The 144,179-nt window shown below is 39.4% G+C and overlaps 2 protein-coding genes, 2 long non-coding RNA genes and 1 other non-coding gene across 11 annotated transcripts; 2 read left to right on the plus strand and 3 right to left on the minus strand.

Annotated features, from left to right (window-relative positions):
- Positions 1 to 5,272: 5,272 nt before the first annotated feature.
- Positions 5,273 to 15,093, minus strand: urm1 (ubiquitin related modifier 1). 6 transcript variants are annotated; one of them, XR_009273047.1, is made up of 6 exons: positions 14,949 to 15,091; positions 12,765 to 12,835; positions 7,326 to 7,407; positions 6,212 to 6,260; positions 6,001 to 6,103; positions 5,273 to 5,881 (listed from the first exon to the last, which is right to left on the minus strand). XR_009273047.1 is itself a non-coding variant. In XM_058788640.1 (6 exons), exons 1-6 carry the CDS (start codon positions 14,981 to 14,983, stop codon positions 5,813 to 5,815), a joined length of 327 nt encoding a protein of 108 aa, XP_058644623.1. In that variant the 5' UTR covers positions 14,984 to 15,093; the 3' UTR covers positions 5,273 to 5,812. The 6 variants fall into 6 exon arrangements, 5 of the variants coding, with proteins under 5 accessions (XP_058644623.1, XP_058644622.1, XP_058644626.1 ...); XM_058788640.1 differs by having other exon boundaries at positions 6,080 to 6,103; positions 6,212 to 6,257; positions 14,949 to 15,093; XM_058788639.1 differs by having other exon boundaries at positions 6,080 to 6,103; positions 14,949 to 15,092.
- On the plus strand, positions 15,050 to 23,733 carry LOC131547885 (uncharacterized). Its single transcript, XR_009273049.1, has 3 exons — positions 15,050 to 15,111; positions 15,532 to 15,822; positions 23,594 to 23,733. It is a non-coding gene; the product is annotated as an uncharacterized LOC131547885 (long non-coding RNA).
- Positions 20,527 to 74,286, minus strand: sh2d3ca (SH2 domain containing 3Ca). 2 transcript variants are annotated; one of them, XM_058788637.1, is made up of 13 exons: positions 74,153 to 74,286; positions 71,381 to 72,104; positions 65,123 to 65,162; positions 36,518 to 36,646; positions 34,123 to 34,550; positions 30,872 to 30,946; positions 30,459 to 30,583; positions 28,511 to 29,001; positions 26,520 to 26,635; positions 25,962 to 26,133; positions 24,863 to 24,974; positions 23,599 to 23,805; positions 20,527 to 23,401 (listed from the first exon to the last, which is right to left on the minus strand). In XM_058788637.1, the coding sequence occupies exons 1-13, from the start codon at positions 74,169 to 74,171 to the stop codon at positions 23,226 to 23,228; spliced, it is 2,814 nt and encodes a 937-aa protein (XP_058644620.1). In that variant the 5' UTR covers positions 74,172 to 74,286; the 3' UTR covers positions 20,527 to 23,225. The 2 variants fall into 2 exon arrangements, with proteins under 2 accessions (XP_058644620.1, XP_058644621.1); XM_058788638.1 differs by lacking the exons at positions 30,872 to 30,946; positions 74,153 to 74,286 and having other exon boundaries at positions 71,381 to 72,995.
- Positions 70,212 to 101,309, plus strand: LOC131547884 (uncharacterized). Its single transcript, XR_009273048.1, has 4 exons — positions 70,212 to 70,339; positions 99,705 to 99,764; positions 100,336 to 100,415; positions 100,617 to 101,309. It is a non-coding gene; the product is annotated as an uncharacterized LOC131547884 (long non-coding RNA).
- trnaa-agc (transfer RNA alanine (anticodon AGC)) lies at positions 89,783 to 89,857 on the minus strand. The gene has a single exon. It is a non-coding gene; the product is annotated as a tRNA-Ala (tRNA).
- Positions 101,310 to 144,179: the final 42,870 nt, after the last annotated feature.

The raw sequence follows: 144,179 nt of genomic DNA on the forward strand, positions 1-144,179 counted from the left end.
TTTCGTTTGTTTTAAAATGATCAAATGGTCATGTATTTTACGTAAGTGCCTGGTTACAGCGTTGTACTAGCTTTCCTCACCCAAGTAAAGGTGTCCAGAAAACAAACGTCATGCAGTGTGTGTTGACAGAATAAACAGTGTACGGATTGTGATCACTTTTGAGGAGAAAATGGGGCTGTTGTGTCTTTAAGAGGCTGCTGGTCCCTCGCTCGCAGCTGCTGGCTTGTGTGCAATAGAAGACAGTGGAGATTCATTACTTCTACAGCACAATGGACATTTATCACCCCATGGTGTTATTCAAATTCAGTACCAAGCGAAGATCATCCCCACTCCCTCTCGCCGTTCGTCGTGGCAACACCGGTATTGTTACGGGAGCCTGAGAAAAGCCTTCATAGGAACGTGATAGTCCGTGCCATTCCATAAGAACCGTCCCATCAAGGCATTACTGAGGGCGTGAGGGATCTTCGAGCGACCCAACGCATCCCTCCTTCTTGCATTTGACCATTTTCTCCGCTTGCGTTAGTGAGGATACAGCGCTCGCGCGCACAGGACAGAGGCTTCCGCGCATTTTCATCACCGTTGCTTTGAGAGAAGAGGCTTTGCTGTGACACATCACACTACGGGCAACTAAAGTATCGAAATGGGTCGACTGGAAATGGTTTTTGGTAGTTTTTCGGGTTTTGCCGGTATCAGAAGATGATATTCCTTTGCCTGACGTCGAGAGGTGGAACTACAAGGATGTGCGCCCTTACAGGTGCAGAAATGGCGAAGAGCTGCTTCTGTAACAAGCAGGACTTTACGAAACTGCTCCTTTATTTGATTTCTCTCTTTTTTTTCAAAAGTGTTTCTTTTTATGTGGTGAGCTGAGGTTTTGCATTTTCTTGTGTGGTTTATTCAGATTTTTAACAAGCGCACTGAACGCGCGTCAAACTTTTAACCCTCTTCTTAAAGGAAAAGCTTTCTAAAAGGAAAATGTGTTAGGGTTTAATTTTTTTTTTTTTTTTTTTTTACTGTGGATTCGATTAAAATGAAGTTTGCGGTTTATAAGTTAAAACCCGTTTCGAAATACGTGACTTTTTATTTTAATTTTTTGAAAGACCGCTTTAAACTTTTTGTTTAAAAGTAAGAAAATAGAAATCTTATTCGTTAATCCTGAGGTAAAATGTACGTGCCAGAGCTATGAACTAACATCGGTTTGTCTGTTTATCTCATTACAGCAAACAACGCGATATACTTTTGCATTTTAAAGTAAAATACATGCATTAAAAGAATGAGAAATGCGGAACGTAAGTGTTTAAACAGGCTTAAAAAAGAATAACATTTTGCGTGAAAATCTACTAATAGGCCCAACAGCCACAGGGATACAATGTGAGATTTCAGTTTGTATTTAGATTTACACATTGAATATATTTCCATGGAGCTGAAAAATAAGCTTTTCAAAGGGTCCCAGAGATTGATTGTCCAAACGCAATTCTTGTAAAATATAATTTAAATCCAAGAATTGTGCCTGGACATCTGTTGCTGGAGATTCAACATCTTCGTTCTGGAGGACATATAGGCTAGGCCCTGCTTTCTGCTTCTACTGTAGCTACACTAAATATTCATTTTCGTAAAGTTTCGCTAAAGGTAAGAAGAACATTATATGATACGGGGACGATTATTTTACCAGTTATTCACAGTTACTTTTCAATAACGTTCCCTAGATAAACGCACTGAAATAAAACAATTATCTTAACACTTTTGCTTGATACATTCGCATCCTTGAACATATTCGTCTGGGAAATTTTATATGGTTTATTTTCACTGAAAAGAACAGTGTGTAGTATATGTAGAACTGCAACGGTTATTTGAATGTTGCTTACTAAAGTTATATTTTAAACAATTTCCCAAACGAAATTCGTTGACTGCAAGACTTTTCATAATATGGTTTGTTCGTATTTATGCTTTTCTCATTGTGTATGGCAGATGAATAAAAAGTCACGCTGATTATAAAAGCATGGTGGGAAAATGCTTTGAGCATGCTTGAGTTTCTCATTCACCGAGACTGCCATCTTTTGCCCAAAGCTGCATGGTGAAGGACCTTTCAATGAAACGGCGTGAACTAAAACGCCATTTACTGAATCCATTTTCTGTCTCATTTATTAAGCTACTTGCATCACTGCAGAGATTGTTTTTGGTTACTGCCTTTATTTAATTTTGCATTTTACTGTCTGTGTGTGTTTCAACGCACACTGCAGGCCTCTATATTACAGACACAGGGTCAGGCAAAAAGTGTGTGTGTGTGTGTGTGTGCTGGCATCTGTCTCATTCTCGAGGACAAACACTAAAAATTAATTTAAGGTGATTCTGAATTTTCTTCAATCATCAAGCCAAATGCAGTTTAACAGCGGGGCAGCTGTCGCTAAATAGTTGTTTTGCCTTGATTTGATATTCCATTTCAGACAGTCGATTGATTGTATTGGTAACTATACGTTTCACTTGCTTAATCAATAAACTGCTAATTACATTACAAAGTAGTTTCAGTGACGTTTTTGACAACGAAAAACACAACCCCAAAACGCCCCAACGGATGGAATTTTGTTTTATGTTTGATGTTTGGAAGCACTGACTTGAGTTCGAATTAAACATTTGCACCTGCACCACGTGTGTTTCAGAAATTAAAGGGAATAATTAAAATAATAAATAAATAAATAGAAACACGTGTGCTCTACCACTCATTTCAATGTACTCCTTCGTTTGACCATTAAGTTTATCTTTTGTGCATTGTAATAAAACACAGGGCCTGCTGGGCCTAACAAAATCTTTGCATTATAGGCAAGCGTTTGATAATAAAGCAGTAGCCTATATTAAAAGTAGCAATCTAATCACACTGTGGATTGTTGGAACACAAGCCAGACAAAAATAACGTTTTGCTACAATCAGGCTATTTTAAACCTAATGAATAAGGCGAACCAAAGGGTTCGTGCAAGGGAGGCCTATCTTAAATTGACCACGGCTTGACTCATAGATTGTTTAACGAAAAATGAAATCACAAAAAGTTACGCAATTACACAATCTCCACACAGGGTGAAATCAAAGTAACGGCCATTTATTCCCTCCAGGGCGTCAAAATATTGTAGATTGCAGTTTGACTGTAGGCTATCTAAACGAAATTCAACAGAATATGTGTTTGTAAGATGTCTATAAAGCAATGTCGATAATATTTTTTTCTGTCACTGTTGTGTTGATAAGCTTGTAAATGCTATTACCTTGCCTGTCGATGGCGCACTTCTAACGGTTATCGACGTCGAACCGTTAACTAAACTAGTTCCGGTGGAAGCACGGGTTTCCAAAATATGTAGCTGAATACTAAAAGTAAATTATAATAATACAGCTTTATCCTGGCGGACCGGTGGATTCAAACGATAGGTTGGCTAGTAAAAATTCAGTAGGCTATGTTTACTTTATTTGAAGCTTAGCATGGGTTTCAGGCCTGAACTTGAAACTCAAAAATGGTTTATTTGGTAGCCTATAAAACGAGAAAACAATGTAAAATTATAGACTGAATGAACGACATTTTGAATGTGTTTCAAGAATAAAAATAAATAAATAAATAAACTAGTCTACATAGACAGATTAACAATATTTTAATTATTCCTTAATTCGCACTGCAAAATTACAATGTCTGCGTTGATTACATTTTCAAATGTCCGATAGAAAGATATTTTTATTGCTACGATAAGTTAATTGCTACGATATTCAACACCTGAACGATAACACTTTTTCACATTTTTTTAAAGAGGCAAGACCGTGCACCATTTTGTAAAATATGTGTATTTCCCTGCTGAAAAAAACAATAGAACCCTGCCCAAAACACAATAGAAAATGTAATGGTTTTAATGGTTATAATGGGAATTGTATTGGTTTTAATGGAAACTATAATGGTGTCTACTGGTATGTGATGGATTCTATTGGTGGGATGTTTAATCCTATTGGAAAAATGCCCAAAACACACTACAAAAAGGAATTTTGTAATGGTTTTACTGGAAAAAGCTAATGGTTTATAATGGTATTTTGGAATTTCTGTGATGGTTTCTATTGGGCTTCTATTGTTTTTTTTTTTTAGCAGGGTAATCTCGTCTTCAAACAGTACGCCTATTTGTAAACAGGTATAGTTGATTTAAGGCAAGCTAAATTAAAATGTAAAAAAAAATGTTTAATATTGTTATAAATTAATAGCCTAAATAAAACACATTTACATAAAGCCTCATAACTGTCAAGCTTAGTTTGAGAATTCATTAATAGTTGTATTGTATACAAATAACTTGTAATAACACAGAATGCTAAATCGAGTAGCCTATTCATTCATACTCATTCAAAAAAAGACGACAGTGAAATTAAAATGTCTTTATAAATCTTGGTGTACAATTAATAAAGCGAAGTATAAACCGTTAAATTTGTGTTCAATCTCTTGCATCTTTATAATGTGGGCTAAATTATATAAAATATTTAGAATAATTGTACGTTTAGACTCTAAACAAACGAAAATGTCGTTGGATTAATTGAATTAGGACAAAACACATTTTATAACAATATTTAATAACATATTTTATGCGTTTATGCTAAAAAAAAGTAGTTATATCTATAGGCTAATCCTTTAAAATAACGTTTTGAAAATTAGGCGGATTACCTAAATAAGCCTAGTTTAAATCTTAGTAGGAAGTGTCTTTAATAAAAGAGAAATTGACTCATGGCCTCCCAACAGGTCACACTCCAGGAGAAGCATGTTTACCCCTGTATTCCCCCTTTCACTCTCCACACACACACACACACACACACACACAAATACTGACATAACGGATTTCTTCTTCGACAGCATTAGCATCTATGTATTAGTGTTACTATTATCATACGGGTTTCCGTTGCAAATCGAGTCTTCAGCCAAGGGAGATTTGTGCTCGACCTCCCGCCGTCATCCTATAGTTTATTCTAATGAATATTCTATAGGTGAACCCTAGGACAAGGCGGTCTACGCAAATCAATCTGCAACATAAAAATAATAAATCTTTTCACTAAAGATCTGCCATTTTTTTTTCTCTATATGACGTGATGACGCTAAATGTTTCGTCCCAAAACTACAAAACAATATTCAGAGGTACATTTAGGACTATTTTGTGGTATACTAGCAGTCTATAGATGAGAGGGAATTTAAAAACCTCTTGTCCTCAAATAAATACTTAACCCTAGCATGTTGATATTTGATATTATGACAAACAGAAAACATTAATGCATATTGTATTGCATAGATATCTTTATTTAAACACCAAAAAAACTAATTTGGATTTGCATTTTTGCACTACATATAAAAACACAAATAAATCAATATTGTGACAATATTTATTAATTCAGTTAAAAAAAAATATGGATAGTAAACACAATTGATAGTTCTAAAGGTATCGGAACAGAAAATGAATGAAAATGATAACGGAGCCGTTTGACATGGGGCAACCGGTCCACCATGTCTCAGGAGAATCCATCTGGACACTGGCTAGACAGAGTGACCTTCCTAATGAGCCCTTGCTCCCCATCGTAACCCCACCACGCTCCTGTAAGGTGCAGGGGACAGTGAACCGGCCCTCTGCAGCCAGATTCCCGATGACGTTGCGTTTTATTAGACTTAAAATCAAAATAAGCCTTTTCACGGGATTGGTCGAGAAGCCCACGGCTGGGATTGAAATCGGCCACCGATGCCGTTGTTGATGGATCATCTGATTTTTGACCTTTTGAAGGGTGAAGGGGCTCCTGTATGGGCGTGGTGTTGATTTAGAGTCAGTTAGCCTCCATGAAGTGTGGAGATAAAGACAACATTATCCTGGTCCTGAAGCTGGTACTCCAGTTCACCCTGTAAGGGAAACGAATGCATACATAAAGAAAAATGTCTACACTGAAGATACCAAAAAAATTTATATGTAATGTAAAACGTGGAAAACACTAGAAAGAGTCTCTGCTTTAAATCAACACATGATTTGCAGGTTTTGGCCGTCATTGACAGTTGTTGAGACATTGACTTTTTTCCATTGATTGTGTTTCTTTAAATTACATCCTGACGCCAATACATGTTTTCCTGAAAGAACAACCCAGCACAACCTTTATGTACATTAGATGAATGAAGAGAAGCTGACACTGGACCTAAAATGAGCATGATTGAGGAACTGTACACACACACTCTTACCATCAGTTCCCAGTCTGCGTCGTTGATCAATACGAGAATCCCGGGTCTACTGTGTGTAAAAAAAAAAAAAAAGAAGAGCTCATGTAAGTGATGTGAGCTACACTGAAAACATGACAGTAAAGCAGCTCTCTGATAATATAATGCAGCCTGTTTATACACAATGAAAATCGCCAGTGCTGCGGTTTTCTAAGACCCTTGCATCTGCAGTTCATTAAATGAATGAGCTTCTCTCGTACCAACATATACGTGCAAGATGAAGCACAATAAAGACTGTGCATAGAACATCCTCTCACAAAGATTAGCACAAAATGTATAATTACAGTGATCAATACAATAACACAATACAGCTTTATATACAATATAACACCATAATATCACTTTGGATTTTCTTTAAGTGTCCATTAATACCTGCCTAATCAGATACTGCAAAAAAAGAGTTTTTTTGTTGATAATAATCAAATGAAATTTTGAAGTAAAATGTTTTGTATTTTATTTTAGATTTTAAGGTGTTAATGTAGGTGATGGGGTGGCCCTTCACGGCAAAACCGTCGACGGTATGGTTTATGCCACTAAAGACTACACTGTGTACCAGAGGCTTACTGCAGTTATCCACAGCTGATTTCATTTTTTTCAGTAACCAGTCCATGCTATAGTTACGTCAGGGCAAGAATAAAAGGTCATGTATGACGAATCTCTCTATTTAAAAAAAAAAAAAAAAACCTGTTGGAGAATGCAAAAGCATTATTTTGGGGATAAAGTGATTGTATCAGAATTATAAAAAATAAAAATCCAACCACTGTTTAATATGAGCTGAGAAAGTAAGACTGTAGAACTATAGTAACCATACTAATTCTGAGCACACCACACACACATTTAAATAAACATTTCCCATACCTTTACTAATGCAATAATTATTTTATCACTGGCCAAATATTTACGTGTCGCACTGGGGAGCGTGGTGTGATTCTGCCTCCTTGACCTCACAACGATTCTGCATTGAACGCATAGCGCTGCATTTATTACGAGTGTGTATCTACAGCGCGTGTGTATGTTTGCCTGAGCATCATCCTGCATCGGTAACGTATTTACTGTGCGTCTGCGTGTGTGTACTTACACAGTGTCGCCCTGCATAAAGAGCTCTGGGCGCTCCTTCAGCATGTTCCCTCGAATCCACGCAAGCAGCTGCTTCATGTCCCCTGTAAGAGTACCACAGAGGTCAAAGGTCACAGGTCAGAGTTCAGTGAGCCAGCCCCACGGTCGATGTGACGCGACAGAGCTTCGAATGCAAGGTGGGGGGAGGTTTGAAGGATGTATATCAAGAATAGACTTGCCCACTGTCATTTTTGGGTGCGCCATTGAAAACATAGCAGTGATGCTGTTTAAATTCAGATTCGTAAACGCCATCGATTGTAGCCGTATCAGCCCAAAAGCACCAACCAGGTAAACGTGACTGGAATAGGCATGTTATAAGGATAGCGCCGAAAAGCTGTATATCTATGAAGGTGTGTGGGGAGGGGAGGCTGTGGTAGTGATTGATGGATATAAACCCAGTGGTCCTATGTGAATTCAAATTAAATCTAGGATGTCTGCACACCCCCCATGAAAACAAACTGCTTAGACAGACGACCATTGCAAGCCTATGATAAAAAAGTATGCATTCAATTTTCTAAATTTTTACTTAGAATGTTTTGATGCTTGATTGTTCCACAACTTACTTTAGCCATGCAAATATTATCCAATCAAAGCTACTGGCTGTTATTCCACTAATTGAAGGACATTAAAGTTTGGCCTACAAGATGTGTGATAGTTTTAGCATGTGATGATGGATAACTGTTTTATATCTGTACATGTATATAAGAAATGAAGTCCAGTTGTCCAACATGGCGGACAAGTCGGTATGTCCAACATTAACATTGTATCATCAGCGTCCATTTCTGGAACGTACCAGTTTTCTGCTCAGAGGGGTGGTGGAGACAAAGACAGAGAAAGAGTGAGGAAGAGGGGGGAGAAAAAAGAAAAAGCGAGAGATGGAGATGTTTTCATTTGATCTGGGGAGGAGTTTGAATTTATTGTTTGCGAGTTTGCTGTGGTTGAAACTGTTAAGACTGAGCACGCAAATTGCGCACTTAGCGTAGTTTGTATTCTTGAAAATCATCTGTAAGAAAGGCCATTACACTTATTGGAAATGTGACATCAGAGATGGCGTTTTGAAAAACATAAAAATAGCTACCGCACTGCCCACCCTATCCGAACACATGCATGGACTCACCTGCACAAAAAAATCCATACTGCTGCTGATCCCTGTTCTGCAATATAATCCTGTGCAACAACATTTATAACTTACATGAATCGTTGAAATAAATAGGATGAAAATATTACCACAAAACTTTAATGCAATTTCATTTTATATAATCCTAGGACGTATTTGAAGGGGCATTACAGGATAGCTGGCAATGTCTGTGTAGGTGTTCTTATGTGTGTCAGCATATATCTCGGCTGTAAATCCCATAAGGGTAGATTTTTTTTAAAGGAGTTCCATTAACTGAGGCGTTTGGCAACATTTAACACTGAACACCATCCTCTTGCACTCTGCGTGTGGTGGTAGATTTTACTGACACCTCAATCTCAATTTGAGCAGCAGGGATGGACATTTAGGTCTCAGGTGGGCAATGGTGACTAGAATCAGAGACCCTGTGAAGGGGGGCTGGGAAACCCTTGATGAGTTTGAGGAGACATGATGACCAGTAGACATAGTCGCTTGCAGAGTTGTGCTACAGCTAACTGGCTATGCAAGCGTGTATAATTAGACCAGGACAAATTAGCAAGAGGACGAAAGAAGAGGGCAAGTGGGTGCAGGAGTGCGGGTTCTATACAATACTCTTGACTGGGCAAGTTTCCACCAGAACTGAAGCTTTCGGAGATGTCAGCACCAATGCGTGCAAGTGTGTGCGCTTGCAAGCGTGTGGCGTGCTTCTCAGCGAGAGGCAGGGGTCGAGCAACAGAGGCTGTTTCAGGTTAATTGGATCGCTGTCAGCCTCTTCAGTTGTGTAACGATCGTTGTACCTTGCAGCTCGGCTAGCCCCACAATCCTGAACCTATAAAGAAGAGTGATGCTTGCCTCAGTGCTACGCTACCGCAATGAATATTGACTAGCACCAAAAGCCAGGGCAAAAAACAGACGTGATTACTTTCAGCCACATCAGTCCTTTGATAGGGGGGGAAGTTGAAAAAAAAAATGATGCTTCGTTTTCTTGTACAAAGGGTGGTTTCTGTGAGCCGGGGGTAAAGAGTGAGGGTCTACAAGATGCCCCACGTCTCTTTTGCCCTCATTCGAGATAGAATGGAAGACGAAAAGAACTGGATAGGTCGTGGTGAGGTAGGAGGAGACCGAGGGAAAACGCGAATGGGAGGGGGAGTATGCGTCACCGCAGACAGGTGCATGCTGGGATAAGGAATGCGTGGGAGGGTGGCGGCGTCTGCGTAGCATAGTGGCTGGATAACTCTCTTCGTTTCTTTTCTCTTTGCATGACGATCATCATTATCGCCACTATCTGTGGGTGGGAGGGAATGAAGTCATTCATCTTGCTTGGGATATGAGGGTTGGCGTTTCTGTGACGATCGTGTGTGTGTGTGTGTCCGGCAGCGGGGGGCTCAGCACTACTCATCAATCACTTTGGACCAGTGGACAGAAAATTTAGGCGGGATTAGTGTTGAGCGTCAGTGTCAGCCTTAGCAATCATAGCCAGTCATCCGTGACATACTCAAATCATGCCCACAAACATGCGTATGGACTATGGGCTTCAAAAGTGCTCCAAGGTCATACCCTGAGCCCCTGTGAGGTCTTAGTGGCCACATTCCCTCCTGCCGTCCACTTTTGTGGACAGGTTGTCGTGGATACTCTGGTGCCACGGAGCTTGACCCTTCTCTTGTTTGGCAAGGCCACCAAAGTACACGCGTATCCAAATGTTCCCAACCTCAGAGCTGGGACAGGGATGCAAAAAAATACTACCACACTTGGCCAAAAGTTCTATTCCTGTTCGATGAACCTCAGACCCCAAGTGAAAGACTAAGGCCAATGTACAGGCAGATAAAGTGACTAGCTATCAATAAAGAATACTACTACTAGGCTACTTCGTTCATCTTTGGAACACAAATTAAGATATTTTTGATACCTTATTTTTGAAATCCGAGAGCTTTCTGACACTGCATAGAAAGCAATGCAACTGACACGTTCAAGGCCCAGAAAGGTAGTAAGGACATCATTAAAATAGTCCATGTGACATCAGTGGATCAACCGTAATTTAAAAAAACGGTTACATTACAAAAATAATGACTTTATTCAACAATTTCTTCTCTTCTGCGTCAGGCTTCGACACGCGTTCACAAGAATACCATCTTCAGCTTCATAAAATTACGGTTGAAACACTGATGTCACATGGACTATTTTAACAATGGGCATTGAACGTGAAAGTTGCATTGCTGTCTATGCAGAGTCAGAAAGCTCTTGGATTTCATCAAAAATATCTTAATTTGTATTCTGAAGATGAACAAAGGTCTTATTTTTGGGTTAACTAAGGAAGGGAAAAAAGTTTCTATAACCTAATAACTAAATCTGTATGGAAACTGACCCACATGGTAAGCTCTAAGAAAAGTTATACTGTATCATAACAATTGATACATTTGGGAATCTCCTCCTTGCTCTCTAGATATCGCCATCATCTACTGATCAAAAATATCATCTACAGTTCTTCCAGGCACTTCTAAGCATGTGCACGGGATATAATGTCTTGCTTTCCTAATCCATCTTTTGCACTAATGACTCTCAAATGACTTGCCTTCCAATCCAGCAATGGCAGAGAACATGTTACCCACTCTGTGTTTAAATACAGGGAGCAATACAAGTGCTCCCCCACAACCAAAGATCCCACCACTTTCACCCAAATGTCCCACCAGGAAGCTGTAGGAATGCAAGGTGTTTGTAGGAGTGAGGCATTTGTACTGTCAGGCATCCCAAAAAATGACTGCACACAAAAAGGACTTAGTGCTTTGTAACAATTGTCACTCCCTCCTTTACTGGCCCTCCATTCTCCATACCTTTCCTGTGACCCCAGCACTAGGCATAAAAGATCCATCAACAGTATCACTGGCTGCATTTACAAGTGAAAGGGGCCCAATAATGGAGCAGTTAGGGGAAGAATGGCTGGGCGCAGGGAGGCTCACAGATGTTGGTGGATGAGGGGGAGGTGGGATGTATGGAGAAGGGGCTCAGCTCCATTGTTGCTGAGGGAGGGAGGGAGGGAGGGAGGGAGGGAGGGGTGTAGGGGGGAAAAAACTCGATTTGTGATGGCAAGCCGGCACTGGTTCGCCATTGGCCCGGCATCAGGGTGAAAACAGAAGAAAAGGTGTCCAGGGAAGCGTGTGAACCAGGGCTCTGAGAGGTCAGGGGAGGAAAGGAGGCGAATGGGAAAAGGGCATCAGACAGAGGGAAGGCAGAAAAAAGATAGATGTGGAGAAAGAGCCACATAATTTAGTATGATTTGTGTGACTCTCTTCTATAGGAGTAGCAGAGAAAAAAGACATCCTTTAGTTCCAGCAGGGCATAAGGCCAATAAGTGAATCTTACTTCCGAATCTCTGGTATTGGGAGAGAAAGGCAGAGGATATTTGGAGCTAATTAAGTCATCAGTGCAGGGAATAGTAAAGCACTGGCTTGGTATAGAAATGGCGCTAAACAATTGGCACGACACTACAGTGTAATGATACCTTGCTGGGGTGTTCTGGGTGGAATCTAGAGCATTGCTTGGTAGTTACTTTCCTGTCCTGTCCTCAACAAGTCAAATGATTGGAGGCATGTCACTAAGGGTGTGTTCACACTAGTTATGTTTGGTTTGAATAAAATGAACTCTGGTGCGATTGCTCTGTTAGTGCGGTTCATTTGAGTAAAGGTGAACGCTGCAATCCGAAACCTGGTGCGAACCAAACAAAAAACATGGGTCTCGGTCCGCTTCCAAATCACTCAGGTTGTGGATGTACAACTATGCCTTCAGGTTCGGTATCTTAAGGTTCGCTGTCAAAAATGCCAGTGTGAACGCTAAGCGGACCAGTAACAAATATATCGTTTTCTTTTTTGGTCCGGACCAAACAAATCAAGAGAACCAAAGTGTGAACGCACCCTAACACAGACGGTGCACGATGTTACTGACTTAATGTTAAATGGACAGTTCACCCAAAAAGGAAATTTCTTCATGTAATTTCCAAACATATATGACTTTCGTTTTTCTGTGGAACAAAAATTAAGGTATTTTAAAAAATTGTTTTTTCCATAAAATATTTTGGACCCCATTGGCTTTCATTATATGGACAAAAACAGCATTCCACAAAATAAAGACACACACACACACAAAAATGTTTAGAACATCATTAAAGCATGTAAATGATGACAGAATTTTCATTTTTGGGTGAATTGTGATTTTAATACTTACTTAGGGGTTTGTTATAATTATGAGTAACTCCATGAACACAACAGAAGAGGTACATTTTTTTAAAATACTCACAGGGATCTGATTGGCCAGGGAGTGTCACATGATGATTCTTGACCCCATCAAAGAGAAGTTCAGCTCCTCCTCTAAAACAGGAAAAAATACAGCGTGCATAATGCTGTTATTGCCTCTTATAGGTAGACCTTCAACAACTGTTCAGTGAATGTTCTCCTGTTTCTAAAATCATACAGCAGTATCCTCCATGCAGCTTTAATTTACTTAACATCTAGTCTATGACAAAACACCTCCATAAAACACTGTTTCTTGTCCTTAATATTTTGACATTTGATGTCAAAGAGATTTAAAAACAAAGTAGACTTCATGATTTTAAGCAAAAAAAAAAAAAACACTCTTAGAGAGCAGCTGGTTGTATGTATGGCATCAACACTGTACTTTTTTCTTCTTCCTCAAAAATAAATAAATAAATAAAAGTTTTACATAACTTATATTATAACTTACATAAAAGAAGGCGTGAGAACCAACATATTTATCGCAAAGAAATCACAAAAATCACAGTATACATTCAAGCAGCATTTAATAAACGCAACTCAGTAAGTGACAGAGATCCGTGTAAGAACCAGAGAAGGTGCATGTCAGTGGGAAAAAAAACAAAACAGATAGGGACATGAAGTCAGAGTAGGACTCATGTAGCAGGTGCAGGCCCAATAAAGAGAGCTCACATCTCCTGGAGAATGCCCAGTTGTCCTCCAGATCGCCAGGCCTGGCGTGATGCCCGTACTCTAGCGGTACAGAGAGAAGCCAGCCTGTGTGCCAGCCTCAGAAAGGCCACTCACAAACACCACCTCTGTCCATAGACAGTCACATAGGACTCTGTTGCGACTTGAAAGCAGTGAGGACTTTGACCAAAAGCCAAATGCAAAATTTTTCTGCACCCAGTGAATTCTGGCCAAGATTTGTTTTGAGAAGCTCTGTCTTTCTGTCACTCTGATGCCATCACCGTTCTCTGTCGCTTTATGCCTATGTTTCTAAATAGCATACCGCCATACTACACTTATTATTTCTGTAATATACAATACGTGTACTGTGCACAGTATGCAACTTTTCTGTATGCATGGTATACTCTGATGGCCCAGTACGTTTGTCAAAATGTGCAGTATACAACAGAGGGTACTATGTTGCATACTGTATACTGTATTTCACAATACAATGCGCCCAACACATCGTTTTGACTCATTATGGGATTATGCAGCTGCACGTCTTAACATTTTAACACAAAATTTGATGTAAAAAAACAAAAAAAAAGCCATGATCATTTTCAAGATTATAACTGAATAGAATTTGCTGAACTGCACAATGAAATGATGTTGTGTGACGATCGCATACTATTGTTTGAAATGTTTATTGTTGGATAATCTACATTCTGGCAGTATTGGAAAGTATGTATTCTGTTCCAAACACAGCCTGTATTTTTTTTTTTTTAATGATTTCTTGTTTTGTTTCTCTGTTATAGTATGTATTATTAATAAGTATGTCTCAGCCTGTAAGGACTTATATTTGTGCTTAAATTAGCCTATAATGTTCTGTTAATGTTGAAATGCAATAAATAAATAAATTAAATATCCCTCTTTCCACATCATTTCCCGTCCCCTCTCTACTATGTTCTATAAAAAGGGAGCAAAAAGGGTGAAGGCTTGTATTATTCTGATATACAGTATAATTTAAACACTGTTAAAAAAACAAAGTGTGTGTCAAACCTTTTCCTGACATGAGGGAAAATCTCTGGCTGACATTTCAGCATAGTATTAAAATATCTTCTCATTAAACATCAGGAATTTCTATTAAGACTAAAGCTTTTCCAAACGAGTTTATGTCAACATCGATTATTATTTTGTTCAGTTTATGTGAGAGAAGCAGTTTATTATTTTAATCCATTTCAAGAGCACGCGACGTCTGCGTGATTGACAGCTCTGACTACACCGTGAACGCGCGCTGCTTCAAGAAAATATGTAACATGCATTTAATTTTTATTAGGTTACTTTTTCAGTTAAACCGGGTTTTCTTGTTACCACTGCCGTTAAACCGCTAAAAAAAGTAAGTCTTTATCAACCCAGTCCCTCTGATAAAGCTTCAGTCGAGTTGTTTTGAAGACTTTTCATTCATTAACGTTACGTATATTAATGTAACCACTGGAACACAAGGCAAAGGCGATGAATCATAAACAAAGCGATAAATACAAACCCAAACTCCAGCTGCAGACCTAAGGGCGCTGCCATGTTGCTGTAAAACCCGGAAATAATCACATATCTTCACCGGAAATGACATCCTCCTCTGAGGAGCCCATTTGCTGTAGAGGGCGTTTCTGTGTGTGTTGACTCAGAAACAAGCTTTGGTTCTTCTTTGGGTATTTGCTCCATTATACAGTATAAAGAACTAAAAGATGTTTTGACTGAAAGGTTACCTACTAAGAATAATCTAAAATATTTTTGCAATTTATATGAAATAGCAGATAAATTACGAAACATTTTGGGTGCTACAACTAAGAACTATTCTATTCTATTCTATTCTAATGATATATATATAAATTATGAGTTCATGATTGAACCACACTGACATAAATTTGAACATAAAGTTCATAAGTTTGTTTTTCATGTCGATGTTTTACTGTTTAAATTCTGCTCAAAAGTCTCTTTAATGGCAGGCTCCAAGGAGATATAGTGTAACAACGCCTGCAAGTCCAGCTATTATATTGCTGATTATAATTATTATTTTTAATGTGATTAAATGTTCCCATAATGTCTAAAATGTCTGTCTGTCTCGTCAGGAAAGGCGCAGTGCTGTCATGTATGCTGGAGTGATGTGGTGGTCCCCACCCCCTCGGCCTCTGTCACACTGGTGACAGGTCTGTCCCGACTAGGAGCAGATTGAATTGCAAATCTCCTGCCTTCTGTTGGCGTCCGAGGCTGAACTGGCCCTTTGCAGCCGGCCATTCATGTGGTAATGTGAAGTCTGAGGGGCAAGGGGGGCCCTGGGGCCACAGAGAGTCACATGAGGGGACACTCCGGACTGACTTCCAAAAATACCATTATCACTATGAATTTGGACTATCACACTGGTATGTGCACACTAAAACTACACACATATATATATATATATATATTTTTTAACATATAGCCATGATTAAGCAAACGGATGGGATGTGTACTTATCCTGGCTTCTGTTGTGTTTTCTTTAAAAGCAAAGTTGTTAACTTTGCAGGTTGTACACGACTGACAGTAATATGAGTTCAGTGGTGTGTACATGTGTGTGAATAAATGTGTGTGTGTGTGTGGTGGATGCAGCATGAGCTCTAGATTTAGATGACAAAGTGTTAAAGCACCAAGACATGTAATCCAGTCACTTTACATGTACTTAGCCGTTCAGGACATGACAGGCTGTTCCTGGTGCTGTCACCAGCGGATCCGTCTGTAAATAAATCAGCTTCCAAAGAAAGAGAAAGAGTGAATTTAGTGCTAACATACATAATGACACCAAGTTTTATATGAAACCAAAAAAAGCTGGAAAAAAGTGAGTTGCTTATGTTTAAAAGTGAATGTTACAGCTTTTCCCCAGGCATTTTCAGAGCATTAATACCAACCCCAGAACCCTGTTGTGTTGAAAAATACTTCACCCACAAATAGCCCACAGGCACACGAAAAGCATTTTCACATGATTGAAAAACAAATAGAAAGTCACATACTATAATACTGCAGTAGAATGACAGGTTCACCTTGAACTTCCATTTGTGTTGTGTTTTAAATGTTGAAAATATTGTAGTTGGTTGCAGAGTGAGAGAATATGAATATATATATATATATATATATATATATATATATATATATATATATAATACATATATATATATATAAAATCATCATTTTATTTAATGAAATATATACCATATACAACAATATTCCCAGGAAAGGTGATCAAGATTTGTCAGTTACCAAAATAAATGATACTTTTAAGCACCAGTTTCAGTCATGTGCACATGAAATCGAGAAATCTTATTAGCAAAAAACACCAAACAAATTTGCTCTTAATATATTATATAATATTTACTATTCTAGCTTTGATACTTTTCAATAAAATAGGTATTTGTATTAATATTTAATAAAAAAAATACATTCAAAATATTAAACTTAAAATTAAAGTATAAGGGTGATCAGCTTACCAAAATAAATCATACATTTAGCACCAGTTTCAGTTATGTGCATGTGAAATCTAATAAGATATTATTAATGTTTACAAAAACACGTACAAATGTGCTTTTATTATATAATATTCCATATTCCAGCTTTGATAAGGTGCTGTTTTTTTCAGAGCAGATTGAGTATGTGTGCTATTGTGTGACTCGTCGTTTGAGTTAGCCGACCACAGAGGCCTTCAATAAAAGATTTTAATCTGCATTTCTCCAATATTTTGAGCACAGTGGCGTGTAACGGGCAGCTCGGCCGGGTCTTTGTGTGCTGAGTGGGCATTCAGAGCCTGATGTCTCTGAATCTCTGTCAGTGTGCCCACTTTGCCAGCAGTGCCTGGTGGACCTTTCTCTGACTGACACAGCTGTGCAGGGGACATCACACACACACAAACGTTTGCGCATACACACACAAACACACACTGAGAGATTGCATCATGGCTTCGCTGCAGCCCCCCTCCATAGCCACCATCTTGTCTTGGTGAAGTCACTTTAGCCTGACGCACTCACAACTCAAAGCCAGCACGCATGCTCTGTGTCGCAGTGCATTCAAAACTGCACCCTCACACACACACACACACACACACACACACACACACACACACACACACACACACACACACAGATAAAGCAAAGTGTGTTCATCTTTATGCTTTGATGAAGTTTGATGTATATATGCAAGTTTTATAAATGGAAACTGCATTTAAAGGGTCAGATTTAATTTGACCAACCTTGAATAGTTCATGTTTAGTAATAATAATACTAAACTTGTGCATATTAAACATCAAGCATATTAAAATGTGTGGTATTGAGTAGGGTCAAGTGCAGTGAGTTGAGAATGCTGATCTCACTGCACTGTGTCTCACTGGAGCTCTAGCTCAACGCTGCTGCCACCTTGTGCTCATATTGTAGAGTTACACTGTTTAAACACTGTTTGTGGTCCTAAACCAGGAAGTGTACAACCCTAATTTACAGTATATTAATAAAATATTGTTTTATTGTTTATTGAAAATATTATTGTTTAACCTGATAAATTCATTTGCCCACCGGTGAGCCCATTTGTTCATGTTTATAATAGTAATATCTTAGTCTAAACCTAAAGTAATCTTGTCAAACTATATAGCATTTGAAAGCTTAAAGACTCTGGTTTTCATATTTGGTGACTGGATTATTATTATTATTTTACCAATATATATTTAACAGAGCAACCGTAATTTGTTCATTTGAGGCAAAAGTACTCATTGGAGGCAGAGCTCTGAAAAAAAATAAAAACAAAATTATATATATATATATATATATATATATATATATATTTCAGATCACTCAAACTATAGATGGAAATGGGGCGTCCATGGTCACTAATGGAGCTTGGTAGTCATCTAGTGGAAAAGTTTGGTACTGCGCCCAAACAAAATCATACTGAAAGCTCATTTTTTTAGATATCAACCTCAAATTTGGAACTTGTTCAGGATCTGTATTAAAAAACATCTTAAGGCTAAAAGTAGCTCATAATTCGCCGGTTTAGGAGAAAATCTTAAAAATAATGGGTGTGTCAGTTCTAAATTTAGGACTTCTACATTTTTGCTCTAAGAGTATTTCACAAATCGTTTTAGCGTTAAAACTAGCAACTAAATCTGTGAAACGTTAGGAGTAGTGAAGAGGACTCCTAAGTCACTAAGACCAAATCATAAACTATCCTAAAATGTCTGTTGCCAGCAATCTGCCTTGGAACATAAACATTTTAGAAACATTTGATAATAATGAGCTTTTGAAAAGGAATTGCCTTTAGTTTTGGAGGTTATCTCAACTCCACATTTTCCTTTGATTATATCCTTGTTTTCATTAACCAGTTGGAAAGAAGTAACAGCTGTTCTTGCATCCAGTTTGGTTTTCTTTTATGTTTGAATGTCTTACTATCAGCCATGATTATTCTACTCAGTTAATTAAAAGGCTGTTTATATGCATATCCGCTAATTGTTTACAAGAAGTAAGAGGCTGACAATTATCTGAACATATACTTATTTAGTGACACTTAGCCTGCATTTTAAAATCTTTATTTGAATGTGGCAACAGTTTTATTTTTAACCCTTTATTTGAACATGACAACATAATATCGAGCTCTTCAATATTTCTATGAATAAATCTCTGACAGAAAGCCCTCCCCTATCAGCCAAACACTGTGTGCATAGTTAGTAAGCATGCTGACATTATCCATAGCAACGAGGTCAACCCCGCCCCCCTTACTCTTAGCTTGACTTCTCTCTGTTCCTTAGTAAAAGTTTGTCTTGGCAGCTTTGTGAATAAGTTTTAAGAGAAAACTCTCAGCTCTCAGTTTTAGAGTTCAACATGTTTTGCAAAATACAGTGTTGGGAAGGTTACTTTGGAAATTTAATAGTTTACAGATTACAAGTTAACCTATTCAAAATGTAATAAGTAGTGTAACTATTTCAATTATTTAATGTAACTGATTACTTTTGATTACTTTTCTAAATTTCTAATGAATGTTTTCAACTGTTAATAATTTCCAAACATTTAACCCAGGCAGCGTTACCCTTACAGTAGTACTCAACACTGAATACTGTCAGACTTTCCAAATCCTTCATCAATTGAATTAAGATTATAATAATTTCATTTTAAAACACAGCCACCACAAAATCAGACGTTGACACCTCTTTTTTTACTTTGAGATCGTTCTGATTGTTGATTTTTAAATTTCCAGCACTGGAATACATTTTTATCACTTGCCATGGTGGCAACTCAGACACATTGTAGCCTAAAGCTTTCAGCGACAACGTGAATTAATGTAATTGGCTGATGTGCTGCGCTGCAAATTCAAACAAGAGAACCAATCAAAAGCATCAGAACAGCATCGCTTTACTAAACAGCCTTTAAATGGCAGGATGCATCATGCACATCAAAAACAGGCAAAGCAACAAAATAATATTATTCAACATATCCTAGCTTTTTGTAGAAAATATTCAGATGTAGCCCCTTTTATAATCGTAAACATTTATCTTGTAATTAAATTACGTAACACCGTTACATGTAACTGGTTATGTAAAATATTAATATTTACACTTTTGCATTTTATGTTTTCATAAACTTCCATAACTTTTTTGTGATCTATAATAACCTCAACAATTTCTTCTCCTCTGCGTCAGTCGACACGGAGAGGAATGCACATACATGCATGCATGCGTCGTTATACTCTCTTGAACAAGTGGCAGAGACTGACACGGAAGAGAAGAAATAGATAAATAAAGTCAATGATTTTGTTTTCTTCACGCACAAAATGTATTCTGATAGCTTCATAACATTACGTTGAACCACTGAAGTCACATGGACTATTTTAACAATGTCCGAACTACCTTTCTGGGCCTTAAACGTCTCAGTTGCGTTGCTGTCTATGCACTGTCAGAAAGTTCTCAGATTTCATCAAAAATATCTTAATTTGTGTTCTGAAGATGAACTAAATTCTTACAGGTTTGGAACGACATGAGGGTAAAGAATTAATGACAGAATTTTCATTTTTGTGTGAACTATCTCTTTAAATAATATTTAGAGCAAGAAAGCACAAAAACACAAGCTTACTGTATTTTATTTTCTGAAAAAAGAGTGCAAAACATATGACATACCAGTATGTACAGCACATAATAAAAGGATGCAATCACGTGACCTCGTCCACCTCGTCTATCATCGACCGCTTAGGGGTAACTATTTACAAAACGAAATAGTCACACATTTACCTTTACAGTAGAGAAACCAAACACAAGTTACAGTCCTAGACCAGCAGGCCTTATTAAAAAAAGTTTCAAAAGGTTCAAAACTTACTTCCATTTATTATTTTTTAGCTTACTAAACAGAGCCCTCTGCTGGCTAAAAGTGAAATTGCATATGATCCACTTTTCATCCCACAATGCTCCCCCTATCTGTGACAGACAGCATCGTCTACTTTCAGATGTGCCTTTATTAAGATACCTGAAAAAATACCTTCAGAAAATTCCCTGGAAATATGCATCGATAGACTGGGTATGAAGTATAGCAGCCTGTATATGATACACAATAGATTGCGTTAGAACCAGATACCTACAACTTTTCTCTTTATGGTACCCAGAAATAAGGGTAGAACATTTACACTGTTGATAGAGGTATATGTATGTGACTTTGGGTTTTGTTTGCCTAAATCTACCAGAATATGAAAACAGTTTGGACTATTTGAATTTAATGAGCATGTTGCTATTATTAGCTGAAATCTTTCAAACGTCTTTTCGATGTTTTTCCATGAAAATGTGAATGGTACTCATACAAAAGTCGCCGCCAAGATGTCAAAGTGTTGCTTTGCAGCTACTAGGGTGTTGCTATGGTGTTTTGGCTGGTTGCTAGATGGCTACTTATTGGCCTAAATCAAAAAAGTCCACATCCAATCCCTGATTCATCTCTTTTTTTACCCACCAAAGTGAAAACTCTATGTATGATAAGTTAGAAAAGTAGCCCACCCTTCCTTAACAGATTTTTACTCTATGAGGTATAATTCATATCTGTTGGACAAACGGATGATTTTGCATCAAAATGGTGAGTTTTAGTAAAACTCCTAATCTTAAATATGGTCAATATGCATTAGCATAAACCACTAACACAACGATCCTCTATATATTAGTTTGTAACTTATTGCCATAACATTACTTTGAATGTTTGAATGAATAATCAAATGTCTTTGTTGACTTGCAATAGATGATCTGGACATGGACTTGATCTGTAAAGTTTGAATATATGGGTCTCTTAAATAATTTAATACAAACTGACATTCATTGTAATCCAGTCTCACTGAGAATAAACATTATGTATCAGCTAAACCTCATTGCCATGGCCATACTGACAAGCACGGTCTGTCATGAAAGATACTAAAACAGTATTTTAAGTCCAAACGATCATAATTTAGTTTTTCATGTCAGTTTCCACCCTCTTTCTGATGTTGGAATTAAACAGGCTGTTTTTGTGCTGCTGTGCCTTTAAGACTTTATGCAAATGCCCTTCTTTGCATGTGAAATGAGAAACACATGAGCTGTGGGGTTGCTAATATAGTTTGCGCTGCCTCATGTAACTGATTCATAAAACAATTTGCGCTGTAAATGAACTTGTTTCCAACATTGTGATCCTTTCGAAGGATCTGCAGAGCCGTAGGTGCTACACACAGCTAAAAACAGCACAATATATGGTGGATTTCACCACTTTCACAATTTTACTCTTATCATTAGTTCTTCTGGGTTTTAGGAGAGTGACTGCACACCCAATATGCGATGTTAATGTGTGAAGTGGGTGGTCATATGTTAATTAACTGGGTTGCCAAGTTTCAATAAATGCATTTTTTTTCGCACTGGATTTTTAAATTCTGATAGTTATATAATGAACTCTGTAATTACAAATAAGGAAAGTCTCATTCCTAATGATACGACCCATTCAGACAAAAATAAAAAACCCAGAATGACAGAAAGAGAGGAAAGAAAACAGTATGTCTTCTATCTTACACTTCTTCTCTAACAAATACAGACACCAAAGCGCTCTGAGAAGCAATGCTGTCAGACCTGGAGAGAGTGTGAATGTGAGCATCTGTTACACACTCAATTCCTCACAGTAACTGTCGACTCCATTTCTATCGATAAAGCCATGACAATACCGAGAAAACAACAACACAGAAGTGAACCCAAAAGTGAGCATAAAAATAAGACTCTTTATCCAGCAGATATCTGTTGGAATTCATGGTTTGGCAACTTACATTCAGACATTTGAAAAGTGAGTGTGTGTTCAGTCTATTCCAGCAATAAATCGTGACTATGTAACGTCAATGCAGTCTCATCTCCAGTACAGAGACGCGTCACCTCTGCAAGACATCTTTGCTTTTTGTCGACATAAAAGCTGACGTTAACTAAATTATGGATTCACATAAAACAGGATTCAGACCCATTAAGGTTAAAGTCAACTTGCACTTCATCACATTCTCTCTTTTTGAAAAGGAAGTGCCCTTGGTCACCACTGAAAAAGGGATTTTGGCTTTAGATTTTGATTTCATTCCATTGCTGCAGTTCACGACTGTGTTCTTTAGGGGGTGCTATCATGCTCACATAAAGCCTGTCCCGTTTTGTGCCTTGTTTTGCGGAGCGAGTTCCTCAATGTCATGTTCTCCATTTCCGCCCGTGTGGCTCCCCCCAAAAAAAGCATGGTCCGGTCCAGGAGTAGGAGTGACAGGAAAGTCAGGGATCATACCATTTGTGGGTGCGGGGGTGCTATAATTCACTGTGTCGTACAGGAGGTTCTAGCTTGTGGGACAGAGCGGTGAGGACCTTGTCAAACTTCTCATAGCGCTCGGCCTGGCTTCCTTCAGAGCCACGACTGCCCCATAAAAGCCTCATCTGAAACTCTGTACAGAAGATTTCCAGCACCTCCTTCCGCTCCTGGAAATCTGTGTAGAGACAGATTGTGAACACCACATAAAGTATGTGAAAATAGGACTAGTGCACTGCAAATTACAGTATGTGCCAGAAATCTTCAAAGTGTACATCCATGCATGCTATTAGTAAATTCAGTCAAATTAAGTTCAGTTTAATAATTGTGTTTAATAATAAATACTTGGATTTTCTATTTTTGTTCATAGTTTACCCTGTAGTTTGCTCTCAGCGTTGGTGCGATACAGTCCTCCATGGTGAGCGATGGTCCGTGCTGCTTCCAGGTGACTCATGACCACATCCACTCCAGACTCCACGCTCTCCCAGGACTCCAGCGCCTCTCCGGCCGCCACACCGCGCTCCAGCAGCGACAACACCGGCACCACGTGAGGGAAAGAGGTGTTCGAGAGGACACAGGTCTCTGAAAGATTAATACACAGTTATAAATAAACAAGTACATGCATGCATACATACATACCTCCCTACCTGCATACATACATAAATAAATCTTATATATATATATATATATATATATATATGTGTGTGTGTGTGTGTGTGTGCCAATTACTTATTTAAGATTGATAAGTAATGAAAATATGACAAACAAAATTAAATAATAAATGAGTCTTTTATTAGATTCATTATATTTCTTTTATTATCAATTATATTTCTTTTATATAAATAATTTACTTGAACATGAACTCAAATACAGTAACGTTAATAAATAAAACAATAAATCTTGTAAATTTCATCAATATAAATTATCAAGAATTAATGTTTGACCGATATTGATATCTTAGAAAGCAGTAAAGCAAATATCATATATAAAAATATACGGTATGTTATATTTCACAATTTAATTTAAGTAACATGCAGAATTGCTGAATTCCATTTTGATTTATTCTAGATATTTTAATAAAAAATAAATCAATATTGCAAATTTAATTAAAATCTGTAAAATAAACAGATTTATGCTTTAGCAACATTTTGATTCTGTAATGCTATTGCAGTAGTTTGTGCACACTGGGAATCATATTTTCTCAATTAAAGACCAAGTAACACTAATTTTACCAACAGAACGATGACATATGACATGACATATGACATAATAGCAAACTGGATATAATGTAGCATAGTTTGAAATCATGAATTTAAAGATTGCCCTCACATCTGAACACAGGTGCTGCTGTTCTTTTCACTATCAAAATAAAAGTCCTGCCACTGTAAAAATAAAATCTCCTCTGACACTTAACAGCCAAAAAAAATAAAAAAAATAATAATAATTTATTAAAAATACAAAAAATATTACCGGTCAATACAGATAAATTAAAAATGCCAAATATTGGCCTTTGGAGATATATCAATCAACCACTATGAAGAAAATATTGTCACTGTAATTCTTTAGCAATTGCTTAGGAGTTGCTAATGTCACTGATAATAATCTTCTGTAGAAGATTCTTTAAAGCACTCTGTCCTACCTTTCCCATCATTCATGGCCTTCAGGAATGGCTTGAGCTTCTTCTCGTAGAGGATTGCACCTTCTGTGTGTCTCTGTCGCAGTGTGATCCACGTCTGCTCCAGCCGTGAGATCTACAACAAACATCACAGAATATATAGAAATATATAACTGTAATATATCCAGAATGACTTCATAGCTGTGTTTTTACTGGAAATAACTGCAACCTTACAACATTCATCACAAGTTGCAAACGACGAATAATGCATCTAAATAGTACTTACACTTTGATATACATTTTATATCTAGTTTTATTTAGCGTTGTTTAAAGCGATGGTTCACCCAAAAATGAAAACTGACCCATGACCCTCAAACTCAAGCCATCCTAGGTGTACAGTATATGACTTTCTTCTTTTAGAATATTAAATATTAAAAAATGTCCTTGCTCTTCCAAGCTTTATAATGGCAGTGAATGGGTGTCGAGATTTTGAAGCCCAAAAAAGTGCATCCATCCATCATAAAAAGTGCTCCACACGGCTCCGGGGGTTAACTTCTGAAGAGAAGAGATGCGTCTGTGTGAGAAAAATATTCATATTTAAAACTTTCTGCTAACTGTCGTACACGCATTGACGACAGAGTGGCGTTCGGGCGGATGACGTAGGCGTAGTGTAATCTCCGGTGAGAATATGCTAGTCTCACGAGAACCAAGTTTTGTTTCAAGCAAAGGAAAACCAGTCTCCTTGTTGCTTATATCAAAAACTTGCATTTTTCTTTACAAATCCTCGTTTTGTACTTCTAATGACTAGTGTTTTGTTTTGCTCTCTCCTCTGCACTTCCGCGTTTGTCACTTCTCCATGTGGAGCACTTTTTATGATGGATGCATGCACTTTTTTGGGCTTCGAAATCTCGACCACCATTCACTGCCATTATAAAACTTAGAAGAACCAGGACATTACTCTGATTGTATTATATATGGCTTGAGGGTGAGGGACTCATGGGCTAATTTTCAGTTTTGGGTGAACTACCCCTTTAAGGAGAGCATTAAGCTTTAACACTTATCATGAATGTCATGAATGGCACCTCATATGCTGTGGTGTGAGAGGACAGGTGTGCGTTCTCACCTGTGGCAGCTCCAGGGCTCTCATGACTGCAGCGAATCCGTACATGTTGCCCATGTTGCTCTTGAGTTCAGCAGCCAGCTGGATGGTTTTATGCAGGAGGGTGGCTCTCTCCTCTGTGCTGCCCGTACAACCCAACAAATCCACCGCCATCATTATAGACATGGTGTAAAACCTGTTGAACAGGAGACAGAGCTGATCATTCAAATATATTAAACACAGTCTCTTCTGCTCACCAAGGCTGCATTTATTTAATCAAAAATATAGTACAAATTGTGAAATATTATTACAATTTAAAATAACTGTTTTCTATTGTAATATATTTTAAAATGTAATTTATTCCTTTGATGCAAAGCTGAATTTTCAGCATCATTACTCCAGCCTTCATTGTCACATGATCCTTCAGAAATCATTATAATATGTTGATGTTCACCTAAAAATGCCAATCTGCTGGTTGAAATAGAGTTAATTACTGGTCGACAGAATTAAACATCATTGGCTGTTGATTCTGTGGTGTGTCCTGATGTTGTTATCTGTGTACGAGTGTAAGTGTTTCCTCACCTCTCCAGCAGATCCAGCCTCAGCTGCTGTCCATGCGGAAGAGTCAGCAGCTCCAGCCCCGAGCTCACTCCCATCATCCTCTGCATCTCCGTGGTAACGCCCAGTATCCTAGCAACCTGCAGATGGCCACACAGTTACAAGAGCAATATATTCAACCCCACCCCTGTATTTCCATCCTAATATATTCACAGTCAGAGCAGAAGACATTTAATTAGCCTTGAACTCGTCACATGATGAATGTGGTAAACAGCAGTGTGGAAAGAGTTTATTAACCCTGAAGGTTTAGATGTTAATGGAAGACAGCACTGAGAGCGAGGGCAGATGAAAGGTTTGGGGTGCCGTCCAGACTTTATCAGTCAGCTTCACATGTGTCTTACGTAATGTCATCTGCTCTCACGGATAAGAAAACAGAATCAAGAGCCGGAGAACCAATCAAATGTCCTTCTGTCTGTCTGCTGTGGTTTTACTGATCATTTTGGGAGTGTTTGGTGATGTATATGTGTTTGGGAAATGGTAATGTTGTCCTGGGTCCTCCAACAATTCATGTAAGAATAATTTATTTGATAAACAATGATTTGTGATATCAGTCAGATATCAAAAAGTAAACTGGTAAGTTGTGTAGTTAAAGAGATCGCCCAAAAATGAATTGTCAAAAATTGTTGTTCCAAGTTGTTCCAAACATGTACGAGTTTATGTCTTTGTTGCGCACAAAAGAAGATATTTTAAAAAAGGTTGACGGTAGACACTGACTTCAATAGTTTTTTTTTTAATACTACTGAAGTAAATGGCTACCGTTGACTGTTTGGATTCCCACATTCTTCAAAATATCTTCTTTTGTGTTCAACAGAAGAAATAAAGTCAGAAACGTTTGGAACAACGGGGTTAGTCATGATATGATATGATATGATGTGATATGATATGATATGATATGATATGATATGATATGATATGATATGATATGATATGATATGATATGATATGATATGATATGATATGATATGATATATGGGCTTTAAACTGAAATCAAAATCTGGCCCAAAACAAAGACCAGACCTGGAGAAAAAAAAAAAAAAAATGATATATATATATACTGTATAGCTCTCACTGAATTATTAGATTTTATTATAAATATAAAATATATTATAATTTTATATAATTAAATGTAATGTAGTATGTTTTTTTCCCATTAATTATAGATATGCACCAAACTAAAATCTATCTAAAGCTATCTAGCTAAACCCAACAAAGTCTATATATATATATATATATATATATATATATTAAAAACTGAATCTGGGCTAATATATGTGTAAAAATATGAAAAACACAATGGTTGTGTTTTTGACCTAGTTATACATTTGACACAAAACAACTAAAAATGTGTCTAGAAAATTTATTAAAAAATTTTTCAACAAGAAACTATTAACTCATAGAAACTAAATAATATAAAAATAAATAAATAAATAAAAATAAACGTTTACATTAAATGTTAAAAACTATGCCTCACGTCAAATAATCTGTATGTGCATTGAATAAAATTCCAATACAAATATACATATATATATATATATATATATATAAATCCTGACATGACCCAAACTTGCATCATTAAAATTTTATTCAGTCAATTGACCTTCTTCACTCTTACATAACCCTGAAAAAGGTTCATTGACTGAATTGTTTTATTGTGAACACTTAACTATATTCTTTGCTTTGTATATAATTCCTGAGAAGCCGTGAATCAACACACTGAAGATGGCCAATAGCCAGAACATGTGTTATAATGTTTTATTTCCTGCCAAAATTCAACAAATATTTTTTGGAGTGCAAAATGTTTATTTTATGGTTACAGATGTATTGTTCTTGTCACCTGATTAACGCGGTGAGTGCATTGATTGAACCACTGCTAATAAAATTTGGTAATGTATATAGGGAAATAGTAATATAGCCACTGAGTGACAGTTTCTTCCATATTTATTTGCATTTTTTACCGTGCAGTCTGCCTTGGTGATGTGCTTGGCGGCTGATTTAGGATCCACCTCCGCCAGCAGCTCCTTTACCCTCTTCAAGGTACTCATCTCCAGAGGTTTATTCTCGGCTGGCAGAAGAGTGGACTGGTGTTTCCCAGGCTTGAAGGAGGAGCTGGTCTCTACCAGGGGGAGAATGAATCCCTCCATCCCGTCTGGGGCTCCAGAGCCCGGGCTTTGGCCCTCCTCCACCCTCAGCCTCTCTACGTAGCTCTTGCAGGGAGGAATGGGGGCTTGAGCAGGTCTCAGCTCACAGTAACTGCCGCCCTGCTCTGAACTCTCGGACGGGTATCCGTGGGCAGGCGTGGAGTGGGTGCTGGGGGGTGCGTCTGAGCAGGGAAGGTTGTTATTGGAGGAGGATGGCGAGAGATGGGGATCGCTGGAGCGCCGCATCACTGGAGAAGGCGGGATCACAGCGAGGACACGCCCTCCTGAGCCATGTCTGTGGCGGGAGACTGGAGAAACAAACAAAATAACAGATTTTACTACACAGCTCTCTGAAATGCTTGATTCTGATTGGTTGGTTGCGACATTCCAAGTTCATTTGCAACCGCTGTGAATAGCAACGCTGTATAATGACCGCTCAACCTGATTCTGGCTCTTCTTATATGTCTTTCACATCACACCACAGGCATGCTCTCTCTGTTTCATTCAAACACAGCTAGTGTCATTGTGGCCCTCAGTAATTGACTGCATTTAAAATGAAACTGGAGGACTTCAGTATTAAGAGGTGTTCATACTGAATGCATTTTTTTAAAGATTTATTTTTGGAATTTTATTCCTTTTATTTAGAAAGGACAGGAAGCGAAGTGGGTGAGAGAGAGGGGGATGGGATCGGGAAAGGTCCGCAAGCCGGGATTCGAACTCGGGACACCTGAAGCACAACGACGCTACACGTTGAACCAGAATGCATTTTTGAGGTTAAAAATGTCAGGCGCTGGGTAGTGAAATGAAAAAGGTCTATTAATGCGTTTTTTAAAAATGGAACTTTATTCAAATTGAGCTCGGAATTTTTAGAACGTCAGATGCTGTAAAAGTGGAACGCAAAGACCGTTCACACAGTGCATGTTTTTCTATGTACATGCACTAGATGGACATGTTTGACCATATTTCTTGAATCTCGCACATGACACGACATGTGTCGACATAAATGCAGCACTCAAGTTAAAAGTTCAACTTTTATAAAACTGTCTATAGACCTTGCATTTTACTGTTTCGTTTTGTATTTTGCGGTCAAAAACATAAGAGGCGGGGCAGTGAAATGCAAGGTTTAGAGACTTGTTTTTCAAAAGTTTTAACTTCTTTTCATTATTTTTGTGTGAATGACACGCAATAGTAGGCCTATGTTTATATTGTTGTAGTGTTCGTCTCATTGGCAGAATGATTGTTTTGTTCAATGGAAGGGGCTATTCACATAGAATGCGTTTTTTCTATTCCACTGCGCTACTTTGCATGTAAACATATTCTAGATTGACGTGTTTGACCGTTGTGTTTGTGTCTTTTGCAGCGTCTTGCGAAGTACACAACGTTCTAAAAACATGGGGCTAAAGTTGAAGTAAGATCTACTTTTTTTTTTAAATGCCTTGCATTTTTTCCCATTCCACTGCCTGCGAACATCTGTGTAATGTGTGTATTAAGTCCCTTAAATGTCAGTCTTGTTTGAATTTGTTTGCTCATATTGGCTTAAAGCTTGCCAAGAATGTTTTTTCTTTGTGGAAGCTTCGCGTTTAATGAGCTAATAACATATCTCAAATCAAATCAGCAATTCTCGCATCGAGGTCCTGATCACCCTGCTGATAACAACCATCTGGATGTATATTATCCTTTACATTATGGATGAGCTAACACTTAAAAGGTGCTATCAGTGGGTTTAAATTTTCAGACATATGCATGAGAGTGTGTGTGGACTCACTGGAGCTGTATGCAGGTGACAGAGGTGTTTCCCCCACAGGGGACAGCGGGCAGCGGTACTCTTGGATCTGATCCATGCTCATGGCACAGTTCCTCATGGCATCCTTATGGTGCACTGTAGAAGGGCTGGAAAGGACAAACATGCTATTAAATCCTTCATTCTTTATGTCAAAACACATTTTACATGTCAAAACAATCAGCATTTTCAGCTTCTAATTTTGGTGAACAATTTATAAGCCACAGCTACAAGCTTTGTGAAGAACACATTTAGTGCTATTGTGCTGCTAGAGACGACATGCACAGAAGCAGGTGAAGGGTTTCCATGTGGCCAAATCTGTTTGGAAAACAGAAGTGAGTGGGAGGGGGTCTGTGCCAGCTGTGAACAAACACACACATAAACACACACACACACACCAGCTGCTGCCCTCCGCTGGTTTCACCTCTGGCTCGACTGTCTGAGGCTCATCTGGCTCTGTAGACTGGGTCGCACTGATAATACAAGACATCCTACATGAGCACATCACTCCTGCATCTTTGGCACATGTGTAGATGACTTATTAATAAGCCTGAACTCAGACTTGAGACATCTGAACATGTTCAAGATTAGGATACATATTCAAAACATATTCAGAACAAAAAATAATGTTCTTTTGAGACTCTCAACCAATTTATGGATACTTGAATATGAAAAAAAAAAGAAAAAAAAAATTATTGAAAGTGTCTCTGAACCAATTTAACTTCTGGTGGTCACTAAAACACTAAATGAATATGATAATCAAAGAAACAATCTTGACCAGGGGCGGAAAAAAACAAAATGAATATGGTTAGGAAATAAAAACAAAACAAAAAACAAACAAAATAATGTTATTTTGAGACTCTGAACCTATTTAACTCACTAAAACAATTTAACTCCTGATGATCACTTAAAACACTAAATTAATGGTCACGAAAAAAAAAAGTTATTTTGAGACTCTGAACCAATTTAACCCCAGATGTTCACTAAAAACACTACATGAATATGGTAACAGAACAAAACAAAACAAAACATTTTAATATCTTATTTTGAAACTCTGAACCAATTTAAATCCTGGTAGTCACTAAAAATACTAAATGAATATGGTTACAAAACAAAACAAAAATGTTTTATTTTGAGACACTGAACCAATTTAATTACTGGTGGTCGATATGGAGCGTATTTTGTGCCAATATTCATCAAACAAATCCAGAGTTTTGCAAATAAACACAATCTGCTTTGCAAAGAAAAACTCGACTTGCAAACAAACGCAAAGTGATTTGCAAATACAAAACTCTATTTGAGAGAAAATGCAGAGGTATGGACAAATATATGTATTGTGTGTTGCAACTGTGAGACTCATTTGCCTTTTTATGAGGAAACTTGGATTGATTTTCTCACAAATGCGTGCAGGCAGATTTTCTCACACGTGCAATTGAGCAACTTTCTTTTCCAAAAACAGCAGATGGCACTGTCGGTCAATTTCCGCTAGTCTCCCGAGACCTGAAACACCTTTTTACCTTCTCAGACCAGTATGAGTGGGGAATAGGTGAGTTTCTGTCTTACTATCTCTATAATTAACCATTTAGATGTTTTCAAAAAGTGACCTGTGTCAGTGAAATTCACAACAAGTGCTGTAAAACTGTTAACATGATTGATTAGTTCAAAAATCAGGAGTGACGTGGCTAAACATTTAACTAGACAGTCTTTCCCTATAAAAACTGATCCATTCTCCGTACCTCTTATCCTCTGTTGGATCGCGGGATATAGAATATATAACATTCAAAACAATGCAGGGGTATAACAATATATCGTGTCACAATATATTGTAATACTAAAATGCAAATGTGTAGTGGATAGCGACAATATTGTGTACCAAAAATGAAAGCATTTTGAATTTTATTTTTTACATTAGGTCTGTCAGACTTTGTCTCTACATCTTGTGTTTCCCCTCCTCTCGTGCCCTTATTTGGAGTTCCTGTTCCTGTCCTTGTTTGTTGTGATCATTAGTTAATTTACTTTAATTTACAAGGTCAAGTAAGATTTATTGTCTTTTTGCTATAGACATAGCCTCCAGTGGAGAGAAATGTTGTAGGCTACCTCTGCAGTAAAAGTTTAAACAAGTATAAAACTACACATAGATAGCGTACTGAAAGGAGTAGGCTAAACTAATTATACAAATAGGCTACTATAATCATTTAATAAACTAGTTAAAGTTCAGGTGAGCTTTATTGTGATTCAGCTATGTAAATGTACCAAAATATAATCTAAACATTAATATCCCGTACGAAAATTAACCATGGTTTTACTAAATAAATACCATGGTATTTGTAGTAAAGCTGCCTATATTGAAATGGTAACCTGCAAAAAAACATTACCACCACACTTTTACTATAGTAAAACCAACTTTAATTTTCATAAGGGATATCATAGTTTATTATCATATTTATGTTTATATATAGTATAGTAATATGCATGCCTTGTACAACATGTAAAACTAAAAGTGGCATGTAAGGAGATATTTCATATTTCAACCAATATACCAGCAGATTTTAGTCTGACAATAGCCTGTTTGGAAAAATCCAACTAAAATTATGTAGCTTTTTATATAAGGCCGAGCAACATTTTAACTCATGAAGGCTACCGCCAGGAATTAGTGGCTCTTTAAAATGCAAACGTTCATCATCTGAGTCACTCCTAGAAGAGTCCTCGCTGTCCAGAGTGTGTCTTCACCCGTGTAGCACGCTGTTTATTAAACCACTGTTTATTAAAATGCTGAATTTAGTATTACATCAGCATGAACTTGTTCCTTCTCCCCAATTCACAGGACAAGAGTGACACCAGAAGAGAAATATTCATCATTTTGCTTAGCTAAAAAATATGTAATTATTTTAGACAAATGATAGCACAGTTACATCATTTAAAAAAAAGTTTAAGATATTGTACTAAATAATGGTACGGAGAATGGATCAGTTTTTATAGGGAAAGACTGTCTAGTTAAATGTTTAGCAACGTCACTCCTGATTTTTGAACTAATCAATCATGTTAACAGTTTTACAGCACTTGTTGTGAATTTCACTGACACGGGTCACTTTTTGAAAACATCTAAATGGTTAATTATAGAGATAGTAAGACAGAAACTCACCTATTCCCCACTCATACTGGTCTGAAAAGGTAAAAAGGTGTTTCGGGTCTCGGGAGACTAGTGGAAATTGACCGACAGCGCCATCTGCTGTTTTTGGAAAAGAAAGTTGCTCAATTGCACGTGTGAGAAAATCTGCCCGCACGCATTTGTGAGAAAATCAGCCCGCACGCATTTGTGAGAAAATCAAGCCAAGTTTCCTCATAAAATGGCAAATGAGTCTCACAGTTGCAACACACAATACATATATTTGTCCATACCTCTGCATTTTCTCTCAAATAGAGTTTTGTATTTGCAAATCACTTTGCGTTTGTTTGCAAGTCGAGTTTTTCTTTGCAAAGCAGATTGTGTTTATTTGCAAAACTCTGGATTTGTTTGATGAATATTGGCACAAAAATCGCTCCATGTGGTCACTAAAAACACTACATGAATGTGGTCACAAAACAAAAAAGGCACTATGAGTTTGCTACATTATTATGTAAGATGATGATGATAATGATGAAGGTTTACCTGTGAGGAATGATCTTCTCTGTCGTCAGTCCATCCGTCATAGTAACGCTTCGTCTCTTGATGTGCGCCCCCCTCTGGGTCGATGGTGAATGTGCAGATCCCGGTCTCCCACCGGCCAAAGCAAACGTCGCCTCCAGGTACCTCAGCGGAAGCGTGCGGTTGACCGGACACAGCAGCTGGGCTCCGGTGCGCGGGCACACGGGTCGACCCGTGCCAGCGTGGTGCCTGACCAGCGTGGGGACAGAGTCGAAGCTCTCATGCTCCAGCATGTACTGGATTTTGGTTTGCCCGCTTTTGACCAGGACTTTACTGATCCGACAGTGGATCACTTCCTGCTGCCAGCGACACGTGAGGACATAGTCACCCACGGTCGACAGGGAGTCCCGTACGAGGAAGTCACCGCTACGCAGAACCAAAGTTTCTGAAGCCTGCGTTGACACAAAAGAAAAGGGATTATTAAAGGAAATGTTGCAAGCTGGACTCAAACCCATATTTCCCACATGAGCACCCCCAGCTCATTACTTTTTTTTTCCCAGTGGAAAAGTGTCAATTTTATTTTAAATAAACACAATTTAAATTCAAGTAAATTAATTCAAATGACATTCTGTGACATTTGCATTAACATTTTTACATCACTGTGAATCAGTAGAATACCTTGTGTATTTGACACAAGTTTTAAAAGATACTTAATCAAATGCCACAGATGTGATGCTTTGTGCTACATGCCTCTGTTCCAGCAGATGGCGCAACAGTACATTTGGTGAGGTCAGAAGTGCAGCATGGGGGCGTATCGCCATGGCGACTAGCTATATATTTTAATAGAGAGGGCTGGAGTTTCTCTTTACTCCAGCTTGAGCAAGAATACATTATGCTAATGCCCAGATGGCTGCTCTCATAGTAGAGACAGTGTGGGCTGTAGTTTGACAGCTCTATGGTGCAAAAAGGACACAAACACACTCTCTCACACACCGACATAAAAACCCCAAAAAACATGCACAAAAACAAGCAAATATACAATACAATATATAAAACACACACAGAAAACACTCGAAAACTGCTAACAAATGTTTTTATTGAACAACTTCTCCAGTTGCACACTTGTTTGTAGATCATGGCGCGGACTTCTCTTCGACGTCCATTGTTCTCAAAGTTGTGGCGTGTAATCTTTTTGAAGTTAAAATACATTCATCCATTACTGCTTAATATGCAGAGATAACTAGAACTCATTTGTTGGCAGTTTCCCGAAGGGTGAAACACTGGCACTTGCTATTGCTCTGTTTGTTTCAGAGAACAGTTTGGGATTTTGGGAAGGCATAGCTATAGTTGGCAGACAATCCTTTCACTGAACATGTGATGCATATTGCACACAAACACTGCCTGAAATCACCAGTTCAGATTTGACTGGCTAGCTTTACACAACTTCCAAGATTAAGGACATATGAGTTTTCAGTGGTCTACCTAAAACATAAAAAGGTACTGGGATGATGCAACAAGCACTTTTGAGGATGAAATAAATCACTTACCATCAAATCTTTGAAAGTTATTTAGAGTTTTTTGAAGCTCCCAGTAGCAAACAAACTACACTCTCAAAAATAACGTTTCTTAATGGCATGAAGAACCTTTGACATCAGCCGAACCTTTCCATTCCACAAAAAGTTCTTTAAACTTCTAAACAAAATGGTTATTTTAAGAACTGTTTGCTGAAAGGTCCTGTCAGTTCTTTTGGGGTTCTTCTATAGTATCGCTGCGAAAATAATTATTTAAACTATAAATTCACAATTGATAGAAATAAAGTCAGAATGGTGACTCAGAATTGCATGGTATAAACTCACAATTGCGAATTATAATGTCAGAACTGCTGGACATAAAATCGCAGTTGCAACAAATAATGTCGGAATTGCGAGATATAAACTGGCAAATCTGACTTTTTTTCTCGCATTTCAGAATCTTTTCTCAGAACTGTGAGTTATAAACTTGCAAATTTGAGTTATAATGTCCAATTCAGAGGAAAAAAGACTTACTATTTTCTTACAACTACAAATGTAGATCCCGCAATTTTGACTTTATATCATGCAATTGCGACTTTATATAATGCAATTCTGAGAAAAAAGGTTAGAATTGTAGGTGTAAACTATGAGATAAAAAGTCGCAATTATCTTTTTTATTTTTACTCAGTGGCGGAAACAAGCTTCCATAATTTTTGTACACTGGTTCATTATTGTGGTATAATCAATTAGACAAATCCACCTCCAAATCCCAAAGGAACTTTGTCATTTTACCCTCAGTTTCCAGAATAGGTTGCAAAGTAGACCAGACCCTATTCCGTTTAGTCAACATTCTGGCTGTGTGAGATAGTGAACACTGTACCACAGCGAATCTTGACCCACAAACGCACCTCTCGTGGAATATGGCCATGGTACCAGCCGTGGCTCCTCATGTCACTGCTACTGAGTTTGAGCTCCTCCTCCAGCTCCTTCCTGAGCTTCTCCGGGGGCGACTCCAGCAGGTACTTCTCCTTGGAGAACTGCAAAAAAAAACCCACACAAAACCAGCACATAAGTCACACTGCCCTACTTCATGAAAACAGAAACATTTGATACAGCAAACTATTGATCACTCTGAGAAAAAAACAAAACATTCTTGAACAACAATTGTAAGGTTTATTGCCTCACTTATCAAACTGACATATCAATCCATATGAGAAATTAAAAAGTAATTTGAGTCACGTAGAGCTTCACTGCACATAGTTCTTCTTTATAATTTATGTAATGTCCAACCCTGTTGCTAAAAACAAATAAAAACATACAAATACACATTGCAGAATGAGACTTCCTTGTCTCACCCAAATAATCGTCCCAAGTGTGTCCATTTAGACAATGGCACTCTGTGTCCAGTAGAAATAATGTGTCATCTATGAGCGTGACAGTTCAAGGCGAAGGTCTCGACCCTCTGTGACACAGGAAAACCAATCCAAACACAGGCGGCATTGTAATGAAGTCAATAAAAAGACAACGGACAAAGCTTAGGGCACTAACAGGACTCAAAGTCTGTGAATATGGGAGATGCGGGATCAATTTTGCAGTACTCGGTCACTCTAATGGTCTCTTCCTCTCTCTGTCTGAGGTAAACCGATTAAACATCTGCTTCCTTTCCCTTTTCGACCGTCTTTTACACATGGGAACAGGAAAAGATGCTAGATTTCAGCAATCCCACTGCCATTTAACTGGTTGTGTGTGTATGTGTGTGAAGTGTATAAAGATAGTGAGGCAAGGTCAAGTGTAGGGAGTTATTGCTTTTGTCTCTGCCTCCAGGGGCCGAATCCACCACCTGGGCCTAACCAGACCTCTCTGTAATCTCATATTGGCGTCTGTAATTGTCTTTTGCTGCTTGAAGATGGCCACAAGGTACAATATTCTGGTCTCATTCATTCTCGATTTTGGACTATGGGGAAAACCCAGTGTGTGAGCGATAACAGGGCTAGGCTGATACGAGTACTTCATATTGACTTGTGAGAGGTGACTCTCACAGAAGATGGGTGACCCTTGTCCAATTTGATTTTTTTTTTAATTCTCTTCTCCAACTTTATTAGTGTTTATTCTGAGTGAGTTAACTTGTTTATATGAAGTTTTGCCCAAACTGTGCTTCTGAGAGGACAGATGAGAAAAAATAAGATGAGCTAAGAAAAGCAGAAAGCCAAGACAAAATACAAAAAGAAGAGGTTAATCGAGACAAGAAAAAAGATGAGACAAAATGAAAAGAGACAGGATGAGAAAAGACAAGACGAAAAAGAGAGGTACGACAAAGCAAGGCAAAGAAATTATGCAAAATCTAAATGAGTTGAGACAAGAAACGATAAGATGAGACAAGACGACATGAAGTGAAGTGAGATGCAAAGAGGTTAACTGAGATAAGAAAAGGAGAGAAGAGACAAGATGAGACGTGACAAGAAAAGACAGGACGAAAAGAAGTGAGATGAGACAAAAGCGAAACAAAAACAGGCAAGAAAAGATGCAAAACTTTAGACAAGAAGAGATAATAGAAGACAATAAGCGCAAAACAAAACAAGGCAATACAAGATGCAAATAAATGAACTGAGACAAAAAGAGATGGGAAAGGTCTAGAGGAGTAAAGACGAGATGAGATGAAGTGAGGTATGATGAGACGAGCAAGACAAGATAGGAAAAGGAGGTAAATTGAGAAAAGAAGAAATGAGACAAGAAAAGTAGAGATGAGCAAAGACGAGACAAAGTGAGGTGAGACAAGAGCAAGACAAGAAAAGATGCAAAAACGAGGAGAATCGAGACAAGAGAAGAAGAGATGAGGCAAAATGAGTAGAGGAGATGAGATGAGAAGAAAACAAAAGCAGTTAAAGTGAGGTAAGAGAAGACAAGAGTGAGAGGAGACAAGAGCAAGAGAAGACATAGCAAGATAAGATCCGAAAATAAGAGGTGAATTAAGCCAAGAAAAGAAGAGAAAAGACCAGGCAAGATGAGAAGAGGTGAGACAAGATGAAGCACTTCGAGATTACACAAGGAGAAGTGAAAAGAGGTGAGGTAAGAAGAAACAAGACAAGAGCAAGACGATCCTGGCAAGATGAGAAATTAAAGGAAGTTATGGTGAGATGAGACCAGAAAACAAGAGAAGAGATGAGAAGAGATTAAGAAATGATATAAGCAAAGGCAAGACCTGGCAAGACAAGAACAAAGGTGAGAAGATGAGGAGATGTGAGGTGAGGTGAGATGAGATGAGAGCAAAATAAAGCAAGCCATTGTGACAAACTTAAAGAAGAGATGAGACGAGATGAAATCAGAAGAGATGAGAAAGGAGGCAGAAGTTCTGTATAAGTCTTAGCAAGTATGCATTGCCACTTCTGCAGAGATTCACTCATTAAAGAGCCCGAAGAGAGACTGAATGAGATCAAGCTGCGTTCTGCTTTCAAACACTGATGTCTGAAGACTCCAGAGAGACACCTGGGCTGTTTCAAGTCCCCTTGCCCCACTTAGAGCTGCTCCTGGAGGGCTAAAATGTCTTTCTCTCTGCCCTCTTTCTTCCACAGAGAAAGCACTTCTGGCAGTCTAATGAAGCGCATGCTGGGGGAAATGACCTGACCACATGCACAACCACACACACACACACACACACACACAATGTAACCTCTACAGAGACACAGGGACAGAAAAAAATTCAAGATCCAGAGGAGATAGAAGGAGAGATGGAAAGGGGGTGATAGGACCTATGCTGCTCACACACCCCCAACACTGAAGCTCTGGTTGTCATGGAAACCTCCTATTGTGTGAGTCGGCCTGGTGCCTTCATGTGTCTCATACACCACACACACACACCTCAAGCATTTTACAAAGCAAGAGAGCAATGCATTGTGAAAAACAATTACACATTCTGGAACATGACGGGGCACCATCAGCAAACACCGATGGTAAACTTTTTGGGATATACAATCGACATCTCTCAGTGAGTTTAGTCCAGTTTAAATGTTATGCTGTTGGATACCTGAATGTCAATCCAATCAGATATGCTTTCCAGAGGACAAATAAACCAGAAAACATGGGGTCTGAAAATCAGACAACCTTCAACAGAACAGTCACCTAATAGTAGAATTTGGACCCCAACCAGTTCCATACGGACCGCAAATCATTTCTCACAGATTAATATTGTCATAAACAAATTTTTGTATTTGTGTTCACAATTTTAATATAAATGATTTCTGTTGAAAATAAACCCATTAGAAAAGACTACTTAAGATAACAAGGTGATCTTGTGCACATTTTCACATTTAACCATGGACACTATAAGCAGCAGTCTGGAGACTACTTTGTCTATGTAGGATTTATTATTTCATATTTTTACTAGTACTATTGCTGCCAACTTGGAAATGTACAATAATGCACACTGCTCATTTCATTTAATAGGCATTTAAGCCATATTTGCTAAGACGGAAATGTAGAGACTGAATCTCCTAAAACTTTAATTGAATACCTCTGACCTACAACCTAAAGATAGTATGATATTGAGCGAACTGTACTTGTGTCTTTCATAACTGTGCAAATATGCCGTCTACTATGGAAGGTCTATGATGCTACTCTCTAGAAATGATATACACTTTTTAAATAATTCCATTTGTACTACAATAAACTATGAATAATTATGCTTGGAAATTTTAGACAAGGTTGACATGACAGCATCATGAGTTCCTGATCATTGTCTGCTATGTTTTTTGAGTTTTTAGTTGAGTTATGCATTTGGTATCCTATTGCATCTTGTGGGACATATTTCCCTGAAAATCCCTGGGTAAATTCATGCACAAACACCAACCCATTCAGAGGTGTTTATCTTCAACCCCCCATGGCTTGTCATGAATAACATCCAGCATGATTCATCACCCAATTTCACTCAGCACCCCCATTCACTTCTTCTGCCAATCACGGCGTTCCGTTTTACCAAAACACCCCACCCACCTAATTCCATTTCCACCAATCAGTAGAGCCTTTGCAGTCACTCAGATTGCGTGTGATTGAGTGCAGCTGCTCCCCTGGGTGAAAGGAAAAGCATAGACGCAAAAAACCATTAGGCCGACGTGAACCGCAGATATGGCAGATAAAGCTTCACAGGTCAGCGCTTGTCATTGAGTCTGCTCTCTGGGGTAGAGCTAATCCAGTCGGCCCTGCTGAGCACTGACCCAATGCTGTGAGAGATAACAGAACAGCTGGTGTCAAAATCACCTGCCACACTGATGTGGAATATGATTTAGACCATAAAACATACTTTACAGAAATGTCCAAAAGTAGATGTGAATGCTAAACCAACACCTTGCATGCAATTGGTTCATTTGTACATACTTAATGCATATTCTTGTAGAAACAAACCTCCGTACTCAAGGGGGCGATAGAGGTACCTTTAAATGTCTGCTGTATTTCCATTTCGGTTGCTAGCTACAAATTAGACAACAACTTAAAGGCATAGTTTGAATATTCGGTCACTGAATGGACAAAAAACCCCTACATTTCTTCAATTTTGGCAAAATTTCACAAATAAAAAGTGAATTGTCTATTGCCTAGTGTTGTGATATATACAATATGAAGAACAGCCCACACAGAAGTCACTTTCCAAGCAACTTTCTGTTGGTCAACACGGCAAATCCGCATGATCAACTGAATCTGATGTGAAATCTGCATAAGGGAAATGACCCACAAAAATTGGCTGAACAATGGTAAATGTGACCACACTTTAAGTCATACAGGTTTCGAAAGTGTGAGTAAATGATGGCATAATCTTAATTTTTCTGTGAACTATCCCTTAAATTAACTTTTACTTAAACTGTTGCTCCGCCATGACAGTTGTTGACTTGAAGAAACAAATTCAGCAAATTCATGCCTTTTGCAGCAAATAATTGTACACAATGTAGATTTTATGCAATTCATGGTTATATTTTTAATTTGAAAGACATTTTGTGTTGGGTTGCTATTTGATGTTCAATATAAAGACTTTATCCTTGAGTACAACCATTGGTGTAGAGTATGTTTCAAGCCTTCAAGGGTGGGTAATCGTACAATGTTAGTGTGACATTTTGTATTACAAACTTTTTTTTTTTACTTTGAGCCATTTATGTTTGAAGTTTGTGCTCTGTCCATCTACAGACACAGAGAAATACACCCAGTCCTGTGACCTTTCCCTCCGGTTGACCCAGGGATCCCGATTTTAAGACGTTGTCCATCTGCTGCCCATGCGGTGCTGCTGTCCCTTTATCCCACCTTAAGCCGTCTTAATGCCCCTATCATACCCTTATCTCCCAGAAAACCATCTTTGCATTATCCCTTCATCTATCCGTGCTGTCTTACACCACCCAAATCTCCACTAAATCCCTATATCCGTCATCGCTGGCCTACATCCCAACATATTAGATCTTAAAACGATTTCTGTTTCTTAGATTTTCTCTCTCGGTCTGTCTGTCTCTGTTTCAAACACACACCCACACACGCTCTCTGGTGTTTAACATGGACATATGCGGGTCAGAGGAGGTACTAGAGCTCATATGACTCTATTAACAACAATACTAAGCTGATGTTGTGCATACTTAAGAGATGTAAATTGATAACCATGTTTACATGAACATACAAATACACATGCTTTAAATATTTTTTGATCCCAGATCAGCTCTTTTGGACAGTAAGATGACCTTAATTATAAGAGGCTAAAAGTTTATTAGGTGTTCAGTCTATAGGCAAGTGTATGTGTGCACAAGCGTAGTGTTTCTTTACAAAGAGACAACGCCAACTACTGGCCTGGCATGCATAATACAGCATTTTTAGTCATTTTCATGGATCCATGTGAACAGGGATCGTTTTCCATTTTTAGTGCATCGTTGTTGTGTAAACATAGCCTTACTCTACTACTCAAAGATTCACTCATGTTGTTCGTATAGCTTCCTTTTAAACCACAGAAAACAAAAGAAGACTTTAAGATAATTTTTTATCTGCTTTTGTCCATTAATTGAAAATTGTCAGTGATTTATGGAAAATATAAGCTCCCTAAGCACGATAAAAACATTCCATATGACTGTTTTTCAAGTTTTCCAAATTTAATTGAACATTTCCATCTGCCACAGTTTTCAAATTCACATCAAATTTAACTTGCTGCTGCAAAATGCTGTGGCAGATTTTATACCAATAGCAATATACTAGTTGTATGGACTGCTTTTTAGGTACTTTTATGGTTCTTTTTGTGCTTTTTGGTGCACGACAGCACAAGTCACCATCTATTTTCCCTCATCCCTCTCAGAAAAAAGAAAAAAAAAAAGGTACAAAAGCTGTCATTGGGGCAGTACCTTTTCAAAAGGTATAACTTTGCACCCCCCAAATGGTGCATATAAATAGCTTAAAGGTGCTTATTAGTACCTAAATTGTACATATTTGTACCTTTTGAGGTTCTGCCCCAGTGACAGCTTTTGTACTTTTTTTTAGGAGAGTATATGGACAAGAGCAAGCTTTGTGTTCAGGAAGACAATTAGGACTACAGATTGATGACAATAGGATGAGTGAATCATGGCAGAATTTTCTGTAACTATTCATCATATCAAACCTGTAGGTTCAACCAAAACAGTCTAAATCTTACATTCATAGGCTTTTCTACATTTAATGGGAGAATACACTTCATAACCTAGAATCCAAAGAGTCTCAGAAGGCTAAAGGAAGAGTCACTGTAAATAAACATAGTGTGAAGTTAAGACAGTTCTTATCTCCATATTTCGAGTGTCTGGCTCACTGTCCCAGCAGTGCTGGGTTTGTGCTCAGACTGCATGGCCAGTGAATCTGGAACATTTTATTAATTCAGTGTGCATGGAATGATGCGCTCTGAATCGTGAACTGATTCGTAAGCTCAGTGTGATGTCAGACCCCATGAAACAACATTTTATTTCTGATCTAAGACAGTTTTGTTGTGTGTTTAGCCATATTTCTTTCTCATGTGTGATTCTATACATCCTTTTCAGGCTTTGTTCAAGCCTTGGGCTACAATCGTTTTAAACCCCGGCACGTTTTAACTGTAAAAAACAAGATACCGTATTATTGGTTTAAAACAGCCAGAGCAGACTTTCACGATAGCATTTTCACAGATGAACAAGCAGTTATTAAACAGGTCATGTTGTGTCAGTTTGTCATGAGCTGTATTCGTTCAGTCAGTGTTATTGATCTCCTGAGTATGCAAATAAGAATGTTAACTCGAGGTTTACAAATGTACAGTGTGACATTTTAAACCTTTTGTATAATCTCAGCAGTCTTGGCATCAGGCCTCAATCTCTCTATCCTCCCCCTTCTCTCCTGTTTCTCTCTCGTTCTGTCTTTTCACTGCACTTGTTTTTTTCCTCTTGTGCTTTGCAGACAAATTTAGGTGCAATGACTCTTGACTGTGAAGTCTACAGTCTTGAAGCTGCCATCTGCTTTGCCAGAGTGTCTATGTAAAGTCAACATGAAATAAAAAATTACTGTGGTACTACAGTACATTGAATGTATTTATTCCAAGGTACTTTTTCTATAAGTTTAATATAATAATAATAATAATAATAATAAGTTAAAATGACTTGTACAGCCAATCTGATTACGGTTTTACAAGTAACGCGAGTTGTGTAATCAGATTACTTTTTTCCAAGTAACTAGTGAAGTAACCATTACTTTAAATGTACAAGAGAATGTTGGAGTTCGCAAATTGCTTTGTTTTCCCATTTATTCACTGACAGCTTTCCTGTTCCCATGTTGAGAGAAATCGGGAGTAAATGCAGATACAGAGGCATTTCCTTCAACCGGAGGCTTATTAATTTCACTTTCGGTGTGAAAGGGCCTTTACAGTTGCTAAAAATATAACTTTTCGCTTTTTTTGTTATAAGTTAACCCAGTCCGGGTGACTAAAAGTAGTGCAAAAGTAACACAAAAGTAATGTAATGCGTTACTTTCCATAAAGAGTAACTAAGTAACGCAATTAGTTACTTTTTTATGGAGTAACACAATATTGTAACGCATTACTTTTAAAAGTAACTTTCCCCAAAAGCCATTGTACTTTTTATTGTACTACTCAATAGGGATGGACATACACCTGCAATCCACTTTAAAGAATTAGCATCAGAAGTCTGAAGAGCGCAGCATGACCTCAGCTCACCGCAGAGCAGGAATTAGGTCATCTCAAAGCCTCCCTGCACTTCCTGTTATTGGCAACCCTCTTGACCTATTAAAAATGAAGGAGTGCTCTTTAGCATTTTGATACAGTCAGTCCCACGTCAAAACACTCGTGCACACACTGGCTCCTGTCAAACATGATCAGTCAGCTGTGTGCCACGGGGGGCATTTTGTTTTGCTGTGCTCACCCGAGGGTTGGGGTGTGTGTGTGTGTGTGTGTGTGTGAGAAAGGGCCGATGTCTCATGTGCCAAGACTGTGACCTCAACACTCGGAGAGCAAACACCAGATCGTGCTGTTGTCATGGAAATACTGCCTGGTCCCTCTGATGGGTCGTCTCAAGGGCAGTGAGATGTGTCTTGGGGAAATGAGGGGGAAATTCTGGGTGGATGCATATGGATGACACCCCATCAGCCAGCTGTTCTGTCTGCAACATTAGGCCAGTGATCTGCTGTTGTGGCGTGTGGGGAATTCTGGGTGTGCTGACATACATTCCAGTTCAAGCATTTCTCTAAAGCCTGAGTGCTTCCTGTGGCTCATCAGGCCTCAGGGTCTGAATGATTTCCTATGCATAGGTAACGATTGTTCCAAATGAGATTGATAATTAAGCATCAATTATGAATTAGCTTCCACGCTTCTAATTCAGCTGAAGAATGCTGGGAATTACTAGGATTTGCTGGAAAATGGCACGTGATTGGCTGTCTAAAAGTGGATTTGTTCATTATTTTCTTTCCTGTCAGTATTTGTGGAGATGTTTGCACATTTGAACAGAATGTGAGACTCTTCACTTGAGCTCCCTCTTGACGTTATGAGTCAGTTATATTAGGCTAAATTAGCCATATCTAGACCATTTGGACACATCAAAGCTGTAAATATACAGTGCGTTTTCATAGAGATAACATTTACACATTGCTGTAGCTATTTTCGTGTATAAAGACCCATTTATACTACATATAAAAATATTAAGTGTGATAATATATAACAAAACAGTGTGCAATTTTTTTTACTCTTATGCCTAGGAAAATAAATAAATAAATAAAATGTATCCAAATAGCATAAAGAAAGAACATTTAAAAACATTTAAATGTATTTTTATACAAAAAGTATAGGGACATACAAAAATTATTATTAATGTAATAAAATTGACTAATTAACAGTAATGTTATAAAATAATTATTAAATAATAATAATAATAATAATAAAGTTAATATTTTTCAAATAGTTTTTAAACAGATGAATAAAATGGAAAATACAGACATTGCAATGCAACACACTTAAATAATAAACAGTAATAATTTAAATAATAAAAAAATCAATAAAAATCACAAATCTATATGGATATATTTGGCTTTTATTTCTCATTCTTACACCTGAGCAGTCAAAAAAAATAAAATAAATAATAATAATAATAATTCCAAATAGCCTTTAGAAAGATTAATAAATGTTAAAAAAATTTAAATCTAAAAAGTAAGGAGAAATACAATTTTCTTTTTTTTTTTTTTTTTTTACAATTTAACATAAAAAACAGTAATATCATAAAATAATAATAATAATAATTCCAAATAGCCTTTAGAAAGAAGATTAATAAATGAAGCAGTAGTTATAAATATTTTATTTTTTATCCAAAATAGCTTTTAAACAGAAAAAAAATACACAAATGTCGAACTACACACTTAAATAATAAATAGTAATTTATATGTATATGCATTAAAAATGTTATATTTATGTTATAGTCTAAAAGCTCCAAAATTACAGAAAGACAGAAATGACATATAAGGCAAAATAATGATAAAACTACTAAAGAGAATGTTCAGCTGACTGAAATGACAACTGTCTCCACTGGTAATGCTATTTCACCCGAGTTAAAACGCTCATGCATGACATCACAACTTGTATGCAAGGCCACGTCTCATGTGGTTTGCGGATGGGCCCATAAGACTGTGTGTATTTTCTTTTGTGCTACTATTGTGTGCCTCTGCTGGTTCGTAATGTGGCTCTGTGACACATGGGCCTGTTACATTGACAGGCGCAGGAGAAACATCCTGATTACCCTCTTCCCTCCGGCTCACACACGAGAGAGAGAGAGAGAGAGAGATAGGACAGGCAGCAAGAGAAAACTGGCCATATGGGGTCTACGGGTGGCTTGGTCCCTATGTGTTTGGGGAGCAGCTCAAAGCAAGTGTGTTTCTGAGGGTTTTGGGCATATGGTGTCATAGAGGGGGGCAAGTACCACAGGAAAACACACATGACTTATCTTTCATCACGGGTTTGGAGAGAACACATCTCTGCAGATAAATGCCTCAACATTCACGGCATCCGTATTAGCCAAATAGCATCTCAGCGTCGTGATTTAGCGAGTGTAACAAAAAGCTGAAATCATAGAAACAGCGGGAGCCTCATTCAAGATTTGAATTCCCACAAAGAGTACCAAAAAAACACAATGTTCAGAGCATACATAATGACTGTGGTGGTTAACTTTAAGTGCTGACATTTTTAACTGCTTAACTCCTGTAATTTCACTGTTAGCATGCTAATGTATGTACGAAAACATAATAGCTTCTGTCCAGCTGTGTATCAAGACAGCTCTTGTCTAAATGTGCACTATTGATCTTATTGCTAAAGATTCTTCCATGCATCTCTTTCATTTTTTGACCTTAATTCAAAATATCATAATTTGATGATTTCTGGTGTAATGACAGGTTTTCCCTCTGCATATTGAATTTCTCCAGATCTGCTTCCATCTAATGTACAACTGATGGACTGAACCAAGTCCTGCATTTTTTTGATGATCTGTTAAAGTTGTATATACATACATCACGATACAGGATGAAGGATCTATCGCTACTTGTTTTGCTGTGACGTCAAATTTTGGCAGCACTGCTTTGTATACTTTGCTAATGCGGCAAATCCAGAAAATTAATCTATGCCAAATAAATCATTCAAGACGGCAGACTAGCTGAGTGAGCTACTGTAGATTACTGTAAACTGAATGAAAGCTTTAACAAACATAAAAACTTAAATATTTTCACCCAGTATCCATGTGCTTTGTATTTATGATTATCATACCATCACATTGTTAGCTTAGCTACATGTGCTAACCTTACTAATATCAATCGTCAAGCCATAGTCAAGTCAAATCACCTTTTTTATATAGCGCTTTTAACAATAGAGATTGTGTCAAAGAGCTTTACAGTATTAAATAGGAAATAGTGTGTAATAATGCAATAATTTTGCCTTAAATTGCCAACTCTCACTGAGAACGACTTCCAGTGGCAAATATCAACAGTCAAACCTTTAGAAAAACATTGTTACCTTAGCAACATGTACTAATGCAAAAACTACTGAAATTAATCGTCAAGCCACTAACAGAAATCGTCAGCAAATTCTGTTAAACTTTGCTGCATCTCTGGCAATAATTTTGCCTTAAATTGCCAACTCTCACTGAGAACGACTTCCAGTGGCAAATATCAATAGGCAAGCCTTTAGAAAAACATTAATGGTAATTGAATTGACTCATTAGACCTGTTCCAAATGCAGAGAGCACCTAGACAGCAAAGCAGCTTACCAGGTTTGAAAAGGACAGTCATTTTTTAAATGACGCAATATTTTTGCAACACTGACAGTCACCTGACCTGACCACACGAGTGTTAATATTCATGAACTGTCACAATGAGCCACTGCCATCCGGAGACACCTCTGCTTCCTGTTTCTCTAAGAGAGCAACCAATTAGGAACCAATTTACAGGCTGTGAGGGGTCACAGGGTCAAGGCACTGATGGATTGTGGGGTCTTAGGACACGTCAATATAACCCCATCAAAAATGGTTATGAATCCAACATCTATGTCTATGAAAAGTAGCAGCTTTTGTGTGTGAGAGCAGATCTGTGTATTAGTCTAGTTTAAAATGTAAGGACAGGGACTATTTTATGTTAAAGTAAACCGCACATCCCACAACACCGCACTGGGCACGGCCCCAAAGGAGAAAACTGCAGCGCGGTGAGTTTCCAAAAGGAATATAAAGACACGTCCAATTGATTAATCAATAAATGTCAGTCGTAGATTAATTACACAGCCTGGAAGACGTACCGGCTGAAATTATGAAGACACCAAATTCAATAAAAGACTTTGGGCAGCACTTCTGGGGAGCATCAGTTATATAATAAAAGTAAAAGGGTTATGAACACGGACCTACTCATCTGATTGGCAACAGATTCAAAATGAATTCAACATGCTAAACTCAATCCAGTTCATCTGTTTCTGGATTTCTGGACTTGAACGGATCGCTGTGTTGCCTTAAAGTGAAAGGGCGTTCTGAAAGGTCAATACAAGTGAATTTATGAGTGTAACCTTACAGGCATCTTCCATCACACCCTGCATCCATCTCTCAGATCTTCAGAGAGAAAGATAGAGGGGAAAAAAGATGACAGGAAGTGGTGGAAAAAGCTCAGATGGCGTTTAGGAAGCACATGTCAAGCACTGGCAGTGTTTGTGCTTTGAGGAAATGTTAACGGATCATTCTCTGATCTTTGCTGATGGAGCCACAATGCTACTGATGTGTGTGTGTGTGTGTGACTATGGTTATGTTCGCACAGCAATTAAAAGTTAGTGCTTTCTAAATTTTTGAGGTTGCTCAAAAAAAAAAAAAATCAAAATTAGCTACCGAGTTAAGAAGGGTCTGAATACTTATGCATTGTAATTATTTCATTTTATTAATTTTAATAAATGTACAAAGTTATCCAAAATTTGGTCATAACAAAATGTGAATAAATAACTAAATAAAAATTAAGGGGTCTGAATACTTTTGCAAGGCACAGTTACATAAACATTATTGGCAACATTAGTTTCATAAAGAGTACCTAAGAGTACATTTACACAACAACAATGTACTAAAAGCGGAAGAGTTAAACTACCAATCAATGCATTCACCTCTCTCTCCCAGCTAGTTAGGTGCCAAATGTGTTCAGAGATTGGTCTGCACTTTATCAGTGTAATAATTTTTTGTCTAAAATTTTTAAAGGCAGCTAGCCGAAATGTCTGTTGTTGATTTTTATCTCCTGTTTTAACTTAATAAAAAAAAATTACATTTAGAGTGCAGACCATTGTCATTTTTATGCTTAAATTTGTTGTCTTAATGAGTTTTATTGATTTAAAAATAAAGGAAAAAAGTTATGTTCAGGTGGAGTATTCCTTTAAATGTCAAAGCACATGAATTCCAAAAAATCTTTTCATAATGAAGTCACTGCATTGAAAGAGGCCCAGATTAGAACTGAAAATGTCAAATGTCATTGATTTTCATAGATCACACTATCATCCAAAACACTTGGATAATTGGGCCACATTAAACGGCAGTGTGAACGTAGTCTATGTATGAAAAACACTCTTTTTTAGTGATGACTATCAAGTGAGCCACAAAACAGGTGATGCATACACATACTCATCACTTTCTCTGATCAATACACACACACATTTACACAGTCACACACATCACCTTCAGGAGGACATCAGCGTAAAGAGATGCGTAGCTGTCACTGGTGTGTCAAAACGGTCCCTAAACACTAAGCACATTATACAAACTCTATACAAGCAGTGATAACCTATCAGTCCTGACATCAAAGATAAACACAGCTAATCATTTCAGGATGACACATTATTTAGAAAAAGAAAAGACAGCGAAAGAGTAAGTGAGACATGTGAATGCAAGCTCAATTTCACAGATTGCTGTTTTACAAAATTTGTCAGAATGCAATTAATCAAATAAAAAGTGTATTCTCAACACTGCCATAAGGGGTGCTAGAGCTAGCATTAACATACATTACCATTCAGTTTTCTCTTTAGATAAACTACTGCCATGGTACAGCAACGGTTGGACAATAATCTGCTGAACATGTTAGTTAAAGAATGAAATGGGCATTTACACTATTTCCTAAAAGCACATTACTAATACTGTGAATAATTCATCAATGCATTTAATTTCTAAACATTTTTGAGCATATACAGTATATTTTAATCAAAATGTCATAACTGGATCTTCCAATGAAACTAGGCATCTCTCATGATGTTTCTCCAATCATTTAGCCCACTTAATCTCCACCCCTTTCTTACAATCAACTACAAACTTGCATTGAGATCTCCAACCAATCAAAAACTGATGCATAGGACCAAGTCCTACATTTTCTAAAATATATTTTTGATCTGTTTCACAGCGATGTACATCACAATACAAAACAAAAGATCTGTTGCTACTCTCCTTAATATAATAGTTACCCAAATAACACGTCAAATTTCACATTATAAAAAATTCAGGGTAAATATCGCCACCTTGAGTCCTGAGGTTTATTACAAGCCTAAGTAATGCAAAAACAGATATTAAAGCGTCATTCACACCAACAGCACTTTTATTTTGTCAATAAGAGTTTCCAGGTGAGAGCACCAGCTACCATAGGATGACAGCAATATGTTAGCTAAGCATTCGTTGCATTTGTATACCTGTGCAGAGTATGTTTCAGGCCTAGAGAGTGAAAGAGAGATAAAAGGGCAAGGTCTGTTTTTATTCCTTGCCATATGGAAATGTTACCGCTCTGGCTTAGGTCATGGAGTATTTACTGAATGCTAATAGCTGCTGTGTATTGAACATACAGTCTGGTCAGCAACCTCAGGGCAAAGATGTATTGCCCCAATAGGAATGCACACGCACACTCACACACACACACACACACACACACACACACACACACACAGTGGAAAGAAGATCTGCCTCGTAATGCCGGCTGGCAGGTCACAGAGAGATATCACTGTCAGGCACACACACACACACACACACACACACACCTGCCCTTCTGTCATCCACCCCTGATAGCAGGCAGAATGCCTTTGAGGTCATTTCAACATCATATCTGGTGTTTGCACTGAATGAAAGGATATCGCAACATGCTTCCTTGCATTTCTGCACCTTTCTCTCTCTATCTCACCTCAGTGAAACACTCTCTCTGTATATCTCATTGCATTGTCAAGCCTGCAGCAGTCAGCCCTTGAGCGATGCTACGATTGGCTGGAGATGATGTCATCTCTTCCGGAGAGCTCCGCAGCGGTGCATGCCATTGGCTGGAAGAGCAGACAGTGGCGGAGTGCTGAGATCTCACTTTCATTCATGTACAGCTGGGGAGGGGCATGCATTGGAGGGTGGCCCGTGACCTCTCAGTTAGGGTCGCGCTGTCGCGGTACACTGTTAAACTGTCCCGGCACAATGATACTTCAGACGTACACTCGAATGAAGTGCTAATGGGAGTTTATAATAGGCTGGAGCCCAGGGCTTTGTTCATACAGCTCAGGTGTGCACAAACAAACATGCACCAGCAGACTTAACGGTGTTCACACATTCATTACACACAGCCACATGGGGACGGGAGCAGCCTAATCAGTGGGGGTTGGGATACGGGGGTGGGGTTGTCCTGGAGCGTGAGGCTGTCACCATGGCGACACTGCAGATGATGCACTCCTCCTGGAGTGGGGGGAGCAGAGATGGAGAGTGCTGGGGAACTCCCTTACACACAGATAAACACACACCAGACTGCTTGTGTGCGTGTTTGTTGCCACTTAGCTAATCTCCCACTGGATGTACACTAGCCCTTCTCAGCATGTGCTAAAGCATACCTCACACACTAGGTATTAGCCAGCAATATCCCACTGCGATGTCAAAGTCCCTTTCTCTCTTCTCTCGCTCTCGTTCTCCACCCTGTACATGATGTCATTGTTTTTCTGTAGTTGCTGCAGAGGCATCCGAACAAGACTCCTTCCAGGACCTTTGAGGAGAAATCCACTCTAAAATACCCAGTTCTCTTTCTCCTACCCCTACTTTTCTCGTAGACAACGCTCCATCAGTGTGCCAATGAATACGACTAGAGTCCCTGCCTTGCGCACTACTAGCAAACCAGGTTAATTCAATTGAACATACAATGCAAAACTGGAGATTACATGGTCTGCACGAGTCTATAACTAATCCAATCCAGACAACACAACAGTCTAAGGAAGCTTAGAAGAATCCAGCTATGCCATTTTTGCCGCAATTTCAATTTTGTTATCGCCACGCTTCGCCAAGATACGTCTAAAATGGAATTGAATTCATTTACTGCAATTAACCGTCTAATCTTTCCTTCTCATCATTTTGTCATTTAGGGTGATTTGGTTTCTGCATGGTGGGTGGTATCTCTTCAATCTCAGACAATAAAATGCATTTTTATGCTTGTTCTGATGTATTGTGTTATCAAGCGTAGCATAAATCTCTGCTGTCGATGGTAATTCACTGTAGTGGCTCTTCTAAAGTGATGGGTGCTGCGGTAATGCAGAATGAGGCATAGAGGGACAGGTTGGAGTCCTGATGGAATAACTATGAGTCTAACAAGTGACTAGTACTCATTCAAATGTCACAGAGATAGGAAACGCACAGTCCCTGCTTGAACTGGTCAAACACATGCTCAAACAAGATAAACACCAGCCCAGGTTCACGCAACACTGCAACAACAACGTGAATGGATATAACATCACCTCATACAAAACTATAAAGACCAAGGAATATTGCAGTAAACCCTGTGCACTGATAAGGCACAAAGCCAAGTCACGTACTGGCCATATTTTCAACACTAGATAAGGCTGTTTACAGAACATTGTTCAAGAATAACTAGGATTAAACACACTGAGTTCAAAAGGACAAGCTGTGTCTTTAACCGCCTTCACCGATCATATGTATCCTACATGCATGACTGATTCTACCTGTCTACGGCCTCACTCATGGCCTTGAAGTGGTCCACTCTCTTGTGACCAAAACAAGTAAGTAATGACAAAGCCCCCTTCTGTCTAATAAAGTTTAAAAGAAAAGGTAGAGGGTCTCCAACCCTGTTCCTGGAGTGCTTCCATATTGCAGATTTCCCTGTTGAAAAAAACAACATATGTTGGTTAGGTATGTTTTGAAGCATGGCAGCTGGTTTAAGCTGGTCCTTAGTTGGTCTTGAGCTGGTTTAAACTGGTTATGAGCTGGTCCTGAGCAGGAGCTAGTTGCTAAGGACCAGCACATGACCATCTTAAACCAACTGATAACCAGCTCAGGACCAGCTTAAACCAGCTCAAATCAGCTGCCATGCTTCAAAACATACCTAACCAGCATATGCTGTTTGTTTTTTTTTTCAGCAAGGTTCAGCTCCAACCCAAATCTAACATGCCTGAACCAGTTAATCTAAGTATTCAGAGTTTCTTGATGATTACAGGCAGGTGTTTTGGAGTAGGGTTGGATCTGAAGTCTGCAGGACAGTAACTCTCCAGGAGCAAGGTTGGAGATCACTTGCATGCACCCAGTGAACTGGAAAAGAGCCTGCTGCTGCCCATTGACCCCTGAGGTCAAGCTGGGATAAAGGTCAAGTGTACATACAAAACAGACCTGACTCCAGCCTACACCACTTCTCAGCCCCCTTTCCTTTGGCCAAACCCACCTGCTCAAAAGATCCTCTGAGGGACTGAAACTTTAGGACATCTCAGTCCTGATATTGGCTTATCTTTCACTTCAGAGGAAATTAATTCCTGCTGGTGTTGATAATTCTCTGCCACTGAAGCATCTGATAGTGGATGCCTAAGACAGAGACACTTCCTGTTCAGAGCTAACAACCAGTCGCACTGACCTATTGGATTTACAACGTGATTGTCTTGGATATTGAGGCAGGGGAGAGGATGAGTTGAGGGATGGAAGAGAGACACTGTGAAATCGGCACTGAGATGAGCTGAAAGCATCTCTTCAACTCTCTATGATCTCACCGCTCTCTCTTAAAGGGACGGAAGCATAAAAGACTTCTGGCGGCCAGCAATGAAAAAACCCTCTGATCAATGTTCAGATAATAGAAAAACATCTCTTATTAATTCCACTTCCATTCCACTAACACTTATATATGAAATACATCTAAAATAGCGCACAACCAGCCCATAATTTTATAGTGCACTGACAGGGTTAAGGCAAATCAACAACTCATCCACATTGATTTCTTTGCTTGCAACTTTCTATTTAATCATATTCCGAGATAAAGAGAGCATAATTTTTTGCTTAAGCAATCATCAAATAAACCAGAGTTACCTAATTTGACCTGAAATAGGTGTATCAGATAAGAAAGTCAAGCAAAATTGTGTACTAAGACCAGGGTTAGAAGCCACTGCTTTGAACATCCATATCTATAACCTGTGAAATTTCAGGATGACCAAAACCTAGCTCATATTGTCTCAGTAAATGCGGTTGATATATTTTGTTGGATCAGTGAGATAACCTTGTTGGTCAAGGGTGTCTGAACCTGATTCTTCCTGCAGAGTTTAAGGACAACCCCAATTAAACACACATGAACTAGCTAATTAAGGTCTTTGGGATTAATAGAACCTTCCAGGCAGGTGTGTTGGAGCAAATTTGTAGGACGGTGGTCCTCCAGGAACAGGATTGGACACTCATGCTATTGGTGTTTATTGGGGCAGTACGAGAATGACAGTACACAACTTTCTAAATCAAACAGACAGCTTTAGAAATGTTAGCATTTGTTGGGGAAGTGTGATGCACAAATACACCCAACTTTGGCACAGATGGTCTGTGTCTAATTTAGCATATTTGACAACTTCAGTATCTTCATTTGCGTGATAAGCAAAGCAGAACAAACATCATTAGTCTGAGAAGTATACACAATATGAATGAAGACTAATCCAGTCTCTAAGGGACTTCTAGTTCAGCCACATTCATCAAAGGGATGAAAAGAAATTCGTACAGAAGCAGTTTGGGGGGAGGTATATAAAAAAATCCCGGCACTCCAAATCTGCATGGCGTTCATTAGGAGAGAAAACAGCCCAGTGTAATTAGGTTATCCTCACATTCAGTAACAGGCAGATTTACTCTTGAACTTTTCTGTTTAACAGCTGCTAAGCCGCCGCAGCCCTGGGGAAGAGACAGCGGCACCAGAGAGGATTTGGAGAGGATAGAAAGGAAAACACAAGAAAAAGAGAAGAAAGAAAGAGGGGAGAGGGAGAGTCATACCCCTGAATATTTGAATATGAAATTAATATTTTTTTTTGTAATGACTGGAAGGGAGAGTGGATGGGGTGAAATCTTTGCAACTGAATCACGCACCAGCGGAGAAAAATGACCCACCAAAGCAGACAATTACACCAGTCTTAATGTGTCTGGAATCTGTGTAAATGGTAATGGGGTATTAGTTTTGGACCCCTGTGGTTAAAACTAGCATGACCACATATGCAAGTGGGGTCATAGACGAAAGGACCGTCAAGCTGCCAGCCGGCAGAGAATGTGGGGATTAAGATGAAACAAAGTGCAACTGCAAGAGGCAGATGGATGATTTGGGGTTGATGCTGTCCCTGATAAACAACTAGCAGCCCAGCCCAATTAAAATCAAGACGCCAACCATCTTTACTGGTAATGAGGCTGAAGAATTGGCGCAAAAAGCAATACAACATCAGAATCTGCAGGGACACATCTGAGATCAATGGGAGAATGGGTCTAAACTGGATTTGTAAGATTTCCAAATTACCATAACAACTAAAATATCTACCTATACCACTATCTTGTATCTTGTAAATTCCATAAAGTAAAAATCTGTTTAACTCAAAGGTACACACAAGGTTAAGGTACTTGCCAGAATTCAAGGCACAAAGAAATTCACTGGCGTCTGTTTTTCTGCATGTGAATATCGAGTCAGAATGACTATTATCAATCTGCAGCTGGGACACCGTCATCTCCTCCTGGTGCAGCTCTGAGCTCAGGTGGCCAATGGGACGAACACATACATCATTACAGACAGTCTATGGACATCTATGGCCCCTACATGGATTTGAGTAGTCAAATTTTGTTCTTGGTATATGCCAAATTGTCATAAGTGTGAGGTGTGCTTATACAGTATATAAGTTTCTCTCTAGGTTTGTGCTGTACTAGCCAAGTGTCCTGCCTGTGCCATGTTGAGAACTATAAACATACTATAATTTCATCTCAGATATGCACAAATTGATTGTTTCTCAAATTAAACTAACATTAATTACTGTATATAGAGAAAATAATGGTAAGGTTTACCCTAACTGTATCCTCAGGCTTAGAATATGAAATCTGTAAACTATTTATAACTTCTGCTAAATGTATTGTAAACATTTATCTTTATAAGGACACATTTTTTATTACCATCTGCACCTGCAACTGTGCACTTATAGTGAGAAACAGTGTCACTCTGGCAAACAGGGGAGAACAAAACACCATTATTTCATTACCTTAAATGTCCTCTGTTTTGCTTTTAAAAGCACCAGAAAACAAACAAACAGACAGTGTGAGAAAAGTAGATGAGGCAAAGAAGTATTGTCCTTGTTTCTATAGTGCTTAGTGCACCACCCAAACTCAGAGCCAAAATTGTACTGTTGTTATCCAGTCCAAGTTGGCTGAAATAGAGGACAATTAGACGACACCCATTCTCCTTTTCCAGCCTTCCCACTCAAATCCTGTGTTTTTCTGAGATCATATATCAGTCCTCGTCAAAGTAATGCAACATTTTTTTGTATTCTGAGCCTTGCATGAAACAATATATCTTCACTTTCAGATATAAAAAGCATGACCTCCAGAGCTACTTTGATGCATTCTCCTGTTTCCTGAGCCCATTACGATCCACTACATAACCGCAGGGTGACAACAGAGCCCTGCCTACCCGCTCATCCATCTGTGCATCATCAGCACTAGTGTTACAGCTGAGCCAAAGTGAGCTGAGCCCAGTCGGCACACAGACTCACACATACGCACACACACACACTCGGTGCAGTGATATCATAGCAGAGGCTGGTGGAATGACACAGTTGTTGGGGTTGCACAATTGCACCGGGCCAAACACAGAGTCCTGAGGGGCACCCTTCCCTACAAGCAGATGCCCTGGACGGAATCACAGGAATCAATATGTATGCTTACACACACCACACACACTCCACTTCTCATGCAGGAACTTCTGAAGGCATATTCAGAGATGATGTAATCCAGATCCACACCTTTTCTCACGCACCACGCAGCGTATACATGCAAGTACTCTGTAGCTGCACACTCACACACAAGAATTCTGGGACTGGCCCCCCTCTCACCTGCACCTGCATGAAGGAGCCCCTGTAGAAGCAGCAGGCAGCGGCTGACAGGGCACTCCACAGGCTGCATCTCTCCGTCATGGCTCCTGTCCTCCTCTCTTCGGCTCTTCCACCCCTGGAGTCCACTAGAAGCCCCGGGTCATGTCCCTATCCCCTTGTGTTCACCCGTGCACAAGCCACTGCCGCAACTGATCAGTGCTATCGCTGTTCCACCAGAGCCTGTGTCATCTCAGATCTGCACCGGCTTCCTCTCTCTCCCTCTCAATGTTTCGTTCTCTCTCTCTCTCTCCCTCTCTGACTTTCAATATATCTATCCTGCTCAGTTCCACTGCCTCTTACTCTCACTCTAGCGCTTGCTATGCTTCACAGCGCTGGCAGGGATTACCTCATCGCTCTTGGATGAAAGCAGTGGGTGGGGGGAGGGACGGAGGGGGAGAGGGAGGGATGTAGAAAGAGAGAGATGCTTGCAGGCACCGAGACCCCACCCACCCCCTCCTCCAGGGCTCCAAACAATGCTGGGGGGAGAGAGACAGAGAGCAAGAGGTATGTGGCGCACGCATTCAGCACCTACTCAAAGGAATTTTCCCTTTTATTCCGGTTTGAAAGACCGCAAAAGAAAAGTACGAGGGGGGGCAGTCAGGAAAAAAAGAGTCTATAGACACTCACCCACATGCATATACACACTCCCACACCCATCGAGTCACACAAGCAGAGAAAACAGTTAAATCCATGCACACATGATTGTTGGTGTCTGAGTATTTTTTTTAAAAAACACCGGAGTTGATGTTGTAAGTCTGGGCATGCAGGAGCTTTTTAGATGTGAGTTGTGCTTGGAAATAAAATTATGTTTTCTAGGAATGTAGTAAAAACCTGCTAATGAGCCTCAGTCCTTGAATATTCCCTATCGGATACTACCCACGCACACACACATACTTACTCAAGATAAAATGAGACTGACTCTGGTACAGCAGTCTAGGGTGGGGCGTTTGCTCCCTGGGGACTATTGTGACATCAAAATGGACGCCTTGCTATGGCAACCAACTCAAAGCTTTGACAGCAGCATCCTTAAAAGGAACAGTCCACCCCAAAATTCTGTCATTTACTCACCCTGAATCGTTTCAAACAGGAACAGATCAAATTTTAAATTGTTATTCACAGAAAATTGTGCTATCTGGCATAGATCTCAATTTTAGCTCTTATTTGTGCTTCTGCATATTCAAACTTCATGCATCAAGACACGTCATGACAGGTTGCATGACTCTTCACTGCAAGATTTTAGAGCTAATAATGACTTAAATGTCAGTCTGTTTGTTACACGAAATTATATGGCTTCAGAAGATGTGAAACACAGTACACAAGTTGAACGGACAACAATTATGGAGTTTCTTTATATACTTGGAGCTTCACAGCATTAGTCCATTCACTTTAAAACTTTTGTGTTTCATGGAAGACAGTAAGTCAATGTCCTGCAGAGGTTTGTTTCAACCTGCCCCAACACACTTGCCTGGAAGTTTCTAGTGATACTGAAGACCTTTATAAGCTGGTTTAGATGTGTTTAATGACTTAAACTCTGCAGGATAATGGCCCTCCAGGAGCAGGAATGGACACTCCTGTTTTAAATCCACCATTTAAAGCCAGACAGCTGGTAAGACATCTGCATGGCTGTAAGGATCACATCAGCATTTTGCATCTATATATGTGCATATTTGGTTCTCTAAAAAGCTTAGCTACTGAGCGATGAAGCTTACCGTGTCACCTAGGATAGCCACACAATGAAAAAACAAAAGATATAATTAGACGAGACTCATTCTGCAAAGAAATCTCACTGATGCTATTGTGCATTTGCAGATAATCTGGTAAGAACATGTTCATTTCATGTTGAACGCTCATCAGCCTGAGACAATGGGAGGATGAATGTCAAGTTGAAGCTATTAAAGAGTAGAAGATAGCATGTGGTGTAATCCTGTGCGTGGGTTAACATCATGTGTTATGGTGTGTGTGCGCGTTTGTCTCATGAGAGCATGAAATGAGAAAAGGATTTCATGTTATTACCACACATATGATGAGGAGTCTCACATGACACACACATGGTGCCACACATATGGTGACCATAGACATATTTGTGAGAGAGATGAAATTACTGCTTGAATTGACTTTTTGTTGCTTGGTTTTCCTGTGGCTTTGTGGTACTATCAAAGCATTGCTGTATTTATTTGAGTGTCCTGACAAGACCAACACAGCAATAATGGCTCAACCAATAGGGTGAGACTGAACATCTGTTTGTTCGAAGGATGTGTTTGAAAACAGTCATTATTCTTCCAGTTCTGTCCTACAGAAACCATGCCTTTGGCATTGCTAGTGCTAGTGTTTAAGATGCAACGCCTTGTTTTTAAGCAGAGGAATGGACTGGAAATTGTTGAATATAGTTGCTATTTTTGTTTTCTTTGCACACAAAAATTATTCTTGTAGATTCATAAAAGTAAGGTTGAACCACTGATGTCACATGGACTATTTTAACGATGTCCTTACTACCTTTCTGGGCCTTGAATGTGGTAGTTCCCTTGCTGTCTATGCAGGGACAGAAAGCTCTCAGATTTCATCAAAAATATCTTAATTTGTGTCCCAAAGATGAACAGAGGTCTTACGGGTTTGGAATGACATGAGGGTGAGTAATTAATGACAGAATTGTCATTTTTGGGTGAACTATCCCTTTAATGTCCTGGCTAGGAGATAAACAACTGAGTCATTAAAGAGATCTTGATTTCTTCTTTCCTACTTCTCTGCCCTAGTTCTCTACTTTCTGTGTTCCGTCTCTATTTCTTGTTTTCTGTCTCATGCTGTTGTGTGTATCTATGCTGATCATGGCTTTTCCTTCACAACTCCTCCTCAATCTTTCATTCAATCTCTCTCTCAGTTAAATATTAATTACACAGTGAGTGTCCTGAAGGCAGGGTGCAGCGGTACAATGGAGAGGAGCTAGACTCTGTGAGCGAACTGATAATGAGGAGGTGGAGGGGGTTCGTCTCTACCTCCATCTGCCTACAAGGCCCGGACTCCCTTACCTCCCCCTTCCCATTAACATTAATGAGCTTGGCCCCATTGGAATTCTGGGTATTGTAGTTGGCATGTGGTATGGCTCTTGCCCAAGTGGGTGCTGCTTTTGCTGATCAAGCAGTTCGGTCATTTGGTTTGATCTGTAGCAGTAATAGAAGACCACGAGAAGCATGTTAGCGAGTGAGGTCTAGTCAATTTACAGGACTAATCAATGCAGAGCTGTGTAGTGATTTGATTTAAACAGAATAACTGGCTGTTCTGTATGTATTTCCATGCTGAAAAGAAGTAGGGAGGGGGAAACGAGGGATATCACAACCTCCATCTTTCACCAGCTGTGTCTACATCAATTCATAGTCAAGTCAAGTCAAGTCACCTTTATTTAAATAGCACTTTTAACAATACAGATTGTGTCAAAGCAGCTTTACAGTATAAAATAGGAAAATAGTGTGTCGGTAATGCAAAAATCATAGCCTGGATGTTTTTCTCTCTACATCTGTCTTCTTATGCATCACTATTTCTATTGCAATTTTTAAAACCTCTAACTATGACAACATGAATTATGTGGCTTGTTGAGGAGAATTGCGCTGTTACTCTTCTAAGCATTCTGAATTATGATTTTTGCCTGGTGCACAATAAAAACACGCAAAACCACCCAAAGAATTACACTGAATGAAATACTACTACTACTGGTTCTGTAGCACTGCTAGAGCAGATCAGCTTTGGTATATTTCAGTAGAATTTTCAGTAATACAATTACTGAAAGGAAACTGCTAATTGGTGTTAGCGGCTAGCAGAAAGGTTAGGAGTTCAATCCTAAGGTGCAGGGAAAGGTGTGAGATCTAGGAACAGCCGAGATAATGAGATGACAACCCAGCAAAAAATAAACATCAGTATCAACGGCTGAATGGAAGAACGCAATTAAAAACACCTCAAGAGATCTCACATGCCTAGGCCTCTGGGAACATCCTGTTCTGGCATGAAGACCAGTCGTTCATCTCTGTTTCCAGTCGAAAGAGCTGTTTTTTGCCATTACAGTGAACATTCAGGGCAGAGACTCATTTTTAACTCAGACACCATTAAAGTTTCATATTGTGGCGGAGAAGAGAGAGAAGGATGGCATCCAAGAAGTGGAGGGAAAGAGGCTGTGCATCCAGTAAAACTACTACAATAACCTTCTGCAACTAGTCAAATTAGACTCAACATGGATTGGGAGTTTGACATGCCTAAAAACTCCAAAAACCATGAATAAACCTAGGATAAAGAAAGTACAATGAACAATTACGGTACTGTTGTGTTGCCACTTGATATCAAATGTAAAATCTATGTGGGAATCGAAATCAAGTTTTATGTACAGCTGTTCGATTCCCAAACAAACTGTTCTTTTTAGTGATTGAGAAATGTACAAAACGGTGAGACCAGTGTAGTCTAAAGCAGTATTTGAGAAGAAAAATGAAAGTGATGAAAGTAAGCAAGCAATGAATTCAAGACAGTTCTTCTAATTTTACACCTTGACCTTCCAATATGGAATACATTAATAATGACACCTCAAAGTGAAGACCAACTGATCAACAAGATTCATATTGAAAATGGTAAGCGCGCGCTGCATTGTTGACGATTTGTATATCCGTAGTCCAACTATCCATTTTGAATGACAAATACGGACTTCTGCCACCTTCTGGTGTAGACAGTTATTTCCTCTCAAGCAGGCGCATAACATAAGTGCAGGTTGGCCGTTGGCTATATACTCTAGAAATGGTTCTTTAAAGGTTCTTTACACTTAGTAACAGTTCTATTTAGAACTGTGTCATCCTGGAGAACTTGCATTGTGAAATGGTTGTTTGGGTTAGAGTTTTGTGTTTTTCAAATTTGCAACCACTAAAACCACCTCATTATTAACTTACTGGAGCTCAACCATCCAACTACTCAGACTCTCAATGCACTCCCAACATAAACGGCCTATACATTTTTACTTTCATATTATAACTGGTTTCCTACCAGTCATGTCTTTTTCTTTTTCTCTTTCTCTTTTTAGATTTTTAACAGAACATGCAAGTTTGAGCAGCTCTGTTCAGCTGAGGATACTTCTCTTTGTCACTAAGTAACAGATATTGGATTTATGATTGATATTATTAGAGTTTTCAATTATTACTTTTATGCATAAACATGCCCAGTTACAAAAACATTAAAGTTATGCCATGACATTGTGAATGGTTCACATACTGTCCATTCACAATTGCTACTTTTGGCCTTCATAAACATAACCGCTTTTACTTAAAGTGATGAGACACTGCCTTTGCAGTCTGTACAAGCACAAGTTTTTGGCCCAGATACAGGCCTCATCTTAACAAATGGGTGCTTTAAAAAAACATACTGTACAACTGGTTTGGATAAAAGCGTCTGCTAAATGACTAAATGTAAATTACTTTTGTTTTCATAGGGGAACATACTTTTTATAATCTGCATCAAAACAATAACAACCCGTATTAGAACTTAAATAGACAAAATTCTAATTCTATATTAAAATAGATCAGCACAACGACATAGTTCAACCTACAACAGTTTAGATTACAAACATTGTTGCTGAAAAAACAATTAATGCTCAGATGACTGTTAAAGTTGTATAATATCTATATACTGTCTGGGCAGATTATTTATTTGTAGTGACAAAAATTGTAGCAAGTAGCGTAATCCATTGCATTATGCAATTTAGGTAATATAGGCTAATTAGACTACTTTTTGATTACCTTTGACATAACTTGTGTCAGGGTGCTACTGTGAAGAAGCAAGGAGCGCGGAGACGTAGGAGTTGCAGGAAAACAGTCTTTAATAAACAAACCAAGAGGTAAAACAGGGCAGGCAGGAGACACACGTAGTACTATCAGTTGACATATAACACCGGAAACATGCGGCAGACAACACTTTAAATAAAGGGCTTAACGAGGGGTAATTAACGGGACACAGGTGAATCAAATGACTACTCAATGAGAGAGAAAAACTGGGTCACGGGAGCACATGGGAGAAAACACAACAAAACAGGTCAATATTCCTGACAACTTGAAAATTTGAATAGGATAATCTGTTTTAGAATAGGTTGTACTATATTGATATTAAAATACAAAGAGAAAGAATATATTTAATTCGTTGTTAGTAACAACATGATGTGCATTAAACATTACATTACGTCAAGGTTTGGAGTTCATGAAGAAACTGCATTATATGTATTGTGTGATTAATATGTAATCAATAAAAATGTAACTGTAGTCTGATTACAAAGTATTTTAAAATGTAATATAATCTAATTACAAGTACTTAATTTTTAGAATCTGATTACGTAATCCAGATTACATGCCATCCAGGACTGCATATACGGTAATATGTTACACAATATGCAACAACTTGCAGAGCTCAACATTTTTCCAAATGTTCCTTCCCCAAAAGTAATAAAATAACTATTAAATGGAACAATTAAGACGAATCAAGAATTCACATCAGTTCCCATCCTTGAGAAGAATAAATAAATAAATACATACATAGGGGAAAATAAAATAACAAATTCAGGGCCACATGTGTCATTGTGTGTGAATGTGTCATTGACTAAGAGGAAGTTTCACTATCTGTGTGCACATATTTTATGCAGTGTGTGTAAATGAGAATGTGTGTTCTGAAGGCATGAGGGTCATGTGGGTCTGGCCACACCTAACCTTCCCTTACAGAGCTTCAGGAATTAAAGACCAGTTTGTAGCTCCATCTAGAGGCAGCTGAGTTCACTACACATCAATTAAATGCAGAATCTAATATCTTAATGACTGCAAATAAGGTCAGGAATAGGAAGAACATTAATTTGCATCAAATCAGCACATACTAAAAGAACTCATTAGATTAATTTCTTATTAGATCTACAAATGGTGCTTTTAGTTAATGAATACAGGAATTGTGCCTAATTAAGCATGAAATAACCATATTCAGCAAGTTGTCAGGGACTGAGCCTGAAATATAGCCTAAATCAAAGAACAGACAGATTGAAGTAATACACAGATATATTAACAGAATTCCTTCCAGCTTCTCCTTATTAAAGATGAGAGATTTAGATTGTTCAAATGACTTCTTGTTATAAGAGAAAGAAAAAAGGCCTTACTTCCACATATTCTCCTCGGTTGTCTGTGGTGTTCAGCTGTCTGTGAAAAGAAAAAAAAACATCGACAACATTGTTTAATAGCACAAAATGCTCATATTATATATTACGCCATATATAATAAACAGAGAGTCATTCAATCAGTCATAATTGCCAAATAAACACTGATCAGAATTCCAAAACAAATCTGACTGTAAATTATCCCACTTTATGCACATTGCAATCTAAATGAATAAACTGACATGAAAATTAATTGCCAAAATTATGTTCTTATATGATAAGAAAGAAAATTAGCAGTTATAATGGTGAATTATACGGTGTTCTCGTACAAAAATACTGACCAATCAGAATCATGTATTCCAAAGAAATGCATAATAATACATGTATAAGCATATGAAAAATGTTGAAAGCCACCTCAGCGTTAAACAGAATCAGTGAGATATGTAGTGAGATGGATTTAATCAGAAGTTATTCGTATTGCATTTTTTACACCACAGCATGCGATATAAAAGTCACAGTGGAAATTGACCTTTTTTTAACATCCAAAGGAAGTGAAAAGCATGTTTATGTTCCTCCTACTGCACGCCACATCAATGACAGGATAAAATGTGCTTCAACCAAAAAACAGGAAGTGCAGAGACCGAGCATTTGAACACCGTAATATGAATATTACTATTATTAAAAAACTTTATTAAAATGACACATGAAAGAATAAAAAAGAAACACCTTTTTTAACCAATAAGTCTTTCTTTTTGGGCCAATAAAACAATTGTAAATGAGAAAGAAGCATTAATCTCAACAATAAAAAAAAACCAATACATTACTGATTTGTATAGATTTACATTAAGAAAACGTTTTAAAAGCCACTAAACAGTCAATAATACATATTACATCAATTACAAATTATTATTATATACTGTTATTATTTAAACAGCAAAATTTCTCATCTCAAATTTCAATAAACAGTATTTTCTGATTGTGACAACTTACCCCAACTTTTTATGGGCAGCAAGTTATTGTCTTGAATATAACAGTAAATATGTCCAAACGCTTTAAAAATGGATTTTTTAAAAATAAACTCTGAGAAGTACCGATAACAGAAAGAGTCTTGGCTGAAGAGATTTCAAATCTCAATATATTGCCCAGTGGCAAAAATTCTTGGTCAAAATTCATGCTCACTCAGAAAAAAAGGTACAAAAGGCAGTATCTCTTCAAAAGGTACAATTTTGTACCTTATTTATCCCTAAAGGGTGTGCATTAGTACCATAAAGGTGTGAATATTAGTATCTCCGATGTACACAATAGTACCGTTTGAAAGGGTACTGCCTTAAGTGACAAAGTGACAGCTTTTGTACCTTTATTTCTGTGAGTGTGTGAGAGAAACAAACTTGCTTTAAGCGTGGGAAGAGTTTTTACCAAGCGGTTTGATAAATGAGCAACAACAAATTCACTGTCAGGTCAGGCCAAGAAACAGCTTTCAGCATGGGAAAGGTTTCAGCGAAGCAGACGTGTGTGGAAACCACGGCCGAACAATGAAAATACTTTGTATGAATGCCCTCGACACTTCAGTCTAAGTCAATCAAAGTGAAACAAAGTGTGTTGAACAAAAGTTTCAACAACATGCGAATGAACAGACCAAGTCAGAGTATCTGTCAAGATGCGATTCAGACCCCAAGATGCTAAAAATGCAAGAACAGGAATCTCTAAAACCATAAAAATCTAACAACAACATTTTAAAACTGCTTTTAGAAAGAGATTTTTTTCAGTGGACCTTCAGGTGCACCAAATCAGTTTTGAGGCCTTGAATTTTTTACTGACCTCTTGTGGTGTGGAAGCGGAATCATACAGTAACAAAAACGCCATTGAAGAAAATCCCTATATACAGGCCATGATTCATTTATTCTGCAAGTGAAGTGGCAAAAAATAATATAATATGAACTATTATTAGTATTAATTATAAGTATTATTTTTATTATTAAAACACAAAAAGGTGAAGCTGAAGCAGTGCCCTCTTAAAGACACTGAATACAAAAGCAGGAAAACTCTTTAGACACTGTTTCCTGAAGACATTTCTCACATCCTCCAGTTGTACTGGCTGACCTCACATCTTTATCCTCCTCAGCCGTATTTACAAATGACCGGGAAAAGATCTTGCTTGCAAACAACAAACCAGGTGTTATTTATAATGAGCTCTGACTGAGAACAATCTAATTAAAAAAAGACAATGCTTATGCGGCATATGCAGTTTGCCTGTATTTAAACACTGTTCAAGACAAGACACCATTATAGTGCCATGTTTTTTTTTTCTTTTTCATATCTCAAAGTATTATAATTGGATACCATAACTACACCATTTATGACCACAGTTCTCTTTTGTAAAGGCTATATTGAATTCAAAGTATACAGTGTGTATAAAGGCCGTTAATATTTCTTTTTTAAGTTCACTATTTATTTATATTATAAATAATAAAAAAAAAATAATAATAATAAGTAATGCATCCACCACTGTCATCAAAATATAATAAACATTCAAATAAAATAAAATGATTTAAAAAAATAAATGACAAACATTGTTAGAATTTTTCAGTAGAACTAAACTGTGAATAACCATAGTGATTTTTTGACGTCTACTCTGCGACACAAACAACATACTGACAATGATAAACTCACCTTAGATCCTTGTGCAACTTCATACTCAAACAACACTTCTGAATGAATAGACAACAATAAAAATAAAAAATAAAAACCCAGTGAAGAGTTTCTTAAAATTGTTCATTCAAGTTTCCCAGTCTACATCTTACGGTCTGTCAAGTCCCTTTGGGAAGTTGAAGAGGAATGAACAGCAGCTTTCCTTTGAATGCCTGTTCATCCTGTTGCTCTCTGCTGCCCACTAATGTGTCTAATGTGAATTTATGAGGGTCACTGCTGAAACACTGTTTGACATCATTGATCAAACATTCACAGGTTTGTGACCTCATTACCAGACATTTACACGGCAGGAAGCGAAATGTCCAAACACACGGAGCAGGTCTTAATCTTGGAGCTTCTATCTCAGGGGTGTCAAACTCAGTTCCTGGAGGGCCGCAGCCCTGCAGAGTTTTGTTCCAACCCTGCTCCAACACACAAACCATCTAGTTTTCAAATAAGACTGAATGACTTAATTAGCTGGATCAGGTGTGTTTAATTAGGGTTGCATCTAAACTCTGCAGGGCTCTGGCCCTCCAGGAACTGAGTTTGACACCCCTGCTCTATCTCATGAGAACATTTCAAGCGTGACATCAATCCAGGTGTACATGTAGGCTACAATGAACCAGAACCGGTGTCACAAAGGAGCAGAGATCATATTTTACTTCATCACAAAACCACACCGTCACGGTATGTGGTCGTGAGGATTAGTCTCATCTGACTCTACAGCACAGCTACCTGATTTACCTGTGAAGAGTTTGTATTGCCCTAATGTCTCAATTTGCATCATTATTAAACAGCACTGGGGCTTTTCACTGTTTGTATCACTCCGCTTGTGCATTTGGGATATTTTTCAGTTACTGTGGGTTACATTCGGTTGACCAGTAGGTGGCAAAAAGTGATTGTCTTTCGAGCGAGTCATGAGTCATTCATTCAACCATTTTGTTCCTAAATTCTGAACGATTCAGGAATGAATCACACCTGTTGAAGCTAGACACGCCAAGATTTATTCGGCTTTGGATTTGGTATAGAATAGAACTGTGTTCGTTAGTGAAACAAAAATACACAAATGAACCAAATGGACATAAAAATGTAAGTTACTCAATACAGAGGCGGACAAAGTACACAACTTCCTTACTTGAGTGAAAGTACAGATACTACTGGTCAAATACTACTCCACTACAAGTGAAAGTTGTAAAGACAGATTTTTACTTAAGTAAAAGTACGGAAGAACATGTTTTTAAAAGTACTTGAGTATCAAAAGTAAAAAGTAAATGCATTGTTTTATTGTCGCATTGTTGTATACTTACAATACCTTATGCCACTAATGCAACCTACTGAATACACTGATTAGCTTGAATTATCTTTGGAATTAAGAGCTTTTATGTTACCAAACCTATAGAAATGGAACAACTGAATGAAGATAATCATCTTTATTTTTTTTATTTAACACTCCTACAACTACATTGAACTCATTTAAATACTTGTTTAAAAGTTACAAAGTTCTCTTTCAAAGAGATACTGAAGTCTATGATATGGTTCATTTTAGGCAAACAAAGCAAACATTGAAAAGAAAACAAATCTTTAGTCTCTTCATAAAACTGGATCATACTCTCTCAGTAGCCTATGGCCATGGGTGTGCATGTGTACCATCAACTGATCAGTGTTCATAAAATGCTCAGAAATCAGTGAACTTCACAACATGTGGCTAGGGTTGGGTATTGTTTGAATTTTATCCATTCAGATTCTGATTCTGCTTATTGATTTAAATTCTTATTGATTCCAAGCTTAGATTCCAAAGTTTTCATTTAGCCTACTTTTTGATCATTTGTTTGCAAAAAAAAATAAAAATAAAGATAATATATATATATATATATATATATATATAAGGTTCAGTGAATCTAAAAATGCACACACTGTAAAAACTGCTACATATAACAACTTTCTACTTGAGGACCTTGATATAAATGTAGTTGAGTAAAAAGTACGATATTTGTCTTTCAAATGTAGTGAAGTTAAAGTCGCAAGTTTCCAGAAAAAAATAATACTCAAGTAAAGTACAGATACTCAAAAAGTGTACTTAAGTACAATACTCAAGTAAATTTACTTCGTTACTGTCCACCTCTGACTCAATATTAACTTCTTGCTTATTGAATTGTGGTTTTGCTCTTGTCCGTCTTGTAACCGTTAGTCCTCATGAAATCAAAATTGACTTTAGGCTATTTTGTTAGCGCACATTGCTAGTCTTGAGGTGAACAATTAATCTGTGCAAGTTAGTCCACTGAAAAAAAATAGTTTGTCATGGTAATCTTTAATCAAAATCTGAACATGTACTTCCGGTCTGGAATGGCAGAATATCCTTAAACACACCCCTCCAAAAAAATAAATAAATAAAACCACGCCCTCTATTCAATATTCCATTTCAGTTGGAAATACGTCACTACACTGGAATAAAGTCGGCAGCAACTTCGGCTTCACGTGGACTTTAACAGTGTGGGAACTGAACCGCAAGGATTCAAATACAAATGTCCTCAAGTATGTGTATTTGATATCAAAATATTATCAAGTGAGATTATTTAAATGTTCTGCTGCTGTGTGAAAGTGGCAATTCATTCATTCCATTGATTCGTTCACCGTTAACGATGTTGCTAGCTGGTTCATTCAGCTTTGGCTTTGTTTGGAACGAATCGCGGTGCGGAAAAATACAGAAACTAACTGCAATATTGTGTCTAAAATGTAAGTTGCTCAATATTAACTTCATGTTTGTTGAATTTTTATGTAAAAATCACATTGCTTTTTGTCGGAACAGCATTCATGTGGCATTGCTGTATTTACATATCAATGTATAGTCACAAATCCATTTTCTAATAGCACTTGTTTTTCAGTATGACACACATTCAATATAAATACATAATAGTATGTAATTAAAATGAATTTTGAATGGCTTTTAATATTTAAAGTTAAGTACTGTACTCAGCTACTGTATTTAGCCCTTATGAAAATTAACCATGATTTTATTGTGGTAAAAATGTAGGGTCACACTTTATATTAGGTGGCCTTCACTACTATGTACTTACATCAAACAATAAGTACAATGTACTTATTGTGTTCATATTGTATTTCAAAACACTCCTGCTGTTATTGAGGTGTGATACAGGTAAGGTTAGGGACAGGTTTGGTGGTCTGGGTAGGTTTAAGGGATGGGTCAACAGTGTAATTATTAATGTAATTACAAAAATTAATTACAGATGTAATTACATATAGGTATTTTTACAAATATAAGTACAATGTAAAAACATGTATGTACACAATAAGTGCATTGTACCAAATTATTAATTTAAATGTAAGTACATAGTAGTTAAGGACTTTATCCACAGATTTAATACAAATACCATGGTTAAACTATCGTTAGTGTAGTAAAACCATGGTTAATTTGTGGTTACCATGGATTAACTATTGTAACCATGATTTTTTTTTTTTGGTTTTATTTGTAGTAAAACCATGGCTAATTTTCGCAAGGGTGGGTATAAACAAACAATGAAGATCAGATTCAAGAATCAAGGAATTGATTCTTACCTGTTAGGCTCCTTCTCTTCCTGACTGACTTGTTTGCAGTCTGATCTTATTTTAGCATCTTCCTCTACTGCTTGCTTCTGCTCGACCTGACTGCCGTGTTTCAGAGGTAACTGAATCAAATTTCCATCCACCTGGAGCTCCTCAGCATCCTTCATGGAGGTGTCTGCTTCTTTATGTCTTTTCTTGGGCAGCAATGGCTGGATGTCTGGCTCTTTGCTCTGATTTAGATCTGCTGCAGATTCTAGACATGCATTTGGTGGATCAACATGTGGCTTGGAGTCAACTAATGGCTCCTTATCTTCATCTTCTAGCTTTGTTGAGTGTCCATCCATAGTCGGTGGAGGTGGAAGGTCACGATTCTGAATGTGATTATCTCTGGTTCCTGCAGCTGGCTTGTCCTCCAAGACGGGGTTCTCCAGCGCCTCCAGGCCCTTCCCGGAGAGTACGCTGAGAAGGGGGGAATCAACAACATGGTCCTGTGGAGGTCTCATGCTTTGACTCTGACCGAGGTTGGTCTTGTCCTTGGACTTGCTCTTCTTCAAGTTTTTGTCCTTCTTCGGATGACGCGGCATGGTGCCCATGTGCGTGTACATTTCACTGGAGCTGGCGTAGCTTGGGCTGCGCGGATGCATGCCCATATCGTCGGTGGACACCTCTTTGACATCGTCCTTCTGGGTGTCTGATTTCCGACGGAGGTTGGTGAGACTACCAAACCACTTGAAGCCTGAGAAAGGAGAAAACATGTTGTGTGCTGTAACTCGGCACAGTTTTCAGACTAAACCTCACATTGGTCAAAAAAAAAAGAAAAAAAAAAAAGAAAAAAGCTGCTCGTTGTGGGCTGACTGTGCACCCCAGGGTCCCTATCATACCAAGAGTTGTTTCAATGTGAGAAAGAAATTTGTAGCCTCTTAAGTAAACATGAGTCTTGACCTTGTCTGTGGGAAAAATTCTTTGGTCCCTTTAGTCCCTAAAACAACCATTTGAACATCTCGTAAATGAAGCCAAAATATTTCTTTCTGGTGAAAATCATGTGATGATGATCAGGGGAGGAAATTACGATAAGGCGATTCTTAAAATAGAGCTTTATCATAATTTGTAATGTTTCTAGCATGATTTTCAATGTCAGGGCCTGAATTTTCTCTTTGTTACTGTTGGAACGTCTGTTCATTTATCTTAATAATTATAGCTCTCGGGGGACTATCAAAGTTTAGCCCCATTCTGGTTTTGTTTCTTGTCAAGTCGTCTTGTGTTAGAATCCAGACCGAGTATTTTCAGATATCAGACAGATTGAAATTAGTAACACATGGGACTGTTAAATGTGATGAAGTTCATAATGTATTGCTGTATTGCTATATTGTACTTGAAGAAGAAACACATATAAAAGTGTAACTAATATTAAGGAAGAAAAATGTTTCGTAAGATAAAACTATTACTTTTTGCATTCACAATAATCTTTAAATTAATTATAAGTAAAACACCAGATCTTATTTACACTTATTTACACATTTTGGATTGTAAAATTACAGTAAATTGATAGTAGAAGTGTCGGGGGAAATGTCAGTGTGAAATAATATTAATAATAATCGTAATAATAATAATAATAATAATAATATTAATAATAATTAGCACAAATTCTTAACATTACATGTTTTCATGATCAATATTTAAATATTAACAAATGAATATTTAAATATGTACTTCAATGTTTATTCATTCTGTGGAAAATTATATTTTTGCGTTTTTTTGTTTCGTCAATTTATCTAATTAATCAATTACTGGTCAAAATGTATTTATTGATCAAAATAAAGATTGAATATTTTCTACATTTACTGTTTTGTGTTTCATAGTAATACTGTTAATCATCATACTGTTACATTTTGTTTACACATTACTGTTCAAATTTAAATATTTAGTGGAGGTTCTCATTAATTTAGGCAAAACGTACAGTACAATAAATATGTTGAATAATCTTTTTTGTGGTGGGGGTGGGTAGATTGGTGTGTGTGAACATAGTTATTTAAATATTTTTTTTAATATAGTTTAGGTTTTATACTTTAGTTTAAACATACAGTAAGAATGTATAGTGAATGTAGCTTTCTGTGGATAAAAACTTCCTTTTTCTGCCATTGTGTGTTTTTTCATGACTGCTTTTTTGTGCATTTGCTAATGCATTACACAATATTCTAATACTTTGCTCAGTTGCAGTTTATCCATATATATCCCATATACTTTGAGTATTATAAGGTCAAATAAGGGCAAACTAATCTAATATAAACAACTTTTATTTTCATCATGCGTTTGTTTTTTCTCTTGGTCGATGTTCAATTCAGCTCATATTGATCTAGTCTGAAGTACATTCATTTGCTTTGTGCAGCTGAATCCCCAAATGTCATTACGGTATTCCCATATCCCATCACCGTCCTCAGAACAGCTTTGGTTTTACCTCAAGGCATGTGGAGCAAAACAACAAAAAGCCTCTTAAAAACGTATCTATGCACTGCTGCCTTCAAATACACTAACCTTCATCAGAGAGGAACGTTAGCCTTTAAGGCCATTATAAAAATCAACAATGTCAACAGTCCTGCTCCTTTATAACACCCTGATAGCTTCGACAAGGACAGTGGGGTGCTTTTTAAGGCATTTTGATCTTTAATAGTCTTGCTTAACTGACCAGAGATTTTAACCACAGTAAGAAACCTCATGGCAAAGTGATACCAGTCTGAATGATTACACCACCCTATATGGCGGAAGCCCTCAATCAAATATACTCACTCAGTTTGCGTTTGATCATGGTCTCTGACTCCTGTGTCCTCTTGTGTCTTTTCCGGGACGGGTAGCCACAAGTCCTCACTTCTGGCTCTTGTAGGTGTGTGTGTGTGTGTGTGTTTGTGTGTGTGCAGATAGAAGTGTGCACTTCCGCTGCACAGGGCTGATGCTCTGTAAGCAGCAGCAGCAGCAGCAAAAGGGCTTCCTGTGGTTGCTGGGCGGATACATGTGATCTGTACTTAGCAGTCATGCCATATTTACTCAATAGCACCCGATGTTGACATGCAGGAGAGCTTCTTGGGTCACTCTGTCAAAGCTGACGTGACTCCAGTGTATCTCGGGATCTGCATTCAGTGTCATTATAAGACTGAATAATATGACGTCTAACAAAATGTGCATCACCATATACTATAATAATAATAATAATACATAATACTTTTTAATTTATATAAGATGTTATTTATATTATCTTATTATAAAAGAAATAACATTTTGTTTATGTAGCATGTACCTATTTCATTTAAAAAAACACTTGACCTCTGACCTTTTGTACAAAGGCACAACAAAGTAAATTTCACATTTTCTATATGATTAGTAACTAGAAATAATGTAGAATCTTATTATTTAAATATTTCTTCATTACATCGTTACTTTATTTATTGATTGGCCTTGAGTTGAGTTTAATATGCACCAAATTATGAGCATAAATTAGGCATAAAATAAACCATTTGTAATTAAGTTATGAAACCATACATAATGTTCTTCACTTCTTCATTTTGTCATAACTTACTTTATTAATTTATTTATTTTCTCATTTTATTTACTTATTGGCCTTGAGTTTAATTTGCACCAGATTATAAGCAAAATTAGACAAACATAAACAGTAATTAATTTACAAAACAATACATAAGTGACATTTCTTCTTCATTATGTCATAACATTATTTATTTGCTTATTCATTGGCCTTGAGTTGAGTTTAATGCGTATCAAATTATGAGCAAAATTAGGCAAAAATAAACAGTTTGTATTTAAAATATGAAACAATACATAAAGTTAGTGACATTTCTTCTTCATTATGTTATTACCTTTATTTATATATTTATTTAAATCTCATATTTTCAATGGAATCCACTGTATATTTCTAGAAATGTGTATATAAAAATGATATTTCTCTGTGGAGTGAGCTGTGGCTAAAAGATGCCCATTGATGCATGCTTAATGCATTAAGTATGAAGTCAGAACCTGCATAGTTTGGAGGACTTACATCTTCACACATACAATAGCAGACCAAATATATTTGCGAAAGCATCAAGTCTTGTTTATAAATGTGTTGCATCTCACTTCCTTTTTTGCTATCTATCTTGAGCTTACTTCCTGCATGAACGTGAGTGTGTGTTTGTGATACTGAGAAAGAAAGTGAGAAGTTTGAAAGGGCGTTGCTAGTTTGTGTTGAGTCTGTAATTCATACTGTAACACACTGAAGTTGCAATTTTAAAGACATAGTCACACAAATCACATTCTTATAGACCATACATTTTGTATATATATATATATATATATATATGTTAGTGCTGGGCAAAGATTAATCTAGATTAATCTCATCCAAAATAAAAGTTTTTGTTTATATAATATATCTGTGTGTACTGTGAATATTTATTATGTGTATATAAAGACAGTATATACACATACAGTATATATTTTGAAAATATTTACATGTATTTACATGTATATATTTATATTAATATAATTTATATGATATATAAATATATTTAATATATAAACATAACACATTTTTCTTAAATATATACATACATGGGTGTGTATTCATATATACATAATAAATATACACAACACACACATATATTATGTACACAAAAACTTTTATTTTGGATGAGATTAATCTAGATTAATCTTTGCCCAGCACTAATATATATATATATATATATATATATATATACACATTCTCACATCAGACGTGTCTTGAATTTGGTTTAATATGCTAAACGTTGCATCTGTTATGATTCACTAATGCTGCTCTTGATTTCAACACAAATCACAAAAGTTATGTTATATCTAGAAATACCAGGTGATGGGAATATCTCAATCATGTGTGTGAATATCCCACTATACTACATACTTCAAATGTAATCATTTATACTTTTAGTTTCTAGTATGCAAACTGGGGCACAGCCATGACTTTGACACTATGCAATAATGCAGTGATCTATCTGACCACTAGAGGAGAGCAGCGGTCCAAATACACATCAGCTACTACACTCCTACTGTACAAGCTTAATAGGTGCTAATTATCAAGTAGCCAAGAACTGAGCATATATTAGCAGCCTATTAGCCTTGAGTTGGTTTAATGTGCGCCAAATTATGAGCGAAATTAGGCAAAACTCAATCGGCTATAATTAAGTTATGGAACATTACTGTACATCTTGTAAGTGACAAGCCCGTTAATAACTTCATGACTAGAGGCTTTTCGAGAAATAAATGACAGTCTGTCAAATGGAGAACTGCTAAAGTTGCAGAGACAGAGCAATATGTGATCTGTCATGCCATAGCCAGATATTTTACAACCTAAACTCTTCCTAGACTTATAAAATGCTACTAGAGTGATTTAGATTTATTTATTTATTTATTTTTAATTTAGTGGGCGGCTGATAACTTGATGTCTGTCATTACCTCTTTTTACCTATATTACCTCTTTTGATCTTAAAATCAGTTTTTGTACCACTTGTGCATTGCATATTCAAACACAAATGTATCCATTGAGCAGTTGAGGGTTTATGAAATCCCAGTCACACTTCAGGTTTCAGAATGAATTACGAAGATTGTGTGATCACCAATGACAAAATTACATCCTTAAAGTGACTATCATCTGCACACTTTGTGTATTTGTGAAAGGCACCTATATGCAATGAGTCCTTTGCTCACTTTTGTTTGAAAGACTCTACAAATTGTGTCCCATCCCCACGTTGGCCTTCAAACAGACCTCCTCATCAGATGGCCTATTAAGCGCCAGTGTTGGCGAGTAATTAGTTTACATTTAAAGGCATTACGTAATTTAATTACAAAATGCATGTAACTGTAATCTGTTACAGTTACTGAGAAAAAAAGTAACTAAATTTCAGTTACATCTGAATATTGAGCTTTTCAAATGCAGAAAAGGTTCTTTAGATTTTTAAAATGTTCTTCAAAATGGTTCTTTTAGGAACGGTTCACTGAAAGGTTCTTTTGGGAACCAAAAATGGTGAAAAAGTAATCAGTTACATTACTTTACTAAAGTAATTACTTATTACATTTTGAATAGGGTAACTTGTAATCTGTAACCTATAACCTTCCCAGCACTGGTAAGCGCTTAAGCAATTTGCACATTTCAGCACCTAAACAAACAAAAATAATAATATTAACACACGTTATTAACACAATTGTACCATACACAAGGCAGTAAGTGTAATTTAAAGCAGAATCTTCTACGTCGGATGTACTCTCAAGTGAAATGTCTAACTATAGTTCCACTTACAGGTGATGCAGAAAAAGGGAAAATTACGGTAACAAGAGGGCTAGAGTGACACGTAGAGTGCGGTTACCACAACAACATCTAGCTTTGACATAATAACCCGGCATATATTTCTATGTTAAATGTGCAGGTCTGATTCACAGGAGACGACAGAATGTAATGGAAAGTACTTTAGAGGCGACAGTGCACAAGGCTATTTAAAGCTACACATGTACACCTACACACGGACAGAATGTTTCACCAAAGTGTCTTCACCAAAATATCAATTCTTCGTGTTTAATCAGATCTTCCCAGCTAACAAACAATGTTCTCAGAACATTGGCCAACATTTTGGCAAGGTTCTCATAAATTTATCGACAAATGTTCTTCCAGTAAAGTTAATAGATTGTTTGTTCAGAGTTAATAATGTTCTCAAAACATTAGCACAAAGTCGTTTTACTTCTGAAATGTTTCAGTTGGGCATTCATCCAGAGTTTTTTTTTTTTTTTTTTTTTTAATTGTTTAGTTTTTTTAATGTTCTGTTTCAGAATGTTCAGTGAAAATTAAAAAGTAACATTCTCGTAATGGTCACAAAATTCTAAAATGTTCCAATAATATTCACATAACAACAAATAAATGTAAATGTATTAACTAAAGTAAATGTAAAGATTGGAGGTTCAGAAATAACATTTTGATAACTTAATAGGAACATTAGAAAAACGTTCTTAAAACATGTTAGCTAAGTCTAAGCTCACAGCCAGATTCACATTGTCCCGAACATACCTAAACTGTGGTAAATTCACTGTAAACCATAAAATGTTGAATTTATTAATATCGATATCCAGAATAATCTTTCTTACAATAAGCATATAGATAATCAGTGAGATAATGTTGTACGGAGGCTGCCTATCAGTGTTGCAAATGGCACATTACTCCAGAATGTGCATTTATCCAGTTTTGTTTCTTAATAGTTTGGCTTCAGGAGCCTATTTTCACATTGGACTTTGAGTGGTGATTCAACACAGAACCAAAATTGTTTATTGTATCATAATATTTCATCACATAAAACACACTGTGTTTGGCACATACCCATCTTTGAGCCGCAACCTGCCAGATGTACTCTAGAGAATAGGGAATAAAAAGCACTTTGTGGAACTTGTACAGGACATAAGGCTGTAAACCCCTTTTAGGATTGAGGTTAAGTATCGTAGTCTTAAATCTAACACTCACTAGTTTGTACTATAGCTGTCATTATGTACAATCCTTGCTCTTCCTCCACAGGCCATTTGTATCCCACTGTTCCTCTCTCTGTCTCTCTCGCTGTTCCTATCAACAGATAAAACAGAAGCTATGAAGATAAGGAAGAAAAACAAATATGATGAATCTAATTTGTAAAATTGTTCACTCTCTGATAAAGGGAACATCCGCTCCCCGAGGCTCAGCTCAGGACTGAATACACATATTGCTGAATGACTCAGTCGAGGAAGCTTGAGTCCAGCACTGTTATTCTTTTGTGTGACAAAAGCCATTGATGCTATGACTATTACTTTACAAATGCTTTTCATTGGCTATCGGATCAGACAGGTTAAGCTTTTGATGTTTCTGTTTCTGAAAATGTACTCACCCTCAGGCCATCCAAGATGTAGATGAGTTTGTTTCTTCAACAGATTTGGAGAAATGTAGTATTACATCACTTGCTCACCAATGGATCCTCTGCAGCGAATGGGTGCCGGCTGAATTTATCAGTCCAAACAGCTGATAAAAACATCACAATAATCCACACTACTCGTGTTCATCCATTAATGTCTTGTGAAGTAAAAAGCTGCATATTTGTAAGAAACAAATCCATCATTAAAGAATTTTTAACTTCAAACACTTGTGTCTGGCTTAAATATGAGTCCATAATATTGCTTTCTCCAGTGAGAAAGCCATCTTGTCTGAATCACTAGAGAAACATGCACAGATCAAACACCGTTTACAAGCAAAAAAAAAAGCTCTAAACACATATGACGGAGGATTTTGATGTGAGAGGACAACAGGACAAGCACTTTATCACTGGAGGAAGTGCAATTATGGATTATGGACTCGTATTTCAGCCAGAAGCGAAGGTTTGAATCCATCTTAATGATGGATTTGTTTCTTAGAAACACACAGCTTTTCACTTCACAAGACATTAATTGAGTGGTGTGAATTACTTGTGGATTATTGTGATGTTTTTATTTAGACTCTCATTCTGACGGCACCCATTCACAGGGGATCCATTGGTGAACAAGTGATGTAATGCTACATTTCTCCAAATCTGTTCCCACACTGTAAAAAAAAAAAAAAAATGCAACCAGCTTCAGCAGATTTTTGAGTTTGCTCAACTTCTTTTTGTGGGAGACTCTCAAATTTTTGTTGTATAAACTTAAAATGACAAGTTGAGAAAACTTAAAAATCTGTTGAAGCTGGTTGCCTTAATTTTAAGTTGGCTCAACCTTTTTTTTTTTTTTTTTTTTTTACAGTGCATGAAGAAACAAACTCATCTACATCTTGGTCTGAAGGGGAGTAAATTTTCATTAAATATTTATTTTTAGATGAACTATTATTTATTTATATTAGACTACTGTTAGCTTCCACAACTTGAGAAAGGAACTTCCAAGGGGAAGTGTTAAGAGCTCAGAGAGGGATCAGATTCACACTGCTAACCTTTTCTTTGCTCACAATTCCTTTTTCTAAAGAGAGAAATCCACAAGGAAAAGAAAGATTATGCCTGAAAACAAAAGGTTTTTTTTCTCATCTTATAGTTATTATTATAGCCAGTAAAATTAATTCTGATCACCATTGTACTTGAGAAATAAAGAGGGAAAGCCCGACGTGAGATGGATGGCAGATGTTTTCAATGAGGTGGCGATGGGAGGGACGTGTTGTATTGTAATCTTTAAAAGGAGAACAACCCAGTGGTTTAACTGCTATAATCTCTTGTGTGCGTGCCGTGTGAGTGTGTGTACTTGTGAACAGTGTTTTTTGTCCATATTGTCTCTCTCCTCCACACTACACCAGATTAACTCCGCTGGGTAAGTCATTAATGCAAACATCACACACACTTACACCAGTCAGACCATTTAACTCCATCATCTTTCTCTGTCATCCTGCAGAGTCACAGAGGCTGAGTGTGTCATTCTTACAGTGTACAGAACCACGCTCTTTGAGGATTATGCCATCTTTTTCGTTTGACCTAATATGTTGAAAGTCAAAATATTATTGGCTTCTTCCATGTTTTCAACTGCCCACAGTCGGTTAGGCATATGTCTTAAAGAGTGTAAAGTGTAAAGAGTTGAGAAAGAAAACGCACATGTATCAGTATATTAAATCCATGCTTTATTTCTTAAAGTGAAAGCACACTAATAATAAATCTAAATGTTGTCAAAGAAAAATATAAGTGCTCACTGCTCCTGACTGATAACCTTTGTAACATCAAAAATGATGAATCTATATTTAATTTATACACTGAAGACTATGCAGTTTTTAGAACTGAGCCAAAAAAGATTTTTAGAACTGAGCCAATAGTAGCAGCCAGAATTGTTATTTCCAATTGTTTATATTCTTTATTATTTAAAAAAAAAAAAAAGCGTATAGCTTATTTATTTAATTTTTTTGTGAATGTCCCAATTGAGGTACAGGATGTGAAAATTTCAGATAAATGTTCATTTTATATATTTTGGTTGCATTTGTGAGTTAATAAAAATGTATGATTGTTGTTTAAAATAGGTATATAATATCATAATATCGAAATATCGATCGATATACTTTTGTATCGAATCGAATCGTAATCAAATTGTAGAATTTTGAGGTATCGGCAAATATCGTATCGCTGGGTCTGAGAATCGATATCGTATCGTATCGTGACCAACCATCTGATTTACACCCCTAGTATATGTACGGTCACTGATGTTTACCTCTGCGGTGCGTACATTGCCATCATCACTTGTAATGACTCTCGTAACACGGCCAACTGGCCATAAGGTTCTGGGTAATTGAGGGTCGACAACCATAACCACTTTGGAGAAGAGTTCTGCCATTTATGACGAAGTTGCAGACTGGGTAAATATTTCCGAATGAACTGACTCCAGAAGTGATCAGCTATCACCTGGCTGTGTCGGTAGCGCCTACGTCCCAATAGATCACTTGGTCCATACACAGCTTGTGGAAGGGAGGCATCCCGCCGCCCCATGAGCAGCAAGTTGGGAGTGATTGGATCAGGATCTGAGATGTCTGACGACACACATCCCAGAGGTTTTGAGTTCATCATGCCTTCGACTTCAATCAATACAGTCCTCAGCAGAGATGGGCACTCGAGTTAGTGACTCGGACTCGAGTCGCATTTTTATAGACTTCAGACTTGACTCAGACTCGACCTGAAATGACTCCAGACTTGACTCGACTCTTGGAAAAGAACTCGTGAATATTTTAAAAGCAACTCGAGTCTTTTATCTTTAAATACTTATAAAACTGATATTCAAAAGGCGGCCTGCAGCTGCACCCCGGCATCCATCCGGACCACGAGCCGTAACAGCAGCACTGTTTTAAGAGAGCAGTGAGTCAAAACAGCAGAGCGGATCACATAACAAGCGGCGTTTATGGCAAATATCTTTCAGCGCTATATACTCTAGTATTTTTATCTAAAGCCAAACACACTTTATTCAAGCCCTTTCAGCTCCGTGCGCTTTCTCTTTCTCTCCGGATGTGCGCCGGTGTTCTGACGATTTGTGCTACCCGCTCGGATTGTGCTACCTCCAATTAAAAAGATAGGTAGCACAAATCGATAGAAAAATGCTACCTATCAGATTGTGCTACCAGCATCTTATTCATGTGGGTTGAGGCTTTTTTTAATGTCAATACCTACCCCTACCCTATACCTACCCGTCCACACCTACCCTTACCCTAAACTTACCCTTAAAACAATGCAAATATATTATTGGTAGCACAGTCTGATAGGTAGCATGTTTTGTCGGTACACCAGCACCAAGTTCAAGAGCTGCGATGACGCGGTTATTTTAACAACAACAACAGAAACACGGTGAGCAGCAAAATTATAGATTACTTTCACTAAAACACAACAGAAAAAAAAACAATGCTGCAAATATAGTTCTTTTTCTTACTATCTATTTATCTATCTATAACCTATGACTCTGTTCAAACCAGGCGACAAGGTGACAAGATGTTTCTGATCTACATTTAGCATTATTAATATGTAGGCTAAGAACATTTCAAAAGATGCATGTAATTTTGTAAAATTGTTGTTAGATGGCTAAGATAGAACTTAAACTTTGAAACTGCTAGTAATCTTTCTTTTTTGCTCAAGATGAGAACGTTTTGATTATTGTAGCTACATTGTTTTTAGTAGATATTGATTTTAATTAAAATATTAAAATAGTATAGATTTCGGGAGGAAAACCCAGAACAGAAACAGTATTTATTTATTTTTTTTTCTGTCACATGGCCTGGCATGTATCTAAATGTAAAACGTAAAAATGTTTTTTGTTTGTCTGGAAATATAAAGAACCTCTTGGAACTTTAATTGAATACCCCTTACTTATATCATAAAAAAATACTTTATTTGTATGGTTTCGTAATATCTGTGTCACATATTTCCTTATGTGTCATGGTAGATCGGACTCTTATTATAGAATTTGATTACAGAAATCTGTTTTGAACATGGTAATGGTTTAAAACATAGCAACAGGCTGGATGTACATTAACCTTACATCTTAACACCTATTTTGTTTTTTACAAAGCCGAACATAGATCATATATTTTATAGTCTATAAAACAGCTTCGTAAATAGGAACATTTCAATACATGAGGATTCTGAATGGGATTTTTTTTAGCGAGCCATTACATTACTTGAGACTCGACTCGGACTCCAGGTTAAAGACTTCAGACTTGACTCGGACTCCAAGTTAAAGACTTCAGACTTGACTTGGACTCCAAGTTAAAGACTTGTGAACATCTCTGGTCCTCGGTACCTCTTCAGGAAGGATCAGGTCCTTTAGCACTACTTGCAAGAAGGCCTTGATGGATTTGATTTCTCTCTCCCATGTTCCTCCAAAATGGGGAGCATGAGGCGGGTTAAATTTGAAGTCAATATTCTGCTTGGCTAGCTGTTATTGTAGCTCAGGCTTGAGGGAAGCTAAAGCATCCTGTAATTCCCTTTCTCCTCCATGGAAGTTTGTGCCTTGATCACAGAGGAGTTCATAAGGCTTGCCTCATCTTGCTACAAATCTTCTGAGCGCCAGCAAAAAGGAGTCTGTATCCATATTACAGAGGTGGACTAAATGCATGCACCTTGTCGTTAGGCATTTGAACACAATGTTTCTCGTGTTGTCTTCCAATTTAAATGTGGTAGGGACCGAAGCAGTCAACTCCTGTAGACCAGAAGGGAGGTTTAAACAGGCGTAAGCGTGCAGAGGGCAGATCAGCCATTCTAGGCACAGCAGGCTTCTGACGCCATTTAATACATTCGGTACATTTCCGCGGATGTAAGCTTGTATACCCCTTAAGATCCAGTAGGTCCTCCTCAGTTCAGAGAAAACTCTATCAGGTCCAGCATGGAGAAGCCGATGGTCAAAGTCTTTGATTAGTAACTTTGTCACTGGATGACTGGGATCAGTTTCATCCTCTTCTAGTACTTCTGCTTTGCGGAGTCAACCACCAACACGGATCATGCCCAGAGATTGGTCATAAACTGGAGAGAGAGTTCTTAGGCGACTACTGGTTGGCACTGGTTTCTGCTTTTTTTTGCGTAATTCCTCCTGTTATACAAAGTTTGGTGGCGGGCATGTAGGCTATTGATTTGGAGGGTGAAGCAAGAAAGAGGGGTCATCTCTCCATCTGCATAGAACAGACAATTCCAACAACTTTCTTCCCCTCGTTATGTCATCTGCAGGATTGTCCAATTGTCCAATTCAATTGTCTGCTCATACAAGATTTTGAATCTCAGAGATTCTGGTCCCTACAAACACTTTATATTGGCAGGACTCTGATTTTATCCAACTCAGTACTATTGTAGAGTCTGATCACAGTGTCGAGGCTAAGTTCTGTCTGTAGTACCCGAGCTAGTTGGGTGCCAATCAATGCTGCACAAAGCTCTAAGCGAGGCATTGAGAGCTGCTTCTTTGGTGCAAACCGGAACCTGGCCATGACAAAAGACACATGGGTGTGGCCCTGCTCATCCTCCATTCGAAGATAGGCCACAGACCCATAGGCCTCCTCTGAAGCATCACAAAATACATGGAGATCGACAGCTGCAGAGCTATTTTCTGTAGATAGGGCAGTTCATCTTCCCATGTTTGCCATAAAGAGAGGAGCTTGCCTTCAATAGGATTATCCCATTCTCTATCCATTTTCCAGAGAGCCTGAATGAGGACTTTGGCCCAGGTGGTGAATGGAATAATAAACCCTAGAGGATCATATTGGCTGGCAAGTGTCCTGCACACATTTCTCATGGTGGGTGCTTTGTCAGACATGGCTCGTTGCTTGTACCTGATGTTATCAGAGACACAGTGCCACTTTAGCCCGAAAGTAGATTCTTAAGGGTCCACTTTGTTTTCCATCAGTCAAAGTTCACAACCCTGTGATCTTGCTTCAGTTGGAAGGTGAGATATTACATCTGGGATGTTGCTTGCCCATTGTCGTATTCCGAAGGCCCCAGCAGCAAGAAAATCACAGAGCTTATCAATGAATTCTTTGGCCTGTTTTGAAGTATGGAATGATTGAAGACAATTGTCCACGTAGAAAGCACGCAGTACAGACTCCATCATATCTTCATTGCCGGCTATATGGTCTCGTGACATATCGTTGGAGAGCGTAGACTGCACAGCATGGGCTACACGTCGTTCCAAATGGCAACACCCACCATTCATAAATGTCTGGACTGCACTCTCTCTCCATATTCCTCCACAGGAAACGAAGCAAGGGCTGGTCAGCAGGGAGAAGCCTCACCTGATGTAACATGGCCTTGATGTCCCCACTGATTGCTGCTGCATGCTCTCTAAACCGTAGGAGTACCCCGAGTAGGGATGGACCAAGAGTAGGTCCTGGCAGCAGATTGTCATTCAGACAGGCTTGCTGATAGCGGTATAAACAATTAAAAACTACTCTAGCCTTTTTGTTGTGATATACCATATGGTGTGGTATATACCAAGACTCTCGTGATTTGTTAGCTTCATCAACTGTGATTTTCACTGCATAACCAGCATTCTCCAATTTGTTTATTTCAGCATTGTGCGCTGCAGCTTGTTCAGGATTATGGTTTAGTAGGGCTGGGCGATATATCAAACGTGATATTCATGCGCATCTAGTCAGTAAAGCCGGTTCCGTGATTAGCGCTAAATCTCCATCACCTGTTTTCAAATAGAGCGCCATTTAATACACAGAGCCGTAGATCACTGACAGCTAATCACGGAACCAGCTTTACTGACGAGAGGCGCATGTATATCGTGTTCGATATATTGCCCAGCCCTACGGCTTAGTCTGCGCTCCGGCAGTGGAAGGATCCTTGAGGTGAGCAGCATTCTTTTGACGGAGAAGAGGAGTTGCATAATGGCTTACTACATCCACTAGGACACACAGTTTTCTCTTCAAGCATTTCCATAGCCCTTTGGTCTTGTTTGGAACAGGTCACATCCCTGGTACTCTGGAATGGCAAGGTATCTAGCTGCCAAAGCTTTTCGACATGCTGATGTAGGGCTTGAGCAGGGGAAGGAAACCTTGTGTGCAAACAGGAGCTTTCACCTTGTGGGTGGTGCAGAAAGGCTGTGGGACCTTGAACTGTCCATCCTAACAGAGTATGAGTTGCAATGGGAGTTCCTGGTGGGCCCAAACGAACAGGACTAACAGGTGTTATCAAAAGTGGATGATCGGATCCGATGAGCACCATAGACTGTACATCAGTAAACGCCTTTAATGGGATTCCCTTCAGATGTCCATAATTCCATTTTAAGGTGTCTGCTGGACATAGCTATTGAGCCAGGTTCAATTCACTAGCAGAAAAGGCATGTACAATCTGAAACTTAACCCTTGGGTTTGAGAGAGCAGACACATCAAAAGATACAGCAGTCCCCTGAAGCTGGACAATATCCTGTCTGATTGTTCTCAGCGTTAAGACTTCATCTGTACCTGTCAGGCCAAGATGCTTCACTGCTGCTTCCAGTATGACCATCCTTTCTGAGCCATCATCTAATACAGCGAATGTATTAAGTGTTATTTTCCCATTACAAAGCTGGATGGGGACTACCTTTAACATGACCCTCCCTGAATGGCTCACCTTATCCATGTAGATTGTATGAGGGGTTGTACTGATTGTGTACTTGCTGTCCACCACAGCTGGAGCAAGGTTTCTTCAGAGTGCACTTGTCAGGCTTATGTCCACGACCACACCGCCAACACCTTCCTTTCTCATTTATCCAGTTAGCCCGTTCAGACTGACTCAGTTTGGCAAATTCAGCACAAGCACTGAGGTAATGGTCCTGGTTATTACAATAAGGACAGAATGTCTTAAATCTCTCTCTTCTTTTGGTGGTGACTGAGGCTGGAGCAAGAGGAGGAATGACACTGCACTGGAGATCAGCTTTGGTCTCATCCTTATTGCCAAGGAGAATGGTAGTAGTTTTGAACTTCTGAGGCCTTGGCTGTCTTGATTCTCTGCGTGAGAGCTCTATGTGAACTGTCTCTGAAACTCGTCGGGCGATTTGTATTGCTTGAGACTTTTTCTCGAGCCACTGAGCAAAGTCGGGTAGAGTGTAAATGCGAGTAGTGCCGCTCATGAGAATTCCTTGGGCAAGACAATGTTCAATGAAGGAATCTCTGTAACTGACAGGTAACTTAGTGAGTAATGTGTCCACACGAGAACCGCATTGCAGCTCAGGTCTAGCAGGACCATCTAATGTGCTCAGCATACTCACCAAAGTGTTCACTGCAGCAGCAAAGTCTTCAAATCCTTGAGCGTCACCAGTTTTCACGGTTGGTGCATGAAGGATTTCCTTGAGGTCACTTTGGACCAGCTGTCTGGGTTGTCCATAATGTTGCTGTAGGGCTTGCATTGAATGGGTGTATGGCATTGGGCTGTTAACAAACAGCTTTGCAACTTGATAGGCAGTAGGTAATTTCAAGTGATCAAGAAGAACTTGGTACTCATAATCCTCAGGTCAAATGGGGGTGAGGGCTGAGTATGCTGTCAAGTCCCTTTTTGAGTATGAGAAAGTCACTCTCTTTACCTGAAGAGAAGGGTAGCATTTTGGGATTTGGCATGCCATAGGAAGCAGTGATAGCCATTTCCATCAGACCTGGCATTGTAGGCTGGTTTGGGTAGTTACTCAGGGCAGATGTTGGCATTGGAGCTTGTTAGCCAAAGGCTTGGGATGGAACATACTGTGGCATGAAGTAAGACGATTGAGGTTGTGGAACTTGTGAGAATGATCTCTGAGGTGGTGGCGAATGGTACGTGGTTTGAGTACCTGATTGACTCTGACAGAATTGTGCTGCTGCTGGTTGCTGTACCGGGGGAGTGTGTAGCGCATATGGGACTGTCTGTGGCCACAATAACGACTGTGTTGTATGTAATTGTGGTCGTGGTTGAAGCTTGACCCGAGGAGGCATCTGTGGCATCGAGCATGACCTGGGAATTTGCCTTGGCTGTACAACTGGTAAAGGCCCTGGCACAAACACTGGCACGGAAGCTGAGCGGGTAAGCTGCATTTGTGGTAAGGCAGAGGAAGTCCCTGGATTCTGCTGATTGCCTATGTGTTGAGCTAACTGTGGAGCAGACTGAATCAGTTCAGAATGCTTATAAGGTTTTGGACGATGTAGGACTGAAATGGGGAAACGAATCAGTTCACTTTCTGAGTGATGATCAGGATTGAAAGGTACAGGAGAGGGATTTTCATGATGCAGAAAGAGCTCTTTTCACACTGTCCATTTCTACCAGTAAGTCTCTCATTTCACCAACCAGTCTCTTAAACCGCGTCTCTAAATGTTGCCATCCTGACTCATTGTCTATGCTGATACTGATGGCTGGTCACCGATACCGATCTTTTTAAAGCCTATTTTTTATTATAATATTTTTTATTATGACGATCACAAAGAACAATCTTCACTCCGTCTCAAACGCACACAATCTGATCCAGTATGACGCTAACAAGTTATGACGCTAACATCGGTTATTTTCAGTTCAATACTGCCATCTGTTGGTGCATTTGTGTAACTTAGAGAAATTTGTACAGTAACGCTGCATTCCAGGCAGGTTTTTGAGCCCGTAAGTCATGACTTCAAACCACGACTTTGTAGCGTTCCAGGCAAGTCACGCCAAACTGCCTGAGTGCAAGGAATTGTGCTAGCTAGATGTAAACAAACCAGCAAAGCAAAGAAGAGGGTCTAACACACAGGGTAACATCTACAATAGGGCAAACACAGGACGGACAGGCAGGATGCACATATATAGATGTAGTAGACCGGACCACAAACAGTGAACTGAACACAACTTAAATAGGAGGGCTGATGAGGGTAATTAATGACACACACCTGAACCAAATGACAATAATCAGACATGAGGTCACACAGAGCACATGGGGAAGGAAACATAACAAAATGGGTCCTTGAGGTGTGACAATTATTGCAGTTTATAACAGTTTTCTATTTTAACATACTTTAAAATATAATTCATTCCTGTGAAGCAAAGCTGAATTTTCAGCATCATTACTCTAGTCTTCAGTGTCACACGATCCTTCAGAAATCATTTTGATATGCTGATTTATAATCAGTGCTGGAAACAGTTGTGCTGCTTAATATATTTTGGGACCTGTGGTAATTTATTCAGGATTATTTGATAAATAAAAAGTTAAAAAGAACAAAATTTATTCAAAATAGAAATTTTGTGTTACAATAAACACTACTATTCAAAGGTTTGGGATCAGTTCATTTTTTTTCTTTCCTTTTTTTTTTTTTAAAGAAATCAATACTTTTATTTAGCAAGGATGTCTTAAATGGATAAAAATATGTATATTAATCATTTACATTTACGCATTTGGCAGACGCTTTTATCCAAAGCGACTTACATTCCATTCAAGTTACAGTTTTTACATTTTATCAGCTCTTGCTTTCCCTGGGAATCGAACCCATGATCTTGGCATTGCTAGTGCCATGCTCTACTATTTGAGCTACAGGAAAGCTATATCATATAGCTTAATCAAAGCATAATCAAAGAATCAAAATCACAGATTCCAAAAAAATATTAAGCAGCACAACAGTTTCAACACTGATAATAAAGGTGCGATCACGCCATATCGGAATTCACGTAATTACGAGATTCCAACTTGTAAAAAGCTTTCACGTCCTCGTAGAACTTGTAATTACAACTTGTGAACTGGGAGTTTTCTGAGAGCTACGACTTGTACCTCGTAACCGCTGCACCACCTGACCACTGCAGGCTCTGTTTAGGCGTTGATAGTGTTGCCATAGAAAAGCATAATTCCAAGAACGTCACGTGTTGTTGTCATCTCAAAATTACGGTAATTTATGATATGGCGTCAAGGCAGTATAAATCAGCATATTAGAATGATTTCTGAAGGATCATGTGACACTGAAGACTGGAGTAATGATACTAAGTAATAATACTTTTATTGAGAATGGATGCATTCAGTTGATCAAAAATGACAGTAAATTATTTTACTAAAAAAAATGTTATTTCTGTTCTATTGAACTTTTTATTCAGCAAAGAATCCTGTTTTGTTTTTTTTGTACAAACTTTCCATTGTAAAACTCAAAGATCATTTATTGTCTCCTTAATTCCTTATTCATGGTGTTACGTGAATAGCAAGGGATCTGCTCCTGGATTACATCATTTGGGTCTAGTCTGAGCCTACAGTCAGGATATTAAAATGTCATGTACAAATAGCATTAGATAAAGAAGCTGGGGAGAGGTGAATGTGGTCGCTGATGGATAAGGCTTGTGTCCATATGGGGCAGAAAACTGGAAGTCAAGGGAGCTTAGATTGTGCGGGTCTAGCTGTTCCCTTGTCCCCTTTAGTGTGGATAGTGTGTCCCAACTGTTGTTACACATGAAGCACAGTTGGCAAAGTGGTTCAGGCCAGGTGTGAGATACTGATGAAGGTTGAGACGGCATGAATGGCAGCAGGGGAGCTGAAGGTGACCTGCAGAGCTCCACTCACAGCAGCTGAGCAGGTGTGCTTTTAGTGCCGTCTCCTGCTCTCTTTGCTCCTCTTTTTATTGACCCTCTCTTGTTTTCATCTGGGCTTTTATTTGGCCATTTGAATGTTGAGCAGCGAGCTCATTGGCTGCTGTTACGAAAAGAACCAATCAGTGTCATATGATAATGATGTGATTATGTCAGATTGAGTTTGACCTATTGGACTGCACCATCTAGAGTTTCATGCCAGAACTTTGGATCTAAACATCTGCAGGTTCCTCCTCTGGTTCATTATCAGGAAATTATGCCTTTATGCTATGCACATTTTTTAACCATTACATTTGAAAAGGTTATTGCTGAATTTTCAGGAAATTATGTTTTAGGGCTGTAACTATCATGGACATTGGGGGACCAGCATAGGTTTTTGTCAACCCAGCTACATTTAAAACAGGCTGTGGGATGAATGTTGTCCAAATTTAATTGGCCCGAGATGTTTTACCTTACAAGATCACAAGAAAATAATGAAAAAAAGGAGTAGAAAAAAAAGTAGGCCTCTGTTTTATGAGCTAATGTTTCAATTCATTTATTCATATTAGGAAAAATTAGTAATGAATGATTGCTTATAGACCAGCACCTTTACCAGAGAACTTCAGGTAGACTTTTCATGGCTACAGAGGTCAAAACGATATCAAAAATGCATGGAAAACTGGAAGAAAAAAAGTGTAACGAAGGGAAGTTAATTTTTTTACCTCAACTAAAATGTTGTCTTGACCTCATGACAGCCATCCATGTGAGCCAGACCAAAAATACTTCTGAAGAGATTTAGGCCAAAATACCTTTTAAGATAATAAATGTGTCTGACCGACTGGTACAGAAATAAACAGGATAAAGTCATTGCTATAGAGGACATCACCTACTTTAGACACTGTAGTACATTTTCATATATTGTCTTAATAAATGCATTGATTGTAGCACGTGCTATTTCTTAGCAAATTTCTTCAGATTTCTCATTTGATTCTTGGTTATTGAATATTCTTGACAATGTCTGGGAGAACGTGATAAATGTAACATCTGTACAAATGCAAAATGTGCTCTCAACAGTCATAGCATTAAAACAAGGTACATTGCTAACACTTTATTTTATAGTGGCCTTGTTGCATGTTATATGTATTTACTATAGTAGTAACAGTGAATTATGTATAATTACAAGTAACTAATTTTCAAACACTAACTCTATTGTAGTACTAGTAGTATTTGTGTGATTATGTTCTAGCAAAGACAACTTAGAGGAAAAGTTGACCCAAAACTAGATGAAGGAAGTGTTATTATGAATTATGAACCAAAGTTTGGCCAGAAGCAATGGTTAAAATATAAGTTAAAATGCCTTAATGGTGGATTTGGGTGAACTATTCTGTTTAAGAGTTGTAATTGCATTTACAATCAAATCAAATCAAAAAGCTGAATTTTTAGGCCTAATGTTGTTCCTGTTTGTGTGAATTAGGGGTACTTGCACCAACTAATCGACTAGTCGACTTTAATGCTCTGCCATGACGCTTTAAACTTGACGTGGAATAGTCGCTGGCCCTATAGAGGACGCAACAATATAATAAATCTCTGAAGGACTTCCACATTTACGCTCCGTTTCCAAACAGTTAAAATAACAAATAAATGCATACTCTGAAAGCGCTCCACAAGACATGTGTGATTATATTACTGGATGCTCAAAACTGAACGGGAGAATGCACGTTTTAAACAGCTTATAGTACAGGTCAGTTAATCGCCATTCTAATATAATGCGCTGCTGCTCTGTAACGCACACACATACATCGCGCGCGATGAGCACAGAATCGTTCAGCGCGGAAATGTATTGTCAACACCGTTCTGCGATTTCTCAATAAAATAGCTTAGAAACTGAAACGTTCAAGCATATATTTCTTATTAACTAAATCCCACAGCTTCATTACTAGTAGACAGTAGCTGCCAGGTAGAATTAATTCACACACGCAATCGCTCTCACTAATGCATTCATATGAATGTAATCTTTACTGTGCAACTTTATCTGTATGTGATTTAGAACGAGCAGAAATCTGTGAGAAATATAACGAATATAAAGACAAAAGAACTGATAAAAATAAGCTGTTAGAGGAGCAATAGCCATGTGGGCAGCACTGTGTCATATGCCATAGCTGTGCACAAGGTGTTTGTCACAGCTCCAGACTTATTTGTTCATTAATGACGTCATCAGCGACTAGTCGACTTCGAATCGACTTTCTTCACATAAAAGTCGACTTTAAAAAATCAGAAGTCGTTCAACCCCTAGTGTGAATGAAACGGCTAATCTGTCTACACACATTTAAAGGATAGAGCTTTTTTTGTTGTTGTTTAGTTTGGTTGTAGTTAGCTTCAAAGCTTTAAAAATATCTGATTTGTCTGCATTTACAATATTATACACTATTCAAAATGTAATTGTTTTGGGCTTTTTAACAGAGACAGATCAGATGTAAATTGACCAAAAAAACAAACAAACAAAAAAACATTTATTTTGCTGTGACTCACGCTTGCTATTTGTGCTTGACAACATTAGTATTTTTCTCCGTGAAACTTTATTCTGATGTAAAGAGCTGAAACACAAAAGTTTTTTTACTGTGTTTTTGTCCCAGAATGCATGCTTTGACAAATAAACACACTAAATATAGCTCTGTTACCAAACACACATTCACATAATTATGTCACACTACATGCAAATAATTGTGACATTAGAAATTACCTTCATGCCTCACAAAGGTCTCTTCCCCCAATGTCTTCGTTGCCCACCTACACGTTTCTCCATTTACTTTCTCTGCAGGGCAGACAGCTCATCCAGAGAACGAGACTCACTCCTGTGTGTGTGTGTGTGTGTGTGTGTGTGTGTGTGTGTGTGTAAAAGCTGCAGCACGTAAGGGGTCGGATGATTCATTTGAGAGACATTTAAACTAATGTTAGAGCCATGGGTCTCTCGGCGCACACATGCCTCTGACTGCTAATACAGGAAACACAGATCTTAGATTAGTTTATTCGCTGGTTAATTCCCATTTCTCATCAGCCTCATGATCAAAACTCTAACCTTTTAGCTAAAGGCTCCAATCGTAAACCACTAGGCGATGAACACTGTAGTGAGGGGCACTTGATGAAAATGAGCTCTGATTGCAGAGCAGAGACAATTATATGATATCTAGGACAAGCTTTATTGACTTTCAGATTACTCACTCTACCTACAACAGCTCTGCTCTGCACTCCGTGTGTGTGTGTGTGTGTGTGTGTGTGTGTGGGTGGGTGGGTGTGTTTGCGTAGGCACACTGGCAGACTACCTTAACTATTTTTAGTATATAGTATGTATAAGGTGTATTGTAATTTGTATGGCTGGAATACTGGTGATTTATTCATTTTGACAAAATTTGATGCAAACAATACACAAACTGCACATGGCATTAGCGCTTTGTCCCACAATGCAAGTTAGTTACTACTATTACTATTACTATTATTATTATTATTATTATTAAATTTGTTTTTTTTTGTTTTCCGTATATATAATTGGAATGCACAATGAAAAAACAAGCTTTTTGAAAATTGTTAAAAATGGAGTTATCTGTTTTTGCGAATGAACTCTTTATATATATATATATATATATATATATATATATATATATATTGGATTTCCATATATAGTCGGATGCTGTTTGCAGAGCCTAGCCAGGTGCAATATGAGACACCTCATTTGAGTTTTCTTGCTAGAAATTCCATAAAAATGCACATATAGCACCTATACACAATGTAACAAGGTCATGTGACAATGATATACTAGTATGTAGTTTCTGAAGCAATTATCACTGCATAAAGAAATAGCCTATTTGTTTCATTATGCAACATATTAGTAACATAATGTTTGTTTTTAGCAACAGCGAGAGGCGTAAGTATGCAGTGTACAGTATGCAGTGTACTGGTTTTCCTCTCTGCAGTATCGCAGTGCTTACCACATGATGGAGCTCTTTCTGTTAATTACACCCTTGCCACTGCATCAACTTTGTTTATAGCTCTGTTCAATATTGCTTTTTGCAAATTAACACAGCTGTCCAATTACAAAAACCCTCATAACTTAGAAATTAGTAATACATGCACTCACAGTAATTTTGGCAAGCATGACTATTACTGTTGATCATACTTGAGGGTTTTTTCAGTTCAAGCTTGGTGCATAATTCAACTACTGTTTGTGCTATTTATATGATAGCTTAAATCATACAAGGTGTGCTGTTACTTTTCTAAATGTCTAGACAATTTTTACCTGCTTGATGAAAAAAAAAAAGCCTTAGGCTTAGGTCTATGATGTTTGGGAAAAACCGCAGCATATGTAGAAGTTGTTATTATTTGCCTTGTAAAAGATGAAGGGAGACTCTTAAGGGAGTGTAGATGTGTTGACAGAGTCGTGTCTTTGTCCCTGGAGTGCCATGAGCAGGAACACGTGGAAGAGCAAATGATTTCTCAGGAGAGGACACTGTAACTCAAAGGTCAAAAGCCACACGAGTAAGAGAGATGCATTGGGTTCGGTGCCAGAGGTAAGACAAATAGACTTTAATTACAATGCTTGCAAGGCTACAATGTATTGATATTTCTCAAACATTCTCATTAGGGGTTTAACTCTACACTTTTACATTTCTGCCATTGATCTAGCTCAAGCTGTTCAAGCTTACTGACTCTGTGTGTTATCATTTATACTTTTTAGCAAATGCTAATTTTGTCATCATTTACTCACCCCCATGTTGTTCCAAATCTGTATGAATCTCTTTCTATATATTTTGAAGAATTGTGACAATCAAACAGTTGCTGGTAGCTGTTGGTAACTGTTTAGTTGCCAACATTCTTCAAAATATCTTCTTTTGTGTTGAGTAAATGATGACAACTAACATTGATGTTATTGTAATATTTGCATACTGATTATTTTTGCATACTGGTAATGATAAAGATAACTATAATCATAACTATATTAGCATCCATACCAACGTGCAATATTGTTCCTTTTTTTTTTTTATAAGCACATACTGCAGTTTTGTCTGCCACTTTAAATTCTCGAGGCTGTCAGTGTTTTTTATTGCTTGTGTTTTATTGCGTTATCGCTCCTCTGTGCCTTTATGTAATAAGTTTAATAAAATGTAGTGTTTACGCTTAAGGGGGGGGGGGCTATTTGCCTATTAGGTAAAACAATAATTCAAGATATATTATGTGTAAACAAGTGTACATTTTACATAATTTTTCTCAAATTTATAATGCTTTTGCCATATTCATATATTTTACTGGAACATAACAAAAATCATTGTAATTTTTACATTGTACATATCGATTTCTACACCATGTATATTTAAATTAGCCAATCAACTGTCTGTATTAATTGACATTAATCAGCTGCTTCTTCAAATTCAACATAAACACAAGCAAGTACTGCAGTAGATCATTCTCCCATTAACACTCTATTTTTTTCTCATCTGCACGCAGGCACTCGTGAGTAACTGCCTCTCCGGTGTGTCCTGTAATTTATGATGCCTGCTGACATTTCAGAGCTCATGTTCCTTTTTGTGGTGCCAGTTGTTGTAATTGTGCATGATGAGGCTGTGGAAAGCAGCTGCAGCCGTTTTATTTCTCTTTCGCTCTGCTGCCTCTGCCCTCCCTAGGTGATGCTACCTGTCAGCCGGGCAACAGGGATGAAGGATTTATGGGGTGTGAATTTGGTATGTGTGTGTGTGGAGGTGGTGACATTACGGGGCTAGAGTGTGTTGTTAATCATTTGCCCAATAGGATCCACTGGGGGATTTGTAAATCGAGCCCCTTAAATGAGTAAGGAAGTATATTTACAGGGACTGGTCGTGCAGCTCCGCCTCTGGGACCAAGGGGATGGATGGCAGGACCTGTGAGAGCTGGAAATTCCTGCTGTGGAGGGTGCGAAGTTTCTAGGAGAGTGTTGTTAAACTGAGCTTCTTGAAAGGGGAAGGAAGTATATTTGCACTGTACTCTTTGCCTCTGGGACCAGAGAGTCTCATGATGGAACTGCAACAGGGGAGCTCATGCTGATCTTAGCCTTTTAAGTCATCTTAGTTTTAGATGACTGGAAAGTCCTATTGTGGAGGAGGCAACGTTTTTAGGCTAGGAGAGTGTTGTTAAAAATTTGCCCAATGGGGGATTTGTAGGTTAAGCTTCTCAAAAGGGGAAGGATGTATATTTACAGGGAGCTCCGCCTCTTGGACCAGGATGCCTCATGATGGAGCTGCATGAGGGAGCACATGCTGATCTCAGCTTTTTGTTACATGATCTTCGTTTTGGATAGATGGCAAGACCTCTGAGAGCCGAAAAGCGCTGCTGTGGAGGAGGCAATGTTAGTTTCTAGGCTAGGAAATTGTTGTTAACATTTGCCCAATGGGGGATTTGTAGGTCGAGTTTCTTGAAAAGGGAAGTAGGTACATTTACAGGGAGCTCCGCCTCTGGGAGCAGTGGACCTCACAGTGGAGCTACATCAGGGAGCTTATGCTGATCTCAGCTTTTTGTGAAATGATCTTAGTTTGGATTGATGGCAGGACCTCTGAGAATGGGAAAGTCCTGCTGTGGAGGAGGCAATGTTAGTTTCTAGGCTAGGAGAGTGTTGTTAAACTTTTGCTCAATGGGGAATATGTGGGTTGAGCTATTTGAAAAGGGGTGGAAGTATATTTACAAGGAGCTCCGCCTCTGGGACCAGAAGGTCTCACAGTGGAGCTGCATCAGGGAGCACATGCTGATCTCAGCTTTTTGTTAAGTGATCTTAGTTTTAGATGGATGGCAGAACCTTTGAGAGCTGAAAAGTCCTGCTGTGGAGAAGGGACAGCTATAGAAAGGTGAAACAGATGGTCTGAGTTTTATAAAGCTCCACGCAGCAGGGTGGTGTTAAAGTTTTTGAGGACTCGGTCTGCAGGAGCATTTTGGCATTACATTTTACCTTTGAGTGTCAGATGGAGGCTTTATTCTTGGCGAGCGCCGACAGACGACTTCAAGGAAAATCTCCATCTCCAAACACTTCTAGTGCCAGGAGACTGAAGACACAGATGCCAGTGCGGCACACTCCAAATGGATACCTCGTTCTGTCTCTTCTTCTCTTAAACACTTTCATCTCGTCCAAGTCAAGTCCCAGCTAAAAAAGACCAGCATGGCCGGTCAACAGCATATGTTGTTTTTGGAATGCTGGTGTCCCCACCAGGCTTCTTTAACCCTGATTTTAATTGCACAGCGTTGCCTCTGGGTAACAAACCCACATTATTGCTTTGAAGAACTGTCCTCAAAAAAACAAAAACAAAAATAACCACATTTGGCTCAGTTACACTATAGGAGACAATTTTATTAGACTTTATATAGCTAGCTGTTAGTGTACACTGATGTTGTTACACTGATGTTGAGTGTTATAAAGCATTGGTTTTTAGCATTGTTCTTTGGTATTCATTTTTAATATTTTAAGTACTGACATAATAAAAAAAATGAAATAAAAATGGTCAATTCTTGCTATTAACAAACGATTAACTACAACTTTTTCCTCAATAAACTCCTAATTTGCTGCTTATTAATAGTTAGAAAGGCAGTTGTTAAGTTTAGGTATTGGGTAGGATTAGGGATGTAGAATATGGTCATACAGAATATGTGCTTTATAAGTACTAATAAAGCCAATATGTTAATAATAGTTATGCTAATAAACAAGTAGTTAATGGTGAGAATTGTTCCCTATGCTTGTTCCCTATTGTTTCCCTATGTTACCAATAAAATAAAATAAATAATAAAATCCATCATTAAATCCATAAAATGCATTACTGATATACTGTACATCTACTGAAAAATATTTATCTTTTTTTTTTCTTCTATTCTCAAGCTAGGAGTCCATGGATTACAGTAAGTAGGGTGAAGTCAGCTAAAATGGGCTATCAGGTAAAATGGGCCAAATAAGCTTGTAGCATCATATCTCTTTCAATTTTTACAGAAAACCACAATAACTGATCTTGCATTGTTGCTTCAACACTTGTTGACATGTAACAATAATTTTTATTGGTCTGAGTTTTTTAAGGCAGGCAGGGCAGAGTGTTACATTAAGGTAATTGAGCCTGACATAGAAAATTTCATTCATCACTAATAAGGGCACTAAAGCAATTATAAGTAAGCTTACTAACAAAGCAAAGGTTTATGAACCATGTTTTGACATACTCTTTCAAATAAAAAAGTTTAATTTATAAAAGAAACTGAAAAAGGTCATTTTAGGTAGAAATGGCTGGTTAAGCTAAAATGGGTTGCATACACACACACACTTTTACACAGAAATTGAGGGTGAAAATAGGTTTATAGGCCTAGATATGTATCCATACAAAATCTTTGCAGTCTTTTAAAAAAAAATTGCATTGTAGACATTATGGTAGGAGGACGAGCAAAGAAAGGAAACGGAGAGAAGAGAAGAGAAAGGGATAGAAAGGAAGATGTCAGTAAAATGGGCTGCATATACACACACACACTTTTACACAGAAATTGAGGGTGAAAATAGGTTTGAAGGCTTACTGTAGATATGTATCCATACAAAATCTTAACAGTCTTTAAAAAAAACACAAGCATACATGCATACATGCACACAAAAGACACCAATGCACAGAAACAACACACACACCTATACAACATGATCAGTTCATTTTTAATTGCATTGTTTAATTAAATATTCATTCAACTTTTTATTTAATAAAATACATTTATGGTGTTGCTATGGCACACTAAAGACAATAGTGTCAATTTACTGTTAAAAATAAAATGATTTAAGCTGAAATTACCTGTGCTGTTCTCTTTTTATATAGGGCAATTTTAACTGAACAGCTGGACCATTTTACCTGAATGTTGTGCCGTGGCTCAAGAAGGTACCTGCTGATACTCTAACTCTCATCATTTTAAAACTTTTATACTTTTTCACATTTAAAAAATATAAAAATATTTAAAGAGACCCATGCTAATTTATAAGAATATCATTAGATCTCATGCATAGCTTATTTGATGGCATTATAAGTCATTTACCAAAATGTGGCCCATTTTAGCTGACTTCACCCTAACTAAAATAATTAGTTTAAAAATTAAAATGAATTTGTTCTTCAGGGATCCTACTTATTTCAACAAATTAATTTAAATGGCTTTTCCAATCATTCATAATTTACTGGATAAGGATTAAAAAAAATAAAAATTTACTGGCAATTTCTACCCTACATAATATAACACTGTTTGGCATAACTACAAGCATTTTATTTAGTATGAAAATGTCCATTGCCATTTTAATATTTTACATAACTTACATAATTTTTTTCTAGAAATTGAAATATGTCAATATGGGTTTTTCAAAGAAAAAAAAACTGTTGTCGAGAGGGAAAATTACAATAGAAAATATTTAGATTTGTAGTTATTTTAGCTTATTTTAATGCTTATTTTGTTTATTTCAAGTCATCTCGAGGCCCCTATGGAAACTTGCTGAGGCCTCCTAGTGGGCCCTGAACCCCTGGCAGAGATCCAATTATATACAGGTAAAGTTGCTGTAACATTTTTGAGCCATGATGGTCTCCCAGGTAGACCAGCAGAATCCAGCATGGAAATTCAAGCTGGTCTTTTAAGTACAGATATATTTCTCAGCATTTTCAGTGTGTCACTATTGTCCAATTCCTGCTCTCTGTCTTCCTTTATATCCACCAAAGATTCATCCATCTCTCTCTTTTCTCTCACCTCAGGATAAAGATGAAGAGCATTCACTTCAGAACGCAACGTGAAATGTGTTGTCTTAATCAACTGGACAAATAGAGCCATTTGTTTTGCCGCCCATCCTCCCGAACACATAATCTCCTTTCCAGACTAGCAGTAGAGTTGGTGCATATATCATATATCACGATCACATGAGCCCTGCATACTCCCACAATGCACCCTGCCGGGTTTCTAATTGGCTGATGGGTTGTAAAGGTGACACTTCGCCCTTTCCACCCTCGCCCCTGCCCCCACCTCCATGGGGGGAAGTGATGCGTCGTCATCTGACCTTGAGTGCCTTTGGCTGCAACCGATTGGCTTGTGCTGGTGCGGATGAGCAAAGTCATCAAACATTAATGTGCAAATCTAATAAGCACACTGAGGTTCAGAGGGCTGGCGTGAAGCTTGATCGTGAAACCGCAGCTCAGCAGAAGCCAGGCCCCGCCCCCTCTCTCACTAAATCAATCCGTCAATCAATGGGCCCGCATTATTCCACCATCTTTCCGCCGCTTGCAAAAATTATACCGTGGCGGCAAATTGTCTCTTATAAAAGACCTGAGAGATATCATGTGAAGAATTGATCAATAAGGCCACGGATGTTTTTTGATTTTGCATTATGTGTTAGGCTACAAAAGATTAGGTTTTTTTATGGTTCATTGATGCATTATGAAGAAAATGTTTGTTTAAGGCCTGTTCAAATTGATATTTTACAACATCTAATGTAAACTGATGGTATATTGATCATTTTCAAACTTGCTTTGAGTTGAATTTTGCTTTCTTGCATTTATTTTCCTGATGATCAGTATGTTTTGCTCTCGGATTAAAGTGAATAAAGGAAGGTATCACTACTGAAAAGTCCAGTTTGAATTATGGTGGTTAGTGCTGGTCTAGCTGTAAAGTCCTGCTTTGAAGGATACAACGATGGTTTATAGATAAGGAGAGAGAAAGGAACTATATTTACTGGGGCTGGTCGTGCAGCTCTGCCTCCGGGACCAGGGGGTCTCACGGTGGAGCTGCACCAAGGAGCACATTCTGATCTCAGCTCTATGTTAAGTAATCTTAGCTGTGGATGGATGGCAGTACCTATGAGTAGGGATGCAGCGATTAACCGGCTTTACGATTAACCGCGCTTCAAAACGTCACGGTTAATTAATCGTAAAGGCTCTGCTACACCGAGTGTTTCTGTTGCACGGAATGGGACTGTTGAAACTTGCTCAAAACGAAAACAAAGTTACACTAGCGGTGCACCATCTTAAAATGCCGTGCTTATCAGAGACATGGAGGCTAGATTAACTATGACAAAGGAACCAAACAGCGATCCTTTATTTCCACCAGAGAAATGACTGAAGTCGATAGTGTGGGACCATTTCGGGTACACCAAGAATGACCAGGGTGTCATTTAAATATTGCCGTAAAAATTGCTAAAGAGCGAATACATAAGGGATAATGCACAGCTCACCAACCTGTTCTCGTTGTGCAATAAACGATTTTAATGCACGACGTGAAGGCAAGGACCACCTGACGCGAAGTTCGTTAGCTCTAACATTCTGCTCGCATCAGAGATGAAATAGTGCGGTGAGAGAGAGTGTGTGAATTAGCCTACCTGCATCTGCTCGTCACTTTAAGCAATGAAGATTTGAGTTTAGTTATTTAAACAGTCATTTTACCCCCTCTTTGCTGATTAATATAATGTAGCGATCCAGTATCTAAGCTATTTTATTAATGAAAGTCGCTGGGCAGCGTTGACAACATGTTTCTGTCCTCCTAAATGTTTGTGTGGGCAGCTTGATCTCGATCTCACCAAAATAATAGATATTTTCTCAGGCCATATGTGAAATCAGATGAATAAAGATTATTAAAATGAATAAGTATGGATGACAGTTGATTACAGTAATAGTTTAGTTTATTCCCCTCATTAGTAACAGTGCCCTCTGTGGGATAAAGTTAATATTAGTCTTATATTTTATCATCATTTTATATTTAGATTTATCATCCCTGTTATAGTATTATTCATAAGTCAATTGATTTTTCACCATCTTTCCAAGTTCTGTACCTCAGGTCCAAAAGAAATGTAGAAAGAATATACAAAATGAAAACACCAAATACATTTGTGATCTATTTCCATTCGTTATTTTCAAAAGGGAAATACTGACATGGATGTTTACAGAGCAGAGGTCACGTTTTTTAATTCCAATAGGAGAGATGTACTTTTTTTTTGTGCTGTATTATTGGTTACTGTGTTATTTCTGTTTCAAAAAGCAGCAATCAATAACACTTTAATATCTAAAAAGTGTTTATGTGATTTTATGTTGTGAAATGAATACATGCATAATAACCGGGACAATAATCGTGTAACCGTGATTATTCCTCAGACTATAATCGTACCAACAAAGTCTATAATCGTTGCATCCCTACCTATGAGAGCTGAAAAGTCCTGCTTTGGAGGGTACAACGATAGTTTTTAGATGAGGAGAGAGAAAAGAAGTATATTTACTGAGGCTGGTCATGCAGCTCTGCTTCTGGGACCAGGGGGTCTCATGGTGGAGCTGCACCAGGGAGCACATGCTGATCTCAGCTCTGTGTTAAGTGATCTTAGCTGTGGATGGATGGCAGGACCTATGAGAGACATTTCTAGGCTAGGAGAGTGTTGTTAAACATTTGCCCAATGGGATGCACTACAGGAAAGGGAAAGGAAGTACAGTAGTGGCTAAAACGTATGTCAGGCCTAGTAAAATTGATATTTTCACCCTTTATTTAAACATATTGATGTAGATTTTCTTAGCATATTGCATTTAGCTTGGAGAGTGTGAAACGTTTGTATGTGCTCTGTGTTTTAATTGTTTCTTTTGTGATTATGCAAGGAAACATGCTTATTGATCAATGCACAGGAAATTCAATTTTATTGACTGATTATATTGTAGTCTTGTGAGATTTAGTTTTTTGTGCATTTTTGCATAGTTAAATAAAACCTATATTGCATGATAAGCTGTAGTTTGACTTTATTGGCAAATTGTTTTATCAGTTAAATACCTTAAACAGGATTAGAGTTCCCCTGTTCCTAATCTAACATGTTCTTTATATTTTGATGGCTTTATTGAACTTGTAGGGTCATTAAAAGCAAATATTGTGCACATGTCCTCTCTTTACATCAATTTTGGCCATTGCTGTACAATCACAAGGGTTGCTCATACAGCTCTGCCTATAGGACCAAGGGGCCTCATGGCGGAGCTGCATTGGGGAGCTCATGCTGATCTCAGCTTAATGTTAAGTGATCTTAATTGTGAATTGGTAGTGGGAAAGTCCTGTTGTGGAGGGTGCAATATTTTCTGGACTGCTTGTTAAACATATGCTAAATGTGGGCATGTAGGTTGTGCTTCTTGAAAGGGGAAGGAAGCATGATGGTTGTTGGTTAGTGCTGGTATAGCTGGTGAACCATCATGGTCACATTGTTAAAGAGACAGTTCACATCCAAAAAATAAAAAATAAAATAATAATAATAAAGAAAATAAAGGAAAAAAGAATATGAGCTATTGTCTAGTTTTTGAAGTTCAAAATAGGCTAATTAAAATGTATATAATTTCTGATGGATATAAGAAATGCATTTTATGCATTTAATGATTAACAAAATGTTTTAGTACTGTTCAAATTGATACAGTATTAAATGCAAATTCATGGCATATTGATAATTTTCAAACTTTTTGTTTTGAATTTTGCTTTGTTGCATGCATGTTCCTGCTTGCAGGACAACCTTGCATTTGCAGTCTGATGATCAATAAGGTTTGCTATGGGGTTAAAGTGGATACAGGAAGGTGCAGTGCTGTTCTTTGGGGTTGAAAGCCTTCGATTTTGGGCTGAGTGATTCTCTCCCTCCCCCTGGCCAAGCGGTGCAGACACTGGGGAGTGATGAATGTCGCTGTTTGTGGTGTCGCCTGCTGATTCTTAATTAAACATCATGCAGTCAGATGGTCGTATTTACTCTGTGGTTTGATTGCCTTGTGGTGAGAGGAGTTTTCTTGGGCCCTCATTAGAAGCCCTGTGTGTGTGTGTGTGTGTGTGTGTGTGTTTGTGCCTTTTTTGACATTTGTGCATTAGTTGGATTTGTGTGCATGTAATTTGCATGGCAGTGTTGTATGCCATTTAGAATTGACTTGAGAATGCCTTTTCAGTTTGATTAGTGAATAAAATAGCTAAATGATCTTTTTGATATGCGTGCACAAAGTTCCTGTTTCTGTAAGTATGTCAATGTAGGAAAAAAAGCTGCCCTCTTTGATCAAATTTTTACTTTACAATTTTTTAACCTTTAGCAATGATGCATTAAATTGAAGTGACAGGTTTTTCAATTTCAATTTAATTTCAAATAAATGCTGTTCTTTTGAACTTTCTGTTCATCAAAAAAATCCACACTGTTTCCACACACACACACACAAAAAAATTAAATATTAATATTAAGAAAAGTTTCAAATCAGCAAATCAGCACATTAGAATGATTTCTGAAGGATCATGTGACACTGAAGACTGGAGTAATGATGCTGAAATTTAAACTTTGCATCACAGGAATAAATTACATTTTAAAATAGTTACATAGGAAAATAGTTATTTTAAGTTATAGTAATATATCACAATATTTCTGCTTTTGTTGTATTATTACTGTAAGCACAAGGGCCTTGTTGAGCATGAGAGTCTTCAAAAAATATTAAAATATCTTACCAACCCCAACTTTTGATATACACACACACACATTGTATATACATTTAATAAATGAACTTCCAAATTGAAATGCGGTTGACATTCCTACAATTTTGTAGCGTGTATGTGGTCTATCTGTCTGCCTGTCTACGTGTTCTCTGTGTAAGTTATACTTACTGTAAGTTTAAACACAAATATTTAGTCATAAACATATAAATCTTTATTTGTTAGTTTATAAAGGCTGGTGTCATTTATAACAGCCTGACATTATGTACATAAGAAATGTATGCAGGAGTGCAGCCATCGGGAGCCACAGGAAGTCTGCCGAGATCAGGAAAACACACACACACACACACACACAAACAGCTTGCAAAAGATAGAAATACTGAAGGAGAAATCAGTGTGATCACAACATCTTTGTGTGACATGAAAAAATATCCAGAGACATTTTGATTTACATTTACTGCAATTTTTACTGACAAACCTAACTAAATATGGACCATTTTACCCAATATATAAGTGCTTTTTTGCATTTACTCAGACAAGTGGATTCAGAGAGTGTAGATCAGTGGTTCTCAACCAGGGGCCTGGGACCCACCCATCAGAAAGGCCGTGAGAAACCACAAGCCAGGATTTCAACTTGGGTCATCCATAGCTCCTACAAATGTTGGTTGTTTTTTATGCTTATTAGAGTATCACATTATAAGCTTAGCAACATGCTAATGTCAAACTATTGGAATCAGTTGTGTGTCTAGTTTTAAATTAGTCACTTTGGAGGTTCATTACAGTCTGTGTAGGCACAAAACAGCAACTCAGTAGATTTTGGAACAGCGATATAATGTCAATATAATGACCAAGTAAATGTATGCAGGAATGTAGCCACAGGAAGCCTGCTGAGATCAGGAAAACAGCCAAGCAGACACACATAAACAGCTTGCAGAAGATAGAATTACTAAAGGACAAATCAATGTGATTATCAGAGCACAACAATGCCCTTGTAAAAACTGTTTATTTGAGGCAAACTTGCAGTTAATTTGTGGCAAATTTATGACTAATGAAACGTTTTGCTGCAAGTGTTTGGTAGAAGCTTGCAGCTCTTCAGCAGTAAATTGCCACTCACTTCTGGCAAACAATTACAGCAGACCTGCGGTGACTGTTATTTCAGTTTTAACAGTGAATGGAAAAACATTTACACCAAATAAAGTGTAAAACCTTAAGAAAAAGGTTTAAATGTCTGCCATATGCAGTTCAGAAATGGTAACAAAAACTGCTACAAATACTGACTAAAGTGAAGCATTTTTAAATTCATACTGTGTTCGGCTGTACACATATGCTAAGTGTTCATGTATACTTTGGACTTAAAGTAACTTGTTTTTTGTCAGGTTTTAGGGCATTATTACATAGGGATGTGTGATATTTATCATCTATGATAATATTGTAATTGTTGTTTTAACAATGTGCAAGCTGACTCTATTGATTATGTCACTCATTTTGCAAAAACAAACAAAAACACGTTTTGAGAGTACAAAAGCATTCACTGCATGATGAAGCCTATTAGAATACGATTAGAATGCCCTTATAATCCAAGTTATGAAAGTAATATTCTAACCCTGTATGGGTTTTTGTATTTTATATAAGATATGCTATAGTAAAAACACACAAGCAAGAATGTTGTTTTCCTGAATATCAGCGCATGAGCATGGAAATCTGATATTGGTTTTTACAAACAAGTTAATATTGAGTAGGCAACATGTTAAACACAATTTTATCTGTTTTTCATCAATGAAAACAGGCTTGTTCCAAATAAAGCTGGAGCAGAACATTTGTGCATCTCAGAGCAACACTGGACTGAAATTGAGAACCATTGTGCTATGCTGCTGCTGCTGCTGCAGAGCAAGTGCAGAGACTTGCTACTGCCAATACATTCACAGACATGCTGCTTTTGCACATATAACATATATGAAATAACCCCAATATATAACACATGAAATTAACCCATAGCAGATAACAGGTGGAGCTGGAGGGTTTCTGAAGTGCACTGCAACTGCTACAGCAAACACTGGCCAAGTATTTGAATGTTGAGCAGCAAGCTCATTGGCTGCTGATGTGAAAAGAACCAATCATCTGCGCCATGTGATAATGATGTCATTATATCAGATTGAGTTAGTATTTATTGGACTGCACCATCTAGAGCAGGGGTGCCCAATCCTGCTCCGGGCGATCGACTGTCCTGCAAAGTTCAGCTCCAACTCTAATCAAACACACCTGAAGCAACTATATAAGGTCTTCAGGATTGCTTGAAAATTAAAGGCAGGTGTGTTTGATTAGAGTTGGAGCTGAACTTTGCAGGACAGTCGATCACCAGGAGCAGGATTGGGCACCCCTGATCTAGAGCATTCCTGGAGGGCCACAGCTCTGCACAGTTTAGCTCCAACCCTAATCAAACACACCTGATCCAGCTAATCAAGGTCTTCAGGATCACTAGAAACTTCCAAGCAGGTGTGATTTGGAGCTGGTTGGAGTTAAACTCTGCAGAATTGTTTGAATTAATAATTCAGTGATCTCAATCACATGTAGTCTTCCCAAAGTGCATTGCAACAGGTTCCGTATTACAAAGTCAAGAGAAAGGTTGATCATAAATGTTTAATCTGATCTTGACTAGCTTTAATTAGCAAATATTTGTGTGTGCCACAGTATTTGTTTGTTATGCTTATTAGTGTTGTTAGCTTAGCAACATGCTAATGTCAAACTCAAATCACTCACTAATGAGGTTCCCTGACTCTTACAATGCTGCCTTAAAGGTCCCATGGCATGAAAATGTCACTTTATGAGTTTTTTTTTTACATTAATATGAGTTCCCCTAGCCTGCCTATGGTCCCCCAGTGGCTAGAAATGGCGATCGGTGTAAACCGAGCCCTGGGTATCCTGGTTCGCCTTTGAGAAAATGAAAGCTCAGATGCCCAATCTGGAATCTTCCCTTTATGTTGTCATACGGGGAAAGGTTACCTCCCCTTTCTCTGCTTTGCCCGCCCATGAGAAAATTAGATACTACCGTGTGAGGTGAGCGCAATATTTTTTTTTCCTCGAGAGACATCATGGCTTGCAAACGAGCGAAGCATGATAGTTGCTCAGTGTTTGGATGTACAAATGAACACTGAAGTATTTTTTTAGTTCCTTCATCCGAGCATATGGCTAGCATTAGCTACATGATAATAACTGTAACAGCATACATAAACAAACCAACTAAAGTACCGTATCCAGACACAATATTTTAAACTAACCATTCGAAGACGTCCTGCTGTAGCTGCTGAGTTGCAACTTCTTCATCCGGTGCTTCTCCATCCGGATCAGATTCTGGGTCAAACTGAAAAGCTTAAATGACTGCGTGTCTATGAGCCATTGCGATACATCCACTGTCAACATTAGCGGATGGTAGCGCAAGCTGGTTAAGGCCACACACCCACCCTCCACCTTGCCCCGCCTCTCTCGTCCTTAAAGCTACAGACACAGGAATGGCACGTCCTAAGAAAAGCTCATTGTGAGACTGGCTCGTAGTGGCTGAAATTCTGCACCAAGGCTGAATTTCGGGAAACAGACTTCAGATACAGTACTAGGGACCACTTAGGCCTATATAAAAGCATCCAAAAAGCAGCATGTCATGGGACCTTTAAGGCTCAAGTATACTTTGTTTATTTATGCATACGCTAGTGTGCACTCGTATTTGTAGCCTTTCAAAGTATAGTCCATTTGAGGTGTATGTGAACGCAGGTGGTCGACACATGCACTCTAGAAAGCTTCACCTTTGTCCAGCGTCTGCTTTTTTTTTTCTTAAGAAGTTATGACTGATAGGTCATGTGACGTGCTCATGAACCTAGTCGCACTTGAGTAGACCTCTGTACGTTTTGCCCCTTTTTGCAGTTTTTTTCATTTTATTTTAAGTTTTATTCATTAATAATACTTTCCCTGATGGGATACAATCAGAAACAGCAAGAGTTGTCTCCATCGGCTTCTCCGATTGTTGTGGAAACAAACAATGGTCTTCTAAATGTGTCAATAAAGCTCAAGAAGCAGAGTTCCAGATGTCAAAATAAGACTTTATTGACCACAGCAACAAAGCCGAGATGACGGCCGCCGCATCTAATCTCTGTCCGTCGGGGCATCCACTTTTATATCTATCTGAGCTAACCATATTTGGTAGTTCCGGTTTTTTATTGGTTATGCCTGTCTGGTTTGCCACAATTTATTATCAGCCCACCTGGTCCATTTTTGATGGTGGAATTTGGCCAGATCCGCCATTTCTTAAAAACTTTTATTCTATGGCATCCTACTGGTTGGAGGTGGTCATATCCTGGAAATCACTCAAAGTTCATTGGGTTATTTAAGTTCACTGGTACAATCTAATGGAAGACACCAGTACTGTCCACTGGATGGCCCCTTAAGACTCACAATCTGTATTAAGACATCCAGTATTGTAATAATCAGCATATTGATCAGTCTATTGATTACTTTTATAACCATACATAATATTTTAAGTAAGATAATACTATATTGAGTAAATAACATAATATATAGTAAAATTACACAATACGATTAAGAAGAAATCCAAGCTACCGACCGCGAGTGATATGGTGGACAAGATGGCGAACACTGTAACACACTTTGAGGACATTCTAAGAACAGAGTTGACGGCGATGCAGAACGAGTTCGCTTCTCACATGTCAGTTGTTCAGTCTCTATGCTCTAAATTGGATCTTCTTACAGGGAGATGAGAGAACAAAAGAAAGTTGTCGCAGATCACGATAGGTGTGTAGCCGTGCTCAAGCAACAGGCTGTGGACTTACAGGATCGCAATAGGCACAGCAATCTGCGTCTGGTTGGATTGCCTGAAGGTTCCGAAAAGGATGACCCTATGGGCTTTTTGAAAAGATCGCTGGCCCCGTCTCTGGCGGGCAAAGAGATTGAAGTGGAGCGAGCACATTGCGTGTACATAAGGCTCTCCTCAGATCGTGCTAAACCACGGGTTTTCATCTTTAAACTCTTGTGGTACACGGACAGGGAGCTCATTCTGCGGGCCGCCAGACTTCACGCCCCGGTGAAAACATCCAATGGAGCAAAGCTGTCGTTCTTTCCAGATTTTTCTCCAATCACCGCAAAAAGAAGACGTGCATTTGCGCCAATTAGGAAGGAAATGAGAGAACTTGATGGGGAAGCATTATTTTACAGTGTGTGTGTGTGTGTGTGTTTGGGGGGGGGGGTTGCTATAATGACAAACAAATACAACTCATTATATACAGGTGCTGGTCATATAATTAGAATATCATCAAAAAGTTGATTTATTTCACTAATTCCATTCAAAAAGTGAAACTTGTATATTATATTCATTCATTACACACAGACTGATATATTTCAAATGTTTATTTCTTTTAATTTTGATGATTAGAGCTTACAGCTCATGAAAGTCAAAAATCAGTATCTCAAAATATTAGAATATTTACATTTGAGTTTGAATAAATGACCATCCCTACAGTATAAATTCTGGGTATCTCTTGTTCTTTGAAACCACAATAATAGGGAAGACTGCTGACTTGGCACTGATCCAGAAGACGAACATTGACACCCTCCACAAAGAGGGTAAGTCACAGAAGGTCATTACTGAAAGGTGTGGCTGTTTACAGAGTGCTGTATCAAAGCATATTAAATGCAAAGTTGACTGGAAGGAAGAATTTGGGTAGGAAAAGGTGCACAAGCAACAGGGATGACCGCAAGCTTGACAATACAGTCAAGCAAAGCTGATTCAAACACTTGGGAGAGCTTCACAAGGAGAGAACTGAAGCTGGAGTCAGTGCATCAAGAGTCACCACGCTCAGACGTCTTCAGGAAAAGGGCTACCAAGCCACTTCTGAAACACAGAAAACGTCAGAAGCATCTTAACTGGGCTGTGGAGAAAAAGAACTGGACTGTTGCTCAGTGGTCCAAAGTCCTCTTTTCAGATGAAAGTAAATTTTACATTTCATTTGGAAATCAAGGTCCCAGAGTCTGAAGGAAGAGTGGAGAGGCACAGAATCCATGTTGCTTGAAGTCCAGTGTGAAGTTTCCACAGTCAGTGATGATTTGGGCTGCCATGTCATCTGCTGGTGTTGGTCCACTGTGTTTTCTGATGTCCACAGTCAACGCAGCCATCTACCAGGACATTTTAGAGCACTTCATGCTTCCTTCTGTTGACAAGCTTTATGGAGATGCTGATTTCATTTTCCAGCAGGACTTGGCACCTGCCCACACTGCCAAAGGTACCAAAAGCTGGTTCAATGACCATAGTGTTACTGTGCTTGATTGGCCAGCAAACTCGCCTGACCTGAACCCCATAGAGAATCTATGGGGTATTGTCAAGAGAAAGATGAGAGACACCAGACCCAACAATGCAGATGAGCTGAAGGCCACTATCAGAGCAACCTGGGCTCTCATATCACCTGAGCAGTGCCACAGACTGATCGACTCCATGCCACGCCGCATTGCTGCAGTAATTCAGGCAAAAGGAGCCCCAACTAAGTATTGACTGCTGTACATGCTCATACTTTTCATTTTCATACTTTTCAGTTGGCCAAGATTTCTAAAAATCCTTTCTTTGTATTGGTCTTAAGTAATATTCTAATATTTTGAGATACTGATTTTTGACTTTCATGAGCTGTAAGCTCTAATCATCAAAATTAAAAGAAATAAACATTTGAAATATATCAGTCTGTGTGTAATGAATGAATATAATATACAAGTTTCACTTTTTGAATGGAATTAGTGAAATAAATCAACTTTTTGATGATATTCTAATTATATGACCAGCACCTGTACACTATAAATACTTTAAAAGATGCAGACATGTAGCCGGCAGCCATGTCACCCTGTAGCCCAAGACTGGTTACTCACTGAAGCTAAGCAGGGTTGAGCCTGGTCAGTACCTGGATGGGAGACCTCCTGAGAAAACTAGGTTGCTGCTGGAAGAGGTGCTAGTGAGACCAGCAGGGGGTGCTCACCCTGTGGTCTGTGTGGGTCCTAGTGCCCCAGTATAGTGATGGGGACACTATACTGTAAAAAGCACCATCCTTTGGATGAGACGTTAAACCGAGGTCCTGACTCTCTGTGGTCGTTAAAAATCCCAGTATGTCTTTTGAAAAGAGTAGAGGTGTGACCTCGGCATCCTGGCCAAATTCGCCCATTGGCCTCTGACCATCATGGCCTCCTAACTATCCCCATATCTGCTGATTGGCTTCATCACTCTGTCTCCTCTCCACCAGTAAGCTGGTGTGTGGTGGGCGTTCTGGCACACTATGGCTGCCGTCGCATCATCCAGGTGGATGCTACACACAGGTGATGGATGAGGAGACCCCCCCCCCCACACACACACTGTAAAGCGCTTTGAGTGCCTAGAAAAGCACTATATAAATGTAAGGAATTATTATTATTATTATGTTTGTGGAAGATGTTTTCTCTGTTTTGGAGGATGATCGTTTTTAAATCATACCCTATTCAAAATTTGTTAATAGGCCTACTGTACTATAGTTTGGGGTGGATAATTTTATCAGTTGTTTATTATTCATGCAACAATGTATTACTGTTATAGTTTTTATTAATAACCATTGCTATATAGCTGATAACTTTGTCTAGTGCTCTTATGAATGTTTATAACATGATTTGTGAATATTTAACTACGACATAGCATAGACTTCTTCATGGCGATAGTGTTTGCGTATTTCATTTCATTTCATTATGTAACCTGTTGTACAGATCTGTGTAGTGTTAAATACTGTTTTTGACAGTGTTGATAATGTTTCCGACAGATAATATCATGATATTCCCTTACTGAATGCCGTACCCTGTCAGCAATAACCTGTCCATAGGCTTTGAACATTTCACATGAAATTCTGTCAGTGTGGGGGAGCTGTAGAACGCGCGCCGTAAGGCGTGGAAGAAAAATACAGCTGCGATATATCTCTGGTCATTTTAATATGTAACTAATTTAATGTTTAGATTTTTTGTTTTTTTTAAGTATCCAGTGGCACAAGGAGAATCTGGGGGCATTGCCCCCCCAGCCCCCCCTTAGACCCGGCCCTGTTGAGCGGCCATGTAAAGTTGCTACTACATACATCTTTCAGATGAAAAGCCATATTTGAGGTTGATGAATGATAGTGTGTATTACCACATAGACCAGCCGTTAAAGATCTGTCCGTCACGGACTGCGTCATTCACGCAGCCACACCAAAGCAAACAGGAGGAGAGCGAGACAGGGCAACTACAATTGAGTTCAGAATTAAAATATACAGTTTATAGTTTATTTATATAAAAGGTATATTTGTGTATAAAGTTGGGTATCATTACTATTCCCGGTCCCGCCCACTCCCGATGACATTTTTTTCCTGTTCCGTCCCAATCACGTGATTCGTAGCGATTTTGTTTCCCATCCCGTGGGATTCCCGAAAAAATGTCAGCCTCTAGCCCTCACAAACGTACAGGTTTTCTGGATTTTTTGCGAAGAAGAAAGATTGATATAGTGTTAGTTCAAGAATCCCATTTGAAAGAGGAGGATATACACAGGTGTAATAACACGTTTTATGAAGAGGTATCTCACTCATCTTCGGATACTAAAACCAAGGGTGTGCTAATATTGGTGCGGAAGACTTTAAATATTACTATTTTAAATAAAGGTTGTGATACAGACGGTAGAATAACACATATAAAAACAATAGTGGAGAATAGGAATATTGTATTTCTTTCAGGTAATGCCCATTGTACTCCTAACCCTACTTTTTCTCTGTTTTGTCAACCTATCTCTTGAAATTTTCGGATTTTGAAATTGTATTGGCTGCAGATACGAATTCTGTAATGTCACATATCCTAGATAGATCTGAACCAAAGGAATCACACTCTCATGTTTTTTTTTTTTCCTGAATATGAATCTGTCATCTTCTCCTAAGTGTAATCTGTTCGCAAGGATCTTTAGGCATGTTTTCGCATTGTTTTTTTTTGGAGTGCCCCTCTCTCTCACTTTTTTGGTCTCAGCACTCACAGGACCTGTTATATTTGTTGGGTACTGAGATATGTTTGATTCCGCGCCATTTTTTCATGAATGACTTTTGGGACTTCACCTTGTCCATCCAACAAAGATGTTTACTGTTAGCTGCTCTTACAGTAGCAAAAAAATTGCTAGTCAACCGTTGGAGTCCTCCTCACACAATGGACAGACGAACCTGGACTGTGTATTTGTTGGTCATTGTCTCGATGGAACTCTCAACTTCTCGTGTGCATGGATCTAGTGTGGAAACTGTAAGTTTGTGGTGTTCCGCTTTTGATGTTGTGTCATCTTTTCTGGAATCCTTGTGAAAATGGTTTTGTTGTGGGTTGGGGTGGGGTCTGGACTTGCACAGTTGCTTTTTGTTTGTTACTGCTGTTTCAGGAAGAAAATTTAATAAAAACTTAAAAAGTTATGACCGATAAAAGTGTCTTTGTGCTCTTCTAAACTAAAGTTGAGACTATCTCATAACCCTCTCACACAAGCGCTTGGGAAAATTTGTTGTTGTTCCATCTCTTTGGTTTTGTTTTCTACTGTGAAACAACAACTGTGCAAAGCATGTGTAACATGCGCATGCAAAAAAAATTGGATGGCGCGAATACAGTACGTGTGTACTATTCAAATGACAAAGTTTGCATCACTCACATTGTACACGGATCCTCACATACACATAAAAAATGAAGTATACTTTGGCCTTTAGGAGATAGCTGCCTATTTAGGCACTAGACAGCTCATTAGGTTTTGGAACAAAGCTAATGATAAACACAAATTCTGACACACACTATTGCCATCATTGCATTGCTGCACTGACGATCTGCTCTGTCAGTAATATCCTATGTATGTATGTGTGTGTGTGTGTGTAGTGTAAGTGTCCAGCACATTTATTATGCACCAGTGATGATTCACTGTCCTTTCTCTCAGTCTTCTAATGTGTCCTTGCTCTTTTATTGAATTTCAATGCAGATAAATAGGATCTGTGCAGTAAAGTGTCTGTGGGGCATCCGGTGTTATCTGTAAGGGCCGAATAGATAAGCCTGCCATGTTAAGCAATTGTGTGCATGCATATAACTGAAACTAGAAGACAGGAAGTGATATATCAGTGAGAGATAGTACTATATGTGCAACTGTCTACATGTGCGTTACAATCAATCAAGCGCTACGAGTAATCGAACACTCACTTGTAACATAACCAGCTTTGTTGATTATAACGGAAGTAACGTAGCTGTTGATTGCATGTTTATATATACATATAATATAGTTTGTTTTTGTTTATTTCAGTTAAAAATAACTGTTTTCTATGTGAATATATTGTAATTTATTCCTGTGATGTAAAGTTGAATTTTCAGCATCATTACTCCAGGCTTCAGTGTCACATGATCCTTCAGAAAATCATTCTAATATGCTGATTTGCTGCTCAAGAAACATGTATTATTAATATGAATGTTGAAAACAATTGTGCTGCTTCATATTATTATTTTTATTTTTAGGAAAACTTTATATTTTTCAGGGTTCTTTGATAAAAGTTTGAGGAACAGAAAGTTTGAGGAACAACATTATTTGAAACAGAATCCTTTGCAGATGTTTTTACTGTCACTTTTGATCAATTTAATACATCCTTGCAGAATAAAAAAAAACAAAAAAACATTTGCTTTAATGTAATTCAGTTAATTAACCATAATTTAATCAAATGTTATTGTGTATTCTAATTTCCCAATAAAATGGTGTGTTGGAGTTTCTAGTGCTCTATTTTTAATGTTGAAAAAATAATATTTAATTCAAAATTGATACACTGTTCATTTTAATCATAATTTAAAATGATCTTGCTCGATCAGAATTTTAATAACTGTGCATCCGATGTTATCTACTGCCCTGTTTGATTCAGGAACGTTTAATAGCAACCAACAGTGCAGTGACATTGTGACTGCATGGATTAAATCGCTATCAGTGTGAACGTACCTCAAGTGTAGACAGCTTCGTTTATAATGGGAGCATTGGAGTTTGTCGCATGGCATCGATCACTCACAGAAAGTGTGTTAGAGGTGAAAATGAAGATGGGAAGACGTTCCCTGTTGACACCTTCCAGAACAGTCTGCCTTGTGCCCTTTTTTACTCTCCATATCACCTCATCTGTCTCTTCCTCACCCTCCCTCCCTCTCTGCCCCAGTTTTTCCCACTTCAGTCTTCATCATCAACATATTTAGCTCTGAAGGCGGCTGTGTGTGCACCAGTGCCTCCCAACAGTCAGTCTGTTTTAGTGGTTTAATAATTCATTCATTCAATTAACTATGCGCAAAGCACATTTAACAGCACATCTAGAGTAGTTTTAATGGAGCCCATGCTAGGTTTTAATATTCTGCAGCTGTTAAACCAAAAGAAAAAAAAAATATTTGTCAAAACAGGCCTCCTCCTTAATGCATTTTTGCAATCTTTCTTAATCTGTGGAAATATTGTGGGAATCTGTGTTACACCAGATAAATTTAGGCAGATTTTGATAAAGATTTGAGATCTAATGATCCTGTTTTTATGTCTCACAGAAGACAGAAAGTCATACAGGTTTGACAACGTGAGGGTGAGTAAATGAAGACAACTTTTATTTTGGGATTAACTATTTGAGTTCATACAGTATAGTTATTTTTATTCAAATATTTCTCATTAAGTGCTTATTCCAAAGTCACCTGCAATGTCATGGTAATAATATATTCAGTTTCTACCTGGAAGAAAACACAACCATGAATTGTGTTCTGAAACTCGTGATTAAAAATTCATGAGCTCCAAATAAAAAAAGGGCATTAAACAAGGAAATAATAAAGATTAGAGATTTATCATGTGTAGCTGTAAAACAGTAAGTGTCAGAAACATGGTTACAATGTCAGTCATAAAAAATTTAAAAGCTGCTTGTCTATATTATCTCTCTCTCTCTCTCTCTCTCTCTCTCTCTCTCTCGGTTTCATTTTCTCAAGATGAGCAGCAGGCACTAATGACTCTCTGGAGATGCGCCGAAACCTTGAGGAATCGGTCAAGGTCAAGCCCTGACGAGGTTGATATAAAGAGATAACCAACACATAACAGAAGGAGACAGGGTTTGGCAGAGAAGGTGGAAGAACAGTGGAACAGAAATCAAATCCTCCAGTCTAATGCATTTTACATGAGACTGTCAGAAATACAAGCACTAGGAAAGCAAGTTTTTTACACCCTTTGCATGGTAAGCAGGAAAAAACAGTCATGCGCCTATAGGGTGGTTCTGAAAGTAAAAATGCCATTCATTATCTCCATAAAGAAATTGATTTAAAAGATAACGTATACACCTTTCAACACAATACATTCTGTAGAAGCAATAAGTTGGTGTCATTTCAGCTTCAGATGTTTAGAGATAGTTCATCCAAAAATGAAAAGTTGCTGTTAATTTACTCACCCTCAGGCCATATCTTCAGTAGAACAGTAAAGAAAATTTTTTGCTGAAACTATGGTCAAATTTGAGTAAAAAAAAGTATATCAGGCAACACAAAATTAATACCTGTGACTCATGAAAATATAGAGGTCTTACGAAGTGAAGTGATCGGTCTGTGCAAGAAACTGAACATTATTCACATTATTACCTGTATGTATTACCTGTATGTGCCTGTTTGTCTCAGACAAACGGGGAAATCTGAATCTTCTCTGTGAACTGGTTCTTTCAGACAGTTTGTTTTAATGAACTGATTAAAATAACAATGAAATAGTTCATGTACGTAATTATGCAATGACATAACACATACACAATTATATAATTAAAGCACCCAATAATGATATGACACGTGTATGTATTATACATCTTGAAATAAAATGTGGTTGAGGTAATAATGTGTGTATGTTTTGTTTGTGTGTCTGCCAGTACTGCCAAATATAAAATTTTTGGCCAATTATGAATTAATTCCTTTAATAGCTGAAATTCACCAATCAAAGAAGGAGCTGTTGGAAACAAGAACTGTCCACAAACGTTTTGGACCTACACTTTCAAACTACTTGCATAGCTGTAGATATCTGAACATTTTACATTCTTGAAGTAAAATTTTAATTTGTTTAGCGACAATATTTGCTTCTATAGAAGCCTCAAATCAGAATGATTTCAGATTATTTTTATGGTGTAATTGTTGAATTTCTAGTGTATAACTACACTACCCATAATCCTGAAGAGAGATCCACCAATCAGAGAAGTCGCTGTTACCATGGAAAATATCACTCTTAAACTACTTGCATAGTTGGAAATCTGAATATATTCACATTTTATGAAATAACATTTGAGTTTGTGGCTTTTAATCAATGTTTGTGAGCTTAGAGGCTAACATCTATATACTGGTATATTGAGAAATGACACCAAAATTAGCTTTTAGCATTAGCTTTTATTATGATCCATCTTTGCAATATATTGTTTTATATTCATAATCAATATCTGAGAATTAGTAGTTTCATCACTTGTTATTCAGTCATTCACATGATTCTGCATAAAGGAAGTTAAATGCGTTTTTTTCAAGATTTTGAAATATTTCAAATCAAAGTTTGTTGACAACAGAGCTTGTTGTTTTGGTTCACAGCTTTGAACTGTTTTTATTAAAGAATATTTTGGAGAATATGAATAGAGAGACTATGAATGGGAAAATGACTAGCAAACCAGGCAGGAAGCGACGTGGGAGGATAGTGTTGCACATCAAATGTCTGTCTGTTTACTTCATTTCTCTCTCTAGATTTTTTGTCATGCCTCTTCACAGATTTTTCACTTTGTGTTTTATGAACTCCAGCTCAATCGCATCCAAGACCTTGGCCGAATCAATCCAATCGATGCTAATTGTGTGAGAGTGATAACATTGGCAGAGAGCAATGAAGCCTCAGACTTGCAGAAAAGAAAATGGGAAAGAAACTCCCGTCGAAAGCGCAAATGAGAATCGCAAAAGGTGCAAGATTCTGCTGAGTGCTGATGTTGAAATAAACCTAATGATTTTAAAGCAAAATATCATCTGCTGTTCCATTGGCTCACACTTTAATGTGTGAATAATGTGTTGTGCGGGGCTATAATTAGCCGTCTCACCTCTCTCTTCCCACTCAGGGAGAAACAGCGCGATAAGGAGGGCACAGCTGCTCTCAGACTGGATGAACAAAAGCACACGGCAGCAGGCGGCCAGCGGCCGGCCTCTGACTGCTCTCTTCACTCCGTCTCCCCTACAGCTCGGGAGAGGAATACTTCAGCCAAAAATAAAATTCTCTCATTATTTCTTCCATGGAGACCGAAAGGTGAGATTAAGCTGAACAAAAAAAGTGAATGAAGACTTGAAAAATGACAAAAAGCACCATAAAAATGATCTTTTTTAGCTCGCAGGTCTCATTCATGTGGCATGTCAAGGCATTAATAAGTTGTAATGCCAAGTGTTGTTAATAATGCCATTGGCCACTGTCATTGGTTCTCTTAACTGGGAATGGTGTGCACATATGCACATATTTAATTTAAATGAAAGAATATGAGGGCTGTGGCAGAGGGGAAGATTTTTCAGTAAATAACAACATCATTTATGGTTTGTTCCTCACACAAAGTTATCGTATTGCCTCAGAGGAAATGGTACTTTTTCAATTTCATATCATGAACAAGCTTGAACAAGGGTTATCATCGTTACCAAAAACCAAAAGTATATAACATTTTTTTTTTTTTTTTATTGAAATAAAATATAATATAAAGATAGATGAACTTATTTCAGTTACTTGCCAAGGCAGCATTTCTAATTGTCAAGTTGAACACTAAAATTACTAACTGGAAATTAAATAAATTAAAACTAAAACTAACATTGAAATAAATATATAATTTTATATACTTATAAATGTAATAAAAAAACACAACATTGACGAACTAATCTATATGCACTGGGACAATTTATTATTATTATTAATAATAATAATAATAATTGCAGTATTTAATTAACTTTTTTTGCCATTTATTTATTTTTGCATTACAGTTATCAGATTTATCAAAATATAAATATCATAACTTATATATAGCAATATTAGAAACGCCAAGCCTAAAGGTCTGCTATCATTTCTATTAATTCAAATTAAGGCTGTGCTATAATGCTGTTATGAGTATTACATACTTTGGCTAATATGTTGTCTACAGTAAATAACACAGTTAATTATTTTCAGATAAACAAAATATACAAAATGGACAAACATATATGGCTAAAATAGATTTTAAATTATTATTTATAATTTATTGGTTACATATTTAGATAAATTATAATTTACATAAATATATGTCCAATTACTGATTCAAAATATGTATTTATTTTTTAATTAATTATAAAAATATAATTTCTTGAAATATATAACCCAGACATTTCTTTGTGAGTCTCAGCTGCCAACTGTATGTATCTGACCTCATCATCCTCACATTCCTCTTGGTAACATCACTGCGCTACACAGTCACTCCATTATTTTCAGCGAAGCTGATTATTTCCCATGATGCCAATCTGTAAAACGGCCTCTCTCACCTGTGAAAGTAATATGAGTACAGTATCTATGATATACATGCCACTCGGTGAGTTTGTTTCTTCATTCTGTCTTTCTTTCACTGTTTAATGTGTTTAACAGCTGTGTCTGTGTCTCATCCTCCCTTCCACTCTCTCTTCCTTCTCACACTTTTGGAGACAAATCATGTGTTATTTTTTCCTACTTGGAAGTTGTACTGAACACCCTTTATATATATATATATATATATATATATTGTGACGGTATCGATCTCTCATCAGCGTTGCCCTGGAAACAAAGGCGGAACACCTGCACCACCTCATCAGGGCTGGGCCGGTCGCACCTGAAGCCAATCAAGCCTCACCCATATAAGCCAGTTGCGGCTGGGTGAGAGGAGAAGAGACTACAGTCCGAGTAAGGCTTAATGTGCGCCTCTTTCTCTTCTCTCTTTTGCAGACGCCAGCGAATGACCGACCGACCCAGCCCTAAAGAAGGGAGCTCCGGAATTGTCACCGCACGGCACGAACCACGCACGGAGAGCACCGCACCACAGCCTTCAACCACTCCACACCTATCACGCCACTCTTTATTCAATAAATCCACCCTCCGGGGTATTTATTTGAGCTCTCCTTGCCGCGTGATTCTTCCACCCCGTCACAGTGGTGGAGAATGCGGGCATGAATGGAAGATTTCACCGGCAAGTGAACTCCACCTCCTAATCAGCGTGTTTTTTCTTTTTCTCCTGTGCACTTTAGAACGGTTGGTACTCCTCCCCCAGGATGGAAGAACTGCTCCGGCAACTGACCGACGTCAGCCTGCGCCAACAACAGATTGTTGAACACCTGGCCACGCGCCAAGGCCAGGTTGACCAGGAAATCGCCGCTCTCCGTCGGCCGCCCGCCAGCGCGTTCCGTTACCTGACCCGCACACAAGCCCCTCAGCTTCTGCCGAAGATGACCGCACATGATGACGTCGAATCCTATCTACAAATGTTCGAGACCACGGCCGTCACGGAGAGATGGGATCCCGGCGACTGGCGCGGGCGCTGGCCCCTCCTCACGGGTGAAGCTCAGCGCACCTTCTTCAGCCTACCAGCGGAAACGGCGGAAAACTATGAGGAAGTGAAGAAGGAGATTCTCGCCGCGTGGGGCTCTCCCGATGTGCGGCCCAGGCCTTCTTCGAGTGGTCTTACCAACCCGGCGGCCAGCGGATCCAAGTCGCCGAATTGTCTCGCCTAGCCCAGCATTGGTTAATGGTAGGCAACCCCACCGCCGCCCAGGTAACGGAACGCGTGGTTGTCGACCGCCTCCTCCGAGCCCTGCCCGTGGCGTCCGCCCGCCGTGAGGCATGAGGAACCCGACCACCACCGCAGAGTTAGTAGAGGCGATCGAGCTGGCTGAGGCGGCCCATCGACGCGAGGCGGGGAGCGAGTACCACCCTTTCCCGGAGGGTGGTTCCAGAGCAGCGCGCCGGAGGGCACCTCGCGGCCGGTAGACAGGACGGCGGCCCCGAGCCTCAAGATGAGTCGATGCTCACGGCGCCTCTTCTCCCAAAGCTCGGACCTGGTGGGCAGGCTGTGTAGTCCATCAGGAACTCCCAAAAGGGGCTCCGGCGGCCACGGTTAGGATTGGCAACCGGCATTATAAAGCAGTTCTAGATTCCGGAAGTACCGTCAGCCTCGTCCAGCCAGGAATACTGCCCCACCGCACGAAACCAAAGCCACCCTACCCATTACCTGTGTCCACGGGGACACGCGGGAGGTTCCCGTCCGCCGCATCACCATCACCGCGGCCCCAGGTGCGTGGCCAGTGGAGGTTGGATTGGTCAAGGACCTTCCCGTGGCGGTTCTGCTGGGGCGAGACTGGCGGGGTTCGAGGCCCTGCTCCGCTGCTACACAGCCTGCCTGCCCACCGGGGTCGCCGTGGACGGCGCGCTCCCGGAAAATCAGCGGCCGCCCGTTCTCCTGGCCTCCGACAGTGGGCGAGATGGTGAGTCCCCTTCCCCCACTAATCTCTTTTATGATGTTTTCCAGCAGGTTTCGGGAGGGGGCTCATTTGGCCGGGCCCAACGAGAGGATGAGAGGCTAAAACACTGTTGGACCCAGGTACGTGTCCTGGAGGGGAAGGACAACCAGCCCAAGCCCCATCCTCTCCCCACTTCCTTGTGGAGAACGGCCTGCTCTACTGTGTCGCCCGGCGAAGGGGAGATAAAAAAACTCCTGGTGGTCCCCAGGTCGAAGACAGAGGCGGTCCTGCATCTGGCTCACGCCCACCCACTAGCTGGCCATCTCGGGGCAGGCAACACCATCCAAAGGATCCGGGACCGGTTCCACTGGCCCGGCCTGGAGGCCGAGGTCCGACGGTATTGTCAAGCCTGCCCTGAATGCCAAAAGACGTCGCCACATCACCCTCCCCCCTCTCCGCTCATTCCACTGCCCATCATAGAGGTGCCCTTCGAGCGCATCGGGATGGACCTGGTGGGGCCGTTGCCTAAGTCGGCCCGGGGACACGAACACATCCTAGTCATCGTGGATTACGCCACCCGGTATCCCGAAGCCGTCCCCCTCAGGAAAGCCACCGCCAAGGCCATAGCACAGGAGCTCTTCTTGTTGTTCAGCCGGGTTGGCATCCCTTCGGAGATCCTGACCGACCAGGGAACACCATTCATGTCCCGGCTAATGGCTGACCTTTGCCGCCTGCTCCGGGTGAAGCAGGTACGGACGACTGTGTACCATCCCCAGACTGATGGCCTAGTGGAGAGGTTTAACCAAACCCTGAAGCAAATGCTGCGGCGAGTGGCCGCCGAAGACAGACGAGATTGGGATCAAATGCTGCCCTACGTCCTCTTCGGGATCCGGGAAGTCCCACAGGCGTCCACCGGCTTCACTCCGTTCGAGCTCCTCTTCGGAAGGCAACCTCGGGGACTGCTCGACGTCGCTAAGGAGGCTTGGGAACACCAGCAACCCACCCCGCACCGGTCCCTTGTCGAGCACGTCTCCGAGATGAGGCACCGGATAGACCGCGTCATGCCATTAGTCCGGGAACACCTGGCCAAAGCCCAACAGGCCCAAGCTCGCCACTACAACAGGCCAGCTCAGCCCCGGGAATTCCAGACGGGCGACCGGGTTATGGTACTGGTCCCCACCTCAGCCTGCAAATTCCTGGCCACCTGGCAAGGGCCCTACACCATAACGGAAAAGGTCGGACCAGTGACCTATCGGGTACGACAGCCAGGAAAACGAAGCCCCCAACAATTATACCACGTCAACTTGTTGAAAAAATGGGTGGGGACCAGAGAAGAAACCGTAGCCCTGGCCGCCGTAACACCCGTCTTGGTAGATACCAACCCCGATCTGTCGGCAACCCAGAAGGCTGAGCTGCAGCACCTGGTCGGTCAGTTTTTGGATGTGTTCTCCTCTGTCCCCGGGAAAACCCAGCTGGTCCAACATGACATTCGTACACCACCAGGAGTAGTCATAAAGCAACGGCCCTATCGGATCCCAGAGGCCCGTCGGCAGGCTATCGAGGAGGAAGTCCAACAAATGCTAAAGTTGGGGGTGATTGAACCATCCCGCAGCCCATGGTCCAGCCCCATCGTCCTGGTCCCGAAGACCGACGGCACCCTCCGCTTCTGCAACGACTTTCGGCGCCTCAACGAAATATCGGAGTTCGACGGATACCCAATGCCCCGAGTGGATGAACTACTGGACCGCCTGGGAAGGGCCCGGTACATATCCACCCTGGACCTGACCAAGGGCTATTGGCAAGTCCCCCTCTCCGCCGAAGCCAAGCCAAAGACAGCCTTCTCCACCCCGTCGGGGCACTGGCAGTACCGGACCCTTCCCTTCGGCCTTCACGGGGCCCCCGCAACATTCCAGCGGCTCATGGACATCGTTCTTGGCCACACCAACAGTATGCGGCGCATACCTAGATGACGTGGTGATCCACTCGGAGCGTTGGGAGGACCATCTAGACCGTCTGCGGAGGGTGCTGACGGAACTACGGAGGGCTGGACTCACCGCCAACCCAGGCAAATGTCACCTAGCGCTCTCCGAGGCCAAGTACCTGGGCTTCCGAGTCGGACGGGGCCTGATCAGACCCCAGGAAAAGAAGGTGGAGGCGGTCCGCAACGCTCCGCGACCCACTACGAAGACCCAGGTACGAGCGTTCCTGGGCTTGGCGGGCTACTACCGCTGCTTCATCCCCAACTTTTCCTCCATAGCCGCCCCCTTGACAGACCTGACCAAGAAGGGGCAGCCTGAGCGTGTCACCTGGAGCCCAGTGACAGAAAAAGCCTTCCAGCAAATCAAACACGCTCTAACCGAGGGACCCGTCCTGCGAGCACCGGACTTCGGCTGCCCCTTCTTGCTGCAGACGGACGCGTCAGAGACAGGGTTGGGAGCCGTCCTGTCCCAAGTCCAGGAAGGCGAGGAACACCCTGTCCTCTACATCAGCAGGAAGCTGACAAAGGCCGAGAGAAACTATGCGACCGTCGAGAGGGAGGCTCTGGCCATTAAATGGGCAGTCCTGGAGCTGCGTTACTACCTGTTAGGCAGAAGATTCACCTTGCTCACGGACCACGCTCCCCTACAATGGATGGCGAAAGCAAAGGACACCAACGCCAGGGTGACGCGGTGGTTCCTCGCGCTCAGGACTTTGCTTCACCATCCGTCACCGAGCCGGAGCCTCCAACGCCAACGCCGACGGACTCTCCCGGATCTGGTCAGCTTATGCAGGTCTGTCAGGGGTCACTCCCCGCCCTCCCCCAGTTTCCCCCTTACTGTTATCTCATTTTTCCTCCAGGACCAGGACAACGCTTAGGGGGGGGGAGTGTGACGGGTATCCCGATCTCTCATCAGCGTTGCCCTGGAAACAAAGGCGGAACACCTGCACCACCTCATCAGGGCTGGGCCGGTCGCACCTGAAGCCAATCAAGCCTCACCCATATAAGCCAGTTGCGGCTGGGTGAGAGGAGAAGAGACTACAGTCCGAGTAAGGCTTAATGTGCGCCTCTTTCTCTTCTCTCTTTGCAGACGCCAGCGAATGACCGACCGACCCAGCCCTAAAGAAGGGAGCTCCGGAATTGTCACCGCACGGCACGAACCACGCACGGAGAGCACCGCACCACAGCCTTCAACCACTCCACACCTATCACGCCACTCTTTATTCAATAAATCCACCCTCCGGGGTATTTATTTGAGCTCTCCTTGCCGCGTGATTCTTCCACCCCGTCACAGTGGTGGAGAATGCGGGCATGAATGGAAGATTTCACCGGCAAGTGAACTCCACCTCCTAATCAGCGTGTTTTTTCTTTTTCTCCTGTGCACTTTAGAACGGTTGGTACTCCTCCCCCAGGATGGAAGAACTGCTCCGGCAACTGACCGACGTCAGCCTGCGCCAACAACAGATTGTTGAACACCTGGCCACGCGCCAAGGCCAGGTTGACCAGGAAATCGCCGCTCTCCGTACGGCCGCCCGCCAGCGCGTTCCGTTACCTGACCCGCGCACACAAGCCCCTCAGCTTCTGCCGAAGATGACCGCACATGATGACGTCGAATCCTATCTACAAATGTTCGAGACCACGGCCGTCACGGAGAGATGGGATCCCGACGACTGGGCGCGGGCGCTGGCCCCCCTCCTCACGGGTGAAGCTCAGCGCACCTTCTTCAGCCTACCAGCGGAAACGGCGGAAAACTATGAGGAAGTGAAGAAGGAGATTCTCGCCCGCGTGGGGCTCTCCCCGATGTGTGCGGCCCAGGCCTTCTTCGAGTGGTCTTACCAACCCCGGCGGCCCGCGCGGATCCAAGTCGCCGAATTGTCTCGCCTAGCCCAGCATTGGTTAATGGTAGGCAACCCCACCGCCGCCCAGGTAACGGAACGCGTGGTTGTCGACCGCCTCCTCCGAGCCCTGCCCCGTAGCGTCCGCCCCGCCGTAGGCATGAGGAACCCGACCACCACCGCAGAGTTAGTAGAGGCGATCGAGCTGGCTGAGGCGGCCCATCGACGCGAGGCGGGGGAGCGAGTACCACCCTTTCCCCGGAGGGTGGTTCCAGAGCAGCGCGCGCCGGAGGGCACCTCGCGGCCGGTAGACAGGACGGCGGCCCCCGAGCCTCAAGATGAGTCGATGCCTACGGCGCCCTCTTCTCCCAAAGCTCGGACCTGGTGGGCAGGCTGTGTAGTCCATCAGGAACTCCCAAAAGGGGCTCCGACGGCCACGGTTAGGATTGGCAACCGGCATTATAAAGCAGTTCTAGATTCCGGAAGTACCGTCAGCCTCGTCCAGCCAGGAATACTGCCCCCACCGCACGAAACCAAAGCCACCCTACCCATTACCTGTGTCCACGGGACACGCTGGAGGTTCCGTCCGCCGCATCACCATCACCGCGGCCCCAGGTGCGTGGCCAGTGGAGGTTGGATTGGTCAAGGACCTTCCCGTGACGGTTCTGCTGGGACGAGACTGGCCGGGTTCGAGGCCCTGCTCCGCTGCTACACAGCCTGCCTGCCCACCCGGGGGTCGCCGTGGACGGCGCGCTCCCCGGAAAATCAGCGGCCGCCCCGTTCTCCTGGCCTCCGACAGTGGGCGAGATGGTGAGTCCCCCTCCCCCACTAATCTCTTTTATGATGTTTTCCAGCAGGTTTCGGGAGGGGGCTCATTTGGCCGGGCCCAACGAGAGGATGAGAGGCTAAAACACTGTTGGACCCAGGTACGTGTCCTGGAGGGGAAGGACAACCAGCCCAAGCCCCATCCTCTCCCCCACTTCCTTGTGGAGAACGGCCTGCTCTACTGTGTCGCCGAGCGAAGGGGGGAGATAAAAAAACTCCTGGTGGTCCCCAGGTCGAAGACAGAGGCGGTCCTGCATCTGGCTCACGCCCACCCACTAGCTGGCCATCTCGGGGCAGGCAACACCATCCAAAGGATCCGGGACCGGTTCCACTGGCCCGGCCTGGAGGCCGAGGTCCGACGGTATTGTCAAGCCTGCCCTGAATGCCAAAAGACGTCGCCACATCACCCTCCCCCCTCTCCGCTCATTCCACTGCCCATCATAGAGGTGCCCTTCGAGCGCATCGGGATGGACCTGGTGGGGCCGTTGCCTAAGTCGGCCCGGGGACACGAACACATCCTAGTCATCGTGGATTACGCCACCCGGTATCCCGGCCGTCCCCTCAGGAAAGCCACCGCCAAGGCCATAGCACAGGAGCTCTTCTTGTTGTTCAGCCGGGTTGGCATCCCTTCGGAGATCCTGACCGACCAGGGAACACCATTCATGTCCCGGCTAATGGCTGACCTTTGCCGCCTGCTCCGGGTGAAGCAGGTACGGACGACTGTGTACCATCCCCAGACTGATGGCCTAGTGGAGAGGTTTAACCAAACCCTGAAGCAAATGCTGCGGCGAGTGGCCGCCGAAGACAGACGAGATTGGGATCAAATGCTGCCCTACGTCCTCTTCGGGATCCGGGAAGTCCCACAGGCGTCCACCGGCTTCACTCCGTTCGAGCTCCTCTTCGGAAGGCAACCTCGGGGACTGCTCGACGTCGCTAAGGAGGCTTGGGAACACCAGCAACCCACCCCGCACCGGTCCCTTGTCGAGCACGTCTCCGAGATGAGGCACCGGATAGACCGCGTCATGCCATTAGTCCGGGAACACCTGGCCAAAGCCCAACAGGCCCAAGCTCGCCACTACAACAGGCCAGCTCAGCCCCGGGAATTCCAGACGGGCGACCGGGTTATGGTACTGGTCCCCACCTCAGCCTGCAAATTCCTGGCCACCTGGCAAGGGCCCTACACCATAACGGAAAAGGTCGGACCAGTGACCTATCGGGTACGACAGCCAGGAAAACGAAGCCCCCAACAATTATACCACGTCAACTTGTTGAAAAAATGGGTGGGGACCAGAGAAGAAACCGTAGCCCTGGCCGCCGTAACACCCGTCTTGGTAGATACCAACCCCGATCTGTCGGCAACCCAGAAGGCTGAGCTGCAGCACCTGGTCGGTCAGTTTTTGGATGTGTTCTCCTCTGTCCCCGGGAAAACCCAGCTGGTCCAACATGACATTCGTACACCACCAGGAGTAGTCATAAAGCAACGGCCCTATCGGATCCCAGAGGCCCGTCGGCAGGCTATCGAGGAGGAAGTCCAACAAATGCTAAAGTTGGGGTGATTGAACCATCCCGCAGCCCATGGTCCAGCCCCATCGCCCTGGTCCCAAGACCGACGGCACCCTCCGCTTCTGCAACGACTTTCGCGCCTCAACGAAATATCGGAGTTCGACGGATACCCAATGCCCCGAGTGGATGAACTACTGGACCGCCTGGGAAGGGCCCGGTACATATCCACCCTGGACCTGACCAAGGGCTATTGGCAAGTCCCCTCTCCGCCGGGCCAAGCCAAAGACAGCCTTCTCCACCCCGCCGGGCACTGGCAGTACCGGACCCTTCCTTCGGCCTTCACGGGCCCCGCAACATTCCAGCGGCTCATGGACATCGTTCTTGGCCACACCAACAGTATGCGGCCGCATACCTAGATGACGTGGTGATCCACTCGGGCGTTGGGAGGACCATCTAGACCGTCTGCGGAGGGTGCTGACGGAACTACGGAGGGCTGGACTCACCGCCAACCCAGGCAAATGTCACCTAGCGCCTCCGAGGCCAAGTACCTGGGCTTCCGAGTCGGACGGGCCTGATCAGACCCCAGGAAAAGAAGGTGGAGGCGGTCCGCAACGCTCCGCGACCCACTCACGAAGACCCAGGTACGGCGTTCCTGGGCTTGGCGGGCTACTACCGCTGCTTCATCCCCAACTTTTCCTCCATAGCCGCCCCTTGACAGACCTGACCAAGAAGGGGCAGCCTGAGCGTGTCACCTGGAGCCCAGTGACAGAAAAAGCCTTCCAGCAAATCAAACACGCTCTAACCGAGGGACCCGTCCTGCGAGCACCGGACTTCGGCTGCCCCTTCTTGCTGCAGACGGACGCGTCAGAGACAGGGTTGGGAGCCGTCCTGTCCCAAGTCCAGGAAGGCGAGGAACACCCTGTCCTCTACATCAGCAGGAAGCTGACAAAGGCCGAGAGAAACTATGCGACCGTCGAGAGGGAGGCTCTGGCCATTAAATGGGCAGTCCTGGAGCTGCGTTACTACCTGTTAGGCAGAAGATTCACCTTGCTCACGGACCACGCTCCCCTACAATGGATGGCGAAAGCAAAGGACACCAACGCCAGGGTGACGCGGTGGTTCCTCGCGCTCCAGGACTTTTGCTTCACCATCCGTCACCGAGCCGGAGCCTCCAACGCCAACGCCGACGGACTCTCCCGGATCTGGTCAGCTTATGCAGGTCTGTCAGGGGTCACTCCCCGCCCTCCCCCAGTTTCCCCCTTACTGTTATCTCATTTTTCCTCCAGGACCAGGACAACGCTTAGGGGGGGGGAGTGTGACGGGTATCCCGATCTCTCATCAGCGTTGCCCTGGAAACAAAGGCGGAACACCTGCACCACCTCATCAGGGCTGGGCCGGTCGCACCTGAAGCCAATCAAGCCTCACCCATATAAGCCAGTTGCGGCTGGGTGAGAGGAGAAGAGACTACAGTCCGAGTAAGGCTTAATGTGCCTCTTTCTCTTCTCTCTTTGCAGACGCCAGCGAATGACCGACCGACCCAGCCCTAAAGAAGGGAGCTCCGAATTGTCACCGCACGGCACGAACCACGCACGGAGAGCACCGCACCACAGCCTTCAACCACTCCACACCTATCACGCCACTCTTTATTCAATAAATCCACCCTCCGGGGTATTTATTTGAGCTCTCCTTGCCGCGTGATTCTTCCACCCCGTCACAATATATATAAATTAATTTAAATAACTGGTACACCCGAACTAAAATACAATAATTGTATTTTAAATTGGAAATATATTTATGTAATTTATAATTTAGATAAATATATAAATTATACATTAGAAATTATCATTTAAAATCTATACATTTTTGGCCATTTTTGCATATTATTTTTATCTGAAAATATATAATTTACTGTGTTATTTACAACAGTATGTAATACTCATTACAACACTGCCTTAATTTGAATTAATAGAAACGATAGTAGGCATTTGTAATGGTGGTTATAATATTGCAATCACAAAGACATCTGCATATGACAATTTATTCTCACCACATGAACAGCTTGTGTATAGTGATTTACATTTGGATGCTTCAGACTGTCAAAACACAATAAAGATTTTACTTCTATGTGTCGCTTATATTAGGCGATAGCTAAAATGACTTTACTGTCCTGCTTCTTGTCTATCTGAACAGATCATGTGAAACAAGACGGCCGCTTGCTGCTGTGGTGTGATAGCAAAAGCTGTAAAAATAATATTGGACTTGCTCACACTTCCCGTATACTGTCAGTTCTGACGTAGCTTGCTGTGTGACATTTTGCACAGTGAGGTCTGGTTTGTGGCACTGTTGACTATCAGTATTATATTTATGGAAACCGGAGTGTGTCATTGGTCAGAAACACATCATGCACTTGTAAATGTAGAAAGCACTGGATGCATGTTGAACATTTAATGCCTAGGAATTCAATCAATATGTTGATTTCAAGCAGATGGTTATGGTGTCTTGGGTGTAGCAGCAAATTACTCTCTATTCCCTATATAGTGTACTAAATGTGGTGTCAGGCATTTTAAAGTGGTTATAGTGTATAGTGCACAAGCACTGCTTAACAGGTTTCAAGATTCACAAAAAAAAAAGTGAGCATGTCTGTGTAAAAAGTTCTTGGTAGCTCAATGTAAGTATATGAATTGTTTTTCAGTGTTTTATATTTTATTGTTTTATTATACTTGTTACTATTCAGTGTTAGGGGTTTGTTCAAATCACTAACCCTTGGTGATGCTTGCTAATTAGTGTATGCTTGTTTATATGTTGATGAATCAAAGTTTTATGTTAGATATCTCTGGACAATATTTTAGCAACAAAGGCATGTGTGTAGATGTGTCTATACATAAACATATTTTCTTTGTTTTCCAGGTTGTAAAGTAACTATTGCCTTTAAACAATAGCATTTAGCTTAGCTAAGCTGTGTTTTTAGTGTTTTTCTAAATGCTATTGTTAATCTTTCTGATTACGTAATTTTGTAGCATAGCTAGCTACAATTTAACAACTTTTCCAATATTTTAGTAAGCCTATAGTTAACTATTTACTAGTCTACCGAGTTGTCATCATCCATGAAACCACAAAGTGGACAAAGTACGATTGTAATTAACCGTTGTTGTGTAGGACAGCATTGTTGCTAAAAGCGTCAAAGCTACATTTCTCTGTAGCAAGTTTGTAGCATAGCTTCATAAGTAGCTGTTCAGAGGCAAACCAATTTGATCAAGTAGCAGCATAGCATTGTCAGATGAAAGGATGTTAGATTTTTCTTGACAATATTTCAGCAATATCCCTGCTGATAAAAATAACTAAGGATAATCCTAAAGATAAGGGCTGGTTTTCTCCCAGCCTGACCAGCTAAAGAAGTGGTCAGAATACTAAAAGTAGGTACAATTGCAGGGTATTTTTATTAAGTACATAAATATGTAAATGTATTTGTAGTATACTTAGCATGAAATAAATGGATTTCAAATATATTTTAGCATATTTATTTTTTCACTAGGGTAGCTAGTTAACTATTTATAGGTCTACTCAGCAAATGTTGCATTCACTATGTAGGGAACAGTGAATGAGTGAGTGATTTTTAGATACAGTAATTGAATACTTGCATGTAGTGATGTGAGTCACAAGCTCTGCTGTTTCACTTGCCTGGTTAACAACACATAGGCTATTTAAGGCGGCTACTAAACTCCTAACCACAATGTGCATTATTGTAGGACCAAAACTGCTGTGTGAGGTTTCACCCATTGTTTCACAGTTCTGTATAAGCGCTGTATGTTTCAGTGCAATTATGCAGTGACATTTCTACAAATTTGCCTGTGTCTTATCTGAAATTCAAATACTTGACTATTTTAATACACTTTTACTGTTGTTACTAGGTGATTAGAGTAAGTAACATCATTTCTACATGCGAGCGCAGGTCTGAGATCGGGTTTTGATCAGTTGTCAGAGCCAGCAGTGGAGTGATGTTAAGAGAAACTGAACTCCCTGTATAACACAATGCACATGGATGTCATTCACTGCAACACATAAATCTTCTCTTCAACACTGTCTTCATCTCTGTGCCACATTTTGTGTGTGTTTCTCTTTGATGGAGGGCTGTAGTGTGTTTCTGGAGGTGTAGTGATTATGAGCTGTCTGAGAGGTCCTGAGGGTGAAAAGAGACAGTCGAGTAAGAACGCCTACTAGCAACCAGCAGCACAGCGATTTAATCACCGTCTATGTGAAAGCACCTTGAGGGTCCTCATGTGACTGCGGAGAGCTATGGCTATGGACCATTTCATGTGCATGGATGGTTTAATTGGTTTAATTCTGAAAAATTATGCCTAACAGCCCCTTAATTGATTAATTGGCCATTGACACTTTTATTTAAGCACTTTTTGTAGCAGCAGTCCCTCTGGAGAACCTGAGATCTGACAATCTAGTTCAGACGTCATGAATGATGCCAACACAGGAGCAATTATAGCAGAAAGAAATGCAAATGAATAAATAAACTAACAAACACTTCACTCCCAGGCTATAGGGCGCTGCATCAGAAATTGTGAGTGCTGCATGTAGTTGTGAAGGTAACAGTGACTTTTAAAGGAAAGATGACTTTTAAAGTTTGTTCCAAATAACCATTAGTTTTGACCCTCACAACATTCATCAATGATGCTCCTGTGAAGGATGAAGCATGGAATATGGCACTGACACAGTCACTTCAGAAACGAACACATTGTAGGTGTCTTGCTGAAGGACACTCTGATGCTCGTTCATTAATCATTCCTTGTGGGTTTTGAACCTACAACCTTTCGGTTACCAGCTCAGATCTTTAACCACTAGATTACAACACATTAAATTTCAGGACACTCTACACAAAGTCCCAGAGCTGAAAGAATGTATTTAGTCTCACCTTGAACAAACGTTATTGCTCAAAATGTTTTCTTCCCCTAAAATGGTTTTGAACCTATAACCTTTTGGTTACCAGATCAGATCTTTAATCACTAGATTACAACACATTAAGTATCATGACACTTTACACAAGTCCCCAGATTTAAACAATGTATTTAGTCTCACCTTTAGCAAATGTTATCGCTCAATTTTTTTCCCCTCTAAAATGGCTTAGAACCTACAACCTCTCGGTTACCAGCTCATATCTATCATAGCTCTAACCACTAGATTACAACATAATAAATATCAGAACATTAGTCTCACCTTCAAAGGATAACTTGTATGAGTTTCTTTTTTATGTTGAAGATAAAAGAGGATATTTTGAAGAATGCTGGTAATTAAACAGTTGATGGCCCCCATTGATTTCTATAGTTTTTCTTTCCCTACTATGGAAGTTAAAGGGGACCAACAACTGTTCGGTTCTTCAAAATTCTTCAAAGTATCTTCTTTTGTGTTCAACATAAGAAAGAAACTTATAGAGGTTTGGAACGACATGAGGGTGAGTAAATGATTACACAATTTTCATTTTTGGGTTAATTGTTCCTTTCAGTTCTTTACCATTTTTTCTTTCTAAATTCTTGGCTCGTAATCATAGGGGAACCACTTTTGGTGCTGTATAGAGCCATATCTTTAAAGGTGCTATACAACACCTTTGTCAAATGGTGCTATGTAGAACCATAAGAGGTGCCATATTGCATTGTATTTCTTCAACAAAAATGGTGCTAAACAGTACCAACAGTGGTTCTTTGGCTCGTAAAGAACCTTTAAAGGGGCTTAACAGGTTCTTTGTACAGCAGTGGTGCTATATAGCACCAAAAGTGGTTCCCCTATGATTACGAGCCAAAGAACCACTTTTAGTGCTATATAGCACCATTTTTTTTTCACATGAGCGTTTCTGCTCATGCGATATTTTCACATGTTCTCCGCCCAAGAAAAGAAAAGCAGAAGATTTAAAGGCATAGTTCACCCAAAAATGAAAATTATGCCATTAATTACTCACCCTCATGTCCTTCCAAACCTGTAAGACCTTTGTTCATCTTCAGAACACAAATAATTTTATATATTTTTGATGAAATCCGAGAGCTCTCTGACCCTCGATAGACAGCAAGGGTCCTAACACGTTCGAGGCCCAGAAAGGTAGAAAGGACATCATTAAAATAGTCATGTGACATCAGTGGTTCAACCATAATGTTATGAAGCTGCAAGAATACTTTCTGTGTGCAAAAAAAAAAAATAATAATAAATATAAAATAATGACTTTATTCAACAATTCTTGAACTCTGCATCACCCTAGCACTGTTTTGGAGAGTATCACGGCGCATGCACGTGCTTTGATATGCAGTAATTAATGACAGAATTTTTGGGTGAACTATCCATTTGAGAGAGAGTTTGACCAAATACTGCGTGAAATATGAGTGAAAGTCTTAATTTGCTCTCCATTGCATCTCATTGCCTTACAGCAGAAACAACTGAGCTATTAAATATGTCTAATTTATGTTTTTCTTTCCTGTGGTCATTTTATGTAGTCTTTGATGCTGGTTGTGTGTTTATATGTGATATCAGGTGTACGGCATAATTAATATGACAGCCATGTGTCCTGTGCTTATGTTCTCACTGTTTGTTTACATTAAGCATATAATCTTTGTAAACAATAGTATGCACTCTGTTCTCAAGTGTTTTCAGCTTACAGAGATTCATTGGTGCTGAGTAATGAGAATCAGAAATAACTTGTTCAATTAGTATCATTTATCACGTCATATAATCTCAGGATTTGAACCCTAAAGCACCTATAATGAGCACTAGATGCTTTATAAAGTAAAGGGGTCATGAACAGCCTTTGTTTTTTTTATTTTGTACTGTTCTCGGAGGTCCCCTTATAATGTTATTTTTGATTAACATGAAAAAAAAACCCATCATAATTTAAAAGTAATAGGCTATTTTCTGTCCTGTTTTTGACCCCCCTCATCAGAACGCTCTGTTAGAATAGGCGTGGAGGATTGTAGGATTGTGAGATTGGAGATTGTAAACATCCAATGTTATGATTGGCTAACACTTCTGTATGTTTGACAGCCTACATCCTTCATAGATCGACGCTGCTGGGATTTAGGTCAAAAACGCATAAATAATCCGTACATATCAAACAATCTGTTTAACAGACAAAGCAATAGAGACCACGTAATGAAAACAGTTACTCACACTTGTGTGGTGCAACATTACTGTCAGATCCAATATCGTCAGCACAGCATCATCTTTTAGTTTCAATATTTCTGAAAATACCGCGTCGAAATGAATCTGTGGTACAATGAAGTGAACAAAGTACAAAGTTCTTACTGACGCGGTCTGGATCTTCATTAAAAATAAAGTCCATTCATTCTTTCCTAATGTTGGGATCAGAATGCAAAGACGGTTTTTCCACAACTTGGCACTGCACAGCATCTTGTTGTCTTCAGAGCCATCTTTATTGTTTGGTTTCTGCATAGACCTGCGCGTTCGCCTCTCTCGTAAACACTACATGCGCGGATTGGTGGGTGGGACAGTGCTTATCCACACTATTACATCATAAAGTGGCACATTCCACAAGCTGTTGTTTTGACAGACTGCCTTCAATATAAGCTGTTTTTTGAATAACAAGAAAGTTTAGAGTTCTGAAACTTACAGGCTGATGAAAAGATTCATCTGTAAAAACATTCTTAATATAGAAAGGAAGTGATTTGTTGTTTGGTGTATGTAAGTGCTGCTGAAGTGGAGATTTCTGGTTCTGATTTTGAGAAAATGGCCTTTAGAGATATTTGTTGTATTTGAAATCTACAGACACAAACAGATAAAATGCAATAAAAGAAACACTTAAAAGTGTAAAAAAGTTTTGGATGTTTTCATTCCACTAGTCTATACATTTTTTGTATGAAAAGCCAAAAAGCCCAAAATCTCAAAATTGACAGATGCATGAAAAAAAAAAAAAAAGTGTTTTTGCCTGTGTGTCTTGACTAGATGTTCACATTTTCTTAAAAAAAAAAAAAAAAAGTGTTGCTAGGCGGTTGAGTTTAGTTAAACAGTTTCTAGTGTGTCCTTGGTGGTTTAGAAGGTACTAATATTGTTTAAGTAGTTTTTAGCTCATTGCTATGCACTGGTTAGGGTACACTGGATAGTGTGTTTGCTTACTTGCCAAAGAAAGAGCCTATCCTAAAAGCCTAATTGCACTAATATGACTATTTGGTTCAAAAATATATTTTTATTTGAAAGAACAGCTGTTAACGTGTCTGTTTAGATCTACAATCCAGAAGTTTTTGTTGTTGTTGTTGTTTTTTACAAAGAGGTGATGCTTCATTGCATTTACATTTCTGCATTTTGCAGATGCTTTTATCCAAAGCGACATGGCATTGAATCAAACCCAGGATCTTGACGTTGCAGGCATCATGCTCTAATGTTTGAGCTACAAGAATATATAAGAATATGATATTTGTCTGCCATTTTTATGCATTGTTCTGAAGCATGCGAAAATTTTCATGGTGAACATTTTAGTTGCTGTTCTCGAGGTCCACAAAAGCTAAATATGAGTAATAGTAAGAGTGATGCTTGAATTAGCAAACACCACTTACAATAGAAAGCTAATGTGGATACTGTCCACAAGTGTCAGAAAACACACTTAACACCTTTTCACCCTTTGTGATCTAAACAAGTGGTGCTGACAGGCTGTGCAGACTGGACATGTTATGGCTAATCAGCACTTTAAGAGTGTGACAGAAGTGTGTGAGAGGCGTTTAGCAGAGGTGTCACTGAGACTGTTCACTGTCATTATTTAGCCATGAAAATGGCAGCAAAGAAGGTGTAATTTATTTCTGGCTTTGTCCTTCTTAGGAACCACTGCAGGTCTCGCGCTTGCTGTCTCGGCTGTGGATTCCTGCCATTCCTGTGTATCATTGATGTTTATGAGAGAACATTCTTTGGCTTTCCATGTGACGATATTCTGGCCGCTCTGCTCTCCCTTGAGGGTATATGTAAAACTTGCCTTGTCGATTTGGTCTAATAAAAGAATTTCCTCATTATCACTTTCAGTAAAAGCATGTGTTCATGCTGATGGCTTCCTGTGTATGAGTGTGCTGCTCTTAAAAAAGCACATCCTGCTTTTTTGAGGGTAGCGCAGAGCTAATAGTTCCTAAACTGCTATTAGCCATTTTGTTGTTAAATGCATCATTGCTTTGCTTTGTTCGTTTGCATGTTTTGAATACTTTAAATATTGTATTTGCTTCCTGAATATCTTTTGAAAGGTCTTAGAATATAAATGAATATTTTCACACCAACTGTTGTTTACAGTATATTTTAAATTTGTATGTGGCACAGCAGTTTTGAAAGAGAAACTGACTCAACATTTGGAAAGAGGTTGCATTTTAGTCAGAAGGTATTCAAAAAAAGCTTTTTAAAAATGTGTATATCATACTACATTATAATTTTCTTCCACCAAAAAAGAATTTTCTATGTTGTTTGCATGTAGCATTTCTAATTGCAGCATGCTAGTACTTTTTCTTTGCTGAGGCAGCATTTTATTTTGTCAGGACACAATTGACCCTTCAGTGGGAGTTTGATTGACAGGTGATCTGACCAATCATAACACAAAATCCGCCATTTTTTCCAACTAACATATCAGACAGGAGAGTAGATTAACTTTTATTTCGTGCTTTAAATAAATATAAGATGATCGTTGATTCACGTGCTGCTTGAACTGAGGCTCTACAGTGATCTGTCACAACATATTAAAGAGCCACAAAATGGTTTTTATTGTTTGAATGTTTTACAAAACGAAAAATGTATGTTGTGCATCCAGATTTTATTTATACTACGCATACAGTATTCACACTATATACTGTATAACGTACTTTTAATGATCTCAAAGTTTGTTACTCGTCAAACGTAGCATCTACTCAGTCTGCGATTTTGGACATACCTTTCGTTTTTTCCACGTAGCATTGCTAATCAAAACATTCTAGTTTGTTGCGTTGCTCAGTATTCAGTTCTCTTTTGTTGGGTGACAATGTTTTGTTTTTCACACGTGACGTTACTAATTGTAGCTAATTTGTTACTTTGCTGTATGCTGGAGAATTCTGGTGGTCAAATCACATTGTTGCGTTGCATTTTACCATGTCAGGTTGTCTTTTGCAGATGTCATTGCTAATCAAAGTGTTCTGGTTTGTTGTCACTTAAGTAAAGAAACATTTGCATCTGCATCTATTGGTTGCCCTTAAAACTATTCAGAACCATTTTCGCTAATTGAAATAAACCTGAAATAAAAATTAAATGTTAGATAGAAAAACTTAGACAACATTAAAAATATTGCCTTGCCATAAAACTCTTTCCCCGCCATTGACGGAATTTTTTGGCTTTCCATCTTTTTACTGTTATACAGTAGGGGGTGCTATTACACATCTTCTGAAAGGGTACCTTATTCTCCGTATCAAAACACGGTGAAGACGAAGCAGAAACAAGCGATCGCGGATGCATATGTAAAATAACGTGATCATCAAGCATTAAACAGCAAATCAAAACTGCCTAACATTACCGAATGAAATGCTGACCCAGGAAGTGGCTCAGGACTGTGAAGCTTTGGGAGTGTTGATGGAAGTGATATCCAGAGGTAGTCGCTGACAAAAAAACCCCGATTTACTCAGCTTTTGGTTCAAAATACTTTTTTAAGAAACTTACCCACATTCCCACAAATGTTGATAAAAAAAAAAAGAATGCATGAAGCTAGAATGATTTTTTAGTTTTTTTGTTTTGTTTTGTTTAAAATCAGAGGCTCAGTTCTTTCTTTTACATATTTGACATATTGAAGGTTCAGATATTCATACAACTAAATATTCTGGGGCCATGAAAATCTTGTGAAAAAAAAAAAAAAATGCTGGTGGCGGCTGTCAACTTTTAAAACCGCTGGCAGAGAAACACTTAAAACTTAAACTAAAATAAAAATTTAACTAAAAAATGTAAAAATAAAAGCTAAATCAAAATATTCTTAAATACTGTAATAGATTATATAATGCTAAAATATGTGAACATACTAGTTTTTTATATTTCATAGTTGCTCAATATATATTACCTTTTGATTTACGTCATGTCATGCTGTTATGCTTTGTAATGCTGCATAGCCACTAATGGAAGCATTGTCGTTTGTGATAAAGATGTGGTAAGTCATATGCTTTATAAAGCCATGTGACTACCAACCAGTGAGTGCAAGGAAACATCGCAAAAAAAAAGTAAATATGGGATTTTTTTATTTTAGTTTCATGCTGACTCTCATTTTATAGTTTTATAATCTACTTGTCCCATGGGAACTATTTGAAATTTTTTTATGGGATTATTTTCAGAGAAAATGGATACTTCAGTGAAACAACCGAGATCTCTTATGGCTTAGAAAGAGCAACCACAGCGCAGTAAAGCTCTCCTCTGTGTACTGCAGTGCATGTGTGAGTGTGTGTGTGTGTGTGTGTGTGTGTGTGTACCATAAGCTGGTCTCAGTACAGGCGAGTCTGTCAGTCTGTTCTCTGCTGTCTCTCATTAGGGGCCAGTACTCTGACCTCAGTGGCCTGTCTCTTGTGTTTAATGACAATATGTGTGGGCTCTTCTTCAGTGGCCAGCACAGATGCAGTGCTCAGCACTTCAGATGTTATCTTTCCTTTCTCATCTCACCCTCCCGCTCTTATTCTCAACTTCAGCCTGTCATATCAGTAGCTCTGCTCTGAAGTGTGCGAGTGTTTCTGTCTCTCCGCAGGAACACCAGCACCTCACAATATTGTCGAGACTGACAGAGGGCCAGTCTTACTGACATTCATGCTATACATGATTGTATATTTTAAGAAAGACAAAGAGGAAAAAGAGTGGTAACTTAAAGTTAGTGTTGCCTTTCAGTGGTAAGGGTGTTGTGGGTGGTTGGCAGGGTGTTGTTATGCAGTTGCTAAAGTGCTTTAGCCATCTGCTCAGCAGTTGTTAAAGCATTGCTAGGTGCTTGTTAGCATACTCAGAGTGTTTTTAGTGCTTTTCTATGTAGTTGCTAACATGCTCAGAGTGGTTTTGGTGTATTGCTATGTAGTAGCAAGATTGGTTGCTAGGGTGTTCTGTGTGCTAGCTGAGGTGTTGCTAGGTTGTACTGAGTGGCTGCTAAGTGATTGTTTAAGAAACTGCTAAGAAACGTTCCTTTGATTACTGAATTTTGTTACTCTCACAGTAACACAAAATCATATGTAGAGTATGTACAACAGCTCTTTTTTACAAAGAGGAAATTAAAGGTGACATATCATGAAAATCTGACTTTTTCCGTGTTTAAGTGCTATAATCAAGTCCCTGGTGCTTCTACCAACTCAGAAAACGTGAAAAAGAACAACCTAGTAATTACGGTAACGCCATTGTGTTTTTGCAAGCGACAACGGTGTAACAGTTCTAACACCATGGTGAAAGTTTGAGCAAAGCATGCTAACTGTTCTGTCTTTGGCTGCACTGACGAGCACAGAACACTGTTTAGAGTACCAGCCTCAGAGGAGACGAGAGAGTGGTGGATTTATTGATTTATTTACTGTATATTACGCTGCTGCCACACAGATCTAATATAAACATGCAATTTCTTTTCCAGGTGTTTATCTTCACAGACATAACCGACTATTTTTGTAACTTGTCTGTTTTAACATAAACTTGTATGTATTTGACAGTTTAAGCACAATCAGACATGAAAGAGAACTTAGTTTAGTACTCACATGCCGTGCTTTCTGTGCACGTGCTCAGATGTGTGCTCTCAGAAAACCGTATATCAGAAGTTTAAACTAATATGGTTCAAAACACATGATTTCAGTGCGATAGACATGATAATCAAAACCAAACAGATGTTTTTTAGCGGAGGTTCTGAGGTAGGAGCTGTAAAGGCACAGCCCTGTTCTGGAAAAGGGGCGGGGAGCAGCAGCTAATTTGCATTTAAAGAGACATGCACTAAAACAGCATGTTTCTGCTTCCACTCAAAATAGGCATTTTCAAAATGATATAATACATGATATGTGGGGTACTTTGAGCTGACACTTCACAGACACATTCTGGGGACACCTGAGACTTATATTACATCTTGTAAAAAGGGGCATAATAGGTCTCCTTTAAGATAGGCTATGTTTTCTAAAACGGCTCATCTGACAACTGTGCTTCACAGGTAAATTTGTCTTGTTTAAGGAATGTTTCATTTTCTTTTCTTTTCTTTTTTTAACTGGGAAACAAGACAAAACTCTATCAGAGTGAGAGAGAGGAAGAGCAGTGAAGAAGAGAGACAGGAGCTGATGAGGTAACACATCTCAGTGTCAGCTTCAGATAGAATCATCACCAGGAGGTGTGAATTGAACCTCAGCCAGAGTGTCTGTCGATCACTGATATACCACCCCATATATGCTGTGTTTCGCTCCTCGCTTGCTTTGCTTTCTCAATATCCATCTCCATTTCTCTCTCTCTCTCCTCCCAGTCCTCCCCTTCTCCCTCTCTCGTACCGACTCACTCTTGCATCTGTTGCGGTGCAGCAGACCAGATGTTGCCCTTGTCAAACTCGATATCAGATTTCCGTAGTTTTCAGTTGCAACAGCTGAGCTAAGTGGGTTACTGCCCTTCCCCATTAGTCTGAGTCTTAATTGATTTACCCATAATTCTTTCACCAAACATCTCACTTAATTTACATGCTCAAATCATCCATAAGAGGGACAAGGGAATGGGGAGATGAGTTTATCAAGCATGAGACATTACGTCAAGCTCAGAGGTCCCGCTAGACTGAACTGCGGAGAGAAAAGGTGGAGCTGAAGGATGTCAGAATAAACAAGCTAAGCAGGTGGAGCATCTGTTGATTGATTTGTGAGATTATTTGAATACTTTTAGTGACCTTTGATTGGTCCATTTTGAACTGTTTATAAACTGAACATTAAAATGTGTGTCAGTTTGTGTTCACTTCAAATCTTAAATGTGTATTTTATAAAAACTGTACTTGCAGATAATGTACTGTAGTACTGAAATAAAAGGTCTGCAATAGTGTAATGGACGTGCTGATGACGTATCATGTCTGCGCAAACAGGGTTCGATATAATATAATTTTTAATAGTTCAATATAATAATTAAAAAAAGCACTTCACGACCCCTTTAACTTTAAACAATTGTTTCTGTCTTAAATTATAAATCCATAATTTTGCTTTCTGGATGAAGTGTTATTATGGATCATGGACTTGCATTTTGGCCAGAAGTAAACTGTTTAAGTTAAAACACTTTAATGCTGGATTTGTTTCTTACAAACACACAGTTTTTCACTTCACGAGATGTTAATTGTTGGACTGGAGTGGTGTGGATTACTTGTGGATTATTGTGATGTTTTTATCAGCTGTTTAGACTCTCATTCTGACGGCACCCATTCACTGCAGAGGATCCATTGGTGAGCAAGTGATGTAATGCTACATTTCTTCAAGTCTGTTCCAATGAAGAAACAAACTACATCTTGGATGGCCTGAGGGTGAGTAAATTTTCAGCAAATTTAATTTTTTTATTCCTTTAAACCTGTTTGGGACCCTGAAAATCTATACATTTTCATGCATCACTGTTCCAAAATAACAAAACATTATGAAAAAGCCCGAAACCAAGTACAGTACATGTGGACTCTTTCATCTGGTGTGATTATGGCAGCGGCACGGACAGAGGGGTCAGACAGGAGTGAGACTGCCAGGCAGACAGCGGCAGGCCGGAGGGCAGCTATGTTTAGCTTCCAGACACACGTCAGGTCCTGTGGATAATGGAGAAGATAGGCACACGCCTGAGAGCGTGTGTTAGTGGGATTACAGTTGATTCCCGATGCTCATCTGGGAATTCAAATGAGTCTGGGAATGGGGTGAGAGCATTGCTTGCAGGTTATGATGGAGAAATCTCATCATTTGCTAATATGGCACGACATGCTCACAGACAGACACGCACGCCAGCATCCTTCTGTTCGCAGAGAGCGTTTGACTGATGGGAGTTCATTTGTTTATTTCTTTCTGTGGCGCAGACACTTGAAAGAAGCAGAGGATGAGAGAATGAGAGAGTAGCAGAGGGTATAAGAGGAAGGGAAAGAGTGTGTGGAAGAGGAAAAAAAGAGAAGAATCCCATTTGAATGAAAATCATATTCAAATCCGGGGTGAAGAATGAGCTGCGAAAGCGAGCGGCCTTGAGGGTTTTGCATAATGGCAGCCAAAGCTAACGTTACAAAGCCGCGCTACTGGAGTAAACAAATGCTG

The sequence above is a fragment of the Onychostoma macrolepis genome, chromosome 10 (assembly GCF_012432095.1).
Source record: "Onychostoma macrolepis isolate SWU-2019 chromosome 10, ASM1243209v1, whole genome shotgun sequence".
Taxonomy (NCBI): domain Eukaryota; kingdom Metazoa; phylum Chordata; class Actinopteri; order Cypriniformes; family Cyprinidae; genus Onychostoma; species Onychostoma macrolepis.

What these genes read in the sequence shown, in the direction of transcription:
- sh2d3ca (XM_058788637.1), bottom strand. An exon ending in ACCGAGGAGAATATGTGGAA is followed by an intron (nt 36,647 to 65,122) that starts GTAAGGCCTTTT and finishes TTTTTTTTGCAG; the next exon opens with TTCTCCAAGGAGAAGTACCT. An exon ending in ATGGCCATATTCCACGAGAG is followed by an intron (nt 34,551 to 36,517) that starts GTGCGTTTGTGG and finishes GTGTCAACGCAG; the next exon opens with GCTTCAGAAACTTTGGTTCT.
- urm1 (XM_058788639.1), bottom strand. Translation starts at nt 14,983, where the DNA reads ATGGCAGCGCCCTTAGGTCTGCAGCTGGAGTTTGG. An exon ending in GGTCTGCAGCTGGAGTTTGG is followed by an intron (nt 12,836 to 14,948) that starts GTTTGTATTTAT and finishes TTCCTGTTTTAG; the next exon opens with AGGAGGAGCTGAACTTCTCT. An exon ending in ACGCAGACTGGGAACTGATG is followed by an intron (nt 6,104 to 6,211) that starts GTAAGAGTGTGT and finishes TTGTTCTTTCAG; the next exon opens with GAAAACATGTATTGGCGTCA.